The sequence below is a fragment of the Harpia harpyja genome, chromosome 9 (genome assembly GCF_026419915.1).
Source record: "Harpia harpyja isolate bHarHar1 chromosome 9, bHarHar1 primary haplotype, whole genome shotgun sequence".
NCBI lineage: Eukaryota > Metazoa > Chordata > Aves > Accipitriformes > Accipitridae > Harpia > Harpia harpyja.
The window spans coordinates 5,976,920-6,121,098 of NC_068948.1; the positions used below are offsets into that span (position 1 = coordinate 5,976,920).

Here is a 144,179-nt window from a genome sequence, read left to right on the forward strand (position 1 = left end):
ACACTGCACCAAGGCGGTTCTGGGCTGAATCTTGGCCTCCCTGGCAAATACCACTTCAAAATCAAATTCCCTCATGTGGAGCTGAAAAACAGTATGCAGTAGTTGGTTCTGGGCAGATATGCTTTAGGTGACATGCACATACCAAATAGTGGAAGTGATAATGGTGGAGAAGGTGTCCTAGAAGTGTATTTATAAGACAGTTCTCGGCAGTTTTCTTGGATTTGATCATGAAATGATAAATGAAATGGATCATGATGAATGATTTCAGAGAGTTCTTATTGCAGTGTCTTTAGTGTCCTGTTTTTTGCCATTTGGAAAAAAAAAAAAGTTTTAAGTTTAATTTCTCTTCTTAAAAAGCCTGCTGCATGCCTGCTTTCTTTTAAAGGGCAGGAGTCCATGAATAGCTTTATCATATATAATACTCTGTGTCTACTACTTATCATCACTTTCATTCTGCCTATGTAAAACTGAAAATCACTGCATTGAAATGAAGTTTCAATGTTTTTATTCAAAGCAGCTTCTCACAATGTATAAATACTGCATATTAACACACATGAAAAATACAACTTCTAAGGCACCCAGAAATGTGTCCATACACTAGTTACAGGACCATCAACAAATAAATTGTGTACAATTTGATCTAGACAGTCAATATTTGATATATCAGAAGATACAAGTCCCTCAGTACTGTACCAGTTTCAGAAAATATTTACAACACTGTGATATAGGGGTGCCTGTACCCTTATAATATTATAATATGTACTCATCATTACAAATATTAGAAACTGTTTTAGTCTGTTCCATGGCGTTCTGACAAAATAACTTAAGGGCCTAATTTGCAAAGTTCTACAATTAATTATTTGTGCAAGTTCTGAAAATAAATTTACATTGACATAATTTGTGAATTTTTGGTTCTTTGCTTCATCTCAGAGGTTTGGTAATAAGCCTTACCAATAGACATGCCATCCTAGCTGAACGTCACTCCTTTCCCAATAGGTCAGTGGATACATCTTTTCCCCTTACACTTGACATGGATGAGAATGCAGTGTTTGCAGCAGAAAGAGACTATCTGATCTTCAGCACAAATGTCAAACTAGTTCACTGGCGAAGGAACTAATGCTTTGTTAGAATAATGCAATTCTTTGGTCCTTTGTTTTTATGGAAGGCATAATATTTTTATTCACTAAAAATTCAAATCCTGTCTGTGAGTAAGCAAGCTAGTGAATGACTTTCAGTGTAGTATTTAAAGTAGCAGTAAAGAGATTTAATATGGCTTAAAACATACGGTTAATTGGGCAGACACAGATAACACATCTAGGATACTGAGTACCCAAATGTACTATGATTAAGATTGTCTATAAGTCTCTTATGTAAACTTCTTTAGTGTCTCCTAAAGAGCACTGGCTTTAGCCAGATTTGACTTTTATAGACCCAGCCACACAAAGCCTGAGATTAAACTACTGTGGTTGGGAGTACAAATGCACAGTTTATATATAACAAAGCCCATGCTGACAAGTCTACCTATGTTGTTCAGAAGAAACAACCCGTATTATCCTTTTCACAAGAAAAACTTAAGGCCCTGTACTCTGATTTGCTAACTTTCTTACAGCAATTATTTGGGGAAGTCCTTAGTACTACATAAGCAATTATGTAGCTTTAAAGATTTCTTGTACCTAATGGTAAGGCTTATTCACAAATGCAATACATTTATAAATTACATTTAAAACTGTAAAGGCTGGCAAAATAATAATAAAAAAACCAAAATAAAACAAACCCCAACCAAAGTTGTCTGTTTATCCCTAACATTAAAAGAGCATTTTATTCTAATGAAAAACTATTGGCACAAAACCATTATATTATAGATTAAAAGAACAGTTAATAGTAGTGAAAAAGATTGCCTAAAACGCATACCCTAACCTACCACAGAAATATAAAAGTTTATATTCTGAAAATATATACTGTATTAAAGTTTGTAAGCTTATTCATTTAAACAGAAATGTACTGAAATAGTAAACTAAGCAACACTTATCTACAGCAAAAATATACATGCAGGACAACACAAAATAAATTGCTTACCTTTAATATCTACAAATGCAAAACTGTAGGTTTTTAAAGATTGTACAAAACAATTTACACAAGAATAAAATAACATACTTAACAACAAATTGCATTTATAATCTTAAATACTGTGAATATTAGTAAAGGTACCCAGACTAATATGTACAGTACATCTAGATATCTGAATACCTCGTAAGGACAGAAACACAAGAGAAAATTGATTCTGATCTGATCCAAATACTGGAAAAGAAGCTTTTGACGTTGTTATTACTCTTTTTTGAAGGGAAAATAGGTTCCATTGAAAACTAGATTGTAACTGTATAGCTATGAATAATTAAAAATGTTAACTATGGTTAGCGCTTGCTTTAATGGAAAAATAATTATAGAAAATGTATTTCAACCATTCCTTTGTCATAAAAAATGCTAAGATACAGATATCTGAAAATTCAGATGAAATGATGCAGTTTAAAGGTCTAACAACTTATGATTCTTCTCTGTTTGAAAATCTCATATGGAAAGCATACCTTCACATTGCTGAGCAATTTTTCTATATTTATCTACAAAACCCAAGCATAGTATTGAAATAAACTTCCTAATATCTTATTAACACATGACTAGGAGTTATGGCTCTCTGGACGGGAATAAAGGAAATAAAGGAAATAGAGGAATCATGGTACTTTCCATTGCTTTTTTTTTTTTTTCTTTCTTTTTTTTTTTTCTGAAGTCATATGCTGGAGGCCTGATTGTGCAAACACGTATGCGAGTGGTTTTCACTTGAGTAATCCCTCTCATTTTAATGGGACTGCTGTACAGGTGACTCACGTGCGCACACTGGCATAGTAGGGGGTCCTGTGGCCTTGATCCAACCAAGTCTTTGCACATGCACTCTGTGGCATTGCTGGCAGGTTGTGGAAATAAGCAAGTATTAGTATAAAACAAGTGGTGCATCTATCACTTCAAATAGTTATTGAAAGAGTTCTGTTTCAGACATTTAAAAATAAGTTACTTGTTTTGGCAAGTTTTTTTGAAAACATTTAAAAGAGGCTAATTAGAAGCCAGATTTTTCTCTTTCTAATGAAGAATTTCCATGAGAACTTCTGCCTTTAGGGTAATGATTTCCTTAAAATTCAGTGGTACAATTAGGCCATAGTAACAGCACTTCTAATTATTTGTGGGGGAAAAAAAAAGTTATATTAATGTGTTGAAGGCTACTGTTTACTATCATCACCTGTTCGTTAACTTTACAAAGGCTTTGTTGAAACTCTTCATGGAAATACAGGGAGGGAGAAAACCTAGCAGCCTCATTTGCAGAGGTTTAAACCATAAACAAGTCACTGAGCTCAAGGATGGAGAGCAAGTGCACAAATTACAAAGCAAACAAATGTGCAAAGCTTCTGCTTCAAGAGGTTTTCATTTGGGCATACTAAAATGGCAGGTGAAGTCACAGAGCATGCTTGTGTTATTCCCATATTAATTGCCTTACTAGCAAGAAAGAACTGAGAGAGATCCAGTGTTCAGAAGTCAGTCAGTGTCACTGAAAAGTACTAGGATCACATTCTAAAATAGCAGATTGGACTTTTGTTGTTCACTGTGGACTGCTTTTATGGACAGCCATAAGTTCTTGTAACAGATGGTGGGGTGGCCAGATGTGGAGAGCTGGGAGAAGCAAAACAAAACCTCTCCCTCCACTTAATTCAATACCTAGCACCTTGTATAAACTGTTGGCCCACACCCAAAGGCCTCCAGAGCAGAAATTATCTCACACCTGAGGAATCAGGCAACTAGACTAAGGCTCATAAGGATTTGCTTTTAGACTTCAGACCAAAACGGGATGTTTAAACCTGAAAAACAGTGTGATGCCACATAACGGCATCACTCACCCTGTTACTGATATCTGGCTAACAGGAATATAGTAAACTTAAACAAAGCATCTTGTTGGCAAGCCCTTCAGTGCTCCTCAAGAAGGCAGAAAGTGAAGAGACTTAAGGGGGGCTCACTGTTTCAGAATCCACTTTTCTCCCCTTAACCCTGGCAAATGAATCTATTTCATACATTTTTTAAATACAATTTTACACATAGAGGAGCATGCACGTGGCTGTTTCTTTTACTGCCCACAGCATTCTGTGTGTTTTCTATATATTCTTTATTTTTCTACACAATTTGCTGCTAAAAATGTGTTTGCATTCTTATGTGATGCCATTAATTCAGTCAAGGGAAGTATGAAAATAAGATCTGTGATCAATAAACAGCTGAATATGAACACAAAATAAATAAGTTAAATAAATTCAACAAAAAAAATCCTAGTAGTTTTTGTAAAACTAACTTTACATATTATACATATAAATTATCAGATTTTTCCATTACACTGTTAGAAAAAAATAATTAAAATATTTCTAAAGTATGGTGTTTGGGTCTACAAAATATTGTGCTGACCCAGTTTTTAGATTGAGCCCTCTGTGTCAGCCCAGATGTGTTGCAACAGCAAGAATAAGTTAAGAAGGACAGACAAAATAAATCATTACAGATGGTGTGCCTTATTGGGCCTCAGTGGTGCTTCTCAGCACATGGAATGTATACTTTTATCTGGATGAGCAATGTGAAAGATGCAGCCCTCTGTAGAGATTATGTGCACTGAACAAGCCTGCCTACGTCTCGGTTACACAAAATCAAACCAGCTACAAGCAGCTGTGTAGCTCACAAGGAAATCGACACAACCATATGTATTAGGATACACTGTCACAAATTCCTCATTGATGCATTGCCTCTGCTTTTCAAACACAGGTAATGTTTGACTTTGCAAGTGGAGCATTTTCTCTTTAAGGCCTCTTTTTTAGGCCAAGACATCAGACTTCATAAATTTTGTCTTGCAAGTAGCTGAATAATGAATCCAGTCCTTTGGAAGAACTCCACAGCTGTTTTAACATCTGACACTCTTTCTCATTCACATCTTCAAGTCCGGATTTCAGGAAGCTCCGCACGAGACATTTTGACTCTTCCAATACCTAAAGCCAAAATACCACTCAGTATTTCATTTTGAATCTGAAGAAATTATTACGGATAATGGCGTGAACAGCATTTTTACACTACTGACTCTGTTTTACAATCTAAATAACTCCTTTGGGCACAGAAATTAGATTTGATTTACAGCTGTAACTCCACTTGCTGATAGTCAGCATCTTCAAGAATTAAGGACTTCTGAGGTTTATGCATTAGTGCCAGCATTTTTAAAAGGAATGAGGGATTCTGAAGTACCTTAGTTTATTGAAGGTCTGCCATCAAGCACTAGAAGGAGCTGAACTCCCTCCTGTTAAAAAATGTGATCCCTTGAAATGAAAATGTCTGAGGCATGATATATTGGGTACCCGTTTTCTGGAAGGTAGTCTTTAAGTTCATAGAGGTTGGAAACCCAAACGTGGGTGTCCATCATCTTTAACAATTTTCCCTCATGCATCATTTCCTTATCAAAACAGAAATTAATAGGAAAGGGCCTTTACTGCAAATACCTTTTTAAGTTTATTTACTTGCATTTTTATAAAAGTGAAATATTATATAAAAGAAGTGTGTTAAGCAAACCAGGCACCCTCTGACTGTGTTCTGGAGTTGCATTTGCTTAGTATATACAAGTAGTCATAACAAATCACCTAAGGTTTTTGCAACAGAAAGCCCAATCTCAAGCCCTTAGTAATTGCTGGAAGTTCTTAAAGGCATGAACAGCAGGTCCATCATTGCTCCCATAGTTCAGCTCATTTTTCCGGGACCCATTTTTAAACGCATTGAGATTGCATCCTTTTTGAAATATATAACACCAGTATGTATCTCACAAGGAACCCAACTAGTCAAACAAAACCATTAATAATTCATATGTTACTTTTTTTTTGAGAGCAGAAGATTTAATGTAAACTAATACAGTGTCTATGGTAAGGGAGATGCATACTCTCCACTCAGCTTTGTCAACACATACACGTTAAGCCCAGTTCCTATCTGTTTTTGGTTACGATACTGCTATTCCAAAGAAGTATTTCTCTTTAACTCAAGTAAATGGTGTTAACTGCAAATAGCGGGGCCAGTGGTTTATTTTTTGGTCTGTTTGTGAACAAGTACCCACAGTGAACTTGGATGAGCTCATCATATTCATTGGTTTTGTGACTTCAGCCTGATTTGCATTTAGGATCTCAGAGAGTAAATGTAGTCTTTGACAGTTTTAACTCATCTTTGTCCACAAGTCAGCACCAATCTTTCTAACAGGTCTCAAGAGAAAATTTCATTGACAGCCAATAACAGTGAAGGAAGGAAGAATTCACAATAAGGCCGAGAGGTTTTCCCAACTCATATAACACACGTTATATCAGCATGATCAAATAAGCTTATGCTACATTTCCAGACAGTTTCATTCTGAATGTCTTTTGTAAGATCTAATCTACACTTCATTTAATTAAAAATCTCCTGTGTCTCTACCTTCTCTTTTACAACGGATCTTTTAAATGAAACTGAGGGATGCTAAGACAGTTTCAGGCATAGGAAGTATAGCAAGAAACTGCAACAATTTGCACTTCAGTTAGTGCAGTTTTATTGCAGCCAGTATCACTTTCTTCACTGCATTTTTTTTAAACAAGGATGTGCCCAGAATGGGAGTATATCTGCCTGAAGGGAAAAAACCTTAGGAAGTAAAAATAGGAAAGGGTTTTCTTCCAACTTTTATGTACACAAAAGGAAAGTTATAATACACTGTGACCAGACTGTGTTCAAATCCCTCTGTGTCTGGATCTCACTTCTCCTTCACAGCAGAGGTTAGCTGGCACTATCTTACCCTTCTGGTGCACTGTGTAGAACATTTTGCAGAATCAGGAACTGTGCAGGTGCAGAAAAGAAGGCAGACTCAGCTGAAACATAGTAGGCCAGGACAATGTGAAAGGCAAATATATTTTCTTACTGGCCCTACAGAGATTTCCCCTACAGTTGTATAGTTGCAGACTCTTCCACCTTCATGAAGGAAACCTATGCTAAAATCACCTTTCAAAATCTGGGGCAAGGAGGTTCCACTCATATTGAATAAATGTGAAGATGGGGAAAGGAAATAACCCTCCCTGCCCCTGAAAAATGAGAAACTCCATGAGCTCACTGAACCCTCTCCAGATTTTCTGTTGTTAGCCTTCTTTCACAGGTATGGTTGTGGAAACTGGGGACCCACCATGTGATGAGGCTTGGGAGCAGACCTTGCCTCTGTGAAATGTAATTTAATCACAAAGGAGTTTGATTTCTTACCACTGCACTGCAGGATGCCATTTCTTTCACTCGTAGCATCACTTCTTGGCTAAATGTTGTTGGCCAAAATACTTGTGACACTAGTCCTCTGCTGCAGGCTTCCTGTGCTGTCAGCTTTCTCCCACAGAACAACATTTCATTTGCCTGTGAAACCAAAAGATCACTTGTGATCTTGGGTTATAATTACCTTAAAATCTTTTCCATACTTGCCTGTTATTTTCAAGATTAAATTTACAAATGGTCTCCTGTATCTTTCCATACTGCAAAATACTTTAAAAGGAGTTTCGGTAACTATTTAAGGATTATGCAGGTGGCCAGAGCCAGCATGGGTTTCATTTAAGAGAAATGTGCTGGCATGCATGATGAATCTATATTGCTGATTTTACAAGAGTAACTGTCAGTGATACTGTGCAAAGAGTCATGGAACCTAGTATGAAATACTTTGTGGGGCAAATTCTGCTTTGTTATACTGGTAAAAACTAAGCAACCTTACTAGAATTATTATGGATTGCTTTAGAGAGCAGAGAGCAGTATCTTGCTCTGTTACTGCACAATCCTAACACAACACAGACAAGTACTCTGCAACATTATTCTGCTAATGCGTTTCTTTTCTACCATGGTCTTGACAATCTTTGCTTTTTCAACCTGTGTTCAATCTTTCTTGTGTACAGCATGTGTAGTACATTGAATTCTGAGGTCATTTTGTGATAAGAAATTGGTAGGGATTAGATGAACTTTCCACAGATTTAATTTCCATTCATGACAATTAAGAGAAACGGTTGTTTTCTGCCTTACTTTTTAAAGAGAGAAAGAAGAGCATGAATTTAAGAAAGGTTCTTCAGCAATTTGAGGTGGAAAACCTTACCAGTGCAACACCCAGAATTTGCGGGAATGTGTATGATGAGCAGCCAGCTGGAGTGAGTCGGATTGTTGCATATGGTGTCTGAAACCATGCCTTCTCACTTGCCCAAACGATATCACATAGTGGTAAAATAGAAGCTCCTAACCCAAGAGCAGGACCGTTGATAGCAACCACAATTGGCTTCTTAAATTGAATAAAAGCTTTTACAAAATCCCTAAAATAAAAAATAAAAGAAAAATCTTGAATACAGAAGTAACACTTAGATAAATACCCAAGCTTAAAGTACTTAATCTGAAAACAAATTAGAACCACAGATGAACACAATAAATGCCATGGCCCAGTTATATGAGGTCAGAATTGCAAGATACTTTCTAGTTTGCACATGGAAAATTTTGCTCATATTTAGTTATTTAATCTTTCTGAGTACCTGGCATATTAAATAGTTTTGTATATGAATCAATTAATTGGAATGCATTGACTTTTGTACTTTTTGCAGAATGGTTTGGTTAGGTTTAGTTTTACTTCTGGACCAGTAACTCATGAGTTTGTACACATAGCGCTTCTCTGTTTGTTCCACAATGGCTAGTATGGATTCTGACGATCTGATTTGGCTAACTTGATGAACATATTATAGCGTGAAAGACTGGAAACTCATAGGTGGATTGCTGAATATTTATTTTTTTCAAAAAGTTCTCTTAAGATCAAAAGGTTGTCAAAGGTTACTGCAAGTCCCATCAATGGATTGGTAGATAGTAAAAATTTATGGAACACCAGCAGAAAGAGTAAGACCCACAAAGGGGAGTCAGAGAGAGAGAGAAATGTTTGAACAGGGAAAGAATTAGGCGAGTGATGTGTTGGCTCTTCATTGCAAATGTCTTTGGCAAAGACATAACAAGGTAGATGCCCTTGCTTGCCTACAACAGTAAATGTGAAGCGATGGGAATAATGGGGAAGTAAATGTGATCAGATTCATCTGGATGAATGAACTGGAACATGTTAAATTCTGTGCAATGAGGAGATATTTTAAATAAGTTACCTACCAGCAACTGTGGAAAGACATCTGTTGAATGGAACAGTCTATATACCAATTAGGAAAAAGCATGAGTGTGATTGTGGGCAAATTATGAGCTCCAGCAGCTCAGTGCACAGCAGGTATATGGAGGCAAACGAGATGCTCAATTACTTTAGAAAAGAGACATGTATAAATCAAATTCAAAACAAAACAGGAGATTCTGTTCCTGCAGTGGGTATTTATTAGATCCAGAGTGCATCTTTGCTGACAGATTTTAGGAAAGAACATTTTGTCAAATGTGCCCTTTGATGAGCTGCAGCCCTCCCACTGAGGTCAAAAAGACCTAGACTTCTGTATGTGGGAACAGGAGGTGTGCCTTGCAGGTTAGAGTGCCGATTTGGCAAAAAATGGAAAACGTACTGAAGATAAGTATTTTATTGGACTGAAGTGCAAGGGCATTGGCTATATTTTAACTGAAAACAGAGAGTCTGAGGTGACCCAGCATTAAATGTTCAGTGAATGAGTTCTGTTTTTCAGGCTATCTAGTAAGGAGTTGATTTTTGATCATGGGAAAATAGAGACTCGTGGGAATTGATGCAGCTCTGTTCACACAGTGAGTAATAAAACAGGAGATCAGAGGCAAGACAAAGAGAGTGAAATAAGGAACATCATATTTGTCTGTTCAAGACCATTTCTTTCTAGAGGATAGCAGGGTGAAGGAGAGTTGCGGTTCATTTTTGTTTGCAGAAGCAATGCTGTTCCCTTATCTCATTATTTTTTCAGTCGTTTATGGTTCAGTAATGACTGTGGATCACAGCACCTGCACCTGATTAATTCCAAAATTTTGAGAACCTTAGTAGTTAAGCAAGTAAGCCTTCCAAGTAGGACTACAGATGGGAACAGGGATATGACAAATGATAGGTAAAAAGAACAAACTATGGATAAATGGTGGCAGCAGATCAGAGGACTGTGTCGAGGCAGAAGAAAATAGTGTTGTGGAGAAAAGCAGGAAGTATGTGGTGATAAATGGGACTGGAAGTGAATGTGGAAAAGCAATTAGGGATGTGGAGAGGAAATGGTTAGATGATGGGGAGGAAGAACAAAGCAGAACACATTAATGGAGGGGAAAGGTTGAAGGAAATGTGAAATCTTCATATGAGTGAGCAAGGAAGGGAGGACCTGGAGATTGGGAGAGAGTGGAACAGAACATTGAGAAGACACAATGAGCCTCTGTCATGAGGGAAAGACGGGGAGCACAGAGGATGGTACAATGGATGGGTATGGAACATGCCACCTATAGGATGGAGTGGAAGGGTAAAATATTGGGAGCTTGTGAGGGCAGCAAATGCCTGCATTTGGTCTACAGAAGCTGTAGGCCACATATGCACAGTTGCAGTGCAGCCTGTCTGCCTTTTCCCTGCTCCAGGAGTGCAATGCCAGACACATGTCTGGATGATGGCAGCTCAGGCTGATGGATCTATGTTCAGTACCTGGAGAGAAGCTACAGGGCCACACATCTGTGAGTTGCAAGCCCCAAAGGCAGTAGATGAGTACAGGGACCAAATGAATAAATCATTCATGTGAGATGAGACTTGATGGGTGTTTAAACTTCAGTTTTAACTTGTGATCAGTATCTGAGATCCATACTTTAGAAAGTGGAAACACATGGTAATCAAGATGTTAATTTCATTTTGATACAAGTCTAACTTGATGTAAAGCAGCAGAGGATGCAGAGATCTGTTAATGTGTTTTAGGACATCCTAACCACTGAAAAAGCGAAGTGTACATTTTTTTCTACCCTTATTACAGTATATTTTCCATGAGTTGAGTCCTTTGTTCACAGAAAGCACAGAGAGTGCTCAATGGAAAACGTAGTGTATTGTTTCCAGAAGTACAATAAAAATCTATTTCCAGTGGGCCTGAAGCCGACATTCCTGACAAGGAGCAGTACATTGTACCAGTATTTCAAGAGTGGTCTGTGAGTCCAAGGATGGAAAAACCGAGTATCATAGTTTGGCTTACACTCATTTAAATGTTGAATTGGTAAGTATACCTGTATATTAAATGTGTGTAGATAAATGTATACATATATAACAATACCTATCTACACTATATTTACATGAATAATATTAAATTTGTATCTTCTAATGGAGTGTGAGTGTGCCTGTGTTTTCAAACAAGAATAGTGATATTCTTCCCTCATGTTTTTTTGGTTCCACATTATTAAAAATCCCTCACATTAAAAAAAAAAAAAATTAGGATGTGTCCTTCAAAGGGTTTTTCTCTTTTTAAATATCACTACATGATATTGAAGCATAGCTAGGGTCTTAAAAACAGGTCATAATTTATTATACATTTTAAATTCTTTCAAAATAATTACTACTTTGAGAATTTCAAAAGTATTAAACTGAGAATCCAAACTGATCTGCAGTAGTTGTAACCAAGATAATCAGTGGTTAATACATGTCGTATAATAACTAAACCTGATCTTACATTATATTAATATATCCAAAATATAGATCTATTGTAAAACAAATTCTTTAATATTCCTTCAGAAAATTGTTGCATAAAGTTTTAAAGCTCTCAGAAGAATAATACTTATTTGTAGGAAGTGGGGGAAAAAAAAGGGGACCAAACCCTCTCCTGGTACAGACTGGTGAAATACCATTGGCTTTAATGGAGTAATGTTGATTTATACTGGAAGATTGGCCAAATACGTACAAAGTTTACCTTGTGGATAATGGAAATATTTGGTGATGTATTGTGCAGATTGATTTGTAGACTGCATGTCATAAACCCTGGATTTCTATTAAGGTAATGTGATATATACAAGGAAAGTCACATTTTAGTTATGAAAGTAAAACTACATTTACATATATATTAAGTAATTTAAGTTTAAGAAAAAGAGTGGAGACCCTTCTAATAAGGTTCTGAAATACAGTGGCAGACTGCTGTTTCAACAGAATATGAGTAAGCCATGGATTCCCATTTGTACTGAAATTCATTAAAATGATGAACATTAAAACAAGTAAAATATCTGCCTTTCAGGAACCACTTTAGAACATGAAGCAATAGCTAATTTGGAAAAACAACAACAAAGTTGTATTTGAATTTGGAGGAATGATTTGAAATACTAAATACAGAGAAGTGGAATAAAATAAATCCCTATGGGTATTAGCACTGGAATAAATGTGCTTTCTTTTCTAATAAGGAAAGGTCCAAGGTTCTTTTATTAAACAAATTTGTAAGACTATAATTAGAATGCAATCAACACTTAAATATACAACATTTTTGGACCTGATAAATATCTTTATAATCACACACTGCATTTCATAATTTAGAGATCATAGGTAAGCTTGGGTCACCTTATAGCTTCTGCAATCCTAGTGCTTTCCTTTCTTCTGTCATTGGATAACCTGCCAATTAAATATGAGTAATCTAGGCCACTACAGAATACACTTCCCACTGCGCTGAGAAGTAAGAGTTTACTGTCATCAGCTGATGCATTGCACAATGCTCTCCGAACTTCCTTCATGATCTGTGGATAAAGAAAAGTAAACAATTCGACATGCATGCCGTTGCAATATCATTTCCCTAGTTTTACAAACCTTACTGATTTTGAGAGACTTACATTTTGGGCACTATTAATACTTACATCAATTATATATATTAATATAATTTTAATATACTTAGAATGATAACACTGAGTTTTATATTTGGAAGTGCTTTGTAGATGCTTACTAATTCAAAGAGTTTTTAGAACTTGGCTGTTCTTTGCTTATTCTATGGGAAACTCTAGCTAGCTTATGCTATTTGATTGCAATTTAATAATTTCAAATATCATTTTTTTAATTTCATCGTGTATATTCAGTGTACATCACTGTATCCTCAGTAACACGGTTATGACAACAATAGCCTATTAACCTCAACAGGTTGTAAGCAAAATCTATAAACCCCAGTTTTCAGTTTTTCAACTACTTTGGTTTATATGACTTGAACCAGAGCAAGGCAGGACAAGAGGACATCATATACATCAACATGACAAATATATTATTCATTTTTCTGTGGTCAGTGATATTGTTAAAGTCTGCAGAAGTTAGAGCAAAAAAGCCACTTGAAAGAAAGACATTTTTACACTCTGATTTACAACTGGATCAGGCTATTAATTGCACCATAAATCAAATGTAATCAAAATCTGTATAGAATTGAGCTGCTTGTATTGTAAGAAAATGCTTTCATCTGAGCAGAATTGTTTTTCTAATGATTTTTAAAAGGAAATATTATTTCATAAACTTCTGATTGGTAACCTCTTGTTTGGTCACAGTTCAGTGTAGTTTGTAAGCTGTAACTGACTTCAGCCATTTCAGATTTCCCTCTTCTCTCTAGTGATTTGCTCCTCACTTCAAGGGCCATGATTTCATCTAGTGTGACACCTCCTATGCTTAAACATACTCATGTGTCAAAGTATTTCCTGTAGACAGGGTCCTGCTGAGTCAAATTTTTCTCTTTCGAACTGAAAGATTTGCTGTTAGTGTAAATTTAGGTAAAAGATAGCAAAATGTGGTTGGTGGGTTAAATATGGTTTCCACGCGAGAGAAAAACAAGATTTTTAGCTTGTGATTATTTTTGTTCACTACTTTCTGTTTCCAAAAAGTCTTTAGATCTCTGAAGTGTCTTATTTAAGAAATGTCCCTAAACATAGAACAGAAGTTTTGTTTATACCATTCTAGGTAGCTTTTATTAGAAATTCTGTGGCTCCTGAGACCAAGCTTGAACTTGTATATTCAAACCAGGCAGTGCAGTGCTACCTGCCTGCTTTCCACACGTGTTTGCATAAAAATGATTTTTACTGACTGCCGAGAGTGGGACATGAGAAAGCAGGTGGTGAACTTTTAGATGCTTCACTTTTACAAGTGCACTTCAGAACGCCTGTAATACCGAGTATGTGACAGTGGGTGGAAGTGAAGTAATTAAAAGCAGCAGAATTTGGAAGTGTATTTGAAATTCTTGTGCAGGTACAAAAATGTCATCAGCGATTTTACAAGTACTGCTTATTCTCAGTCTCGGAGGCTGTCTCAGCCCTCAGTTGGTAACAACATAGCAAAACTCGCATATTTTGTAAAGGGGAAACAAAGGAAAAAAAACACCTTAAAACCTTTGTTCAAAGTTAAAAAAGAAATTTTAGAAGGTGGTAGATGTTAGAATAAAAAAAGATACATATTTTGATTTTCCTAGTTCCATGTGAATGCAAGATTGTCCTCTTAGTTTATTTTAAATGTTCTCAAAATTTGCTTTTTCTTAGGGAGGATGTATAAATAATATCAGAGAATACCAGTTGAACATTTTTACATACAATGAGGAGTGTTGCTTTAAAAATGATGCCATGATAGGATACTCCATTCAACAAGTTTCTTTACCATTCCCCTTCCTCCAGTGATAACTGCATATGTACCATCTCTTTGATATTACCACTGCTATCCTTCAAACACATCATTACCATTACAAACCTGTCTCTTTTTTATCTTACCCCTCATTGATTTGGATGGCTAAAGCCATCTAAAAGTATACCAAACTTTTGAGCAGACATTATACTACTTGTAGGAAAAACCAATATTCTGCTATCACTGTTTTTTCAATGTTTTGGAGAGGGTGATATTAAAGGTCTGTTATTAGGAACTGATTTCTCAGATACAGTTGAAAATGGGAAGGTTTTGACAGTATTTTGGGTAGTATTTTTGAGCAGGAGTGAAAAATCTAGTTCCACTGCTCCACTAGTTTCTAGCAAAAGAAAACAGTATCAGAAAGCAGGAAATCATAATGTATCGGTGTTTTCAGTCTCCAAAAAGTTTGTGGTTTTTTTTTTTTTAAATCTGTAAGTTTGTCATTAACTTTATCATCAAAAGGTGCTGGGAGGCTCACTGGAATACACCAATGCCAGCAAAGTCAATTCTCACGCCCTTGTTCAATGCCATGATTCCTTTGCTGGTGCAGTGCAAAATTCACCTGGTCACCTTGTCATTCATTGTTATGACTTATGTTATCCTAGTTATAGCCAACCTGCTGTTCACTGTTGCTTCCGAATGCCTTGGCATCATAGCCTTCCTCATTGATTGTCTGGGTATGGGCATTTCTCTACAGATGTTTATATGATTATAGGAAAGCTACTAACAATAAAATAAAGATAAAAGAGACGGTGTGCTTGTAGGGTTGCAGAACTGTATCAAACTGCAGTACTGTAAAGTAAATATAATTTTAGTTCAGAACTGCTGTCTGTTTTTAAGCACAAATTTCCATTAATGTGGTAGTGAATTCAGTTTGCAATTATAGAGATACTATGTGTATTTTGTTACATTTCTTTATCAGATTCCATATTCTTTTTCTCTCTTCCATAGTTCTTAAGCCTTCCCTCATTTTGGTATAACTATGGCATTTGTCCAATTAAATTTTACTTTCTCTAGTGGACCAGATCTAATATTACTATTTGCAGGGCTCCATAGCAGTATTCTCCAGTTCCATATTTTTTTTAATTAGCTTTTTTATGGTCTTTTAGTTAATTTTCAGTTGTGGGGACAGTATTTCTATTCAAATGCATTTGACTAAAATTTCTGAGGAAGTATTTACAAAACGGTATGGGCCAGTTATTTAGCTTATGATAATCTACCAAATTACAAATTTAGACCAGGCCTAATGCTTCACTTCCTGTTTTACTGAAACCAAAATATATAATAAAATTATCACTTTCTCAAAAGTTGCCTATTTTTTTAATCCTGCCGAGAAAATAAGCTGGTTAGTTCTTTAACAGGACACCTTATATTGCAAAATAAACATAAAATGTTTAAAAACTTCATTAAACTTCTAAGACCTTATTTTAATGCCTTTTACTGGATGTCGGAAGTTTTAAAAGGCATTTGGTGCCCTTTGCTTTCTATATTGCTTACATTCTGGGGAAATCAGAGAGCTGGGAATTTAGCACCGTAATTACACAAAGTATCTCAAACAGAAGTCTCTTGTTCATATAAATAGTAATACTAGTTTAAAAGGTTAACTTCTCTGAATCTCTAAGGATTTGCTGTTGATATTCTTAAAGGTAAATATTCTGTAAATATTACAGTAAACCAAAATTTTAAAGCAATTCAGTTGTTCTTAGAACCTCTTCCACAATCGTAGCTTTTTACATAAATACACTTTTTGTTACTTACTGACTCTTTGTGCAAACAGATTCCGAGTCCTTTCTGTTTGATAAATAAAGGACTTAAGAACCTGTAAGGCTGGCTTCAGTCAGAAATACTGGCCAAAAAGCCAATTTGTCTTTGTATGACAGCAAAAATACTGATAACAGTAAACTTGTACCTGCCTTTTAAAATTTTTTTAAGTTGGGAAAAGTAAGGAAAGGAAGACAAACCAGCGCTCCAAAATGCACCTGGTAGAACTTCAAACCCTGTAATTCTCATGGCTAGAAATTTGAAACCCAGTTCTTTTGGATGAGAAGTGTACTTGAGGTTGTTTTATCCGTCTTCAATGGAGATATTAGCTGTTCAGGGTATGTTTTGCTTTTAATTCAGGGAAATATTAATTCCTAGCTCTGTTAATAGTGTAAAGTAAAAGCAGTGGATGGATCCATTTAAGTTTGAAACGAATATGGATCCTTAAAATGTGCTGAGTTACAACAGCAACATCATCATTGGAGAAAGAACTTCAGAAGCAGCAAAAGACCCATGAGAGAAAATGCCCTAATGGAGTTTATAAAGGTGAAATATTTTACATATCTATTTTAAAAATTAATTTTAAAAGTAGCAAGCCTAAGCCACTGAAATAAAAACAAGCTGTGCTGTTTCATGACACTGGCTTGGAAGTTTTATAAGGTCTCGTAAAGCGTAAGAAAGAATTTCTATAGTGCCCTGAACATTTTGTAGAAAAAACTCAATTACTAGAGTGGCACTGAGCCAACTTCAATTAGTGCAAATGCTGCTGGAAGGAGCATTGGCACATTTCATGCTAAAATCACCTGCACAAACCCACAGGTGGTTACCAAAAACATAGCATGAAGATTCAGGTAGACTGCTCTCAGCAGATTTTTTTTTTTTTTTTTTTTATAAATAAGTTCTTTGTTATTTTAATTAAATTGGCATAAATAGCAGAGGCCAATGGTTGAACCAAACTATTAAATTTCATCTGAAGATTAAGATAAAGCACAAAGGGAAGCAGGGCTGTTTAGGGGTGAGAGTCATTTTGTATAAGCTTAATTTTATAATGATTGTGGGCAGTGCACACCTTTTCTTTTTTTCCTAACATAGATGGCCGAGAATAACCAGACCACTATTTTAACCACACCAAGTAGACCTGCTCTGAGTAAATTAATAATTTACTATTTAGCAAACATAATTCACTGAATGTCTAATCAAGCTTGAAGTTAGCGTTTCTTTTGACAAAACGAAACACACTTTCTTGTCAGGCATTGGAACAGGCTGCCCAGGGAAGTGGTGGAGTCACCATCCCTGGAGGTGTGAAAAAATATGTAGATGTGGCACTTCAGGACATGGTTTAGTGGGCATGGTGGTGTTGGGTTGACGGTTGGACTTGATGATCTTAAAAGGTCTTTTTCAACCTAAACAATTCTGTGATTCATTTTGCAGGAAGTTTGTGTTTGTACTTTGTATTCACTGGTGATAAAAGGCATCAAAACTGAAAATGTTGTAAACATCCCTAAAATACTCTTATCAGTTTGTCTCACCTATGGCTGTGGGTGACAAACTGCAGGGACAAGGCATTCAACATACTCCTCCTTTCAGTTCCTTGGATTTTTGCTGTACTTGCCAGCAAGGATGTGGAATTGCCAGTATTGGAGGTGCTGGATTTTGTGGTGTGAATGATCATGGGCTGCAGCCTGGACTGAGGCCAAAGAAGTCGTTTCGTGTTTGCCAGCAAGCAGCCTTCAGAGGGCAAGAGCTTTCAATTGCTCTCAGCCTGGATGAGTTTTAAACAGACAATCTCAATGTGGAGAACTCATTACCTTGATTAATTCCTGACCATCCAGATCCTGGTCAGTAATGTAGTTTTCTAAAATGTATTTCCTGGTTTTTGAGTGAGCTTCAGTAAAGGATCTAGAAATAGTCTATGCCAGTGATGCAAGAAGAGGACTATTATATGCTTATCATTTATTCTTCCACAGAGGTAGAATCCCGGCATATTGAAAATTTTCAAAGAATGAAACGGATTGCTTTGGCAGACCTGAAGAACCTGAATTAATTCACTGGTTAGAGCATTTGAACATTGCTGATGTGGAACAGCACAGCCAGCAACGTAAAGGTATGTCTGTTCAGCCTGAATGTAGTTAGTCAGTCCTTGATTTCATACTTTTTCAGGCCCTTGAGCTCTTTGTTTAAATTACCTGCAGTGTCAATTAGTGGTAATTAATACATGGATGGAATGATGGATTTGATGCAATCTAATGTGTTTTAAGGAATTTGTATTAAAAGTAGGTGTTTGGTGTTCTGTGTTAATTACCAAGATAGTCCTTTTAAATATTATATAGTTTAAAAACTAGGAGTGAGAAATGTATGTACCATCAGTTTTAACTATTTAGTATCATTCTGTGTATTGATGTCCATGTGTAGGTGTGCATTTGGGAAGGGGAGTCAAATTCAGGGCCCATCATACCTGCCAGTGGTTTTATCTGAAGCTCATTATAAGTAATTAATTTCAAAGTTAATCAGTTTCTTATTGAATAAAATAACTCCTCAAAGCTATCATCTACTTTTCCCTCAGATGCTGCTCAAACTGATATTTCATATACTCTTATCTTGAAGTTACTGTGTAAGACAGAGCTGCGCTGGCATGTCTGGAGGGCAGAAAAGGTAGAGATCTGCCACACTGCGAGCAGCTCGTGGAGGAACTGTGCCTGCAGAATGCTCACAGGCAAAACTGGTGCTGGGAGGCAGCTCCTGTTGTTTCCTCTCTCATGTATGGTAAGCCCTTCCCATCAGGCCATTACTGCCCATGTGGAACAGGGCTCAAGCATGTTCTCTGCTCTCTGGGACATGCATCCTGATGCAGGGATTTACTGACACCCCTTTTGTTCTGACATGGGAAAGGTATGCCAGGGCATCACCGCCCACTCTGCTGGGATCACAGGGAATGGAAGGAAAAGCTTCTCAGCCCTTCCAGTGACCCATATATGTACTGGCGTAGTACAAGCTACAAGTCCAGGTCTGACCTTAAGTGTATAATGTTTGGAACAAGGGAATTAATTAATATCATTTATATGTTGTACGAATTAATGCAATTCAGCTGAGAATAGAGCCCCTAATTGGTTGAGATTTCATAAATAAGGACTCATAAAGTGATTCAGAGAAAAAGCAATTAGGGATCAAGATACACTTTTAGAATTACTGTCTCAGGATATAGCCTGAAATTCTCTGTATGAAACAACCGGAGCACTGTTTAAATTAATAAAATGAAAGAGACCAGATTTCTCCTAAGGATAGTAAATACCAGTAACTTCAATGTGTGAAAAACTGCTTCACACAACTCCATGCTGGAAATACTGATTCTGCCATTCCTTTCTTTAATTCTAATTTTTGGTTTCAGACATGTAAATTAAAAATTAATTTCCATTGCATTCTTTTTGATAGGAATCCCAAGCATGAAAAAGTTAGATATATCTGAACTCCATATTTCTTTTCTAAGATAATCAATTAGGACAAAAATACATAAAATCCAGTTCAAGTGCAGTGTTTCCAAGATAACCCACACATTAGGATGGCTTGCTTTGGTTTTTATGGCTACATGCTTACCTCCGGGGTCAGTGCATTGTTATCTGACGTCTGACTGGACAGCAGAATATGTGTAAAACCATCTTCTTTCCGGACTACAATGTCCCTGAACCGACAGTTACTTTCATTTTGACGCACGCTGTATCTTAGTCTCTTATCGAAGACATAATCTTTCTCCCCATCTAGTTTCCTTTTCACAGTGCTGTGTAGATTCAAGCTTCCATTGGCCAGAGAAGAACCTTTCAGATGGAAAGAATCAAAGCATAGTTATGTCTATACCTTCAAAGAAATGGAGTGATACTTTCTATTAGCTTAAACATAGCTCAGTATTTACGATAGCCTCTATGTGATAGATTTGATAAATCAAAAATATGCTTGGCTAGTCAAATATGGCCTCAATCCATTCTTATTATTCTATATTCCAACATGCAGTATGTTTTGTTCTCTGATCAGACAACCTCTAGATCCAATGAACTGTAGCATGTAGGACTGGTACTGTTAATGGGATGCAGTTCTGCTTTGAAGATGAAAGCAATTGTATCATAGTCTTTCATATGAATTTGGGGTGATCCCTGAATTCATAGGAAGATTCTAATTCAGCTTTGGAGAAACTTGACATTACAAGTTTAGTCCAAATCCCATCTTTCAAAGTTACATTTTCTTCCTTTTATGGTGACCAAAAGGTCATTATCAGTTTCAAATAACAATCCCAATACACACTTGTTGCACCTCTCTGTGTGACAGTAAGTTAAGGGAGTTCCTACTAAGCTGACACAACTGGCATTCTGTTCCACGTATCCTTGTGGTTAGCATTAGAAATAGCAGTTAGCCATCCTCTGCTCTGATCCCAAGCTTCTGCTCATTACATTTTGCAGTAACAATAATTACTGACTTTTTATTAAGAGGTATGATATTAATACTGGACTTTGTACATAATAAATACTAATGCTGATGCCATTTTGGAGGGTATCTAGCAGTACGAAAAAAAGGGAACAATGACAAGAAAGATATAGTTCCTCCTTAAAAACAAATGAGAGTAATAGTATGTCAATTTTAAAAGACAGTTTATTCTCACTTACTCTGTGTATGAACTGTAAACTATTACTTTGCTTATGTTTACAGTTCCTCTGTGATAGGCAATATATTATGATTGGTAACAATGCTGAGCTGGAATGTTGAAAATATCTTTACAAGATTTTAATGCAATACTCCTTTTCTAATTACAGATGTTTCACACTATTACCATTAAAAGTAAAGCAGAGACAGGTTGTTGAGGAACAGAGATTAAAGTCACTCTGTTCATTGAAATAGTTTCCAAATCTGTTTTTTGTTTAAATAGACATGAGCCCACAATATGCCGTATTTAAGAAAGGCCAAGAAAAAGCTGAATGAAAACACCTTTGTTTGTTCCGTTCTTTACTGCTGCCAAAGCTGACCTGTTCCAGCTTCTGGTATCAAATAGCCAGGAATTTTGAAAGGGCAGATGAGATGAATATTAGAACACAGATTTAAATTTTATACTTTAAATGACCACTATCCAATTAAAAATGCTCTGTTGGAACGGAATTGAATGGTGAATTCATCACAGATTACTCTCTAAATCAAAATCACTTACCCTCATTTTGGATTAGCTACGTTTCAACTTGATGTTTATATAGGTAACTGAACTGTCTGATACCTCTCAGTTGGCAATGGCCTGAGGAATTGTTCACAGTGTGTGAAATGCCTGTATATACAGTGGAGTTATGATATGTGATGTTAAAATATATAGAGTGCCTAATAGTATTTAACTGGTGCATCATTTGGCCTCATCATGTAACGTGTGCATGTGTGTACACATATATCTACACACAAAAATGCATGTTTGTTAAAAAGTCTGCTATTTTAGTCAATCATAAAACTCTTTTTCATTGTTAAATTAAGAGATACCATCTAAAACATCGCTTATATTATATTGAATAGAAGATTTAACTGGTGCAATGCAAACATTGACAAATTATGTTAGATCATCGATTTGAAAAAAAATCATTTGAAGCCAGCAGAATTTGAAATTTGTTTTCTTGTCAAGAATTATCTCAAGTGTAGAAATCACCATGTGCTTGAATTTTAAAAATTATGAATAATTTTTTATGGCAAGTTTCTTTTTTTTCATGAGGTTTTGCTACTGCATATATTTTGACATGTATTCTTACAAACAAAAATCAGCTTGTGAAATTACTAATGGAAAACTATATCATTGGGAATAATATGCTGAAACAAATTAATTACTTGACTGAGGCAGACTTTTAAATATTGCATTTTTATCTATTCAATACTTACTATGTTGCTTGACCCAGTAATAAGCTACTAAGATGTGAAGAGTTAAATCTCCCCCAAAAGTGTAAAGAACTTATAAAATCAGAGGCACAAATGAACATTGAATGGAAGATGTGTCAGATTAACGGTACTGATTATCTACCTAGTGTTGAAGATTATGCCACATCTATTTTAAATACAGGTGGTATGAGAATAGTAGAAGATAATTCACACAGATAATCCAGCTCAACAAAAAGCCTCAGTAATAATTTTATTCTAATTTTTTGTTGTATTCTTCCTTGAGTAATGCATTCAGATTGTAAATTAAATATATGATGTAAGAAACTACAGATCTTATCACAGTATTTTAACTATCTGCACGCCAGCTGACAGAAATTTAACCAGAGGAGAGAAAGATCTAAATTAAATATGAGAGAAACATAGATGGAAAAGTGTCATTTCCAAGATGGATGATTAACAGAACAACATATATTAAGTAAATTGTTGTTTCAGTGTATACAGTGCAACCCTTTAATCTTGTTTAACCTGATAAACTGGAGAAAATGATCAGCAAAATCTAAAGACAACACTCATGTGAAACCAGGCCAATTTAGCATGTCTGTTGCATGGATGTGATGGAGCTACTGAAGATTTGCTCTGGAGCCACTAAAGCATCCAGATTGTCTCTGCATGAGGGTTAATAGTTAGCACCTGCTTAATGCACACAAGGGTAACAGTACCTTAATATGTCAAGATGAAAAATGACTGTGACATAGGGAAAAAGAGACATTCTCAAAGCAATCTATACTGCATGTGAAACAAATTAAGGATGTCACAAATTAACTAAGGAAGCTTTAGGTACCTGTAAGTGTGGTTTACTGGCTTAGTAGTGAGTATTTGATGCTCAGTCTAAGTACAAAAAGAAAAGAGAACAGGAGAAAATATTCCTTCCTTTAGTAGGAGTTTAATCTAATTATTACATTGTTTTTAATCAGCAGTAGAACTTGTGGAATACCTAAAACCACACTGGTATCTAGAAGAAGTTTCAATATTTTTTAAGGGAATTTAAGATATTCCCAGACCACTGGTGCATCTAGTAATCCTTCTCCAAGAATGGCAGTAAAGAATGCTATTTAAGGAGAAAATGCAAGCTTGGCCACTTTCTGCAGTCCTTTGCCCTAGTATCATCCCTAAGTGTTGTATAGGAATATGGGAGGATTCATCCTTCCTGTTTCCTTCAGTATTTGCTCGTGGACCTTTTCATGGATTTCTCTAATCCACTTTTGAGCCTGTTGATGCTGTCTGTCTCCACAGCTTCCTGTGGTATAACTTTGAGAAGTTGTGTAGCCACTACACAGAGAAGAATTTTCTTTCATCTGTGCTTTTATCTGATGTTCTACCAGTTTCAGTCAGTGGTCCCTAGTTCTGCTATTGAGAGATTTAGTGAACAGTTCTGCATTCCTCAGTCTTCCCAATAGCCTTTCTCTGTCTCCTTTCTGTCTTTCTTGTGGGTAATGGTTAATACTGTACATACTTAAAAGCAGTGTTCTGTTGATAATTTACTAATAATTTCAGACTTCTCCAGCTAAGGGAGCATCTGTAAGATATCTAAAAGCAATGGGTTTTTATCCAAACTGAGAAAGCAAGCATATTTGGTTGTCTTTTACTGCCAGTATTGCTCCAGAATAAATAAAACAGAACAAGCTAAAAAACCAAGAGGAAGCAGTGACTAAGTTCATAGAGAGTATTTAAATTAAGGGCACCATGAGACTACAAAGATTTTCTTAATGGAGAAAAAGAGTGGTTAGTGATACATGACAAGCAAAAATTCTTCAGCAGATGGTACAGAAATAGAGTGATGTAGAAAAAGCAAAGAGAAAATTAAAAGAGGATGTTTTTTGATGCTGTCAAGAAACTTGACAAAACAATCACTCTCAATTACAACATCTGGAGAGAAACAGAAATGCGATAACAGAAGACAACAAATATCATCAGAAAGAACGGTATTATTAGCTCCTGGGAGCATCAGTGGATGTTTTCCTGCAGAGTTTTTCAACATTTTCCCATTTGCAGATCCTTAAATAACTGTCAGCAAAGATGACTCTACTCTCCTTGTGACGGGATGTGTAGAAGGTAGAAGAGAGGTTTTGGTAAGAAAGATCTGTCCCAACTTCAGCAAGGTTCCAGGCCTCCACTGGGCTGCATATATGATTTTGTTCATACATCTGTAGGTATATGGTCACCTTTCTGGGGTAAGTAACTTACTGGTGAGGGTTTTATCTATAGGTTGAGCAGGAAACACTTGTACCCAAGTGGATGTATGGACAAAACAAAACAGACTGGTGGAAGTCCATTCAAGGAGTCATCAAAAACTAGTGTTCAAATAGCTATTATTTGTTTCAACAGAACTGGCATACCACACACAAAATAGATATTTTTTGATTAGTTATAGTTTATAAATTACTAATTATATTGCTTGGATCAATACAGTAGTAGTTAAACGTTATTATAATATGAAAGAATATTGGTTCAAGTTGATGGGTTTTGGAGGCCTTCAAGCATAGGCCAACACTGGTAGCAGAGCTGGGCCTACAGCTGGGTTTTCAAATTGGGGGGAATTTTTGAGTTTTCCAAATCTAGGCTTCATCTCAAGACCAACTTAAAATTTCTATATACCTTTTCTGTGCACTTACACTTAGCTGTGAAATGAGTCTGACATTCATTTGGGCTCCATATAGGCAATCTCAAAGCTGACACAAATGTCTATTTCATCACATTCTGCATGGGGCTGCCTGGGAGCCACAGCTTCTGGGAGCCAAACCCAGGTCCTCCAGGCTCCCTCTTTGTTCTACATATAGTGTCTGGGAGCCCTGTGAGCACTGATGGGGCATGCCGGGCTTTCGACTTGCAGACTCTGTGGCAGACTGCCTGAAACCTCTGGCATAGCTGGCTGCCTCAAAGCTGAATGTGGGAGTCCTGCCAAGCAGACTGCCACATTGCTCCTGGTCTCAAGGGACAAAGCCTTGGGACCTTGGCTCAGATTTGGAGAAAGTTTTGAAACCCAAGATGTTTGGAACAAAACTTCTGTTATTCAACAAATTGGCATTTTTCTCTGAAACTTTCTTCATTTGTAATTTGTAAAATTTCAGACCAATTTTAGTGTGACATCTATCCTGATTAAAATGAGTTTGTGATACTAACAGGACACATAGCAGAATCAAACTGGCATCTTCTGTGCTACTTCCCTGTGAGTGTGAATACCGTGGGGAATTCAGTAAATTGTTGGACTTGTTGAAGAGTAGTGCAAGTTTCTTCGATTTGACATTTCAAATGATGCAAAATCCTGTATCAGGAAATCTGACTTCTCTCAAGCTTGTAGGGCAATATTAGGAAAAAAGCTAGTATTTTTACTTTGACCCTTCTCCACCAGATTCTGTCTGCTCTTGCTTTGGTAGTCTCATCTCCTCTTTGTAATTTTCTCCACTATGCATGTGCTGGGTATCACAAAGCAAGACTGGAGGGATTTCTGACCTTGGGAGTGCTGCTGAGTATGGGTTTCTCATATGAGAACCAGGCAGAGATTCAAAGATCTCTTCCTTTTGCCTACAGGGAGGTCAGAATGCAAGGGAGAAAGGAGAGCAAACTACAGAATGGAAGTGATGGATCTGGAGAATGCAAAAACCATCATAAAGAAATGTTTTAAAGGAGCTGCATACATCAGCTGTGAGGCCAGGAGCCCTCTGTACATGGCAGAACACCTGGCTGCTTAGGGAAAGCAGCTTTCTACTGAAGTAGAGCTCTCTTACAGGGATTATTCAAACAGGGGCTGGTAGATGCCATTCATTAGCTCTTGTGGGGACAAATGAAAGGCTCATTTGACCTTACAGTTTTTTGTGGCCCTTTAGTTCTTCACTAAAAAAAAATAATTCTAAAATATGGGAATTAATGCATTTTAAAGATGCATTTCAAAGATGCATTTTGTATCAGAACTTCCCCAATGAATAACATAAAACAAATGATAAAAAAACCTTCATCAAACAGTAAGAAAGCAAAGAAAAATAACTTTATACACATATGTAATTAGATATGCAAATATTTTTAAAGAAGCAGGTAACTTTTTAAGCAGTCTTATATGAGCTCAAACTCATCAAAATACAAAAGCCTGCACTCTCAATTTTAAGTGTTGTTGACATCATCTGGGCTATTTACGTATTTAAAACTGACCATACATTTTGCTGGTTTGGGAGTCTTTAACAAGATATTTGATGCCTGGATTGAAAGATCCCAGTAGTTACAGGATGTAACCAGTAAGACTAGGCAAGGTCAGTTCTACTTCCCAAATCAAGCAGCATTTGCTAGATTGCCAGTAGGGTGGAAAATGGAAAGTGGGATGATATAATTTATGTTGACTTTTGAAAAGTTTTTGGCAGGGCAATTCACAAGAAGCTGTTAAGGAAATGAGTGCTATTACGGGCTATAGAAAGTGGCTAACAAAAATAAATAATTGGGACAAATGGTTACTTTTCATCATGTCAAATGATTAGTAGTTGGCTGCCCTAAGGACCTGCAGAAGGATTAGTTTATTTAATGTATGTACTAATGAACTGGGAAGAGAAGTATGAGAGGAAAATTTGAAGAGAGTACAAAATAAGTAGAGTAAAAACCACGAAAGATTCTGAAGAGCTTCACTGAGTCATAATAAAAAGGTGAATTGGCAACAGTAAAGCAGATTAAATGCATAATGAAAAAAATCATACCTATAGCTGTGTTCTAAATTAACTGTAACCAGCAAGGAAAAAAAACCTAAGAGCAACTGTGTATCACTGAATGAAAACCTTTATGCCATGTGTAACAGCAGAAAAAATAATTCTCAAAAGGTTGTATTGCCACTGTATCAGTAAGCAGTAGGAAATAATTTGGAAGAGTTCCTGCTGTTTTTAAAAGATATTAAAAAAATCCCACACACCAAAGGCACAAGAGGATACTGAAAACTACCAGGAATCTGGAAAGACTTCCACGTGGTAGGAAGGCTAAAAAGGCTGGGGCTGCCTGCTGATTGACGGGATGTCTTCCGCTTTATCCCCTCATATAAGGACAAGAGCTTATTCAATGACAGTAAAGGTCAAAAAACCCCAAACAAAACCCCAAACCCAAACCCCTGATGAAATAAAATGTGCATCTCATTTTTAATTCCTGGAAATTACTGCCACAAAGCCCCATTGAGGCTTTAAATTTGGTAGGATTAAAAAAAAAAAAAATTGGACACATATAGATAATGAGAAGCTACTTAGTTGCATTAAGCTGAATAGCTGAATATAGAGAACATAAAGCTTTATTCTTTTGAGAACTAAGCCAGTCAGTAACTATGAGGATTAGAAAGAAATTTCTCCTATTTCTTCTCATTCACTTCAAGGCTGTTTGTACCTTCCTGTAGAGTACGTCTTGTGACTTCTGATGTATCCAGTCACTGTCAGAGACAAGGACCTGGCAGTTCTGAGTACTGAATATGATGAGCATTAATACTGAGGAACTTGAATGTTATTCAGCCATACTTACCACGATACTTTAGCAAGAGTGGTATTAATTCCGTTTCTAAAAGAATCCTGATCTTTCTAGACCATTGGGTCTGAGCACACATAACTGAGAAGTGATTTGTTACTTGGTGATACACAAAACCAAAGTTGCAGTATTATACATACCTCAGTTGTCATTCCTACTTTGTGCCTTGTCATCATTTCCCCACAAGGACTTTATACTGCAAAGGCATGTAGCAAAGCCCACACTGCTTCATGTCACTCCGTGGGAAATGGAAGGAGAGAAGCCAACTGATAAAAAAATGGTATCATTTATGGGGAAAGAGTGTGAAACTTGTTTATGTGCTTCTCACCATATCACTTGTGTAGCATGACAATGATTTTTCCACGAGTGGACCCTCTAGTTGCAGTTGCTGCAATTAACACCCCCCCACCCACAAAGACTGTAGTTGTTTAAATCACATACCAATTCCATTCACAACAGGTGAATCATTACCAACTTCCAACACGCTGGGCAAATTTTGTTCTCCTTCATGATCATTTAAATCCATGTTTTGCTGTTGTGAGCCATTCCCAAAATGTCTAGAATCTTTTTCATGACTGCCATCTCCATTCTGCAGACCATTATGTGGCTTTTTCAGTGGCATGATCTGTAAACCGCTGGGAGTAGTTCGGTAAGTCACAGTTTTAGCAGCCCTGTCATTAGTAGATGCTGGCTTTGCTGTGTATCCTCTTTTCTGTTTTTGAAGAGTTGGATTAATTCTCTTCCTTTTGTGTGTTGACCCTTTAGACTTCCCAGATTCAGAAGGTCTATGTGATATTTTCTCAACAGATGACCCTCGGCTTTCGCGTAAAAATTTTGGAGCACTGGCCTGTTTCCCATGTCTTGATCGCTTTTCTCTAGTAACATGTAGTCCATTGAACTCATCAATAAATTCCTCACAATGTAATAGGTGATGTTCAGGTTCCCAGGTGTCTTCATTGCTTCCGTAGCCTTTCCACCTGATGAGATATTCCCATTTGCCCTTCTTGTTCTTCCTTTTGTCTACAATCCTCTCTACCTAAAAGAAAAAACAAAATATCATATTAGAAAGAAAAATAGTTTGGTCATGAAAACGATATACTTCGTTTACAGCTAGGAAGGCCTCCCTGACACTGTAAAGGCGTCTTAGTATTCATGAGATTCTCCTAAAATATAGTGCCTAAAATATGAACTGACTCTGACATGGAAAGCCTACCCAGGCTAGCCAAAATGTAGCAACCTATTTTACAGGTTTAAATTTACCTTTCTTTCATAGGATGCAGTCCAACACTATATTCCCATTGGATCCTATAATGACCATGCTGACTGCTGATGAGAACCTACTTGGTGTGTGTATAAACTGCTTGACATAACATTTAGGAATTGGTGTTCAACAAAGAATTCCCATGAGCAGACCTGGCAATACAGGAGAAGAATGCAGTAGAGCCCCAGCGGTATTTTGACAGCAAGGCCATTTCCCCTTCTGAAAACATTAAGAGACATAACACCTGATCAAATCTGATCTGGGAACCTGCAATAGCCACAATGTGAAGAAACAAGAGAGAACCTGAAGATCATTAACGAAAGCATGACTTCTTTGAAAATCTGGTTGTAAAATGAGACTATTACTGTTACATTCCTCACCTACCTCTTGTTTGAAAGAGCTAAATAAAGCATCTTTTGCTATATTGTCAGTTACTGATCACTCTCCTGAATCTACACATGCATTATGTCCCTATAAACATCCCCATACTTCTTCGTGTCTTGAAACTATCTTGAACAGAGAACTGAGTGTAACAAATTACAATATTTTACACCAAAGATCGTATTTGCAGTAGTGTATATCCACTTTGCTACTTCCAACTTACAAAAATTTGTATTTTTAATGAATGCAATATTTGAGTAAATACACAAAATTTGTGAGTGCACCAATTAAAAAAAAAAAAAGCAAATGAAAGACATAAAGGCAGGATTCTTACGTAGAAGTAATGAATTTCATGAACCTATGCTAGGGAATGTCAGCTTAAGGAACATTTCTGCACCAAGGGATAAAGAACTATATTGGGACTGCAAGCTGCATGTGAATTAACAGTATCATGCTGTTGTGGAAAATGGACTGTACAACTGAAGAAATCTTTGTGCTATCTCAGCACTGGCAAGATCTCAACTAGAGGGAGAGCGCATATGAAAACCAAAGCACAATCAGTGGACAGCAAGTCATGGGTTTAAATTGCATCAAGTGAAATTTAGATCAAGTCATTAGGAAAAATGTTGTAACGGTAGTAAGAATTAAGCATTAGAATAGGTAACGTGGGGAAGGTATGGAGGGTTTTTAGATCAGTTTTTGTTAGACAAACATCTGCCATAGAAAAGCCATTGCTGGAAAATTGGGTTATGATGAGAAAACCTTTTGAAGTTTCTCCCAAGTTTGATCTTCCAATTCTTTAATTTTTAAATTTTTTTAAAATGTGGCTTATGAGGGATAAAGATGCCACTAATGAAAAAATAAAAATCATTATCATTAACCAAAAGCATTATTGTTAATTTAGAAAAATAAATAAGTGGATAGCTAATGTAATAGCTTTCATTGCTCTTCAAAGAAAAATCATCTCATGTGAAGAACAACAGTGGAATCTGTATGGAGATTTTAACCTTGAAGAAGGGCAATCACAGCAGTGTAAGTAATTGTTCTTTTTAGGTCCCCTGTTAGAGCAAACCAATGGATTAATTCTGTCTGTTCACTGGCTGGAACTGTACATTCATAGAAACCTTGGTGGGTTCCCCAAAGGAGTCTAAATGTAATTAGCAACTAAACATTATATTTCGATCGCAATTCATTTACATGGGAACTGTGCTAAGATATCTGTGTCTGAGTCATAGTGGACAGCTTTCCTCCATCTCCAGGGCAGTCAACTGCAGCACCCCAAACAGCTCGTTCCTGTGCTCCGTCTTATCAAATACCTGCATAGAACCACTGCAGAAGCAAAGCAAGGCATCCTCTTTACTCTGAATTTAGCACAGTCTCCTTCAGGATTGCTCAGTGGGGCAAAATAATTAACTGAAGCTCAGTCTAGGCAAGTTTGAGATAATTTAGCTGAAAAGAGGGAAAAGTCCTTACACAAAAAATGAAGTGGCATTTTTTTTCATCCTCATTTGGGATGTGTGGCTTTCAATTGTCAAACTAATAGACTTATTATGATCTTCTTGCCTTTATAGAGAGCTGCTGTCCAAATTATCCCTGGCTTTAAAATACTTATCCTCCTATTTGGGACTAGCCAGAAAGACTGTACATTGAACTGTGGAACTCTGTAGTGGCCTGTGGGTTGTCTGTGGATTTGTTACTTGCAGCTCACTATACCAAGGAGCGAAACATATATATATATATATATATGTATATGTCCTGGGGAAAAAATTAAATTGCTGCTAAACTCAGTAGACCACAGCTATCATTACTGCAGAGAATTTGGTTTATGCTATTCTGTCTGTACGAGCTAAACAATACATGCATTCGTCTCCCTTTTTAATTCAGGAGTTTGGACTTGGAACACAAACTCCGTGTCAGGTTGATGCTACCTCAGAGTAACTTGTCTTTCTTTCGAGAGATTACACCAGTTGCATTCCCCCACTTGCTTACTGAAGGATGAACCTCAGAAAGGATGGACAAATACCTTGCCATTTTCAGAATCACAAACAAAAAACATCTCTTCAACCTCACCTTTTTTCACTCATGCACATATCTTTAAATTTAACTATACCGATTTCTCATTTTCACATTGTTGCTCTACTACAAGGAGGAAAAGTGAAGGGAGGAGGTTTTCTGGAGAGCATTTTTTAATATGGAAAACACTCAAGTATTTTGGTGATGAGGCATTATGCATTTCAATTAAGAGGATAAAAGGAGAAAACATGAGTGGTCTTTGTTCCTGGGAAACAAAATACTGGCAACGGAGAATGTGATTAACCAGTTCAACATATCATGAAGGGACAATAAAAGTATTTATGAAATTGGGTCAAATTTAATAAATGGTTTCAGAAAAAACATTCAGAAAGCAAATATATTTGGGAAAGACTAAGCATTTCATTACAGCATTTTCAGAACAAAATTATCAATGTTTCACTTCAAATTTAACTAACAAAAATAAAATAAAGAGGGACTAAATAAACTGAAGACAAAATACTTTGTTTCTGGTCAACCCTCTTTTGAGTTTGTTTTGCTAGGGAGAAAATGAAAAAAATGTGGGTTGATCCAAAAGTAGTTGTTTTCCTCGAGTTTTTTGGTTCAGCCATCATACTCACTGGCTTGACTAATGCATAAAAAGTCTGAGTAGATATTTGCCTCATCCTCATTACCGCCTTATTGTTCATTACTGAAAGCATTTGAGGGTAGCATCGAACATACTTGACCTCTCAACATGGTCCCTTTTCTTTCTCAGGACTTCAAGTTCTTCACTGATATTTATCCCCTTTAGAGTGCCAGTGTGTTCCTTCACTGCATACAGTGAAGTGCTTTAGTGTAGGCATAAATATCAGGTTTTTACCCACACCTGGTACTGTCTGTCCCATTTTCCTTCTATTCACAGTCCACAGTAATAACAAACATCACTACTTTGTTTCTTTAATGATGTATATTTGTTTTAACAGGTAGTATATAAAGTAATAATCTTTCTGCATTTACTTAAGGTTCCACAAATTCATATGAGTTTTCTTAATGAGAAATAATTCTGTGACAGCTAGTGATTAATAGAAATAATACTTCCATTCCTTCCCTAGAATAAGCAATACACAGTTCTGAGAGTATGCAGAAAATTTCTATGGCTTCAATGTCTGATTTTCCATTTTCCCCCCTCAGTTCTGTCTTTAATGAGAACTGAATAACATCTTCCCAAAAGTGACCTTGGTAGTTACAGTTTGCCAAATCCTTGAATTCACTGTATTTGTTTTGGAAAACTAAGTAGTTAAGTTTAATAAAAGTGAAATGAGTGCAAACGAAGTTTGCAGTATCACAGTTAAGAGAGTGCTAGAATTGACATATAACATTACTTGCCTAGATTCTCTCTTTCCCTGCCCCTCCTCGCTAATTCTGGATGAACTGAGATGCTGATATGTTACCATATAAATATGTTTAAAGAGAACAAATAGAATGAGACCATGGCACCTGTGCAAATGCATTTACAACACACTTTTTAGCTTCCAACTAGCCTTAAACCTAGCTCTATACACAGCTGCACAAACTAGGATGAAAGTCATAAATAACAGGCTTTTAAAAAAAAGTTGTATTCTAAACTTAATGTGAAATAAAAAAATACTAATCAATTACAGTACAAATTTGTAGAGCTTCATAAACTTAGTGTTGTGATCTGGCGATCAAGTGCTTATATATGCAGAGTACAACACACACACATCTTCCTTCACAGAAAATTCAGGGTCAAAATCACTCATTTAACAGTGCAGTGTTATTGTCCACTTATTAAAAAAAAAATCTAGGCTAAGTTAAAGAAGGGTAATTCCTACTGAATTATTTCTACAGATAAAACTGTAAAGTTGGAGCAGAGTATACTCATCTCACAGTTCACAGGAACTCTAAAGAGCATAAATAAAAATCCTTATGCTCCCAGAAAACACATTCCAGGAGATCAGTAAACTTCCAGAAAGGTTTGGAAGATTGCATATCTACTTAGTGATTTCCAAAATAAGTACGTCAGCTCCTCTTCTTGCCATGTATATCTATGTAACAATTTAAACTGTAATCTGTGATGCTCAGATGGTCTCTGTTAGTGTACTGTACAGAGCAGCAGACTGATTTCATGACATACACTAGAAAAACTGCTTTTCATTACTATAAATTACAGGACTTGTACTGTTTTATGTGTTTTTTTCATTGGAGGTCTTTGTCCCATGTTGTGCCTCAGGGTGTTGGAAGGGTATTTGAAGAAAGTGCCAAGGAAAGAAAGGCAGTAAGATTTCTGAGAGAGATAAAGGCCATCTGATTCAACATGTTTGTCTTCTAAAAATTCATTATTTCCCTAACTTCCTCCTTTTTCTTACCTTTGCTTTAAGAAATAATGTATTTCTTTAGTTGTAAATCTCTTGCTTGTTTGCATTTGTAACTTATTTGTGTTTCTCTTGTATTTGTATTTAATTTCTCAAAATCTGGTAATTGGAGCATTTGCTCCAGATGTATGCAAAACATGGCACCGTATCTGCTGAAGCAGCCAGTATTCACGTTAGAAAAATAATAGTGGAATGGATGCTGGGTCTCTCTTCAGAATCTGACCCACAGTTTAAAAACAGAGTGATCCAATCAATGTGCCAGCTATGAAACCCCCCCAGTAGTAAATTTGTGTAGTTACCTGGAAGGTCAACATGAAAGCGAAAGGGCTAGATAGTCATAAAAATGAAAGGGAAGACATTCCTCATCTGAATTATTCACAGGCAAAACATCAAATGACATCTTCCCAGGAAGTTCAGTGAACACCCTGTTAATGTCAAGAAGACACTGCTTTTTATTCAGTTCCTTTTTTCTCTTTTTAAGCCTATGGATTTTTAATTTTCTACAATCTTCTCAGAATCAGAAGAGGTGTTAAACTTGCTAGGGAAAGCCTGAAAGTTCTGCATTTTCACTGGAAAAAGCCCATCAGCCTCATATTACACATGGCTGCAAACCACTGCATTAGGTATATGTGTCCTCCAACACATAGACATGAAGACTTACGACAGAACAAATAAATGCTGTAAAAACTCCTGCTGCTCCCTGTATGTAAGCCTGCACCTTTGATCTTCCTCTCCTGATAGACAGTAACACTGTAGAGGCTTCCTGCTATGTGATTCAATGGTCCAGGTTTATATAGAAAACCAGAAGCGCCCTGCAAGTCAGTTGTATTTTACAGTAGTGATGCAGCAATTAGAAACTACCGCTAAAAGTGGTGTTCTTACATTCCTAAGACTTTTCTGGACCCAGCATTTTGCCTGCATAAGTATACACTGTTAGTTACCTTCCCGGGCATCCAGGTATTTTAAAGAAACTGAAAGATAAGCCTCGCTCCGTGCTTACGCAAGCAACATGATTTCCTCTTTGTGTAAGGGGTCTTCTGCCAGAAGGAGCTTGCTTTTATTACCAGTTTAGATCAAATGAAGCCCTGGCTGATAGCCTGCAGAAAACCAGCCAGCCACAGCTTCCATGTAGACTCATATCTCTAGTGACCTTACACCATTTTTCTTGGAAGTCCCACCTTTCTCTGAAATTCAGTCTCATTGAAACTGCAGTTCTGGTCTGATCTCTCAGTTGTTCTTTTCTGGCTCTTTTGAAAACTTCCCTGGTGCCACATCTCCAGTTCCACACAAGGGCTGTGTTTCCCCCCTTGATGCCATCTGTCCCTGTTGCTGACTCTACTAACAGAACACATTTTCGTGCCCTTGTCTTCTTCTCGTTTTGTTTACGGCAGCTTCTCCTGGTCAGAACTTAGAGTGCTCAAATTTCCCAGTCTGTTAAAGCCATCTCCCTCTCCCACTATAAATTTAAGGATGTAATCTAAATACTTTCTTTTATTAGGATATTTAAGTGTAAACAATACCTGTGGTGGAACTGCCACAATCATTGTGGTTTTTGGAACAAACAGGAATAATAACATACACAAGAATCTTGCACTGGAAGAAGGGCAATTTTTTATAGACTGATACTGTCCCTTGGGAAAGGACTGGAAAAAGAAAAATTGACAGATGACACAGGGATCAGGAAGGGACTTCTTGGTCAACATGTGTAGTCCCTGTCATTGTAGGCAATTACATCATATAAACCCTTTCATATTGGATATGTTCGTGATACAGGACGTATTTCTGCCTGGGGTTATTGGTGATAGTTTGCACAGCAAACAGCTGTTCATTCTTAAATGTAATCATTTTGTAAAAAATATTTTAGGTTTTCATTTGGAAAGCAAGACAGTTTTCAAAGGTACAAGAAAAGTGCACTAAAAAATAAAGATATTCTTTAGCAGTAGGTTAAGGTAATCTTGACAATGTTCTTTATATGGAGGAAGAGCAGGATTTTTTCCTTTGCAGTCCAAGTGTGCACCCGTGTCATCAAAAGAACTGTTATGCAATGTGGGGGAATGCTCTTTAGGTCTGTTCCTCCGTAAATGGTTTAAATCCCTTTCACTTACTTACAAACATTAATCAACACATACAACATATGTGGAAATCCAAAGAACACGGGGGTTTCTATTTATTTTAAAGCATAATAATGCATTTCATTTATCAAATCCCCGTTTTCTTTTGTACAATAAATCAGTTCATTATTGTATTTCAGTGTTCATATTTCTTAAGGAAAGCAAGAAGCAGGGCATATCAAATTCCCGATGTTCTTTATGTTAAAAAGGGGTCAGTTCTGAACACACCCTCTACAAGTTCGCTAGCGCAATTTATTTCAGAATGAATCTGTTAGAATGCTATCTAGAACATTTGAATTTGATGATAAATGCTTACTTTTATTTCAGTACTGACGTACAGCTGGTAATTTTTACTATACTGCTAAATATGTTTTGTATGTTATAGTGCACACTTCAAATTTAGAAACAACAGATATTTTCCTGGTTTGTAGACCAATAAAGTAAAAAATAAGTGTTGTTCCTATTTAGTCTAAGAGGGATTTAAAAACACAGTTAGTGTACACTTCTAATCTAAGAGAATTGAGACATGGATGAAGTTTGCTTTAAGCAGAACTGTTCTTGTACGGTCTATTTCTGTGACAAGCACAGATGACTAAAAGATGAATGAGAAATCTAAATTCAAGGAGACAAAATATTTAGCTAAGCTTTACAAAGAGCTGGCTGTTTTGGACACATGTATGGCGCTCAGCTTTCTAATACTGTGGGCTACTTCCTCAAATGTTTCTCTGCTGAATTCAATGGGATTCTCCGTTTTTTTACCATCTGAGAGTATGTGTATGGGAAATGTGTGTGTTTATCAGAAGAGTTCAGCACAACCTAGTAAGGACCTGATTCTGCCTATGCTTCCTTTACAGTACTGCAAGTCAGCAGAGTTATTCCCAATTTACTAAGATGCAAGTAAAATCAAAATAGCAATTCCTGGGGTTTAAACCATGAGGTTTTTTACTTTTATTTTAAAAGCAGTTTATAGGAACAGGAGCAGGACTTGAAGAGACTTCTAACAAACTAACGTTTATGTGAAGATATCACAGTTCTTTCAGTAAAACTGCCTGGAATTTGTTAAAAATACTCCTGTTTCCAAACAGATGTGGAAATGTGTAAGCAGTAGTTAAAAATTAAAAATATAGAATCATAGAATGGTTTGGGTTGGAAGGGACCTTAAAGATCATCCAGTTCTAACCCCCCTGCCATGGGCAGGGACACCTTCCACTAGACCAGGTTGCTCAAAGTGATGTGACTATCACTAAAGGTGCTTTTCACCAACATAAAGCAAGTCCAGAAATGCAGGAAGGAATTAATTTACATAAAAGCTGCACGTGAAATCGTTAGAAAAAAATTAATGCTGTTTTCTTTTATGTTCATTTGCAGTTTGTCCTCCTTTACCTTGTTTAGTTTTAGCTTATTTTAGTGTTGTGTTGTACAGTTCACTCAGTCTTTTTCTCTAACATATGGGCTTCATCCAGATTCAAATCAAGGCCTGGACTTCAGCTGAACACTTTTACATCCATCCCAAAGCTTAGCCAGAAGTGAAGATTCCACATTAAAAAAAATACAAAGGTTCAGCTATAATACAGTATAAATAAATATTTGAACTACTCTGCTGTACTACCACTTGGTGACTCACTGCTTTACAAATGCTACTGGTACGACTGTCATAAAATAAACCACATGTTCTTGTGTGGTACGTAGAAAAATATTTTCTTAGCCCTTTTACAGCAAAGTGGTAAACTTGAGCACAAAGAAGTGAAAGCCTAGGTTTTGGGGAGCTGTTCGTCACTCGTTGGTCTCCATAGGTGCTGCGTACTTAGGATTTCAATGTAAGCATGAGCTTTAGCTGTTCAGAGAGGCTTTACCAACTTAAGTGTGACAACTCAGGAGAATTGTCCGAGGGCAGCTTGCTGGCTTTGCAAAGCTTACACGCCAGGGAGCAGATGAGAGACAACAGGAGGGTACAGCACACTGAAGGGGCTACAAGGTGATACTACTGCTCAGTCTAAGTGGCCATTGTACAACACACTCTCCTTACCAAAGTTTTGGAAGTGAATTTTACAGTGATCTTTGAAAGAGGACAATGTAGTAGCTCTGCAGATATTTTCAAGGAACATGCTCCGAATTGAAATGATAGCTTGGTAAAAATTAAGGCTCTGTGTTGGAAAACAGGACAAATGCACAATTAGAGCATGTATTAGGTAGCTACTCCAAGATATGGGAAGTGGAATAGCAATTTTTGGGTACGGTGTGTAAAGAATTTCCAGTGACAGTATGTGTTTTCTAGCTACTGTACATAGGGAGACGCAAATATTTTTGAAATGATCAATACATATTTGACAGAGCAGCAAGTCAAAAAGAATTCCCAGCTTACAGGCCTGAACGTGAAGGATGGTAATCTCTCCCCCATCACTGAGACAGGAGGGAGAAGAAAATGAAGAACTCTGTCCATGTTATATGAATGGCTGGACAGGGGTAAGGAGATGTCAGAAGGATAAATCTTATATCCATTTCATGCTTTCTATCCAAACTAGAATAGGAGGCAACTGGTTTGGAGCATCCATATAGCAAAGGTAGTAACAGTCAAATTTGTGAATAATACTATGCAGGGATAGGTTTTAGAATGAAAGGGCTAAAAATAGACAACTTTGTACAATATAGAAGGTTGAGAGGCGATCCTTTGAGTGAAAAGCTGAAGTAGCAGTTTGTAAAGTAATGAGATAATAAGAGAAGTAATGGAACACAAAGGTTTCTTTCAGAATTCAGTAGAATTCTTCATTTTCTTGGTTACACAAATGAAGCTAATGTGATGGCAGAATATAGGAATGAGCCAAAAAGAAAGGCAGAGCAGAAAAAAGGAATAAAGAAACATGCTTTAGGCAACTATAATGGCATGATAGGAGCACAGAATTATACAAGTAAGTAACCAGGATACCAGTGCAACATCACAGAAAAATGGGACATAAAATTTCAAAAATTATCTGTGAAGGAGTAATTGTCAAAAAGGAAGAATAATACACCATTATCCCCTCAGAAATAGCATTCAGATGAGCAGGGTCAGTAGGCCAAGTTCTGGCCTCAATTATTGCATTGGTTTTCACTGCAGATTTAATTTGTGTTCGAGATCTGAATTCTGTCCAATGTAAAACCAACTTACTACTGGTGCCTGGAAGGAACAAACTATCTTATGGATAGTGGTAAAGGCAGTTATGAAAGCTGTCAGCGTTCATCAGATGGATGCATTTTAAATCATATGAGAGTGCAGCTAGTTAGAAATCTGCATTTAAAAAGTGGGGACGGTGCTCTAAACGTGGAGATGCAAAGGCATAAAAGCATATTCATTGATATAACGTAAGAGTGTGTTTTGGAGCAATTACATGGACTCTGTGTGAGGAGGGTGTTTGCTTACAGTGTGGATGAAAGGCATTAACACATCTGTGCTTGTACAAATGTCTGCAGTGAGTCAGACTGACTACACAACACTGCGTGGCAGGCTCTGGCCGCATGCTACTGTGAAACTCCTCTGGCAGTGGCAGAGTCCTCCAGGAGCTGCTATCAGAGCAGCGTGCTGCCGAGGAGACAATCATCACAGGTTACCCTTCTGCTGTCCCGAGGCCCTAGATCCTCTGGAAAGCTGACTTCGGCAACAGATGGTCACCATTCCTTGACCTCAGTGAATCCTGTTTCAGCCTTGGCAATTCACACAAGCTAAGGAAGTGTTAACTGATGAGTCCCGAGTCCTTTTAGATTGTCATTATTCCCGATGATAGGGTTTCAGCCAAGCGTTGGCAGCACTTCCAGCCATAGGGGTTGCTATAGACTGGAATCCATTACTCCTTTCAGGGTGGTCCCAAGGAACACCACTGGGGTTTCTCTGGTGGAGAGGTACAGATCTTGCCATCTTGCTCAAAATCACTGCAAGGGTTACTGTGGAGGCATGTGCCACGTCTCAATGCTGATGGCTATCTTCTCTTTCTGTTGATAGATGATGCAGATGTTTCAGGCGTCAGGGTGAGACTGGAACTCTGATGAAGCTGAGGAACCATTTAGAAATGTCTGTGCTCGAAGCAGTATTGAATATGTGAGTAGTGAATATATTACTGAGGAAATTTTCCATGTATTTGTTAGTCAGATTCCTAACTTGGCGGTTGTATTAATACCTCAGCTGCTCCTGGATGCATTTACAGCAATGATGTGGCAAAGGGCTTTGTTCCATGTGCCTCTGTAGAATGGGGCACTATATTTTTATAAAAGTAGGGTTTCTGAGATTTATTCCCTACATTTGTCTCACTGGGATTAGGCTAGTGTATGTTCTCTCCGTGGCACGATGCCAGTCACAAACTGAAGCTGTGGAAGGCTGCAGCTGTCTGCTTGTTATTAATTGACGGTTAGTGCAGAGACCAACATACATAGGTGCTCCAGCACCCATACTGTTTTCCAGATACTTTATGAATGGAAGCTTAAGTTCATACTTTAGTATAAGAAACCTGTGGGTCACATTTAATACTAAGATCCCACTTGCAAATGGTTCATGAAATTACAAAAAGGAGTTTTAACAAATGGCTAATAAGTTGTTAGAGACTCTTATGAATCTCTCACCTAATTAGTCTTCTAATTCTAATGAGTCCATGATAATCTTCTGATGTCCTCGCCATCATCCCTAGCACAAACTATACAGGTAGTCAAATGCTGGAACAGATGTCCAGAGAGGCTGTGGAATATCCATCCTTGGAGATAACTCAGAACTTGACTGAACAAGACTCTGAGTAACCTAATTAAGTTGGTGCTGCTTTAAGCAAGGGGTTGGATCAGATGATCTCCAAAAGTCCCTTCCAAACTACATTATTCTCTGATTCATACGATACATAAATTTTGCCTAAAATATTTACTGATTTTTTATTAATTCTTTTCCACTTGGAAAAGCAGCTCCATTTGGAAAACTGAGTTCTATGCAATCTGTGGAAGTGGGTGTATGAACTGACTCAGTTAAGCTGAGTTTAGATTTACCAGGTAGCTGGGAGTTTCCCACAAGCAACTCCGAACTTTCTTCTTTCCTTGACCTGATACCATCAGGGTTTGTTGACTTTCAGGTCATATGGCAAGAGCAATCTACTCTCTAAAACGTACAAGGGAGAGATGAGTTTTAGGACCAAGGTCAGCTGATGACAAGGTTAAAAAGGTTTTCTTAGTCATTAAATGAACATTTTTTAATACTGAGATACACTGTGAAGTAATTATGCAGTGTGTTTTCAGTGTTTGTATGAACATTCAGTATTTATGGTATAAGCAGAACAAGGAATGTGCTAAGTTGTGGTGTGAACATACAACATGCTCCATGATAGCAACTATACATTTGCTCTTCATCCAATACGAAGGAATTAAAGACAGGGATAAGAGGGATAGGTTACCATACATTTACCACAAAGATAAGATGAAACATGCTAATAAAAATACACTTGTATTTCTTGTACCTATCCTGGAGGTTTGTGCTAAGATAGTAACAGAATGCTCTGTAGGACAGGATGCTTAGATGGGGCTTGAAAGTCTGAGTTTCCGTTTCTAGCCCTCCTCACTGCCTCAGCTGTTCTCTTCATTTTTATGTGCCTTATCTGAAAAGAACACCCTCTCTGTAAAGTGATTTCAGACCAGGTGTTGAAAATGGGAAAGGTGCATTGAAATAATTTTTATGTACAGCAGTCTACAACATGAAAATCTTGATCAAGCAAATTTGTTTTGAAACCTAGTGAGCAATATAAAAATAGGAAAAAACCCCAGGATTAACTTGTGCTGAATATCTGCATTTAGTATTTGTGCTAGCTGCTGCTTGTATTTAGCAGTTTTGTAGTAGATTATGCAGTGTAATGTCCTGATGAGACCAAGAGGTTCCTAGCATACTCGGGAGTGGTAAGAGACTCATAAAATGAATATACATTTCCTTTTGCTGGGAAAAAGAATAACCTGGATTAGATGGCTTTGGAATTACATAAGGAATTCCTGATCACACATCAACCTTTCTTTTTCTCCAAAGAGCAGTTGTGTACAAAGGCATACATGCAAAAAATAACGTAGAAATAAACAGTAACACACATGATGGAGGAGTGTTATATTCTTACTACTTCAACAGAAATATTGATAAATATTGGGGAAAGTATTGCTTTTATTCTGCTTGCCAACTGTAGCCTAATGAAGGAACATAAACCTCATTCTTTTAGAATATTTTTAGGGATATTAACTAAACTTGATAAGGTATCTAGAACATAACTAAACTTGTCTTCTAGAGAAGAAGAAGAAAGTATTTTGTTTTGAAGATTTCAAGATGATATGCACATAGTTAAACTTTTTAGTTTAATTCCAAGGAAACAAGAAACTTCAGGTGGCCATGGAAGAAGGATTTAAACAAACTGACAGTTTAACTGATCAGAGAATTTCCCTAGAGATTATGTATTTCCCCAATTACTACTCTGAAATGTTATTTTCATAGTTACAAAGCACCATGCAAATCTAGGCTACTAAATGGATACTAATGATCATTACTATTATTTAACAGCATAACAGGTGGAGCTTGGAGCAGTGAGCACTTTCCTTTAATATGTAGTGTGCCATAATGTTTTACTTGTTCTTAAAATCAAATGGTCAGAATATGTTAATCACAAAATCTAGTATAGAGTGTCTGTCAGATCAGTGCTAATGATTGCTTAGTGTGCCCCAAAGACAAAGATGTTAGTTTTGCAGTATAAAAATTCAGTGTTATTCTGGAAAAGACCTTGCCCTTGGCTGTTGAATGTCACATGCAGTATTCAGAATATGCACTGTGCAATACAGGGCAAATACAACACATGCAGTACCGTATGCTACATTATCTTTACAATTTCTGCCTTCTTGATTATGTTAATGTACACAATTACAAATACTGCAGATTTTAAAAGGCAAGTTCCCACCTGTGAATTACTTTTAAAGGGAATGTGAGATATTTTACAACACATGTAAGGATATATGCTAGTTAGATGACAGCCACTGGGGAAAAATGAATGGAACGTTCTTCAGTTTCTCTCTAAATGGCTAGAAAGAGTCTTCTGAAGGTGACAGTAAGGGAGAACAAAGTGTATAAATCACCTGTACATCTCCTACATTTTGCTGGAAATTTTTCTTACTCAGATGAACACTCTGAGGTGTTCAGTAACCTCCTCTGATGGCCATATAATATGAAATCATTTTTAGTCAAGATAACCAAAATGTCTGAAATCTTTCCACTTTCAATTGTTTGGTGATGTACTTTCTTATTTTTTTAAACCCTTCATAACACTATATGTATTAACAGTGGAGAGTCCTGTCCAAGTTAATCAATAAGTGACTTCAGTTTTGTGTAAGGAACATAACTGCATTTTTTCTTCAACATAAAAATCTATTTGGCTTCAGTTCTTTTATGGTAGATATTTAGAGAGCAAAGAGATTTTTCAAGCTCTCTTCTACCCCAGAGTTTGTATTTTAGGATCTAGGTTCTTTCCCCTGTCTGATGCCCATCTAGTTACAGGACTCGTAAGTCAGCAATATGAAATCTAATTATGTAAGTAATTGTAGGCATTGTTCAATGCATGGCATTCTGTGATAATCTAGATATGCTGCATGTACAGTGAGAAAATTTATAATTCTAAGGACTTAGGGTCTGAAATAGTTTATTATTTGTTACAGTATATGGTACCGAAAATTCCTGCTACATGAGAGTGATACGCACGTTATAGTTTATTTACACACTATAACTCATTCTTGAACAGTTGGTCACCATGCCTTTCTTAAAACTGGTAAGTTTTTAACCACTATTTAAAATAAAAGGCTAATAATATCCCGTTCATCAGATTTTCTAATAATAATGGTGAAAGAGACTCTGCAAGTTTGAGCTTTCTAGCATTTTAGGTGTTTATTGTGTAGTATAGTCTAAAAATGAAAAATAGGAAACTATTAAAATAATAGTGAACTTCCAGAATGAATGACATATGATATCACAGCATTTTTTCAATGTCATCAAAGTTTTCTTTTTTTGACAAATGATTAGTCTATGGTTATAGAACTTTCCAGCATGTAGTGTTTTGATAACATTCTGAAAAAAACCCTACAATACAGATCTAGAATAACTTTTCTATACCTTGGCACCAAAGAAGTACCAATGCCACTTCCATTTAAGAGCAACCTATGTTCCTTTTCAGTATGATGGCCCAGACTTGATTAGTTAATTGTCATGACATTACTTACAGGCCCACAGATTCACAGATTTGAAAGCCAGACGGGACGATTATATCCATCTAGCCTGTCTTGGGTTACACAGGAATGTTTTTCATTCAGCAGTTCCACACAAGGTCCCAAATTCTGATTTAGTTAAACAACATCTATTAGAAAATCATTGCATCTTGATTTGAAGTGATTCACAGAAAGTACACCACTGCTGTTTGTTAGTGAATCTTTCTAAGTGCTATAAATAAAATGCTATAACCTTAATGTTAAAAAGTGCATCTCATTTCTAATTTATGAATGGTAAACTTCCAGCCACTGGTGCCTTTTATATCTCTGTTAGCTAACTTCATTTTCTAGACCTTAAATCCTGCAAAGTGGTTTGCAGCTAACCGAACAGATGGTCTCCATATTTCTTTAAGTTTTGTAAGATTTGGGTGCTCTGTGATGGCTCTGTCTAAAATTTTGTAGCTGCTTCAGAAGCCATATTCTAAAATTTCATCATAAGTGTTAGGGTTCACCACTTGTGTTTGAAGTTCAAATTCATGTTATTTCATGTAATTTTGAGGGAGACCATTTTTATGAAGTGCAGGACTATAATAAGTGCATTCACCAGATCAATATACATCACTTATTTTCTTTGTTTTATTGCTTAGAAAATAATGCATCTCTTAAAGATGGCACAATTTTGACTAAAGAAAAAGGAAAAATTAAATGTAAGGAAGATGTGCAGTGTTCAGTTCTGTGCCCCAGTTTTATTCCTGCTACGCAAAAAGTTTACTGCTTATTGTCTTAAATCTGTACCCATGTGTTCAGTCATATGGGCAAAGAGAACAGTTTTCCCCTGTGCTATACTAGATCATCGCACACAACTATATAATTACCCACATCTGTCTACAAACTGCTTTACATCCACATAAATCTGTACCCTTTCTGAAACAAGACAACAATATCCTCATTCGTGTGTGAAAAATGCAAGTGCTAATTATTTATTTGAATTTATTTAGAATCATAATACTATGTAAGTGCAAAACCTTAAAAAGAAGTAATATATGAAAGTTACACATGCTGTAAAAATGTAATAATCTACCTTTAAAAAATTACATTTTCAGTGTTTGGGTTTTTTAAAACCACATGCTATGAATTCAAAAATACTAATTAAACAAATTAAACCAGAACACTTTAGGAATGTTCTGAAAGCAGGCATATGAAGCACTAATCAAATGTAAGGAAAGAGTTTAAATGCTTTGAGTTTACTGGTTTGTATATTTCTTTACCATAGTAAAGTACATTCAAGTCTTTTTATCCAAAGGATTAGTATCCTTTGGATACATGTGCCCGAAAATATGGAAGGACTTGGTTTTGCTGACGTGAGAAACCATTCACTAGGCACAAGTGATTCACCATCAACTGTGTTGTGGGAAATGCAGAAGTAACAGCATTTTCTTCTCAACCTCAAACTTATTAAATAGTTTGTCGAGACTGTTGGGGTATGTAAAAGAACTGCTGTCACTTTAGAGCAGAGAGCAAACCAAAAATTACATGATTTTCTCAAATGAAATTCATGACTAGTGAATCAATTTCTACTAAAATAACCCAGTTCTGCATTTTAGAGATCAGGGCACTCCATGGGGTGAATTCAGTCAGTAGTTTGCATTAGTGGTACATGAGCTCACTGGTCCAGGGCAGCTGAGTATGAATGAGATTTTCATTCAGTGATAAGTACTTAAGCTACACTTCCCTGTCCTTATAATACTTTTGTAGCCTACAGGAAAGCTGTACATATTGAGCTTAATTCTGAAGCCAGGTTTTCTGTGGACTCAGCTGTGGACAACCTGTCTTACTTTCCAGGCTTTCCTATGCGTGGAGGCAGCAGAGAGAGGCAGTGGGGTGCCAGAGAGCCGGAGATGGGCAGCAGGGGTTGCAGGGCTGCCGGATGACTTCCCAAAGACAAGGCCAGCAACATCCAGGGAAATTCCACTAGCAGCACAAAGGGAAGGGATGGGATGGGAAGAGCATGGAGCAGGGCTGAGCACAGAGGAAGTGCCTTAAGAGCCTTCAGAGTAGAACAAGCGGTTTGGGATTAGGAATGATCTTGAGATCACTGTACATACTGCCTAAATTATATGTCCCTGCTGGTGAAGTGACTGCCTTATCCATATGTCACATGAGAGATTTATTACTTTCTTGAGCTACACACGCACAAAAATGAGCAGCACAGATACATCATAAGGAAAGGTACAGCAATCCTGTTGTGTTCCAGGATGCCTTCATTTCCCTGAAAGAGAGCCCCAACCTTTTGTACCATGAGCATTCTGGAAAGTTGTGAATATTTTCACTTAAGGGCCAGACCCTCAGGTATCTTTTGGTTTTAGATACCTGAAAAGCTTTTCAAAAGGCTTCATAAAAAAGGAAGGGAAAGATAGCTTTACCAAATAGTAGGATAGCATTAATTTTTTTAATGTACATAAATTATGTTCCTGTGACAGCAGAACCTAGTATATCAGACATTTCCCTAATCATCTGAGTCAAAAGCTATAGATTTTGTCTTAGTAGAAATCACAAAGCATTACACCACTGGTAGATTCTGTTATGTTATTTAAACAGTGCTATACTCATAGCTATGCACAACCAAATCTCTCCAGCACTGTAATGAGCAAGGTCAAGTTGGTTAGTTGAAGTTCTGTTTTTTAAATGACTTTTATAAAAATATTTAGCCCTAGGGCTTTTAATTTTCTTGGTATACCTACTGTATTTCTCAGCTTTTGGTATTAAAGCACACTGGAATAATTTCATAAAAGTAATTTTTTAGTTTGAGTGTTCCAAAGCAGACTGTCCAAGAATATATGATTCACAATACACGTCCATTAATAAAACTGTACTGTAGCCAGAAAATAGGTGTGATAGTACTTTTTGTTTAAAATTATACCAGTTCATCACCCTGACTCATTTCTAGGTTTCTGTGGTGAATGTTTTTTCTGCAGAGAAGGCCTGAGAGTTTGCTGGCTGGCTGAGTCTTTCCTCCAGTGCATTTTCAGTCCTAACCACTATGATACATGTTAGAAATCCTTTCCAGAAGCAACCTTTAACTTTAGGAGGAAAGGGTGAGAACCCTGCTCACTGTAAGACAGAGTCTGATCCAGATATCCATTTCTTTTGATGACAGTGATTATATGACATGGCTGACTGTAATGAGAAGTTGATAGCCATGACTGTAGAATTAATAACTTAGGAGATCTTCCATCCTGCTTTGCTAAAAGTAAGATAAATGGTGCTGCAATGAATTTTGCCCTTTGAAGGTCAGTGTCCACCCTTGCCATTCATGTTTTACAAGAACAATATTAACATTCATGAATGTTTCATGTGATGAAACGAACTCATATGATGAGTTTGGTTAAAAAAAATGCCAACTCCTTATCTTCTGCGAGTACTTATTTCACAAAGCAAATCAGTTTGCTTCTACCTGAGTATGGAGCTCCTGGACTTCTGTGAACATCTGTGAACATGGTGACCTGGGGCAGTGAAAGCCATTTGCAGTACAATGTCATTTACGCTCCGGTCAGAGAAGTCTGATCAACTTGATGCTGAAAACAGCTGCTAAAGCGGGTGAGCTACTTACAGTAGGGTTGCTGATGTTGCTGAAATTGGTGCAGCATAGAACTGGTGCAGTTTTTCAGAGCTCTACAGCGTACAAGGCTCAAAGGTCAGCCTAGGAGCGCTTCTTTGCAGGACTGAGAAATCCAAAGAAACTCTCAGTCCTATATAGGATTTATTAAGCTCATTAAAATAACACCCAGTCCTAAATGAGCCACAGCTTTACTTACTCTCTGTTGTGGCTCTTGAAACTCAGAGAGTGTGATTCCCTCACACAATAGCAGCAAGAAGCCACAGATCGAAAGCAGCTGCCACCATGTTTGCAAAGGGGAACGCGCTCCTAACAGTCTGCAGATTCTGTCCCAGAAGTGCTGCAGCTACCGGTTTACCCCATTCAGAGATGTCTCTGTTTGAGTCAGAGGTTCAAGTAACCTTCTCAGAAATGGAGCTAAAGGCTAGTCACTTCAAAAGAAAAAAAAAACCAAACCCAAAAGTGACTGTAAAACAGCCATGGTTCCTCCTCTGTCTCCCTCAGTTACACTGTATCTGTCACTGCAAAGCCCTATTACACTACTGTGTCATCAGAGGGGGAATGAAAAGGTAGGTCTTGCTATCAGTTCTGTGAGATCTAAAGCTTATCACGCAGTTCCTCTGCTAACCCTGAGGCTTACTACTCAAGTACTTTCCAAATCTTGAATAAGTGATGTATCAAATACTAAATATCTGTAGGCAATCCCCAGATATCCCCTCGATGCCTGTAAAAGCGTATGCATTTAAATACACATCCAAAACATACCTTTGTGATTCTCAGTACTAAACAACATCCTCAGTGCGTAGCCCTGCACTTTGAAACATCAACTGCCATTAGACTGCAACTTTTGATTACTAGAATGGCTGTCTTTTGGTGGTAATAGGAGCAAAGGCAGCTGGACATGAAGTAAGAAAGATGTTTAGGGAAAGTTCTGTTACAGCTGTTCTGAGCTAGGAATTTTACAGAAGTGTTATGTTAAGGCAGAAATTATTTCAGTTACCTAAGGAATTCTTTCTGCCTTGTGGCTTGGGGATAAAACAGCATTAAAGAATGTTGTCCTTGGTTTGTAAACTGTACTTTGGACACATATCTTGAAACAGACTGTAGAAAATCAAGGGGTGTATACTCTAAGATATAACAGCAATGCAGATTGCATATCCAAAATAAAAGAGTAGTTTACACATCTTAATTGATAGTAAGCAAGACTTTTGTCCCTGTATACTAAATAGGCTACAAGAGCAGCAATTAATAGGATGGGAGGAAAACTACTTCATCATTCATGGTACAAATAGAAGGTCTAGTTCACATTAAAAGGAGACTTGCCTTTGTCTTCTAAATAGAGCAGGTTGTCAGTGGTACTTGATATGAGTGGATGAAGCACAAAAAAATAACAGCAGCACAGTTGCAGGACAATTCAAATCACAGCCCGCGGTAGCTTGTCAATAAGTAGTAACCATGCACACCTGCAATACTTGATACAACTTCTGAGAGTGAGAAATGTGGTATCACTGACACTCACTAGAAATACTATAAGTAATATCACGTCAGAAAGCCAACGCGTAGGATGGTCAAACAATGCAGGAAAAAGATCCGGCATCCTTTGTGGTGCTCATGACAAAGCTAGGGGACATGTTATTCAATTGGGAGAAACAGCAGTCTTCCATCAATTCTTCTAGCAATTCCTTGAAGCTTTCTAAGGCAGCAAGAACAACAGTTCATGCAAGATTATGAACTACAACAGGCAGTCCATGCGTTAAGCCATGCTGTTCTTCAGTGAAAGTTCATTCTATCAGTGTAACAAAAGATTGATGAGTATAATAATTCAAAGCTTGTGAAGTATACAATGAAAAAAAAAAAAAAGGGTGTCTTCCTTGGAGCTTCCTTGGAATTTTTGTTATCTTGATCCACTTGATAAATGCCATACAGCATACTGTTTGCATAAGCCTTAGTCAGCAGGGAGAGATGACAAGGCCACCTTGGCATTCCTGCTTTAATCTGCCATCTGATGCAAATGCATGCCAGTGCATGGGAAAGGCACTGGAAGTTATTTGCAGCTGGTGAGAAGGCAGCGGGGAAGACAGCAGGAGGGCGGTGGATGAATCTTCTTCCAATGGCTCCGAATGGGAACAGGAACAGCCTTTGCTGAGTGAGGACATGGGAGGAGCAGAGCACTCCGATACTCCTTAACTGCTGTCAGGTCACACAGGCAGCCCGCCTGCCGCGTAGTCTGACGGTGTATTTATACTTCAGCTTCCCTAAAAGTACTAACATACCAGTATTATGTACAAAATGCTACAGCAGGTTCTAAACCAAAGGAAAGTCAGAGGAAGGAGCTGATCCAAATCACCTGGGCTCTGAAGGCATTGCTCAGCTCTGTGATGCCAAACAATTTTGCTCTGAGACCCACGATTCCCACAGTTAACTGACAATTACCATTCTTGACACCAAGAAGCAAATAAAATGCAGCAGTGAGAAGGCCATAAAAGCTGGCCAAGGGCCTCACCCTTTTTATTTTATTAAGAAACATAAGTGTTTCTGTGGGTGTAAAGTAAAAGAGCTGCTATTTCCCTGGTATATGTAAAAATACATTATCAAACACAGTTTTCTTGGGTGTTTCTGTTGCATCTTTTATGTATCATCAGGGCACAGATGATTAGGCTCTTGTACATAAGACATTATCAGGCCATAAAGGTAAGTAATGGGACATTCAGTGTGAATAAATTTTGCAACCTGAATTGTGTATTTTTTATTTAATTGCCTGTCTCACACTTTGTTTTTTATATATAAAGACAGAAAAGCAGTCATTTTGCATTTCCACTGTAAAAACTAAAAAAAAAGAACAAAACCAAAAAAACCCCAAACTAAAAAAAAAAAAAAAAAAAAAAATTCACCTCTTCTGCTGCCAAAGAGCCGAAGCTGTTATCTATTGCTTCTTTCAGTTTCCTGTTACTTTTATCACTGTTCCCATACTACGGTGTATTTTGCTGACTATACAAATACTGTATACTATTATGTACTAATCTGTAGCATTTAGTAGTATTAGGTATATAATTGTGACTACTTGGATAAAACATTGTCACGTTCCTCATCATCTCTACCATCTCCTCTTCTGACTGTTATAGTACATTGGTTCTGACATTTCAGCACAGAAGAATATTATGAACCAGTGGTAATGTTTAATTACACAAGGGTGGAAGCTGCTTTTCAACTTTTCACATTTTTGGATTGTGAAAAGCTTGAGTTTGTGTACCCAGACTCTAATACAGTCTTGCTTCCAGTTTCTACAGTTGAATCGCAAAGTTTTAATTGCCCCTTATCAGCCAGTATTTATTCCTTCAAGAACTTGCAGGGTATTTCCCCTAGGAGTCATGTGAAGGCATTTTAGTACATAAATGTAGTTTTCCCAGTAATTCCTAGTACTTAATTTGGGAGCCAGAAAGTCTCCATCCTCGTCCCTGCATGGATTTTGATACTCGAGTCATACTCCTATTTAATTTGAAGCTATACTGTTACGTTGTACCACTGCTGAACCTAAAAGGTTGCTACTTCCTCTGCTTAGGTAGAGATTAAGTTCAGTCACTTCTCATCAAAGAAGGTCTTCTCATGCTGTGTCGTCCTAAATTCATGCATTTACGTTTGCACTGGAGTCCATTATTCCTCCCTTACATTAATCACCAAAAAACTTTGTGATCAACATCTTCGCAGTCTAAGAGTCTCAGAATCCATCTGTGAGCCCAGTGAGCATTACTGTGCATTTTCTTTCCATGTGAACCGTATTTAGCAGGAATTCCCCAGCACCTTTGCTGTCAGATTTCCTGTGCTAAAACACCTGAACCCTATCGCGAGAAGATTTCTGAAAGACAAATTCATCAGGTGTATTAATGGGATAATGTGATTTTATGTTTTGCAAAACAGTCCCTTCTCCAAAAAGGGAAATGATTTAACAGTTTCAAAAATATTATTAGAGCAAATTTCAACTGCATAACATTTAAAGGGAAGTCCATCAGCATAGTCAAACAAATTTTACAAAGTAGTCTTTTAAAAAACTGTAATGTCACACTTTATTTTGTAATATCTCTCTTATTACTAAGACTAATAAGATGTATAAACAAAGCTCTCTCCTTCGTAGTTAGCCTGACATCCGAGAACAGTTTTCAATACCACTGCTCATTGCAGTGACTGTGAAGTGATGTCAGAAAAAAAAGTTAATTTTGTGTGTGTGAAAGAATTTGACAAGTTGAGCTGGTCAGTTAGAAATTAGACCGTTTATATTTCAGTATATTAGTAATCACCATTTCTGGAAAAAAACCCAATGCAATAGCAACTTGAAGGGTTTGTTAAAAGTTAGTAGCTTTTAAATGTATATTCAGGTAAGGCCTTTAAAGATTGATAAATGTGTATTAACAACCCTGTACAGCATTAAGGAAGCCTATGAAGACCATCCAAAAATGTAAATACAGCAAAAAGTTGTGGATAAACCCTTTTAGATGCTGAAATGCTTTTCTCATAGGAGAAAGCTGGTTTTGTCCATCAGAAACATTTTATTACATTAATGTAACTTTCTAATAATACTGACTTGATCATTTGCCTCATTCCATGCATTTACTCAAATGTTTTCTAGCTTATCTTTTTCCCTTTTACCCCAGTTATTAGCCAGAGCTACGGCTATGTGCCAAAACTTCATTTTTATTATGCATGCTTGATTCAATGTTACTTCATCACCTCCTCCCTTCTTCTACTCTTTTGTTTGCTTCTACCACCTGTTGCATCTTGTTAGAAGTCTAGACTGTGAGTTCTCTAAAAGAGAAACTGACTTTTTCTTTGTTGGAAACTGAATCCACTATTCTGATTTGTCCTTTAGTTTGCAAGGATACTAACTGACAACGATTAGCAATTAGAATACCAGAATACAACTTGTAAGGCAAGTATGTTTGCAATCTTTGCAGACTGTATCAATGTCTTAGTCAACACCTACGTTTGTTTAATGACTGTAGTAAGTACAAAACTAAGAACTGCCATATGAGGTCAGACTAAAGGTCCACTTAGCTCAACATGTTGCATATTCTAATAGAAATTAGTGCTGGATGCTTAGGAAATAGCATCTGTAGAGTAAGTGCTGCCCTTGCTCTACCCTCCTAGCTTCTGGTGATTAGCAGTTTAAAGATTTTTTTTGTGCTGAAAGGTATAAAGGGATCTATCCTCCAAGAAGCTGTTTTACCATTCTTTGAAACCATTTACAGTTCTGACTTCCACAACATCCCATGGCAATGAGTTCCAAGATTTAAATAACTGTGAAGAAGTACCTCCTTTGTCTCAGTTATTTGCCTAATCGTTTCATTTGCTGCATGCCTTTTCTTGTGCAATGAGAAATAGCATTCATCACTGAATTAACTAATCACCCCCCATTTGTTTTTTTCCATACCATTCATATCTTCCTCGATCACTTCTTCTGCCAGCCAGAAAGTTGTCATAAGGTGTCTTTTCACTGACAGCCATTCCATACTGTGCAACACCCTGTTAGCCCTTCTCTGCATTATTTCTAGTTCTGTGTTCCTCTTGAAGTGGGTGCAGTATGGCAGACGTGGAAGCACAACGGTATTCCCCACTGATGTGACGGTGATCATCTTCCATTTCATTCGCAATTGCTTTTTTTAATAACACCCAAAATTCTCTTTGCCTGAGGTTTACCTCTGATAAACAGTAGTCTGGTCCCATGGACTGGATGCTCATTAGGAGCTGCAATGCATTTTCTGGTTTAGTTTCACCAGAAGGGAGTGTGGTCACTGCTCTCCAAGACAGTTCTGTGATGCAAACGGAGGTGTGGTAGATGGGGATCACAGGGAGATTCACTTCAAAAGCACGCATCTGATCCAAATTAAAATACTAATGTAGACACACCCAAAAACTTTCCACAATGATTCCAAGATCTCTCCTGAATAGTAATGGCTTCTTCAGGGCTCATTATTATGCATGTATAGTCAGGATTATCTTTCCTTTGATCATTAGCTTGCATTTATAAACACTGTATTTCAGCTGCTCTCATCCAGCTCTTCACTGTCAACCTTTCTCTTGACAATGCTAATAATAATCTATACATTATCAGCAGTAAATGCGACTCTTTTCAAATAATTGATGGTTCTGCTGTACAACACAGGTCCCAGTACTGACGTTTGGACACTCTACCATAACTACCCTTCATTGCTTCCTCTCTGTGAACCAGGTAGTCTAAGAGATGACCAACCCTTCTGGACCACAGCTTTGTTTCATTAGCAGCTGCTCCTGTGGGAACTTACCAGAAGGTTTTTTGAAAATCCATTTACACCAGCCAGAGCCATTCTTGTCCACATATTGACGAAGAGTTCTCTGAGATGTGACTTTCCTCTAAAAATTCTTGTTAACTCTTCTCCAAACCAAGACATGCTCACATGTATCTGCTGATTCTATTTCTTTTTATAGGTGCTACCAATTTGCGTGCAATGGAGCTCAGACTTAGTCGTGTGTAGTCCCTTGTATCCCTTCTTAATCCATTGGGTGCTAAGCACATGTAAGTGATTACATTATTATAAGATGATTTCAAATAAACCCCACAAAATCTAAATAAATGCAGCGAAGTGCCTTATGGAACAAAATATCCTCATTGTTCCTGTTTTGCCCCTCTGAAGGAAAGGGTTGCGAGTTTTGTGGGTGGTCTGTGAGAAATCTAGCAAAGCCCAAGTGGGGCAACTGCTATTTTCAAAGAGAAGTGTCTTTCTGACAGATGTTTTCAATACTGTTTTTGCTTTAGTGTTTTATTGTAGTCTCCCAATCATGCTGCTACCGTTTATAATTCTGCAAGAGTCAACCTATTTCCCCTTCTTTGGCAAGCCCCAACAAGAATAATTTTTTTCCTACACAGGTCAATCATATCAACTTATTGTGAAAGTTTTTAGAGACCTAACAGATTTGCAACAATATTTTATATTATGACTGATGAGACAGTATCGAAATAGTATCGGAATCTACATTTTCTCTGTGTAATAGAAGTAAACAGATTGAAGTGTATTTCCCTTCAGTTTTGCAATATTACCAGTCTAAAGCTTTGATAATAAACAAAGAGTGTGACATTGTTATTCAACAGGCCCAAAGGACGATTTTCCTTTTGTCAAAACCAGAATATTCTTATTTGCATGAATGTAAAGCAAGCCAGCATTAACATACCCCACTACTAGTTGCCCTACATTGAAAATATTTCACTTCAAATTGTTTGATATATTTTTCTAATAGTTTAAACACAAGGAATAGTTAAATATTTAATTAATCTTTTTTGCCAGTGTCAGGATGCCAGTGTCATAAAACATGCTGCAGAAATTGTCTGAAAAATATATGGGTAAGGAGGAACAACAAAAAGGGATTGCACTGATGAAAATGTACAGAGCCAAGAAACCGTAATACTGCTAAAAGTCAAATGAATGGACAAAGAAATGCTATTTACAGCATAGCTGACCGTCACAATTACTCCATTGATTTAAAAAAAATAATTAGGCAATTTCTTTCAATATTAGACCACATTTAAATTTTGCCATTATTTGAACTGTCTCTCTGTAAATATTATAACTTTCAGAAACAGTTAGTAAACAATGAGTTTATTGCTGGATTTTAATTTTGAATCAAAGACCAACCCAAAGTAAAGCACTGTATTTGTCATTCAGAAAGTGTTACAAAAATTTATGCCATTTAAGTCTTCAGATGGGTATGAACACTGAACCTAGACAATGAAGGGAAGCATGTTAAGTTCCGTGTCTTTGGTGGTGGGAAAATCTTCACTGCATGTGTTTAGGCTTTAGAGAGTGATACAGAGTATATTTTCAGTAGCCTTTCCAAGCAGGAGTATGCTTATGATGTGTACCTTGAGATAAACTACACTTGATCCAGATAAAACACTTCACCAAGATAGTAACAAAACAGTAACATGCATAAGAAAATAATTGGTTTGCAGTGTCCCAAAATCTGCCAAGCAGTTTACAATGTAATGAGGAAGTTGGAACCGTGGTAACAGAGTGACGTTGTAGGTAAACAAGACAGTCATTATGTACATTGTAATGTTCCATATGTGGCTGGACACTGGAATTTCTTAGTACGATAATGAATATTGCCAGAGTTATCCAGTTACGCTTTTGAAACTCACTCAGTACCTTTAACTTGGAGAACTACAAGACCCGGGCAGAAGGGACCTCAGGTTAACTCTTTGTTATTGGCTTTATACCTCAGTTTAATCTATTGTCCAGATGATTGCCCACTTAGGATTGAAGAATACTGTCGGCACTGCAAATCACACCTAATTTGGAATACAGTCCTGAAAACTTTCATTGGGCAGCAAGATTTCTAGATTTCTACTGACTGAGGGTAATATTGCTCACAGGTTACCTTATTTTGAGGACAGTTGTCTTCTAAAAACTGATTTTGATAATAGATCAATGACAATGTACAGAGAAATAGCCGATTCTTCAAAATAGGTGTTAGTAAAGCTTTTCCACTAAAAAAAAAAAATAATAAGGTGTTACTTACAGATGACCAGATGCTTAGCTGGTAGGAACAAGCCTGGTATTACTGAAGTCAGCACTGCACCCATAGCTTGCCATTCTACAGAAGGAGTAGGTGCTTAACTCTGTTCTATATTCCCCAGATCCTACTTCAAGTCACTGTTTTCTGCATGTGAAATCAGTCTTGTTCCTTCAACATGGAACTCTTATATCAATAAAGAGGTTGATTTAGGTTGAGAAATAAGAACATTTACTTAAATAAACCATCTTCTTGCAAGTCACCCCTGTCTTAGAAGATACGTGTGAAATAATACTTTAAAAACAGATCTCTGCTTTCCAGTTCAATAAGCAGGCTTAAGTATGTGTCTCTCCTAAAAAGTGACTCCATTGAAAGAGATGCAAGATGGAAAGCCACAATGCTCAAAAACTTGCATTTCCTCACTTTGTAAAACAAAGATTATTTTCTAAACTCTGCACCTGCAAATCAGACCAAGCGTCCAAAGTTCAGCCATGTTCTCTCCGATTTGCATGTCTCCACAGGTAATAAAGATTCAGCAGGCCAAACAGGGCCATTATTATCTTCAAGTTTTGACTTTGCTGGTGCCTGGGTGCAGGTATAAATGGGAGATGTTGTAACTCATCTGGAAATACATTATCTTTCTGGTGGATCACGTGAGCTAAAATAAACTGCAGCTCATTCTTACACAGCTGCATAAACAGACTAAGATTTAATTGAAACCTGTCACTATGGTGGACAAGCCTCCTATCCATGGGCCTTGTATTACTTCAGTGAGAAGATGCCTTTTTAAAAATGTCACTCTTCCACAAAGAGCAACACTTTAATGCAAAAACTGCTGAGTTTTAAAGACTGATTTTATTATTGTGATCCAGAAATATATGCATGTGACAGTCCCCTTCAGAGATTTAGCTATAATCTTTAGATCACTTACCTAAGGTGTTGTAATATAATCTGACACAACGTTAAAATAAGACTTTAGATTTCAACATCATCGTCCCTGAATGTCTAATTGTGTTCATTGTATATAAACCCCCAAAACATTAAATTAAAAAAGCATCAGTCAGCTTCATGAGCATCTCTATGATACTGATAACTGATTCATATATTCACCAATAAACTGGAATTTTATTGCAGTAAACGGGATGCTCTGTGCTAGGAAAAATAAAGTTAGATGCACTGTTCATACTGAATTTTTTCCCCTCTAAAGCCATCTCATATACTTTTAATACCAGAGCCTTTGTGAGCGAACTATTTGGGTTCAGATAACTTGAGAACTAAATTGTGCACGGAAAATACAAAATATTATTTCCAATTACTGACGACAACTTAAATGTGAATCAACAAACTTGGTATTTAAGCGTAAATACATTACCCTTTCTGTCTGTTATCAAAATTAACGAGGATTTCCTATCAACACATCCAACAGCGTATATGAATCATACAGCAAAATAGGGCTGCCTTACTGAAGGCCACTGTGAATACCCTTTTGTCAAGTCCTTTATTTTCAGTTTGTTATTTCTAAGGAATATGCACACAGAGTTCTTTAATATTTAACTGGTTACCTCTTATGAGAAAGAGGGGGGGGGGGGGCAGAAAAAAAAGAATATTCCATGACACTCTCACCCACTCAGAAAAGCTTGAAGTCATAAGAACATGGAAGTCAAGCAAAGCCAAACTAGTATTTTATATAGCCTGAGAATTACACAAAAAATATATACAGCATTCCTGTTAAAGGAAAAAAAAAATTTACTTTAAAGTAACACTTAAAAACTAATACCTACCTTCTATCATATAATGGAAGTAACTCTCTTTTGATATAAACTGTCTTGGTTCTAATACACAAATCCAGAACTGACTACCAGTACACACAGAATTCCCAATGGGTGTTCTTTTGCTTCTAGAATAAATTGGTACCTGTTTCACAGTTGTAAAAGAAATATAATAGGAGGTATTTCAGGTGATTAGAAGCCGTATCTAACTAGAAAAAGGCACCTAGTTAACAAAACACTGAAGTTATTTTGTCTGTGATCTTATTTTGCTTCAATATAAACATTAATTGAATTTATCTTTAAGTTTAAAAGGTTGAAAAGCCTTTTAAAATAACACAAGAGTAGAAAATTAATGAACTGACAGGATAAATATGCACATCTATTTCCAAAACTTAAAATTTTATATTTAAGTTTCTTGAGTGCCACCAAAATATGAGAAGTTAGTATAGGTAATACAGACCGTATTTTTCAATGTGCTTTATCATGGCTCCTAGATCATGATTGGCTTTAACAAAAATCATTTTGCAGCCAGTATTAAATACTCACAGTTGCAGAGGTAATTATTGTCTTATTTGCTGAAGTTCAGTAAGAATCCTTGAAGGACTCAGATATTCCTAATGGAGTCAAAGGGGAATCAGGAGTGTAGTATACCTTTGGAATGTCACCATAAGCCCCAAATTATTTATTTACACCAACAGCCCCAACGAATTTCAAGCTAAAATCTTGAAACTGTTTAATGGTCATCCTGCCATCCACATAATGTTTTACTTGTTCAGGAGGACAGAAAAGATGATGTATCCAAGCAAGAACGGAGGTGTCAGCTCTGAAGGCACAAAGCACTTCATCTCACGCGCTAGCTGGTGTGGGAAACCACTGCTGCTTTCTAGTGTGTCCCTTTGATGCAGTTGGTTTTCTGGAGCGGGAAGGAGCAGGGAGGCAAAGCTGAGTCTTTTTTTAAATGAAGCTACTACCATCTACACACTTGCTACCTACTAGATGTACAAACTCTTCAGCTTTCTAGACATTTCTTGTGAACTCCATCACGGAGAACTTCACAGTGGAGATGCAAAATGTAGATGGATTGATAATCGAAGACCCGCACGTACTTTGTCCCACATGTCCGACAAGTAGATGAAGATTTTACAGCACGACCAGCCGAGAAGGTCATATTCCAAACACCTCATGCAACAAGGAATGAATAGCCATACTTCCACTTACCTGTTCTGGTGGATACAATTCTTCCGTATTATACAATGATAAGCAAAAGTAGTTCAAATGGTGTAACAAAGAAAGGAAGTGATTCAGAGGCTTTGAACCACAGTACTAACAATCCACATTCATCCATGCAAATGCCTGCAAGGTGACTGGGCCTAAAATTGACTGCAAACTGGGTTAGAAGTCTGCTCTCTCACAGAACACCTCCATGCCAGGTTACTACTTGAACGGCATCACTCATATGCTACGCAGCAGTACTCAATGCACAGCCCACATCCAACTGCCAAATGCCACTGTCTTACAACACCACAAAGATCATAAAAAAGCAGAATTTTTTAATGATGAGTAGGAGCTAAACCAGCATGGCTACTGTTAGCCTAAGAGGTACTAGTTTTACTTCCTTCCAGAACTAATCCAAACATCTGAAGAAAACTTAGACAAGACCAGGCAAAGATCCTCTACGCATCCCAGAAGTTACTAATACAAAATTTTATCACTAACTTTTCCAGGTTCAAAGTAGTTCTTCACAGAACTCCCACTGGCTATGCCGGCGCCACAACAGCAATACAGTTGACACGCAATATCCTTAAAATTGCAAGGTAATATGACAGATATTGCAAAATGGTGGGGAAAAGGTCAACGATACTATTCGAATCATCATGTACTTCCGATAATTTTACACCACGTAGCAGAACATAAGTGCGGTTCACTTGAAAGGCGGTCTGTGTCCCACTCAGCAAAATCAAGTCCTAATAGAGCAATGTCATCCCTTAACCATGACCTTTGTTAAAGACTTTGAAAGACCGTGACAAAGTAAGAACCATCTATGTGAAACCAGCCAGATCCTCTGCTTCTTGCACTTAAGACCCGACAGCCGATCATCAAGATCATCAAACGGAGAGTAAGTCCAACCACGTTCAACGAACCACCGCAGCAATTCCACACCCAAGCACACCCTGATGTTTGAGCAGCGCCTAATCATCGGTGCACAGTTCCAACTGGAAGGTGATCGTTCCTGTCCTAGCCCTTAAACTGTGCGCTCCAGACAACCACAACGCAACCGGCCATTTCACCGGGAAATGCGGAGCCTGAGGAGGTGCTCCGGTCCAGGAGCTGCTTGCCATAGGACGTCCAGCCTTGTCTGGTCGGTTTTAGATGGTAGACTGCCACCCTGGCCGCACTGACTGGAGCTGGCTATGCAAAACACCTGGGTCCAGTCTGTCTTATTTTCAATTTCTGCTTTCTCCCTCCTTCTTCTCTGGCACGGGGAGAGTGGCTAGACTTGTTCTCAGTTTGGGCATCCGAACCGGGTGCCTGAGGTCAAAATTTGGCTGGGTCTCGCCGACCGCCTGCCAGCTCCCTCTCCTCTCCCTGCCCCCGACCTGGAAACGGGGCGGCCGTCGCCCGATGCATCGCCGCTCGGCCCGGGGGGGGGGGGGGGGGGGACAACGACACCCCACGCCGGGCTGCGGTGGGGCGGGAGGGGCGGGGGAGGACGGCGGACGAAGACGGGGACGCCGGGACCGGGGGCCGGCGCCGCGCCGCCGCCCGGCCGCCCCACCTCGCACCCCGGGCCGCCCGGCCCCGCCGGAGCGGGGCCCCCGCCAAACTTTGCAGCCCGGCGCGGTGCCGGGGGCGCGGCGCGGCCCCCCGCGCCCGCCCGGCCGCCGCCCCCGCCGCCCCCGCAGCACCCCGGGCGCGAGGTGAAGCAACCTGGCGCCGGCTCCTGCACTTTGCACAGCGGGCGCAGAGCCGCCTCCATCCCTGCGCCTGCCGGCAGCGCTAAGGCGCATTTTTTCGCACTAATCTGCACATTCAGCACGTCCAGAGCGCCGATGACTTTACCTGGACTTTCTCCACTCTCCGGGCTCATCACACTGCGATCGCCTCCCCATCCTACCGCTAACTCTCGCTCTCCTTCACTCCTTCCTCCTTCTCTCTTGCAAGGCCTGCTAAGATCAAGCCCGATGGAAAGTAGAGAGAGAAAGAGAAAGAGAGAGGCAGAGGGAAGGGAGGGGAGCCGCTCCATCCCTGCCCCCCCCCCCCCCTCCCCGGCACACACGCCAGCCCTTTTTGCCCCTCCACCCCAGCCCTTCCCTCGGCGATTTCCTCCGCTCTTCGGCAACTACGAGGGCTCCGCGGAGCGGCTCCCGAACGCGCCACCGCTGCCCTCCGCGGCGCCCCGGCCGGCGCCCCCCCCCACCCCCCCCCCGCCGCCCTCCCGCCCCGCGGCGCCCCGCGGCACCCCCGCTACCTCGTAAAGGTCCCCTGAAGCCATGCTGGGTTGCGGGACTGGGCTCCTCCGCGCCGTCTCCCTCTCTCCACCTCTCCCGCTCCCCCACTCGCTCTCTCTGTTGAGTAAACTGTGTTTTGCAGAATGACAGGCTTTGGGGCTGGCTGTGCGCAGAATCAGAGGCGAGGAGAGGCAGAGAGGCAGGCGGCGGGGCTGGCGTAACCAGCAGCAGCTCGGGCGCACAGCGCCGGGAGCCGCGTCTCCCCCGCGGCGGCGGCGGCGGCGGCGGGGCCGGCGCCCCCCCCTTCTCCCCTCCGCCCCGCACCCCGCCCGCCGCCACCTTCCCGCCCCGAGGGAGGGGGGGGACGACGACACGGGGATGGGGACCGGGACGGGTCCGTCTTCTCCCCCCCCCCACCCCCCGCGCCCTCCGGCAGGGAAAGTCCCGGGGCCGCTCGGCGGAGCGGCCTTCCTCTTCTTCCCCCCCGCTCCGAGCTGGGAGCGCTTCAAACTCTTCCCGCGGCCTAAATAAATAAATAAATAAAAAATAAAAAAAATAAAGGGGTGGGTGGGGGGGGGGAGGGAAGGAGCGGCCGCGCGGCGGGGAGGGCCGCGGCGCCCGCCCAAGGTCACCGCGGGGAGAGGCGGGCGCGGGGCCGGCTCCCCGCCGCCGGCCTCGGGCGGCCCTGCCGGCCACCTTCCCGCCCCCTCGGCGCCTCATGGCCGCCCCACCCACCCCATGGCCATCGCCGAGGAAATGGAGGTTGGCGGGAACCCTTCCGGCAGCCCCCCGAGGAGGGGGCAGCCCGCGGAGGGCGGCGGGTTTCGGGGACCACCTCTCGCCTCCGCCGGCGCCCACCCTCCGCCAGGCGAGGAGAGGCCTCTCCCGCTCCCTTGCAGCCATTTTGCAAATTAGCCAGCCCTCTCCAGGAAATGGAAGCCGCGGACCTCCCGCCACCTGGTCTTCACGTGGAGGCACTGGGCGGCCGGCATTTCGAAGCGTTTGCCGGACGCGGGGAGGCACGAAGCTGTCGGCGGTTGCCGTCTCGGAGCCTCCTGGGCCTTTCCTCTGAGGAAAAGGGCCGCCCCATGGCCGCTGGCGTCCTCGCGGACCAGCGCGGCGGCTCGCCCGAGTGAGGGATCCCCGTGAAGATGGCGCCAAGCAAGCCGGGCGGCATCTCCACCTCCTGCCTGCCTTTATCTGCCGTTACCGCCGAAACACCTCCTGCTCGGGGATTCCCAGGTTGAGGAGGTTTTCTCACACCAGCTTGGCCGTGAGTGAAGACGAACTAGCTCGTCGCGAGAGGAAGCCCCCGCTTTCCACCGGGCACGATGGAGTCTTGAGGAGACAGGAGCCGGTGTGCGGCGAAAGGCCCTTAGCGCGATGCCGTGGCCACCGCGAAGCAAAGGGCTGTGCTCTGTGGAGGCCGCTTGAGTATCGAGTCGTGTTCCTGCAGCTTCGTGCTGTGAAGGTTTTGTTTCTCCAGGTAAAGCGTTGAGCGTCCTCTCGATACTATCTTTCTCGGTACAAAAGAGCGCCGTTAGGGTTTGCTCTGACCAGTTCTTCACACCTCGGCTTCGTAGCCAGCTGGCTGTAGTTGTTACCGGCCCTTAGACCCCATGTTCTCACCTCACAACTGGCCTCTGGTAGTCATTCCCCCGGCGTCTGGGAGTGACGCCAAGTACTGCGCCGTCTGGCTTTGCCGTGGTCGTGGCTTTCATTCGTCTTCCGTGTGTTGGCGTTTCTCATCTTTTGATTTCAGTCCTTTGTGTAACACTGCACTCCGCATTAATGTGGCACTTGGCACTGCCCAGACTATTATCTGAGCGGCAGTATAATACAGTAAGTATTATACAGTAAGTCTCGGCATGGTTAATAAATGTCGCTGGTGTTGAGCACTGAATTATATCTGAAATTTCATTTATGACCGAAAATCCCGGCATGGTCCAAGTGGGGTGAAGCTTAAGACTCTTCCAACTGAGACGATTCCTGTTTGAAATATCGATATTGGGTATTTTGAACATTGTCACCTTTTGTCGTGAAAGTAGGAAAGAACACATGCACATCCAGCTCTTGATTGACCCCATCTCCTGAACTGTGAATATTACCTCTGGTGATTATGAACTTGCCAGCTAACCAGTTTAGTATTGACTTACAGTTCAATAAAAACTATTTTATGGTAGTTTGGAGCTCAAAGATGTTTATGGTTTGTGTGGTCTGCTGGGTGGTGTGATAATGTTGAATTCTTAAGGACAAGACACTCTGCTTACATAAAACGTAACTGTTTATCTGAACTGAAGTAACTGGAGGGTTGTTCTCTGATTTCCAATTTGCCAGAGATATTTGCATTGTTGGGATTTGATATTTGAAGAGCAAAATGTTGAAAGGATTAAGGAATACTGTAAACTACCCATGCCTTTAGCAATTGTAGTAACTAGTGCAGCAAACATTTCTTAATTCCCAAGAAATGCATTACTTAATAATCACACCCCATGGTTTCTTCTTGATAAATCAATTATTTTGTCTTATTGTAAAGTGACTTTTATTGTTTACAGTAGCGAATCAGCTCTTTGGAGTGCTCATTGAGCAGAATATTCCATCGATAAGTAGACATTTTAATACATTTATCTTCAAAGTCTGCTTTATTACACCTACTACTTTGCTGCTTTCCACAGCAGTAAACAAAATGGCAGTCAAATCCGGTGAGTCATTTTTCAAATGCATTCTAAAATATTCCTTCTCTGGAACTGTTGGCTTTCTTCATAGCATCAACTCTCTCCAAAGGTGTCTTGAATGAATTAAAAAATGTCCCTTCCCAAGCTGTAGAAGAATGTATGTCTTTTCTTTTGAGACAGGTCTAATAATCAGACTGTTCTTTCTCATCTTTGCTGTTACTCTGCTCTCAGACAGCTTAAATTAGAACAGCCCACCCTGCACCATATTGGAAGAGATCTCCATGACCTGGTCTATATTTCAGAAAATTTTATTTACATTGTACAGTGTTTAGATCACACTAACACTGTCAATATTGTTGCCATAAGATTTACAACCCAAGCAAATATTAGTTTAGAAGTTTTGAAAGGATGAATGCTTTAGTGAATACTTTGAAGAGGGGAAACATCTTTTTCCTGATTACTCGTTCCTTGTTTGAGAGTACGCAGTCCCTTGGGATGCAGTGGTGTGTGAGTCAGTAGTGAGGAGCAGAAAGAGGACTTTTGCGATTGTCAAACCCAGGAAAAGTTGATTGTGGTTTCAGTGTATTTCCCTGTCATTTAGCGGAAAACGAGGTTTTAAGTTTTAAAAAATCCAAGTGACCTTCATTTGCCCAGCAGGTCTGTATTGTAACTAGTCAAGTCATGCAGTATACCTCTGAGTCTTTTGGAAGGAATAGAAATATTTAAACTTATTACCATGTCTTTTAAAGTTTCTGATAACAGATTTTCTGGAAATACATATTTTCCAATTTTAATTGCCTTTAAATGGAAGTATCTTTACTCTGAAAGGAAATTGCTGCAAAATCCAGATTTTTGTACAAATTACGAACTCTAAACTGAATGTTTTTGCTAAATATGTGATTATTCATTACTCTTATTGTTTCGCCGCCTTCTCCTATTTCCCATCCCAAGAGAGCAATGCAAGCGAGGGAGGCATTCCAAGTGCGATACGTCACGTTTGAACACTTCTTTTGGTTTGGTGGATGCTCTGGTTTCCACTACTTTAATTATAGGAATTATCTCTCAGACTGAATAAACTTAAAAACAAAACTATTATATTTCAGAAAGCTAAAATACTGTTGTCATAGCTGTGCCATTGATTTGTTATTAATTGTTTAGTCAGCCTGTCCAGTGCTATACAAATACTGTAGATACTGTACAGTCAATAATACAGTTCCCACAAGGAGCGTACAGTCGAATAATGCATTTTGGCAGCAAGCTCTATGAGAAGTCACTATAAAGGACTGCATTGTCTCTTGAAGAGGGAACTGAATGATGGGCGAGAATTTGGTAAATGGAGAAATTGAGAGAATTCCTGTACTAAGGTATGAAAATTAAGTGACAAAAGGGTGAAAACAAGGCATGAGTGAGAGGAAGGAGAGAAGGACAAGGAACCAAAGGTGAATGCAAGGAGAAAGCTGTGCAAAGCCTTGGCTGTGTGAAAAAATGGGAGGCAAAAGGGAGTAAGTTAGCAGCAGCAACTGGAAGTGAAAGCAGGGAACAAGGTAACAAGATGTTTATCTCTAACCAAAGGAGGGAGGATGACCAGAACATGGAAAAAGTCAGTGAGGGTGAAAATGAAAGAAAGTGTTTAAGTGAGTTCATAAAGGAAAGAGTTGACAGGAAATGGTGAGTAGCTACAGCAGGAAGAGGAGAGTCATTTATGACACCACTGTTCTGGCTGGGTGATAGGCAGGATAATGGATTTCCTAGGGCTTGGTACCGTGATGGCTGTATACTCACCTGTTAGGTCTGAGAGAGAGCAAAATACCTCCAGGAAGCTTATCAGAAAAATTACCCAAGATAAGAAGTCAAATAGGAGTTGCAAAACAAGATGAGGATGTCCTTAGTGTACATATAGCATCTAAAAATTAGAGAATAGATGAATGTGAAAGGAAAATATAAAGGTGCTTTTTTTTTTTTTTTTTTGAATAATTGATTTACATTATTTTGTGACAAGAAGAAGTAGACTTGGGAAAAGCCCAATATACTTTGCCCTGTGCCATGCTGTCTTTGTAAGCAGACAAGTAGTTGTGATCGTTTGATTCTGATGCTAAATTACTGTCTTCTTCCAAACCCTTCTTTGGATCTTATAACATGCAATTACTTATCATCAAGAGGAAACATTTGAAATAGAATCTGAAATACCGCAGTATAATGAAACAAACAGTAACATATAGAAAACTAAGTAATGTTTATTTGCTGGTGTACAGCATATGCCATGGAACAGAACTTTTCTAGGGTTGAAAGTATATTTTAATGGCAGCTGTTCTGAAAACTGTCTTTACTTCTTACAACTTTATGATTCTGTTCTGTTAAGTATGGCCAATATAGTTTTGCCTTATTTTGGGAAGGGGAAAAATGAAACTTTGACCAAGGATGCATGAAAAAATGGATGCCAACTAAGATATACGGAAGAAGACCTTAATATGTTAATACTTCATATGGGAGTCCATGTGATGTAGTTGTATATACTTGTCACTATTCATCTAGACTTAGAAAATAAGGAAGTCCCATTGCTTAGCACATATTTGCTTGTCAGTTGCTTTCTATGGGAAATATTTCATATTAAGTATAATGCGTGCCATGATTCTGTGAGATGATTCATGTGATCTATTGATTTTTACAGATCTCCTTGCAAGCATGAGGATCAACTCATTGCAGTCATTTTAACACACTGACATCATGTGAGAGAGAGAGGTGGAGAAAAAACTGCCTTAAAAATTAAAGCACGGAACGGTGTGTCACAGGAGAAGGAAGCAGAGGTTGTGTACACCATTGCAAGAAGAAAGAGGTGAGTACAGAAATTACCCTGCTAGAGTAGACTTCATTGTTAAAACAGTGTTTCCATAAACCAGTACAAGCAGTGTTCCCTAACAGCAGTCACTAAAGAAAACATGGTAGTGAGTAAGGCTTTGCATCAGATAGAAGTGGCTCAGAATTGGTTTCTGGTGTGAGTCAGCAAAGGTATGTTTTCCATGGATTATTATCACAGCCACAAAACAGCCATTGTAGAAGATGCTTTACCAGGACACATGCTTGTTCTGTAACATAAATGATTATGTAGGGCCTCATTCAAAAAACGTGGAAATGAGTGGAAGTATTCTTTTAACCTCTGTGAATTTAGGTGCCTTCCACACCTGTTCATCTCTCCTTTTTCAGGTTCCTCTTGCTATACAGTTGTATCATTCACCATCTTATTTTACGAAGCTAGAACCATGTCTGGCAGCAAGGATTGAAGCTAATCACTGTTGCATCTTTTCTTATGTGGAAAATTTAGATAGCTTTATCTTTGTCTGAACACATTGATTCTTTTGCCAGTACCTCCCAATGACACCAAAAATAACATCTTTCCATATTCTGCTCCCTCTTGTTTGCAAATGCAGTTTTTCCACCTGACATGTTGTCATAGATAATAGGAAGGTGCCAAAACATTCCTGTTGAAAGATTTGCTAACTTTCCAACTAAGGTGAAAAAAAATGGGAAAGCGTAGATCATGTAGAAGTCAATTTCATATGGGAACCCCTGTGTATATGGAGCTTTCAAAATTGATGGCTCAACAGTTGAATTTTCAACAGATTTAGGAAATCATGATATACATCAAGCAGGAGCAAATGGCACACATTATTTTCTTATATTCCTTTATATCCTGAACATCGGGTAAGAGTCCAGTATTAGAGACTGTCGTGGTTTAACCCCAGCCAGCAGCTAAGCACCATGCAGCCACTCACTCAATTCCCTCCCACCCAGTGGGATGGGGGAGAGAATAGGGGGAAAAAAAAGGCAAAACTCGTGGGTTGAGATAAGAACAGTTTAATAGAACAGGAGAAGAAAAGGAAGAAAATAATAATGATGATAATAATAGTAAAAAAAGAATTGTAATATACAAAACAAGTGATGCACAATGCAATTGCTCACCACTCTCCAAATGATGCCCAATTGGTTCCTGAGCAGCAATCTGCCCCCAGTCCCCCCCTGCCCCCAGCCAACTCCCCCCAGTTTATATACTGGGCATGGTGTCACATGGTATGGAATACCGCTTTGGCCAGTTTGGGTCAGCTGTCCTGGCTGTGCCCCCTCCCAACTTCTTGTGCCCCTCCAGCCTTCTTGCTGGCTGGGCATGAGAAGCTGAAAAATCATTGACTTAGTATACACGCTGACACAACAACTGAAAACATCAGCGTGTTATCAGTATTATTCTGCTACTAAATCCAAAACATAACACTATACCAGCTACTAGAAAGAAAATGAACTCTATCCCAGCCGAAACCAGGACAGAGACTTTGGTTTATGGCCTGGTTTTTATGTGGGTAGAAAAAGAAGTGCGAAGTGGATAGCTCAAGTGGTTTCTTCTGTTAAGCAACAAATGATAGTGTGTAAACACCTAAGAATGGTATAAGTTGTAATGCAACATGGGATTTGAAACTTGCCAACTTGAAAGTGCCAATTAAAGGGAGTCAGGATGCTTTATTTGTACTATCTGGACAAGATGTATTAGAATCGTTATAAAGAATCCGTAAATAGCAAGACGATAGAAAACACTGTTAGATTTAGCTGACTGAAAGATTCTCTTAAGGGAAGACATCGACAAATTCAGTACAGTTTACATATAGAGTATATGTAATATTCAGAGTGATCACAGTGTATTGCAGCACATTAGTAAGCTAATGGATTTTTTTCCCCAAAACGTTGCTCTATAAAAATTGCACTGAACTGGTGATATTTACTAATACACAAATATGCAGAGTTTCAACATCTAGGTGTATAATTTTATATGTTAAGCAATACTGTGTTTTGTGATTTTTAATCATGGACTCAGCTTGTATCTCTGTATTTGCCACTCACAAAACACCCTATGTATGGCTAGGCTACTCATGAGGGTCGCACAATGAAAAGGAATATCACTGTATGATTATAACAATAACTCTGAAACTATGCAAGGACACATAACATTTCAGAAAACTAGAAGAATCATTCCTTACTAATGAGAGACAATATGGAGCCTGATCCATCTATGAAAAGGATTACATCATGTCAATACCTGTGAGGATGGAGAGCCTGAAGCCAGAAGGTGCCTCCAAGTCTGTTTTTCTGGGCTTGAAAGCAAAAAGCCCATAATTTACCAAAAGTGTTTAAAAAATACATACAATTATTAGAAAAGCAAAGAATGGTGGTGGTTGGAGAAGACCTCTGTAGATCATCCAACCCTGCAGCTCAAAGCAGAGTCATCTAGAGCACATTTGCTCCTGACCATGTCCGGTTGGGTTTTGAGTATCTGCAAGATGGAGATTCCACAACCTCTCTGGGCAACCTGTTCCAGTGTTCAACCACCCTCACAGTAAAAAAAAGTTTTGCTTATGTTTAAATGAATATTTAAATTAAGTTTCATAAAGCTAAATTTAATCAGTTTATTTTCTATGAGATTTTCAAAATACTTATGAGAAAACTATTAGTATGTTGAACATGATGATCTGAAAACTGAAATGTGTCATGGCTTGATGATTCTCAAGATCATGGCAAGTTGTGTAGTCAGGGATGAAATCCATATCCCAACTCTCAGGCCCTTGCTCCAGCAATTAATTGGATTATCTGTGGCATTGTTTCTGGTTACATTCTTTAAGGAAAGACTTCTTTTTGCAGTTATAGGATTCTCAGGCCCTGGGAAATTATGTTAGATTTCACTCAAGAAAATGCATATATATTGTATTTGAGTATTGTAACACAGCTCAAAATATTATTATGAGCTCGTAAAGGATTAGCTACTCTTTGCCTGGAAATTTGAAACAAAGAGCTTTTAGACCTTGACAAAATGGGAAAAGCCTATTGTAGTCCAGGGAGAAGTAGCATTAATTTTGTCTGGTGGGCATTCAGAAATTCTTTCTATGCCTAGTTAGCTAGAGTTACTAATGGCACACTTTTAAAAAGATGTATGTGTTTACAGGGGGTTATTTTAGGAGCATGGAAGCTAAATTTTAAAGGAATATTTTTCTTTTTTTATTTTGCTAAGATGTTTTGTGTTTTGAAATAATATATAGTGCCTTATCATACAGTCTGCACTTTACACAATATGTAAATATATCATGCATGTTAATTTTTTGTTATTATAGATGCCTTTAAATACAAGCTAGTGGAACTCTCCATTTACAATACAAGAACTGTTGCTGGGTTTGGTAGTGTCTCTAAGAAGAGAATTATACCCACTGTGAATGAATATACAACAGGCTCTACATTACAGTACATACTTAACTATGCTAATCCTTAGGACTACTTTTTAGGGTAAGGGCTATAAACTAGGCCTTATGGGACCTAGTATTTGCATTGCATTTATTTGTGGGAAAAGTACGCTTCAAAAGCATTCTTGCGCAGTTTTTGACAAGGAACTTGCAAAACGGTAATATCTTGTTCTTTGACATTATTTTAATTTTTTTTTACTTTTATTTTTAGACATTAAACACTCTCAACTTTAGAATTGTCAGGAATTTAACTCTAGTTTTTGCACCAGAGCGACTTTTAAAAGTTTTAAATCCTTTTGCAATACTGATTTACAAATAATGAACCATTTAACTTTTATTTAGTGTCTCTAACAGAGTGTATCACTAGAGATGAGATAGCAGCCAGCCCACTTGTGGTTGGCATGGACTGGTCCACAGTCTCCATAACAGCGCTTCCTTAAACCAAAATGGACTGACTTAGAATAAGAGTTAAAAGAACTAAATTTGAAAGACTAATTCATTTATCAGTGTGAATAGAGAGTAATTCTTGAAAAATCAGGGAATGTAAAATCTGAGTAGAGATGAGAATCAGGTCCGTACCTTTACACTCAAACCCAAATTTCCTACACGGTCTGGAGGGAACTAAGCAAGTTGGAGCATATTAAAAGCCACAACCTGAAAGCTGGACTTACAGTGAATTTAAAGTAATGACTTCAGTATAGCAACAGCAATTCACCTTCCCTGAAATTCTGGCCTGGAGTCTTTAACTGGAGGTAAATCACATATTGGTAGGAACCAAAGGACTTGCTGCCAGCTCACCTCTCACCACTTAGTCTTTCTCTGTGTTATTTTAGCTCTATAATAGTGCATTAATTTTACTTCTTCATCTGCTCTCTTGGCAACATGTTACTTCTGGTTCAGAGTTTCCTGAAAGCAGAACTTGTGTTTTTGTTTCAGCTTGGCATTCTGGTCAGTTGTAGTTGTAATTCTCATTGACTTGTATTACTGTGTGTTCCCTCTGTTGTTGAACAGTTAGACCAAACCAAATAAGCCTATCTAACTTACTGTATGGAAATAAGAGCTGGGTTTTGTTTATTTGTGAGCTCATGCAACATATTGTTTGTAAGTATATGATACAGATAATTTTTCATACAGGACAGTGCAGAATATTGGTACTGATATCATTGGATAACAATCTTGGTTTGTTTTTTGTTATCTTGGACAGCCTCTCAGTTAGACTTTTTTTGTGCACAAACCAGTCTATTCTCATTCTAATTCTGGGTAATGAAACATATAATTTTCTGTTCTAGTTTTAATAATGCAGTTTCAGAGCATGTGTCAACTAAGTATCCCTGTGAATATGGCTACCCAATTCCTTATCACTGTTTTTGTTCATTTTTCCTCTCTAATGCACAAATCTTTGACACGTGTTCTCCACCCTGTTAGTCCCCTGAACTGAATTTTAGTTCTGTTCCAGCAGTAAGGGCAGATGTCTTGGGTGAGCACCTGGCCTCACTGAGTTTAGGGCAAATTTTAAATTAGAGACTGGGACCTCGCACCTGATGTCACTATGCTGTGTAGGGATAACTTTCAACCCTTTCAACCTTGTTGATGCAAAGCAGTACAGTGTGTCTATGTGCTAAGGGATATGCTGTGGTAGCAGTTGGGCCATTAAGGTGGTTGGGGAACCGAGAACCTCATGGAAGAAGGGGATGAGGGACAAAGGTTTGTTTAGTCTAGAGAAGAGAAGCCTAAGGTGGATCTAATAGTGGTCCTGAGAGGTGGTAATAGGGAGGATGTGCCAGACTTTTCTAAGAGGTGCACAGCAAAAGAGTGAGAGGCAATGGTCACAAGTTGCAAGAAGGGAAACTTTGATTGGACAGAAGGAAAAAAAAATCATCATGTGAGAGGTTAAGCGCTGGAACAGGTGCCCAGAGAGGCTGTGGAATCTCCATCTTTGGAGATTTTCAAGACTCAGCAGGACAAGGCCCTGGGCTGCCTTATCTAACTTTGAAATTAGCCCTTCTTTGAGAAAGAGGTTGGACTGGATGACCTCCAGAGGTCCTTTTCGCATTCAGCTATTCTGTGATTCTATGAAACCAGAGGGAAAGATCTGAGATTTTTCTGCTTGATCTGTAACTGCAGTTCTAAAGATTTTACTCCTTGAAATTGCAACTGTTAACATCATGTCAGTACATAGTTATACGAAATAGAAGTGTTCAAATTACCTTGTGTGGGTGGAGGTAATCTGTGCAGCCTTGAACTGCAAATAGTAATTAAAAAGGGTGGTAGCAGACTGTATCTTGTGCTAGAGCTCCTGCTATCTGCATTGCTGTATGTTCTTTCTTCACTGTGTTGTGTACGAGTACCAGTGCAGCTTCAGCTGAAGGAAGGCAGGAAGCAAGTAAACTTATGAGACAACCATGGACTGCCTGTGGTTGTTATGATACTGATACACCACTACTCAAATGTGATTTTCAGCTAGTAAAACACACCTGCAGTTGGGCATTTGTCTTTTGTAAGAGGACAGAGTCTATTTTCTACACCTTTGTGTTCATTCGTATGCCTTTATATTTAGCTTTCAGGCTATTTCAAAGTCTGACTCTTGAACTTTTCCAGTATGTTAGCAATACAAGTCCGTTACAGGGCAATGTAACCCAAGGACATGATTGTTTGATGGCTACTTGATGGTTCTTGTGTGTACCTGCCAACATTTGACATTCAGAAAGTGGTAGAGTTGGCTATTGTGCCTGGTCACTCTTTCTGCCTTAGCAGTCTTGGTGCTGTTTGGTTAGCAGCAGCTGCAATCTGAACAAGAGTCTCTTGGAGGGTTCAATACTTGGTAGTCTTGTTACAAAGGGTAGTTTCCTTGGTTCCTTAAAGCAGCAGAGACAGTGCTTGAACTGAGAGCTGTACTTGCTGTCCCACACAACCTGTTCCATACTGTGTGCTACCTTCCCATGCATCTGCACAAGGGTTGAGTTGCAGTCAGATGCCAAGGGCCAGGACTGATTCAGCCATATCTATGGCAAAGATGCTGCTTTGCTTCCGCGTCAGGGCCACAGCTGTGCACAGTGTCCAGCAGCAGTGGCCAAAACATGCTTGTCTCTTCATGCACATAGCACCTGCCCAAAACCACCTCCTTTCCTGTCCACAGGAATCATCCCCTTGCCGCCCTGTCTGTAAATCCTGTGCTGACCTGCCGATTATATCTCACCATGGCCAGCAGTGCGTGTGGGTGTGGTGCTGGCTGCTGTGATGCACTTCTTGGGGGTCACGGACAAGCTGGGCCATGGACTCTGCTTAACCCACGCGATTGCTTCAGTGGTTCTGCTGTCACATGGTGGTGACAGCAGCAGAGAGAACTGCCCTTGCCTCCTCCTGATGCAGCCAGTCGTGCTCAGTAGCTGCCTCCTTGCTGACTCCATCCATGCAATCAATTGAAAGACTGAAAAAGCAGTTAACATGGAGGAAAGCTCATAAAAAAAGTAGTCTGCTCCCAACTAGTAAAGGAAAATATGCCTGTGAAATACGTTTGGAGTCTTGAATTTCAGGTCTAGATGAACTGTTACCCATGTCACAAAACCAGCCACTTTTTCTGGCAGTCTCAAAAGACTAATACTCATGGATATGAAAACAGAACTTCTCTGTCATCTTAAGTGGTGGTCTGCTTAGCCCAAAGGTTATGTGTATCAGCTGTCTAGTCTTGAGAAATCCAAGAATATGCCTCAATCCTTATGGTTGTTAACTGTCACCTTTCTTGGGTAGTAAAATTCCTAACAGGGCAAATCTTGCCCCTACTTTCACAAGATTAATAAGATAGAAGTAACTCAGTTCATGAGTTGGCTTTAACAGAACACTGAGAACATGCTACTGATTTTAACTGCATTGGAAGGTGGCACCCTTAAAATCAGTATTTCCACTTGACAGTTAGAAAACTTATTTCTACAAAAATGTAGCGAAGAAGATTAATTTCAAAGGTAGTAGATATATTGAGCTATCTCCCTTCAGATCAAAGAATATTCTTTCCTCTCAATAGTATCTCATGAGTGAAGGCAGACATGGAGGAAATTTCATATATGGACTGGGAACATGTAAAGTTACAAAAAGAAACTGTATTTCTTGTCAGAGGACAGAGACTACGGATATCAGGAGCCACTCAGTAGTCACTGTTGGGGCCTACAGCAAAATTGAGCAGTAACAGATAAAACTTCTAATTCAGGAGGACTTCTAAATCAAATGACTAATCAGCTACATTAGCAAGTGCTCCTTTGACCTGTGATTGGTCTTGAAAGCTATGCAAGACCTGGTGGCCTTAAAGGCTCTCATTATATACTCTCAGCTCTCTTTTCAGTAGAAATTATTCTTTTCCTATTTTTTTATTAAGAGGTAGTTCATTGCTGCAGATTTCAGAACTACCCAAGGTGGGAAGAAAAGTGGGTATACGTTCAAGAGATGTACCAACCTTATCCTTCACCTAGGTTAGTCTTTGGAACATAATATTTAAGCAATGAGTCTCTTGCTAGTAAAATGTATTGCTGTTGTCCTACTGTGGTGTCTTCAGAATGTATTTTGTAAAGTTAGGCTGAACCACAGCAGTGACACATTGTACTTGATAAAGCTAGATATAAAGGATTAATTTTCTAGTTTATGTGTCTGTCTTTGTGCATGTCCATGATAGATGACACGACAAGAGAGTCCCAAGTGCGCTCTGAATACTAAATCATTCATAAATGCTGTTGATGAGTATTCACCTTTCAGGTTGGCAAATGCACTGATTCCCTTGATCTCACTGTTTTTCTCCAATGCTTCTCAGAAAGGGACTTAGATGAGAAATGGTGGAACAGCATTGAGGCTCCTCTCCCTGCTGCAGGGCATCAGATGTGTTCACTATATGAGAAAGAGATGTGGTGCCTTTCTGATCTATTATCCTGAAATTCCTTTACAGAGAGAAATTCAGGGTAGAATTTGTAAGGAAATTTATTGGGTAGAATACAAAAAACCCCATCCCCAAACCCTGAGAAATAAAAGATAGAAAAGATACAGAATTAAAATTCTTTCTCTCAGATCAACACTAGTTTGTTCATCCAGTCATTTGTGTTGCTAACTTTCAGACGTTCACTGTTTTGCAGTTTCCAGGTTCTATCAAATAAGGAGCTTTTTCTAATACTCAGCTAATTTTCATTGCGTGTTTTTTTTGCATCAGAATCAACATTGACTCACCAAATGTGATTATATACTCTCTGTTTTTTTCTTTCCCATCATTGATGCTGTATTTTTCTCACTTCTTTTCCCAGAAGTATGTTTATTATATCCATCATGAAGTCTATGGGTGATGTAATTACACGACTCTTTGTGTAATATGTTGTTGTGTGGACATATGTCCCATTACTTCTGTTGTACAGGCTGTCACTAAACTTTTAAAACCTACCCCCTCATGGGACTTGGTTAAAAGCCTTTTGAGAGCTTCTGGAAAATTCAGACTGATTTCAGTGGCTTTTTATTGGACACTTAAGAATCCTTCTTGATGTTTTCTGGTTTTGTTCTTAGATCAAATACTTCAGGAGTTATCAATTCCAAAAGTACCTGAGAAATAAAAAATCTTAAGCTTGCACCAGTGCTGTCCTCCTTCTGTTTCCTGGTGGTGGTGAGTTCCAAAACCAGGTGCATCTGCAGGATTTTGCTTTGTCCTTTTCTTACCTGAAATTATCGATGCATGCTCAATGATTAGGGTTAGGGAAGAGTGGTGTGGCAGTTAGTCGTGGGTCCCCAGTAAGTTTCAGGAGTTCCCACTGTGTCATGTGCCTTTACTTTTGCAGCAATGCAGACCTGGCCCTTTAGGATGCCCATGGACAGTTAATTTTTGCTGTGCTCCTGAAGCTCATTAGGGGACTGGAGGACCTATTTTAGGATGAGGAACTAAAAAAGACTTGGCTTGTTCAGCATAGGAGGAAAAAAACTGAGAGACAATATGAATACATGAGGGAATAAATACAAGACATGGAAAAGAGCTATTTAAGCTAAAGGGCAGTATTTGCTTATGAAAAAAATGGGTCTAAACTGGCCGTGAATGTATTCTGGCTGGAAATCAGAAGAAGGTTTTTTAATTATATGAGGTTCTGGAACAGCCTACAAATGAGGTAGTGGGTTCAGAAAAAGAACAGCTGCTTTTAAGGTGGAGCTTAATACTTTTATGAAAAAAATTATATAACATGGTGCCTACGGACTGCATCTGATGACTCAGGAGATCCCTTCCAGTCCTGTGTTCCTAAATTTTCCTGAGCAATTCGAGTAAAAGAAGAAAATGTCAATTTTAAACAATTTGTAGCTCGGCTCAGCCTGAGTACAATTCAATGGGATAAAGAAAAGGCACTTTTTTAGCTTAAGGGCATTCTGCCTCCTGCATTTCAAAGGCCTGTGGCAACCATGGTACCTTGTCAAAATAGGCAGAAAAATCTTTTAAAATACAAGGCTTTAGACATTATAAATCTGGGACCTGCCAATAGCAATAATGTTTAATGTCTTTTTAAAACTTTCTGAATCCTCCCCCCTAACCTGGAAGAGGAGGAAGAACAAGCTCCATTTTCATCACGTGTAGAGGGAAGGACATGGTGTAATCCATTTAAGGGAAAATTACTGTGCTAATGTGAATTATCTGTGGCCCAAGACTGGTCTGTAGCAATTACATGTGCAGTACACAAGCGTTGTGGAGACACATAACTGGAGAAGAAGTTGTAAGAAATGTTCTTCTTCATTAATTTGTTGGTAAAATGCTTCATATATTTTACAGAGAAATTTTGTTATGTTCACTAGGTCCGGACCATTGGTTCAGTAACTAAATTCTCCACGCCCATTACGCAAACCTCCTTTATTGACACATACAGCTTGTTACTGATTGGAAATGCTGCAGAACTCTATAGTAAGGCTGCAAAATCTGGGAGACGATAAGATATGTATTAAACCATGTTTTTGTTTGCAAGCTTTTCTTTCGGTATTTGGGATTTTCTTGTGCACTAGGCTCACTAGAAACTCTTGCTTTGGCCTAGATTAATCTCTACAAGCAGAATACAAATTACTTTATACTTGTGGATTAAGAGTCAGTTAATGAGGACAGTTGGTACTGTCTCTTCAGTTTGGCTGAGTTTCTTACGAGCCAAAAGCCTCTCCAAAATTGCATTTCTCACCTGCAATCTTAGCAGCGAAACCTATCTGAGAAATAACTAATCAGTGCATTTTCTTCCTGGCCTAATTGCATTTCTCATGAATCAGCTAAACCCACTCCGGGACTTCAGCAGCTATTTCTGGGTCCCTGAAGGGAGGTGGGGATTGCAGGAAGCTTGCAGCATTGCTCTGCTACTGCTAGCAAATTTATCAGTGTCAATGGTTTCCAGACTCTTAGTCTGAACATTAAAACTAGTAGTTGCAAGTAGGACATTTTTCATGAAAACTTTTCCTTTTTTGCTGGAAAGAAAATGGCTTTTCAATTAAAGAGCACTTCTGGGATGGAAGAATAAGAACTTCCATTAGTACATTTATTACTTTACTTAAAATCTGAAAACATACAAATATTCTCAATTCTGATAATCAAAAACATGTTTTATACAGACCCCCTTCCCAAATTTAATAAAATACCCTTGTCTCTGATTGAAACTTTCCATGAAAGAAAAAAATACGGCTTCCCAGCTGCCTCTGCTCTATACTGTTTGGGTTTTCACAGGTGGAGTTTGTCTGGGAGAATTTGGAATCCCTTACAGCTGCAATAAATAGGGTAAAAAGTACTTGTAATATTTGCTGAGTGTCTATCCTTGCTCAGTGTTAGCCAACACTTACAAAGTCACATTTAAAAAAAAAGCAATAGAAATTTAATGTTTCTGTTGTTCTGTAGTGTAGTACTGGCATTTTCTGTAGTGAAAAGGTTACCTTTTTTGTATGTTACGTTTCTATGTGAAGAATATTCCAATTTTCAGCTAAAATGTGCTGAAAGAACTCTGCCTTGTCTTTTAACATTCATTACTAAATATTCGAATTCTCCAAAGTGCAAGAGGATCCTTTATGCTGCTAATGACTGACTGACCTTTATATTAACACCACTTCGAAGACAGTTTAGTAGCTTACCTCTTTAGCAAAATTAATAAATTCAGGGGTTCCATTAATAAGTATTTTGATTCATAGTTCTGCTTTGAAACATAATAATATGTTACTCATAATATTGCTTATACTCCACTGTATTCTGTCTCTTCATTCAAAAGCTGGCCTGTGATGTAGTTGCATTTCCATTCTTCCTTTTATCCCTAAAGCCACATCTTGAAATCAGTGGGGCCACATCATTGCAACAGAAAAGTATTTGGCACTGTATCGTCTGAGAGTCTCGTCTCTCCACACATTGTTCTTATTGTAACTGGAAAACATATGTCCTATTACTTCTGTTGTGGAAATATCAAGTAAGATGTAGAATGTCAACTATAGTTGTTGGGGGAGAGCGTAATGTCCGGGGAGGCCTCTGGAATAAATGCTGGAACCTGAAGAACGGTTCTCTATATCGCTTGCTCCAGCTTTCCAAATGGTGGTAAAATTCTGAGACCAAATACATGGTAGACATTGGTTGTTTCCTGATACAAAACTTAACACTTTCCTTTCTAAAATTGTGAGATTTATCTCACCTTTTCTGTTTTGTAGGACTGTTGTTTGACAATATGCTGAATACCTTTTGGGTTTTTTTTCCTGTTAGCAAGTAAATCTCTCACTGAGCTTTCTGGCAGGCAAGAAGGTAGTTATGCACTTAAATATCATTATTTTTATGTGCGTAGTACTGGGATGGATAGAAAATTTTAATTCAGCTGCAGCTACTTAACCAAAACAATTTCTGTCAGGCCTTTCTTTCATACAACTAAACTGAAACAGTCATGAGTCAGCAGTGCATCCTGAATGACTCAGCAGTTTATGTGATTAGGGGTATTCTAGCATAACTAGTGCAATTAAAAAGAAAAGGTAGCAGAAATGAAAGTATATGACTTCATTATTAGCACTCATTTCCTCAGTGCAGGCAAAACGTCATCCATAAGTTGTTACATCCTCTGCATTCACAAAATACCGAGAGGAATCAGTTATTTGGATGTTTCCAGCTCCGATTTCACCACACTGAATCTTTGATTGCAATCTGCCACGTAGTATCTCTAGTGACGCTTCCTGCAGCACTGATTTCTGCCAAACAGCTCAACCCGGTTCACACACACAATTTCTCACAAATAGCAGTCATGTATTTGTGAGTATTATCATTCATTTGTCTGCACAAGACAGGAAGGCTCGTGCACCCAAATGGATTTCATGCCTGTCAGTTTAATCACTTGTGTGTGGAGGTTCCAGCACTCCTAGCTTGAAGTGATTTGGCTATGAGATGTGTGTGTACTGGAATATATTTGTATGCGGTGTATACAATCTGGGTATGGCCTAGTTGGAAGTTGAAAACTAATTTCATGACTAATTTCATGTATTGTAATCATTGGTTCCAACAAAGACATAATTTATTTTAGTTGTATCCTAGTATTTTCTATTTAGTGTTACTTCTCATTACACAGGCTAAACCAATGATTCTGATCCATGGTACCTCTCTTTCCTTTTGTGCTTGCTGCGATTATAATACTTGGCATCCACCATCACAAACACTTGCTCTGGAAGCTATAACAATGTCACAAGAAAGGCCAACTGAATTAATCTGTTATGGAACAGAGTTTTTGTTTAAGTCCACGCCTTTTCATTTTAAAGGTCACATGGTGACATCAAAGATCAATAAATGGTTAATGTGTTATATTTCCATGGTGAGGAAAGAGCTGATTAAGAACTGCTATAAAAAGCAATTGTCCTTTTTGAATGGTTACAGCTTTGCATTTTGACTTGGGGTGTTATTTATGCAATTGCCATATTCCCATGACTCCATCATAAATGAGTTGTGAAATTCAATAGTGTATCCTGGCCAGGTAAATAAATGGGGACGAAATATTGTAATGGCTTTCACATTTTGTATCCTATGAGTTTTATCTCAGATAAATAGACTCAATAAATGTTACAGTATATGCACTAGTGCCACAAATATTACATTTGATTCCTAATGGGTCATAAAGTGCCTTTTGCAAACCTTCAAAGAAATGTCAGTCTGTTCTATGGAAAATGTATTTCTGTACTAAATTTACTTTATACTATTTTGCCCTACTGAACTTATTCCTGTCTTAGGTTTCTAAGCTATGTAGATGATAGTAAAATTTATGTTTTGGGTTTGATCTGCCTCTTGGTTACAATGATCTTAATTCCACTGAAGTGAAGTGGTACAAGCTGGATTCTTTGTATCCTGTTGCATTTTAATGTGTTCAATATTATATTAACATAAGAATAATAATATCAAGCCCCATAACAAGCTACATGAATTTTATTATTTGAATATATAAAATGAAAGTAATTTACAATATTGCATCAGAGTATGTCTAAATTATGTTACAGAGGTCTGTGTTATATAGAATGGATCCTCCGTCGTGTTCAACACAGTTTGACCTTAAGTGATGTGACTGATGGTATAAACTGAAATGATGATGCTAAAACACAGGATAGATGCAGCATCAGCTATAGTCTTGTGACTTTTGATCACCTGAATGAAAACTCAATTAAAATTTTGTGTTAATATGAGAGTAATCTTTAGCTACCTTAGGTTTAGATCAATTATCTGCCCATAGTCACAATTTAATGCATTAATGCGTAAGTCAACTTGGGAAGTTACAGAAAAGCTGAAAATCTAACTTTGTAAAGTAATATTCCATGACTTGTAACTTTGAAATAAGCTTGGTTCATCTAAGGCCAGAATTTTATAGACGTGGCTCATGAAAAGAAAAGAGCTATTTATTCTAAGTAGAATGTGGCACATGTTGATATAGCCAAATGTAGAGTTACATCTAGATGATAGTGGTAGTTCCACATTTATTTTAGTATTTAGGATGATGCAGTCCCAGATGATTCCATTTATGTATAATGGGAAGTTCTTGTGCGTTGCAGAGACAAGGCTAATATATAATTTCTCTTAGTTGTTCCATACAGGCTAGTACAAGAATAACTAGTTAATGGTTGCAAGATGTCCGTAAATCTTGGCCGCAGAGTATTAAAATTGTAGAATCTAAGTGAATTAAGATTAATCATATTTATATTATTAGATATATGTTACTGAGGATTACGTGTGCATTATAGCTATGGTCTTTGAATCATTTCTGATCATCGTAAATCTTTGAGCTAAAGAAAATGGATGGCTAAAATGGCAGCGTAGTGAAGCTGGAGCTGAAGTACTCGTCTGCACTCCATCCAGAATGCTAGGAAACCCCAAGGAAGTTTTCTTTAACTTGTATTAGTTTGTAGAAAGTTATTTAATGTTCAGGGTTTGTTGACACTGAGGAGGAATATAAAACATGCAGTGGTACTTGGCTAAATATTTGTGGAAAAAAGTGAAATGACAGCCAGTCAGCATTACCATGGCTGCCCCTTAGACCTGGTGTTAGTTCAAGGAACCATTAGGAACCCACCCACTTCCAGCAAAGTCTTTAAAAGACTTCCCATCAAATGAGATGGGATTGAGCCAGATCCTTTGGCTGAAATATTTTAGTGTATTCTTCAAGCATTAAATTTCAATAAGTGACAGGAGAATTACATAGAAAAAAGGCATGGGAATATACTTGGGCAGATAAATGTATTCACCTTCAAATTAAAATTTTTGATCAGAAAACTGAAGTCTAAATGAGTTAATTATCCTGTTAAATCAGCTCAGGTATCCAAAAGACTCTCAAACAAAATCTGTTGAGCAATAAAATTAAAACAGTAAAAAAGTTCCATAAGCAAACACCGACAACTGAGCCTAGCATGAACGTGTTCACCCATTTTCTGTTCCACAGGAGCTCTCAAAAGAAGGTTTACAAGGTAGCCACCATCACTATTGCTCCTTAGGCAGAATGGTGATTTACTGGACTGGCTGTTGCCAGATGTGATCTGTTCCACCACATGAGTAATTTGTTTAAAGCCTGTCAGAAGTTCAATATTTTACTAAGAGGGTGATTCCTGTAATCCGCAATAATAGTAATTAAAGATTTAAGTGTTACACACTTTTATATGTCTTACATACATATCCTAGAAATAATTCATGTACAAAAAAGTGTCTCAAACTGACTCCTCCGAGGCCAGTGACGTATGTCCCATTCCCTTAGTGAGGTTAAGACTTGGTAAGAGAGAGTGATTAAAATCAGAATTAAAATGTGAATTGTAGGGAGACTTGTGTCCTCTCCAGAGATAATGTAGTAACCGTTGTTCTGTGAAAGGATGAGTAAAATGATCCTCAGAGACACTGATATTTTTCTAAAAAATGGAAGTAACAATTTTTTTTTTCCTGTTGTTTAAAATTAAAGAACTTTTTTCAGTTGTGAAGTGTTGGAGAGACTCTGTGTCTTTTTCTTCAGAAAACAAACAAGTCTCTTGGTCTACATGCCTCTGCATGTGATGCTCCACAAAACATGTACACACGTGTGCAAATGGACACTGTGCCTGGGAAGAAGAGGAGGTCTTACACAAAGGTGTTTATGAGTAGGCATAAGCCATCTGAATGGAGTAGCAGACCTTTCACCGCAGCAGCAATTTACTGGACTTGCTTTTATGTTCTTAAGAAGTCCTGAAAAAGTCAGCGACTCAAAATCTTTTGCATAGAATACTCTGACTAAAAGAGTTTATGAGGTGTATAATGGCCCATGCTCTGTACTTGCTAACTACCAGATTGACTTTTGCAGCTCAAATAAAATCTGACATGCTGGGTCTTCTGACACATCAGCAGCTAAATATCTCTTAAGGGCTGAGACTAATAGGTTTCCAAACTCTGCCCCACCTTTGTATAGCTTAAATGCATAATAAACAGGGAGGTCAGCGAACACGAAGTTTTAAAAAGCAAGTTTAGAAGCCTGTTCCGTTTGGTTAATTTGATCGTACTTTCTTCTTCTGTTTTAATAGACAAAATACAAGCTGTTGTCTTGAATTTTCTGACCAAGACAGGCAATTTGTTGGTATTTCCAGTCATTAATAAGGGACTTTATGTGAGGTAATAGAACAATCGCTGTTTTAGTGCTGTAAACATTTGTCACATCTTCTTAGAAAGATTTCCAAGTCGTTAATCGCTTTTTCCAAGAGCTGTATTTCTCTGGGCTTGCCTTTCTTTTTCAGTGTACAGTTATGACAGTTTTGAAGTTTTTCCTCATTAAATTGTTAAGTTTTATCCAGAATTGGTGGAAAGCCTATCTCTTATTTGTTGCTGTAGCTAATAGTTTCAAACTGCATATATTGCATTTGAGATAGATAGACGTGGATGGAGAAATTTCAAAAATGTCATATTCCATTACAGTGTGAAATTCCATGAAAGCTAAAGCACATTGAAAAATTGCATTGTCTTCCTCATCATCTACTTTCAAGAAAGAAAAAGCTCACAAAAATGTCAAAACTCAGTAAACTCCATATTAAATATAATGAGCTTTTGGCTTTGGTACTGCCAGAATCACTGGCAGATGGAAATGTTGTTTAAAACCTTCACAGAATCTTCCTCCTATTTTCTAGCTTGAATTTTTTCAAGAATGGTTAATACACCTGGACAGTTTGTTGTTAATTCAATGCTGTCATACAGCTTAAATAGACATTCACTGTATTTAGCTCTCTAATGTACTTCAAGCATCAATCATAAACCTTTTCAGGCTTCAGTCTGCTAGGCTGAACCTAAGTTCATTTAGTTTTCTTGTGGAAGATAAGCTCTGCCTTTCCCATTCATCTTAGTAATGATTTTCTGTGCTTGATCCAGTTTGCATTCATTTTTCTTGAATGGGGGTTGCTGAGGCTGTGCATAATACTGGGACAGGAGTGATTCCAGTGTCTTGTACAGTGGCAAAATAGAAATATTTCACCTGCTGTCCCCTAAGCTTGAATCACAGACTCACTGAATTGTTGAAATTGGAAGAGACGTCTGGAGAAATTACACTCCAACCCCCCTGCCAAAGCAGGGTCATGCTATCAGTCAGTTGAATATCAGTCAGCTCAGTATGTCAGCTTAATGCTCAGTAGAGGTCCAAAAAAAAAAGAAAATTGGATATTGAGAAAAATCAGGAAAAAAATAAACAAAACAGCATTATAATGTCACTGCATGTTGTGCTCTTTAATCCATAACACTGTATGTAAAGTTTTGGTTCTATGCCTCAAAGGAAATGCAGCAGAACTCCAGAAGGTGGATAATCATGGAAACAACATGCCAGATCAAAGGAATGAAACTGCTTCCTCTTGGAGAATGAATGAAGAGTAGGACTTTTTAGCCTGTAAATGAAGGATACGATAGAAATCCATAAAATCAGAGTGGCATGGAAAAAGTGAGGAGGTGATTGCTCACTGTCTCTTCCAAGATCTGGGGCATGAAATGAAAGTAGCAGCAGGCAGGTTCAGAAAAGCAAACGAAGATGCTCCTTTAAACCTGTGGGTTTCAGCTGTGGAACTCTCTGCCACGGTTTTCATAAGTTCAAAAGTAACTGGACAAATTTGTGAAAGAAAAATCAATTAAGAGCTATTTAATAAGAGACCCATCTCTGGCTTAGGAGTCTGAAAGTATTCTGGGGAAATACCATTGCCTACTAGCCTTGTTCTTTGCACTCTTTACATGATACTGTGCACAGGTTTTAAAAGCTTGTGTTTTTAATTTAGAATGAAGTTAAATTTCAAAATCTTGAAATCCTGTGTAAATATTATTTCTCCTTGGAGCTCTAATTTTTAGAGAACAGTCACAGTGAAAAGTTCTATTGAAGAAAACCATTTTTATGTAATGCAAGATTATAATGGGCCTGCTACTTGTTCTCTTTCACTATTATTATTTTATTGAGTTAATAAGGGTACTTCTAATTTACATCAGGGGAAAAGAAAGAGACCAGTATTATCTCTTAAGAGGGTGAAATTATAAAGAAATCAGTAGGCACAAGAAATACGTATTTCCACCAAAAGATACATGTTTTCTGAGATGCTTCAATTTGCTCAGATCTGTGTCATCCGTAAGAAATGGGAAAACTGTACATACTGGTAGTGTTCTGAGTTGGCCTGAAAAAACAGAATAAAAGCTAATTAAGTTAATGGCTGAGGGCTAAATTCTCCTTCACTTGAGTGTGTCTTCATGGGTGTTACAAAGGCTGAGTATTGTAATATTTAATGACCACCCAGAAGTCAGACTTGCCCAGAGTGAGGATTGAATATTTTTGTTAATTGCACAAGTGATCAGATATACCTCTGGTCACCCAGTCTTTTCAAAGAGAGTTCACTCGGAGCACACTCTGAGACGGGACAGGAGTGCTGGCTTGCTCATTCACATTGCAATAGCTCCTGATCGTAGCCATTTTCCTACTAGTAACTTGGTATCTAACCTCACAGAAATGGTATTTTCAGCAAATGTTTATGCCTTACACTTTTGTAAATATAGTGGAGTAATGTCTTCAGCTTTAACCTCTTGATAATCTTGTGGGAGAGAATAGCATTTTTTTGACTAAAACCAGTATAATACAATCTGATCCTTCTGCTCTTTCTCCAAGAAATGTCCTCCTCAACTGTACTTGTAATTATGAAGCTAAGTAAATACCTACTTCTGTTTAAAGACAGCTATTCTAAAAGTTTGCCTTTAAAGCTAATGGGAATACTTTTTGATTTTATTTTGTAAAAAAATAAAAAGCAAACAGTGAAAACCCAAAAATGTTCAGTAAAAAGTTTTTGTTTTAAAACCTCAAGTTTTGAATTTGGAAATGTTTCCAGGGTACCTTATTTCTGCTATTGCCATCTTGGAGTTATGTTTCAGTTTTCCTCTCATGGAAGTACAAGACTCTCAAACTACAGCTCTGATTCAGAACCATAATAAAACTTAAAGCCCTCTGTGTATTTCTCAGTGATAAGTTTTTTTTTAAAATGAATCAGCATTTTTCCAAAGAAAGCCAACACTTTATGGAAAACTTTTTTCTTTTTAGTAGAAAAAAAAGTACTCCTTTTAAAACCAGATACAGCCATCCACTTTATGGAAGGATGGAAGAAAGAAATCTTTTGCTTCCATTCTAGATATTTTAATGTCAGCCTTTGACTTAGGCAGATTCATTCTTACCAAGTTAATTTGTGTTTCTTTGGGCGCAGTGTTTCCTGTAGCTTATTGGATCAGACCATTGTAGTATTACATCTCACAATGAGCAGGGGTCTGTTCCTCAACTCCTGTTTTCACTGTTTTCCGTTAACCTGCATCGTCAATGGAAATCGTCCGGAGCCAGTCCAGCAGCTTCTCCCAAGTCATCTTGCTTGTTTCCTGCCGAGGGTCTTATAATAATGGCTTTTCACTGTTTGCCTGTTCCAGCAATTATTTCCTGGTTTCTAGCCAAACAGTGATTCACACAGCATATAAAGGTTTCATTCCACTTCTGTTTTCAGTTTCCAACTTTCTGGTGTTTTCCTGCAATTTCACTTCCAGAAGACATACTACCTTTTTTCTTCCCTTATAACCTCCTACTTCATTCAATTTACCATCATTTGTCTACTCCACCTCTTCCTTTCATGCTGTTAGAACAGAGCTTTGCTGGAGCGTTTAGAGGCTGCAGCAGCTTACATTTAATTCTTCTTTGCTCCTGAAGATTTTTCACTTTTATCATGGAGTTTTAAGTTTCCCATATTCTCTTCTCTATGGAAAAGAATTTTTTCCTCCAGCAGAAGTCATTCTGACATGGGACTGTCTTTTGATGCATGGTCTTAACTGTGCAGAAGAACACAAAGAATAGCTCAGCTTTGCAGGATCTCTTTTATGAGGCCTTGTACCTAGTAATGCAGGTTGGAACTGGTGTTCACAAGTAACAGTGCTACTTACTTTTTTCCTTCTTTCCTTTGTTTAAGAAGCAGGACTCCACTCATATGCAAATAGCAGCCCGGTGTTTGCAAGTAAAAAGCAATGAATAATGATGCTGTTCTGTTCAGGAAACAAAATTGTTTTCTAGAATTGATAATGAATCACAGAAGATATCTTAATAAACATATCTACTTTAGTGTAAGGCCAGAGCTTTTAAATATGTGACCTTGCACTCAGAAGTAACATTTGATTGTTAAATAGAATTTTTACCATGAGCTAATTTTGTCACACTTCCTTGATGACTCAAAAATGCAATATCAATCTCCCTTCCACAATCTGTGAGAAATACAGTACAGGTAAACTGATGGAAGTGTTTATATCAAACCATCTGACATTAAATTGCACAGTCTGTGGCAGAATAGACTCATTCTGAGTCTGTAAAATACTGAAAGAGATAGGTAGAGAAACAGCATGAAAACTTTAATCTACAGTTTATATCCAGCTCTGGGGAGAAAAGACATTTAAACAAATTAGTAAATGAAGGAGAAACAGTAATTTACATTGCTGTATTAATGGAAAAAAGGTGTTATTATTCAAGGTATTTGTTGCAATTTTGTGTTTCACCAAACACAGTATTTTTGTATTTTGCATTTTTTTTACTGTTGAAGGTTTAAATTCTACATACAAATGAAAGTGAAAGAGGAAGGAGAGAGGGAAAACTAGAATTTATTTATGAAAAGGTTTTTATATTTGTGTATCTGCTGTCCAAGTGTGCACTGATCTGTAGACCAAGCACTAGGACGCAGTTCTAACTGATGTTCTAGACTTCTAGTTGGATTTCCACTCTTCCATAAGCATAAGATTTTTTTAAGAAGCCAGATATATTCCTGGAGACATATATAAAGGAGAATTTATTTACTTTCTAAAAGTTTTTGCATTATGTTTTTTAAAATCCTCTTCAAAGGATTTTTTATGTAGACTCCCATATCAGTGTGCATGAATGACTGCGCGTAGTTGTTGCATGCATATTAAACTGGAGTCTCTTTGAGTAGTGGTACCCTTAAAGGCTGCATTCCTTTAGCATTTTTTACCTCCAGTGTGGTCATACTATGTGATAATTTTTCACCTCCTTGTCTAATAAATATATAATATGCATGTACAAATATATATCCAGTTGTATATGTTATAGTTCATGACTCTTCTCTCCAGTCTTAGAGAGGCAGAATCCATAGCAAAATCCAGATCCCCAGGACCCAGCAGTTACCCATTGTGTGACTGGGCTTTTCTGCTGGTTTGTGTCATTGGGAGAAAGTAAGTAACAGAATGTTGCTCTGCCCATCACCATTTCTTGAAACTAGGAATTCTTAAAACCAGAATCTTGTTCTGGAGAAGTACCACATCTCTGTGATTTCACAGACATCTGGAGTGATTTCTTGCCCCCGCGCTTCAGAAATTTTGGTAGTGGCACTGGCTTTCAGTGGACCCCACTTCATTGCTGCCCAAGTAACTTTTGAGGGGACGAAGAAGCATCACTGAGAAGTGGGTCCAGATGAGCGCTGCCCCTTCTGAATGAGAGGGACACAACTTTGAGTCTTGTTTACTAAAGCACACAGTATTGAGGCCTGTTCCAGTACTCCAGCATTAATTAAAAAAAAGACAATCCCCTGCTGTTGCATCAGTCCCCCTGCATGTCCCATCTCACTGTAATGACCCACCTCAATTCTCATCGTTCTAGTCAGATTGCATCACTGGATGTGCTAGAGTCAGTATTGGAACACACGGGCTGATTGATAACAGAAGTTAGCCCTATTTTACCTACAGTAGCTGGATAGTCAATAACAAAATTTGTTAGTACCTTTGGTGCTTTTGCAATTACTTATTTCTTTGCAGTAAATATTTTTGTTTTCAGCTGAGTTAGAAACTAATGAAACAACTGATGTTGCTGGAAGACATTTTTTAGGGCCTTGGTAAGCAGCAGCAGTTCATCAGCCAGAGCAAGTGACAGTGTGAATTCAGTCCCTCACAGAATGACAGCAAACCAACCACAGGCAAGGGGATCCCTTTGATGCGGGAGCTCTCCTTCCCTTACGGTGAATCCCCTTCCTTTTGTGTATAGGAGTCTGGACTGAAAATACAGTATTTAATGATTTTTTTTAAACAATGCTTTTCTTTTTGGATTAAAAAGAGTCGTACCAAAACTGACTTGCATATGATGAAAACCATTGGAATTATTTCCTTTCAAGGGGGATAAAAGCAATGCACGAATACAGCCTGTGAGTTTACTGGCATTAATTATATGGTAGTGATATTTTGTGTGTGACAGAAGAATAAAGTCATGCTTTTATCAGTGGCATTTATATTAGTATTCTTTTTCATGGGAGATACATGGGTGACAAAATGTTGATGTTCCTTAAGCTATTATTGTTTTATTATGCCATTGATGTTATTAATAAACTGTTGTTATGCTAATGAGTTACTAGGGTTTGTGTCACAGAGGTTTGTCCACAAAATATATACTGAATGGAGAAAATGTATGAAGTACAATATTGTTGTGTTCACTTCTGTATCATATATGTGAGAAGTTGCTTTCATTATATATTGATACATATAGATATGTAAAAAAATTAAGAAAAGTATTGTGAAGTGCCTACTCAAGCAGTGAACTTTTCTTGTGAAATGGAAAGCTGAATCCATGTGGGATTGTTCAGTAACAGAACTTCCTCCAGTTTGCCATTGCTTATTATTTTGCAGTAAATATGTTTATTTTCAGCTGAGTTAGAAGTTACTGACAGAAACTGAGGGTCACTGAAAGACTTTCTGTTGATTTCAGTGAGCAGTTTCTTGAAGTCTTTCCTAATTTTGTATTGTAAAGGGCCAGACTTTGCAGGAAAGTTTCTACTGCAACATCTTCTACAAAATACTGCTGTTCCATGTTCTGGTAGACTTCTGCAGATGGTCTTATTTGTAGATGGAGATATGGGATATGGCCTGCCTTGAGTGTAGTAACTTCAGTAAAAATATTTACATTGCAGACAACTTCTTTTTCTGATTTCTTACCACCTTTGGAAACTGTGATTCTGATACCTGAAGAAGAGTACTGTAAATCAGCAATCACTTTCATCATATTTTTGTTTAAATGATTATTGGAAATGTTGAATATATAAATTCAGCATCAAAAACCTGTCATTTATACTACACATGGTGGCATTCCTGGGTTATTTTTCTGAAGGTGGCTGCCTTCTGTGATCACTGCAAAACAGATTACATGTAGTGCCTATAAGCTGGGCTTTATCTAGTTACTTTACTCTTAATAATAATGAATGTATATTAATTTTTCCTTCACTTCTTGAAGGAATGAGTTAGTTCAAAATGTGAATCCTGAGTTCACTTTCATAACCTCTTCCTGCTTGTCACAGTATTTTCATAGTATTTTCCCACCTGCCATTTGAGGCTCTTTGGGTCAGTCCCCTTATGACGGTCATATGCTAGGGAAGAGAATCCTATAAATGCTTTTGAAGCAGGGATGGATCTGATTAAACAATGATTAACAACCTGATCAAAGAGCTTGGAAAATATTTTAAATATTCTCATCAAATATACAGCCGTCTACGTAAAGGAGAGCAAGCACAGAGGAAATACCACTTTTCTCATCTGCTACATATTTTTCAAAAGGCTCACAGTCCTACATAAGCCTGGTGAATTGCAATCAGCAGGTATACTTTTCTCACTCTTTGAGAAGATGTTCGTTGCGAAGTTGCCTGAAATGCAAAGCAATGGTGATAGAGTAATGCTGTAACAGAAGATCAAACTCATTCTTTCTGCTACATTAGTCTAATTTTTGTAATGCCCTCCCATGAGCATATAAGATCCTTGATGCATGGAGCAATGCTGGCATAAGTTATTAGCTCTCTGCCCCAATTTGTTTGTTCATCCTGGATAGTCATAAAATGTGCTTGTTTCAGACTAAAGTCTTTGCTTTCCAATTAGATAACAGTAAAATATTTTCTGTTTGCTTGTTTTTTTCTATGAGACTGTTTGATGGAAAAAGCTAAATTATTTGGACTTCTAAAATTATCTTTTCAAGAATAAGGGTATAGGTTCCATTGCAAATACCTAGCTGTCTACATCAGCACGAAATTGTTGAGATTGCTTGTTTGTGATAGCAATCCAGTTAGTAAAAGACTTGGAGTATAAGCTTTGTGATAGATATTTCTAAAACTATGGTGATCAGTATTTACTGTTAAGTCTGGCAATGTGTTATAAATTAATGATGACTCAATTTTTCCCTTTAAATTTATTCATCAGAATGTCCAAATTAGATTATACTGACTCCAGGCTTTTGCTTTAACAGACTGTGCAAACCCCTGTGGAAAAATGCTATGAAATTTAATAGGAACAAGAATAGTAGGATTCTACAAGAATTTAATAAAGTCCCATGGAAACTTTTAAAATTACCCCTAGAACTAAACATACCTTAGATAGGCTTTTGAAATAGCTCTTAAAATTGTATAGCAGTGATATAACTTTCTAGAAAATTATGTAGGATTTGGGGGGAAAAAAACTCTCAAAGCATCAGAAGACTATCATTTTTTAATTTCCAAAATAATGTTTCCATACAGGAATATTTGAGTCTAACCTATCATTAAGAAGTCAGATCTATAATGGAAAAAACCCAGGTAGAATACAGCGTCTTTTAGCCTGCATCAGTTATTTTTACATTCCAAGCATTGCCATCTAGTTTAAAATGGGTGCCACACCTTGTGGCCAGCTTGAAATGTTGAGCTAACTTCTGGCTTCACCTGAGCCCTCAGAAAAAAAATTTTGATGCTTATCACTTCTGTTTGAGGTATTTCCCTGTATGGAGGAAGATTCCATTACCCAGCCCATCCTTTACATACGACTGGGACGATTAATTCAGAAATTGTTCAAGGAGTAAGAAGGTTTCAACAGGAAGAGAAAGGTGTTGCACTGTGACAAAGTTACTTGCTTAGAAAGGGTCAGCTCCAAAGAAAGATGGAAAAACATTTGTACCTTCCTTTGTGGAGCAGCTTACAGTGCAGGCTACACCAGTACAACGATGTGTAGTCCTGATGACAGAGCATTCCACTCCTCAGCTGAAATCTAGTACAATCATGAATTGCTTCTCTCTAGCTGAGCGTATATGGCACATAGTGATATGAGAAGCAATGAAGACATGAATAAGAAAGCAAACCAAAAAACCTTCTATTGCCTGGTGGAGCTGGGATGAATCACACAGCTGGGTGTGGAAAACTGCCTCTGACCTTATACGCAAGCACAACTTCTGATGAACTGAGAAGCTCTGTGAAGTTGTTTCTATAAGTGAATTACAGAGTTTGATTATCCAAACCACTTCCAAAACATCAAGAGTCATTTTGAACCTGACTACTAAAATCTTGCTTTCAGTGTTTGATAGGAATGATTGTTAATATGTTTTGGGGTTTGATTTAAGGTGTCTTTTTGGCATTACAAGAATCATAAATGCACTGATTTTTTTTAGCCTCATCTCCTGAGTTTTGCATACAAACATTGTTCATATGAGATTAATTTTGCCATCATATTTTTAGCTTGCAAGATTACGCTGTGTGCTAGAACATGAATTTTATTTCCCATTTTGTTCCATATCCCTACTTTGAAAGGTGTTTGAACAACTGTTCCTGAACTCCTTTTTGTATAACCCTAATCACCTTTTCCTTTCCCTTGGTATGATTTTTTGATTTTTCCACTCTTTTCTCTGAATGGTTTGAATTCTAAGGAGGTGTTAGTGCATTTTCATTTGCTTGTGTTATTTTTATATTGGAGTACTTCAATAGGGCTGTGTTTTTTTGTTTTTTAAATAACAGCTGCTTCTATTGTTAATATTCAGAGAAGATGGTTTGACCTATAAGCTTGATTTTCGTGATTGTTTCTGGAAACTTGTGAGCCATCTGCTAGGTATTTTAAAGAAAAATAGATGTCCATAAAACTTAGGGAGGCATCACTGATGTGTGCAAATCTGTTCCTTAACTTTTCTACATTAAAGAACAAATGATTCAATATTCTGTATTTCCTAAAAGAGAAGCTATACCTGCACTTAAAATTTAACTTAAAGCAAATTCAGCAGAAATTCATGAGGTTCATTATGAAAACAGAAGGTGTTTTGATAAAATCACTGTGTTGCCAACTGGAATGTGATTGAGTTACTTTAAGAAAGGTCAGCCTTTGGTACAGTTGGTTTTAAAGGGTAGCTCTTACTTTGCAGACTCTGGTAGCAATAAAAGCTATTCTTCTCATCTGTTTTGCCTAATGCTTTTATACTTGGGAGAACGTTACACCGTAACCACGGTTTATGCAGTAATTGCCTTCCTTGGGATACTCCCAGTACATGAAGCACATTGCTCACAAATAAGGGTTTTCACATGCTGTGAGGAAATTGGCAAATAGTTTGAATACATAATAGGAACTATACTAAGGTTTCCATTAACTACTCCAGTAGAAAAATGTTGCAGTGGTCAAATATTTTGCTATTAAAGAGCTGGCTAACAACAAGGAATGTGATTCTGCTAGATATGACATCTATTTATAACCGATAAAAAAATGAGATGCCTGCTCAAAACCAAGCATAGGGGATGGCGTTTGCCAAAAATATTGTTTTTGGTTTAATTTTCCCCATCTAAGTCAGTGATAGAATACACAGTGTCTTCAGTGTTAGCAGAATGAATCCAAACATGGAATTCCTTTAAAAAAGTTACTAAGAGAAAATGTTAACTCCCCCAAAATATGCAGCCAGTCTAAAATTACTTTTAATTTACTCCTAACTTTGTGAGGAAAATTATTCAGCTTAAGAAAAATAACATCTTATGTAGATAGTCTATTAATTATAAAAGGTGAAAATAAGTTTGAATTACTGAAAATATCACTAACAGGTTAGTGTAAGTAAAACACTGGAGACAAGTGGTGAAATAGTCAAGTTCTCACACATACTGAGAATAATATTATTGGCATTTCTAAAAACTTGGTAGAAATTCACATTTAATTATGCATGACCTACTCTTTTATCTTGACTCTGCTGCAGTCCTGCTGCTTGGAACGAGAAAAGCAACCTCGGTGGAGGAAGTAAAGTAGGCTCTTTCATACTTATTCTCTAGCAAAGCCCAAAGCCTTCATATAAATGCCATCAGCATTTATAAAACATGTAAAAATGAGTCTCCTTGTTAACCGATATCTGGCACAATTCTTGGAATGGATTCTGACATTCTGGTCTGTATGTTCCATTATACAAAGGGCATGGGGTTTGGCCACAGCCGCCTAGAAGAGAAATCCTTTACTGTAGGAGGACTCCCTGCTGGGGCTTCAAAGCTGGACCTCAGCCCAGGAGCTCTGTCCTTACTCATATCTGCTCTGTCTTCTGCACCAAGCAGAACTCTAATGAAGGAGAAGATCTGTTTCTGTCCAATAGTTTCCTTGCTGTGTTTCTACGTCTCCAATACGATTGCAGATCTATAAAAAGGGAAGAGCAGGGTTCGGAACAGTATGTCTCCTATGACCTTATTTCTTTGTCCAGTTATGAGTATTAAATATCTTATCCAGAATTCTGATGCCAAGGTTAAAATAATTTCTTCCTGAACTAGTTCACTATGATGAAGTAGAATTGTTCAGGAGACAGATTGCTCTGAGAGTGGAAGATTATTAAGTGCAATTCACTTTGTTAAACTGAGCAATATGCATTGCTAAATTGAGCTTTTCTCAGTGCTGGGTGGTCATTCTTCTAGTTGCATGGTGAAGTGAGGGGATTGGAACCAAATTCCCTGCTTAGATCTGATCATCATACCATTTCCCGACATCTGAGTTCCTAATTATGATTTATTAAGAACTTGGCATGAAGCCCAGATGTGTTAAGGAACCAGAATTTAGTGTCCCCACTGGAATCATGACAATTCACATGTCAGACCATGTGGTGGTTGTGGATCCCAGGGTGTCAGCCCACCGGGTTATGTGACAGCAACGCTTGATCACATCATGACCAACCCTGGCTATGCCAGGTGGCATGGCAGGGAAGGCCTATACCAACAGCCTATTGCTAGGATGTATGGTACCCTGCTTGGGTGCACTGCCATGGCCACCCTCCTGCTCCAAAATCCCACTAAAAAGGGATCCAGCCGTTTGTTGCTGAATTGTGGGATCCTGGAGCAGGAAAGGGGCAGTGACATTGACCCGAAAGTGCACATAGTAGTGAGGTTGCAACGAGGAGGCATGAGACAAAGCCCCAAAGGTGAACTTCATATTCAGAGTATGAAAATCAATGTCTAAAGATATTGTAACAAGACTAGTTTCTGCTGTTTGTACTAGTGATGGAAATGTTTGTCTAAATATTTCATTTTAGCAGCTTTCTGGAAAAATGAGAGAGAATGCTAAATTATATTGCGTTATCTGGTAATAATATTGATGTCCAGTCAACTGTCATTCTTCTTCCCAGCAAGCTGAAGCAACATGGTATTTTTTTGAGAATTTTTTGGATTGTAGTTAATTGTAAACAGCAAGGTAGGATGGTTTTCAAAATATTCCTTAGTTAGATACCTAGCAGCTCATAGAAGTAACAAGTCATTGTCTCCATTAGTTATTAAATACTCAGTTACTATATTTTAAAAAGCAGATAAAAATTCTTTCCTTCACTGGTATAATGCTGTTCACCTAAGTTCTCTGGAACTTATTTTGTGGACAGCACCATTAATGTGAATCTTCCAACCTGCATTAAGCTATCAGTTTCTCCAGTTAAACATGCTTTAAAATTTCTTACTGCGCTATTAACAGGTATTTGGAGAGGGAAGGACACAAAGCTTACCTTAATATCCTTTATTATCTCTTTATTAGAAAGAAATATCAGAATTCATTTCAGCCTAGTGTCGACAGAATGAGATGACTCCATTTGAAAGGGTGACTTGTTTGGAGTCAGTCTCATCATTTATACCAGTAGAAGAGAAGAGAATGGAGAATCATCATGTATTTGAGATATCTCTCTCATGGCTTTTGCCATCATTTAATTTCATCAACCTTTAAAATAACGAAATAATGAAATAATTTTACTTGCCAGAAAATGTCTGTATGGACAAAGATTGCTAACATTTCTAAATGCCTGCCTTCTTTTATGGTTATATATTAGTTCTTCTGGAAGACTGTCTATTCAAAGACTGGGCCCTGCAGATTTATAAACTTATGGAATAACTTCAGTATAGTCATGTACTAAGTATCTAGAAGCTGAGGAAAAATCAGATTAAATGTTAGAGGTATTTTCTTTTCCTACCACAGGGCCAGTTCTGCCCTTTATGTGAAATGCAGGTGACCTCTATGCAGCTGCAGAGGAATTTGACCTTCAAACAGTATTTTCTCAGCAATGCCTAGGCACCTTCTTTTGTTTTTAATACAGTCCTATAAAATTATCACCTTAATTAAGAGGAAAACTGTAAGCACTTGGCCTTCTGCTTAGATTTCAGGACCCTCTTGTTCCTTGGTTTGTTAAATGAAGATACTGCGTTTTCTTTCATACTGCAATATGCTCTGATTAGTAACCCTTCCCGTTCCTTCAGGCTGGAATTATTCATCACAGTCAGAATTAGGGCCCACTTATCAGTAAACATGGATTTTATAAATTTATTACACTTCCTTTCTCTAGATATGATTGCATAGTTCTTTCTTAACGAAGAATTGACTTCAAATTCCATCTGTAGAAACTTTCAATTGTAATCTGTAACTGACAGCTATACAAAAAGCAACATTTAACATGATTGTAAAAGTCCCAGGATGCTGTAAGTCAGGAACAAATAGTCTAGGGAAAGGTTAGTGGTGATGCCTACAAAAAAGATACTGAAACTGCACGGTACTTTTGCTATCAATAATTACCAGCCTTTTTGTAGAAAATTCATTGCACCAGACCTTTCTCTCTGTTGCCTTTGTGAGATTAAAATGTGGTTAGATGGACTGAAGTTAACAGATTAGCTAGCAGGAGTAGACTAAATTTTTGAAGCTTAGAAAAGAAAAAATAGAAGGTGAATTGTATTGACCCTACTAACAATGAATGTTGGGCATTGGCTGCTAAAAAAGCTATAATTTAATATTTCAATTTCTGCAGAAGAAACTTAAGGAGTTTCCTGCATTCTTAAATCCAGGTTTCTATATTAAATTTCAGAGCCACCCTCCTCTTTTACAAAATGCTGTCCTCCTCCTGCACAATTTAGTTGTTCCACAATTGTATTGCACAGCAGACAAATTTCCTGTAAATTGACAAATAAAGCAGGTCTTTGGTGTACTTTAGAAAGCAGTCTTGAAGTCCGAACTTTTAGCCCCTGTGAAGATTTGACTTTTTGTGGATGAAAATTGTTTGTGGACTTTTCCTTTATTTGGCAATGAGGTGATCAAGTAGACAGTGTTAAAAAACTAGTAACCCTAGAAATAGTTTATTTCACACATTTAATTGCATTTCTTTAAACATATTTGTGGGCAAAGTCTGCATTTGGGGCTTTGAATAGGTAAAGATTAAAATAATGCAGAATGATCGTTACACTTACCATACTACTTTTCCATTTTTTTTTTGGAGCAGGGGTGTCTTAGAAATGTCAACACTCGAAATCAGACATGAATGTACCTGCTTTTCTGACCAGGAGTGGAGTCATGGCCTCTGCCAGGTGGAGAGCCTGTATCAGTGGTAGACTTTCCTCCCTCTTCACTGCACTGACTCAGCCGCGCAGGCTGGTGTGCTGGAGGAAGCAGGCAGAGCCAGCGGCGTGACCCAGCCTTCTATAATTAGATCCTGATGTAAACGACGGAGTTAAGCCATAACTACTCAACTTTCATAAAACTGCTTTTGTCATTGCTTGATGCGTGCTGGTCTATTGAGCAAGCAGGTATCAGAACTAATCCTAAAAATGCATCGTCATTTTTACAGTGACCTTTCTAAATAACCTGAAAGTCGTGTCATTTGGATCAAATCAGAGCTGTTGGTAGTTCATTAGGCTCATGTCGCTGTGCGTTTGCCTCCAAAACATTTAATCAAATATCCCCAGTACTCGTTTAATGCACTTAATCTAACATGAGACTATCTTCTTTCCCATTTAAAATAAAATCATAATATGTTTTGGCTTTGGCATGAAAAAAAAAGAAAGGAAATGTTTAGCTATTTTGATTTTTTAAGGGTTGAAATGACAAGGTCTGTCTTCATCAGAATGGAAAGGTGACAACTGTTTAGTTGTCACTTAAACTTTATCCGTTAAACTTGAAATATCCCAGTGTTAGTTTTTCTGATGCTGTAGTTATTTTCAAATTACTTTTGTGGGAGTTGAAAAGTATGTAGTAAAAACATCTATTAGTTACAGAAATAAATTAAAACTAATAGTATTCTGAAAAAAACCCAAGCTACCCTGTACTTGAAAGAGGTTTGATAATTAAACTGAACAATTTAAAAAGTAAAAAAAGCAAAGCAATTTGGAAAGGAAGTAATTTGTATAACTAGCAAATATTTAAATAGAACAGGACTATTTCCTGCAGTGTAGGATTCTTTGCAGAGTGTTTCTAACAGTTGAACTCACAACAGGAAGTAATTTGCTGTTGAAAATAAGATCACATGAAACTCACTGCCTATAGTGATAAAAGGGAAGTACTTCACTTGGTAAAACTGCTAGTTAATGTGAAGGCATCAGAGCAGTTTAATGTCACTGTGTGTTTTAAATTAGTTTGGAGTGTTAGAAATGGGAGTAGAGAAGACATGACAATCACATGTAACGAGCATTAAATGAACATAGATCCCACCGGACATCAGATTACACGAAATGGCCGTTTGAAAACATCAAAATCTTTATCATCGGTGCCTGGAAGTGTGAAACCAATTAAAAAAGGATCTTCTAGATCTCTGCACTGTCACACACAGAGAAATAATTGATGACAGTGAATAAAATTCTTTCTAAATTCCTATGCAGGCCATACTTCCTATGTAAGTATGGACCTGTAAGTAAAAAATTAAGCACCTTGAAAACCAATTTGTATAATTCCTCTAAAGTGACCACGGGAAGGATGATGTTTGACGATACCTGATTATGCACTTGGAGACAGTAAACTATGATACTTTTCATTTTGAAGTATTGCCCTTTCAAGTGGCAATGGGGCAATCTTTTTCAGCTGTTGAGGAAAAAAGTCAATTCTTAGTATTAAACAATGCAGAAGGATTAAAAATTTTCTGGAGCTGATGCACAAAGTCAATCCTGTCAGCTGTGTCAGCTACTACCTGTGTCCAATTTATGAATGACTTTGATAAACAGAGTATTTTTATAGACCTCTTAATATTTGATTTTGTGGCTGTTTTGTGTTTTTTTTACCATGTTACCACCCTTGAAGCAGCTCTGAGACTTTCAAGACTGAATCTGCTGCTTGACCCACCATCCTTATATCCTGAAATACTTAAGGCAGGACTACCACTTTTCCAAAGCAACCTCTTTTCTTAGGGCCTAATGCCAAAATTAATAGGGATCATTCAGTAGACTTTGGTAGCCCTTGCATCTAGTTTTAGAAACATTAGATCTATTGAGTACGTCTTTGTAAGGAATCATTCTTAGAAAGTATTTACCCTTACTTATTAATTCTCTGGTACTGCCAGGCAGCATTCACTGTATTTGGATGGTAGCTTGGCCATTCGATAGTAATATGGTCATCTGCTCGAATCTGCACTTAATTCACAAATATGATAGTGTGGCATATTCCTGCCACATGTATCTGTGTTAACATACCCTTTTTAATATATAACAAAAGAAATTTAGTTCCATGCTTCAGTGTTAAATTATTATTATAATCTGAATTTTAATTAAATCTTTGCTATATAAACATGACATTTTAATGCTCTCAGTAATAAAATAGCATTTTATTTTAAGTAAGTCGCTAGAAAGATGTTATAATAGTTGAGATCAAATGTATTCGCACTCATTCTAGGGGGGAGAAATTATCTTGTTTTCAGGTATAACACAGTGGCATGATTTGTCAGTTTTTCTGTACTATGTCCAAGTATTCCGATATGTATGTAAAAATAATTTGCATTTCTAAATTAGTCACAAGTGCTTTCTCAGTGGAAGTGTTGTTGCTTATTGTCATGTGTTTTGTTTTGCCAGGAGTCACACAGTGTCTTCCTTCGTCTCACTGAGATCAGTTGGACTTTGGTAATGAAGTCAGTTGGAATTACTTGACCCTTGATTAGTTGGTCCCTGTATTTGTACAGGGTGTTATGACTGGAGGGAGATTCATCTGCTTTCTTGGGATATTGCAGTGTAAATGTCCTGTATACCTGGTGCAGTGCAGGATTGCACTGCTAGGAACTGTGGCTGCTCTAAAAGATGAGCAGTCTGCAGTGTAAGTGGACTGCAGGCCAGATGTGAATAGTTTGTGCAGTTTAAGAAGTTTGGCTCTTTCTGTTGCTTTACCCCAGAATCACAAAGCAACAGGCTTGGATTGCGCTACTGAAATCAGCTCAAAATACGCATGATGTAATTATTTCATTCCCAAGTTTCCGTACAGTTGGGACTCTCATTAAGGTGAAGATTACCAGTAGAGAGAAACTAGTTGAAGTTTTATTTCCCACAACACTTGTTAATTTTGCGGTTTCTACTCAAAATCATAGTTTTCCAAATACTCCCTTTTAATCACATGTTGACACAAGTTATTTACTTAGGAAGCATGTTATACCTCAACATTTATGCATATTCATGGAAACACAGAAAATATTATGGTGTAAAAGTTGCTTCAGACCCAATGCAATCACATACCCACTGATAATTTACATGTATATTACACAACTATTTATTCAGCCTTTAAAAGGGGAAAAATCAGTTACCAAAGCAACTGCTATGTTGTGTGTTGCTAATGCTATTTTTAAGATAAAAGAACATTGGTAAGGCACACATATCAGTATCTCTTAGGAACAAGTACACACTTTGCAAAGGGGAAAAACACCAGAACTATTATAATCACTGAATTTGTAAAAAAAGTTCAGATTTGTTTGCTAAGTGTTTCCTTATAATTGAGTTTTATCACCATTTTTACAGCATTGTAAAGTATTCTTACAAGACTTTTAAGTAATATTCAGGAAAAAACCAAAGGGAAATAATAATATGCGACAGCAAGGGCTAAGTGAAATACGTTTGTGTTCAGGATAAGTCTAGTAGATCAAGCAGCATTTGCAATTCAAAGTGTGCAGCCAACGTGCAACATTTATATAATTACAGAAGAAGACTATATAAATACAAGCTACTGATGATGATAGTTTTTTTCCTTTCTTTTCTGCTCAGCCAGCAGAATACTCCCCTATCGTTGCTCTGAGAGTCGAGAACATAATGTGCTCTGTATTCCCTGCCACAGAGCAAGTGCCTGGGACAGAAGATGTTTGCATATCACTGTTATAGGCTGAACAACTATGATTCTGTGTCACAGTGGAAAATAATAGCACATGATGTAATCTTCAGTAAATCATTTTTGTCCTAAGTGCACTCATAACCAAGTTACAGACTTTTTAAATGCCTGTTTCTACTTTTTGTTCTGACAGTCCAAAGGGCATAGAAGACTATGGTCAGTTTAGGAAGAGTTAGGTTTTATTAATCATATTTCAACTTTTTCTGTTAACAGCCTGTTCATGAATAGACTGACATTTCCTTGATTCTAGTTGCACTTCAGAATTGTTTACAAGATAATAGTTTCCAAAAAAATCCTGGTCCATGGCTCACTGTAGCCAATGCATTATGAGTGCCTAATGTTGATCAAAGTCCTTCAGATGGGGTAAGTCAAGTGATGCTATCCTGAATGTTATGGTGTGTTTCAAATGCTTTTTGTAAACCTGTAGGGTTATGAATGTGAGTATAGCTTTCTGTCAGTATTAGACAAACATCTGTTTTCAGAAGCCCTGGAAAACTTAATCTGAAGAATGCCTACAACATCACTTGTTCCCTGCAAAAACTTATGTCTTTGACCAGCCAAGATAAAGCAATAGTCAAACTGGAACCAGTGGAGCTACTCTAATGGTCTAAATGAAAATTAAGATGTTCTGGAACAAGTATTTTGCTTACGGGGAAAAAACGGAGTTATGTACAATCTGCCCAAAGTCAGTCCTGCTTCCTACTTGCAGAAAGTGCTGATGCACCTCTTTGGAAGACCAGACCATTCAGACTCTGGATTACTCACTTAAATAAAGTTACCTGTGTGATTTTGTAGCTGAAGAGCAGGGCCCGAAATGAGCACCCAAGAAATGTTGAAGTGTTGCAAGGTAAGGAACCGCCTCCCCCAAAGGAAGTTTTCTGGATTTTATTGTGAAAGAGCATTTGCCCAGCTCTTGGTCAGATTTTCAGAGTTGTGTAAATAAGACAACTTACAATGAAAGAAGTATGGCTGGGTTTTCCTACAACTCATGGTGATCTAGTCTGTTCGCTTAGAAAAAGAGTTGATTTATGTGATGTTATTAATCCATCCAGTAACTTCTTCAGTCATTTATGTTGCTGGCTGAATAAGGCTTCAAATTGCCTTCTGTCCTGTTTGATGAATAACAGCAGTGTCTGAGTCCATGGCTAATCCAGTATTAGTCATTTCTCTGCTCAGGTGCAGTATCAGTGTCTCAGTTACTTGATTCAGGGGTAATCATCTATGGATAGGTATTTTGGGAGAAGCATGAGCCATGGATCAGTGCATGCATCCTCTTTGTGGCTCAGCTCTGCAGAATACTGCAGGAGAACTTTTGTCTCTGATCTCAGGATTGAAGGGCACAGCAGGCAAGTCATCCAAGTCCATGCAGAGCTCTCCATTTTCTCTATAAATTGTATGAATCCTGTTCTCTGATGGAAAGTAAGTCTGAAGCATTTAAAGATACTTCATTGCGTTTAGTATGCCTCTGCAGTAGTGGAAATGGGTAATGTGTATCGGGAATCCAAGAGTGTCACTTTCAACAAAGAGATGAAGGTGGGAGAAAAGATGTGAAAAAAGATGCATCTGTTTTAATTTGTCTTTATTCTCCAACTCTGGATACTAAGGGCTTTTCCTGGCTCCCTCTGCTGGCTATGAAGCTGGCTTAGCATTTTTTTTTCCACTACGGTATTATTTTTGCTGATTAAAATAGCTATGGCAGCTTTGTGTCTATCTCAGCTTCCCACCCCCCACTATCCTGCTCTATGCATTCTTCTGTGCTTAAATACACAATTGTTTTTATGACTAATTCCTCTCCTTCCTTGTAAGATTACTGTGTGATTCATATTTAAAAATGAATCCGTCCTTTTAAAAAGCAATTGGTTACTCCAAGTACATAAACAAAGGAGCAAAAACAAAGAAAAAAGCTTGAAGTTCCTAAAATATTAAGCAGTAATTTCCAGTATGAACTGACTTTTTATCAACACTGCATTTAAATAATGAAAGAAAATAGTAACAACAGCGTATCAGCAGAAGCCCCAACCATGAAATGTTTGTATTATGCTTTATACAGTGCCTCTTTTCTAGTCACCTGAGATTTGAAATGCTGCACCTGCTTTATAGTACTTAAGCAATAGTAGTACTTTGGCCTGACACAGAATTTCTCTCTCTAGAACATTTAAGTATAAACTGATTAAATCTGACAGTTCTCCTGTAGAGCAGGTAATAACTACCATCACAGATATATCCCAGAACATCCCCAATTCACAGAAGGGGATGCTAATCTGTTAAGATTATGCAAAATATCAAGTCAAAGCAAAAAACAACCCTTGTTCAGATACTCACTTTTAACTGAGAATTCCACAATCTAGATCTAGTTTTCTACTACATCTGCGATTGATCGCAGTTACTAGTATCTAGCTGGCCATTAGCACACCTACAGTCATGATATGTAAGCATGATTTTGGTATTTGCATGAACAACATAATGGACCCATTTTAAAGAGCTGTTGAAAGAGCAGCTACATCGGCTGATCTTGCTTCCAGGCATTGAAACACAATGAACACTGTGGCCACTGCAGCAAGAGCTGCATTAGCCGAGCAGGACAATGCAGCTGAATACACCAGCTGCCTCTCTGCTCTGTTCTGGAGTTGGGCAACGGTATCTTTCTGTTAATCTAAGCCCTTCTCTTCTGAGAGTTACCACTTCCCTCCCAAAAGACGTACTCCTGTCTGTCTCTTGTCTTTTCTGGGCTGGAACCCAGCTGAAGTCCTTTGTGTGGGAAACAAGCTCCTGGGCTCAATTTTTTTGTATGCCATTGTTAATGCGCCTTAGTGACTCAGCCCAAATCCTGTGGGAATTCCTAAACCACTTTGAGGGTTTTGAAAATGTTGCCCTGTACCTGTGGGGCTCACTGCATTCCCAGAGTTAATGGGTAAGTATGTTGATGGTAGGCAGAAAATTCTATTAAGATTCTTGTATTACTCTTGCTGCTATAATATATGGATGCTGCAGGATCTTGAATGTTTCTATCCTCCCAGCTTCCTGCTGAGAAGATATTATTGCTTGGGTTAAAAGCTAAGTGGCTTTGTGTATGTACACACTCCAGTCAAATATATGATTGCTAATAATCTGTGTAGCATGAATGGAAAGCATGTCAGATGTGGTAATGCAGAACTTCACTTGAGCTGGTAACTCACATTTGGTTTGAGGCGAGCTGCTGCAATCTGGGTTGAAGATTGCACTTTCTTTTTAAATTTAGGCTGTCGTTCTCCTAGGACTTTTTTGGTTGGTTTTATCCTCATTAACAAGTGAATATAAACTTAACCTTGAAAGTGCTTCTTGAAGATTTTATATCAAAAACTTTTCTAGATATAAAATTGAATTTTTTACTAAGTGAAAATTTAAAGTTTTTAATACAGTAAAATAATTGCAATCAAAATTATCAAAATATGTAAAATTAAGTAAATAACTTGAGAGTTCTCATTTTTTTACAAAAGTCTACATTTTTAGTGATCAAGGTAGAGAGAGAGAGGATAGCAATTCTGACACATTCTAACTAACTTCTCTTTGAAGAATACTTAATATTCTGAGCCATAAGTTCTCATGGTATTATCAGCCATGTAAACTGATACGTGCAGTTTTGGACCAGTCATAAAATCTGAGCCCCTGACCTGATCCCGCAGCCCTTCTTTAGAGAGCTGGGGTGGAGTCAGCTGTGGACTGCAGACCAAATTCACCCAGAAGAGTTTTGAAAAAATGTGTGGTGATGTTGAGGCTTTTACAGGTTTTGCTTTCTAAAAAAGAACTTGATTTATAGATTTTCAGCTGAGAAGACAGTGCTATCAGACCTTAATAATCACTATCCTTCCTAATTGACTGTAAACTTCCCTTATCTGACCCTTCACAACAACAGATCACGTAGTAGAGGAGGTGACTTTATACAGTAAAGTCTCCTAGGTGTAGAATAAATGTCCCAAATTCACTGCTGCTTGCACACAAGGAACGATTTTAACACCTCACTTGGAATTTGATAATCCATATATATCACACCACAATTTTAAAATATCAAAACAAAACCAAAGTTAAATCAGTGAAGTTACGTAGCTGAGTTGTTACTGCTGTACAAATACTCGTTTCATAAGATGTCCACCACAGTACCTGTTTGCCTTTACCTGTTTATTTCAGGCATTTGCTGCAATGACTTTTACTGGAAGAGCTCCTGTGTTTCCAGAGGTTAGGGTAATAGGATCCTGTCTACTTAGGTAATGAAAAGCTGCAACTTGAGGGCAATTTACATATAGGCCATTCACATCAGTCTGTTTGGATAAAACATCATAAATGCTATGACCTCCATACAGTTTCTTTCCTGCAAAGGTGAATAAAGAGAGACTTAACATGAAGGCTGTTCATATTTTGGAGAGTGTTTCATCTTTCCCCTGACTATGCTTACAGACTTTCAAACCCTTATCATTCCATTTTCTGTTAAAACCGATGTAAGGAGCACAGCCTGTCATTTGGTTGAAGATTTGTGTCTAACTCCTTGCATTTTTTGAACTTTTTATCATATTAAGAGCATTTCTGGTGGAAACAAGATGGCTGGTAGAGATCAAGGGTAAGAATAGGCCATCTCTTAGTAAAGTGACTTTGTCTATCTGCATGTGTGTGATTTTGCCTTGTAATTAATTTTCATTCAGAAGGGGAATCTTTTAAATATTAAAATACAGTTCCTCCAGCCGCTAGGCTTTTTCTGCTCTTCATGGTTTTTATGTGTGATAGAGCTGTCTTTTCACCAAGGCTTCTTGTGTGACAGATGATATCTATGTATTGCCCTGCTGTTTAATGTGAAGCAAATGGGATAGCTTATCTAATGTGACAGGTACAGTCGTCTGTTGTCAAAGCTGTGACAGTACTGACCAGGATTATCTGGATGAGCGGTCATCTTGATGTTGCAGCATGGAAGGTGTGGGCCTCATGGATAAACTGCAACAGTACAATGAGATATACGGCCACTGAAGTGGAAAAGATGAGGCAGACTAGATGCTAATGTGATATATAAAGACATGAGAAGCTGATGAGTGAAATTAGGATAAAGGTTTTGGGGGTTTAGGTAAGTGTAGTGGAGGATGTATGAAATACATACCTCTTGGAAAATCTGGTAGACATTATTTGCAATAAAATGGGATGTAAGTTCATTTTTATGCTGTTATGCAGATGTCTGTACAGGCTGCTATTCAGCATTATTTGTGAATCAGTAGAGGATTCTCCCAGTGCTCAGACTAATAAGGTGTAGAGGCAAGCGACTGAGCAGCCAACAGTATGAGATATTTGCCTAAATATAATTGTGAGCAAATGAACCAAGCATGTAAATAGTTTAAAAGTTTGTTTATTATGTGGCTATAGTGAGTGCAGCACTGTCCAACTTGAAATGAGAGTGGCATTACAGCTGCTTTGATAGAACATAAAATTTTGCTGTTATAGCTGTGATTTTCAGAGAGGCCTACAAGTGCCACATTTGTGGACATTCACTGGGGAATTAGCTATCTTAGGAAAGGCAGGGCCTACTGCAAAGAATGAGCAACTAGTATGAGAACTTCTAAAATGTCCATATAATGAACCTCAATGTGTAATTTGTAAAAAATATCTATGTGGGTGCAAGCTGATGGAATTTTTAATACATACGGTGAATGAGATTTTAATCACAGAAAAGGCAACTGATGGTTGCTTAAAAAGTCAAGAATGACTTACTTCCAGGAAGAGGGTCAGCAAGGAACAGAAAATTGTCTGTGGTTTATGTTTCAACAATAGAAATCATTAGAAAGAAGCAGCTGAACATGCTGATAGATCTACTGCTGCACAGCAGAATATGCTCAAGAGCATGCGAGTATGACAACCCAGCAGGCTGCAAAGTTTTATCAAGTGTTTCACAGTGTTTTCTTAAATCCTCATCTTCCAAAGTCATGCAGATATACAAAACCCAAAGCTTTCATCTACAGGAAAGTTAGCTAAGTTCTTCTGTAGAAAAACTTCCAGTGTTCAACCCATCAGATACCTGTCATGAGACTTAAGCCAGTCCAATGATCCTGGCAAACCTGTCTCATACTTTTTTCAGGGGGTGGGATTGGCAGCACTGCTGTAACAGTGTGGTTGGAGGAGTACTTTTTAGCTTCTTTCCAAAGAGTATCACTATATAACAACGTAGAGACTTTCATGGTTTGTAAAAATGAAAAGTGCATGTGGGGTATTCAGAGAAATGGTATTTCTGCCTACCCTTACTGGCCTGATAAGAATTTACCTACATCATATGCCATTCAGCTTTTCTTGGGAAATGAAGCCCTAAAAATTAGCCCCAGTGGTTCCATCTTGGTGCTCCTCTCCCAGTCTGAATCATCAAGCCTTGTCTTTAGCAGCAGCTATTTCAGTGTAGGCAAGGTCCTGCGCAGTAGGAAACTGCGGGTTGCAGTCAATGCCAGCTTGCTGTTCTGCTAGTTAGCTAACTTTCCAATAAAAACAATGTGATCATTAAATACAACTTCCTTATACCTTAGTGACTAGAACAATGTCAGTGCACTGTGATTATATACAGGAGCATCTGTGGGGTCTGAGAAAGACAGATGAGATGTCTCTCTACTATTTTTGGCACTGATTCTTGGTATTTCTTCCATTTGCAGACCCTCTGTGCCATTTTCTGATGACAAAACTGATCCCTGAGGGCACAATTGATATTAATGAGATGTAAATGACAGATGAGGTGACAGATGACAGTGTCATCAACCAAAGAAATAAAGAACAGTATCATGAATAAGCACAAAACATTCACAGGACAGAAATGAACTGTATATAGTGTTGTTGAACAGGGTGTTTTTTTTTTTTTTAAAGGTAATGCATTGGAAAAAAAGATAATCAGAGCATGAAATATTAGCATGAAATGGCTTTGACTATTGTAGCTCTTAGCAAACATTTTTTCAGGGTATATATTGTAGGGGATTGAGGAAGAGAAAGATGATTCATTTATTTATTTAAGAGTGACAGTGAAAGACGACATGCATGGCAATGGAAAGCAGGTATCATGCACTTGCTGTTTATGAAAGAAAGGTTTGATGTTTTCATGGGTCACCACATGAATAAAGGAAGAGAACGAAAGATGATATTTAGCAAAGGTCATGAAAGCTTTAATCTGGAAGCCTATGACATATGTCTTGGTATGTTAAATAATCTTGAAGCCTGGTAGAATATGAGATTTTCACCAGGATTTTTTTCTTGATGTTTACAGACTGATTCATACCTGTCCAGCCACTGACAATCCATCTAATTTTTTAATCACTAAAACGTGTAAAAGCTGCTGTCCAACTTCCCAGCGCCTGTAGGAGCCCAGGGTTGAAGACTGGGCTGAGCTTATGAGGATTGGCACATGGATAATTCATTTCCCCCCTCATTCTGGCCTAGATTTTCCACACATTTTGTCACAGTGGTTTTCGGTCTTTTTTGTGGCTGATACTACTTTGGGTTTCTACAGTTTACTGGCTTCATCTCTGTCTGGCCAGAGTTGCTGTTAACTCTCTCTCCTCCTCTTACCATAGTACTGTTGCCTGCAGAGAGCATTATTTTGGAAGCACAGCTGCAAAAAAGCTAACAGAAATTTAACTCGGCCCCATGCTTTATTTAAAATGCGCTGTTCTGGATCACTAGGGCATGAGATTCACTTCTCTGGAGTGACGTGAGGTAAGACTTACCAGCTCAGCATAACCTCTGCAAGAATAGCTCCATGGCTTTGTCTTGAAAGCGGGCTTATGTCTGAGCTGTTTAATGCATAGGTGGTGGTTGCTCATACCTGTCTGTTTGCATCCTCGTAAGCTGCCCTTAACTGCAGCTGCCACCAATGATATCAATATATGATGGGACTGCGATTCACCTGAGATCATTGATAAGTTCCCAGTGGCCGTAATGGCATTCCTGCTTCCCTCCCACTAGATGGAAATCTACTCAGTAGTTAAAACTAGAGAGCAAAAATAAATTAATGAAAGCCACCAAAAAAGGAATTCCTTTTCCCCTTCTCTGTCGTCTTCTCCTCTTGTTCTTTTTCCTCTCATCTAGACTTTAGAGGAGAGCACTTTCCATGAGCTATACAGTAACTTAATGGTCTTGGCCCTACATGATAAAATAGTAACCATTATTATTAACAGGAGTGATATCAAGCTTATGATATGTTCTTGTATCAATTGTACAATGTATGGAAGTAGCATTATGTTCTGCACACATGTTCTCTTAATTATTTTCTTAATTAGCAATGACTGTCTTCAGTGCCTTATTGATGCTTTTGTAATAGCTCCCTGGTTTTAGATGCTTAGTATTCTTTATTAAATTCCTCTTCAGCTGAAACTTCTGCGTGGTATAACCTAAAATGTGAGTTGTTTGGGAAGTACTAAGCAACATCTGGTTAATATATATTTTTTGTAGTGTATGATACACAATAATTTTCTGTTGCAAAAATAACTTGCAAAGTTCAAAATGGGGAAAAACTGATACACTTGCTATCATGTAAGTTTATGACTCAGTAGGATTTATTAAGGCCTAGTGATGTTTGGACACCATTTGTGGCTCAGTAGAACGAAAAAAATCCCTGTTACTGGATTTAGCTGAGGAGCTGCAGTTCTGTTATTTCTGCAAGAATGCTATCAGCTGGATCCCCCTCCTCTTCAGTCAGCTGGCTTGAATCAGCTGGATCAACTTCTTTTGGTGTAAGTAGGAGTTAGAGTGGGTTGGAGTTGCATAAATTGTTACATGTAGATGACAGTGGAGGATAGAATTTTAATTCTCTTTGTATTTTTTTAATCTGAAAACTAAATAAAAAGATTAAAAATACTATGCCATTAAAATTCAAATATTTTAGTGTCAGGAAAAATGCAAGCCATGCCTCAATTCTTGGTCTGATGCTTGTCAGGATTCATTGTTCTCATCTGGCATTTGAAATTAGAACTGTATTACTTGCACTCACAGGTCATACCAAATGTCTTACCTGATTGCAAGACTGAAACTTTTAGAGACTTGTTTCTGAGTGAATACTTAAATTAAAAATTCATAGTTCACTTTCCTCAGATACTGTGCAACATTCCTTTAAAATTCAGTGTTCCAGTGAGCAATCTTCATTTGATACAATATTCATGGAAAGTAATCACAGAAGGTTGCAATGCAGTCAGAGCAGATTTGTTTGAAAGTTCAGTGGCATTTGTTTGGGAGTCTTTGCTGAGTGCTTGTTCCTCACTCAGCAACGCACTGTGGTAAATTCCCCCGTTCTGCTATTCTTTGGCATGTTGAGTTTCTCTTAGGCTGCTTATTCTGGTGTTAACATGTGTTACTCAGCATCCTGAAAATCAGTCCTTTGAAACTTGTTAGCTGAAGTAGTTTGGCTTTTCTTATAGTATATGTAATAAAACCTGGTTGCTTTGATATGATAGCACGATGTCGCACTGGATAATTCAGTTCCTGATTCAGTCCGTGCATCTGTCATTCTGTGTGGATAGCAAAATTACTTGATTTAGTTGTCATGGGTTGGATTAATTCAATGGGCTTTAGCATTAGTAATCAATTCAGGTGCAACTATTTATCTAACTTGTATTCTCTGGAAATCTCTTTTGGCACAAGTGGAAAGAGAAGAATACGGCAAAATACTCCGCTTTTTCAAAACATCCCTTGATCTTATGATTTGACAAAATTAGTTTTGAGAGAGTTTTGTTGCGAGCCTACAGAATGAAATTGGCAACTCATCCTCAGTTCCCTTAGGGTGATATCTTCAGTGATTTATGTAAAAGTCTGTGTAGCTGAATATGTGGGGAGATTATTTTTGACATTCCTGGCTTGGAGAAACGACACATTTTGAATGGCTGGATATACTAGTTCTCAGGTGGCACTGATTTTTCCCATGTAAAAAATAACGATAGTTAATACATATTTTCACATTTAATTATTTTAATTGTATTTCAATTTAGTTTTCTAATCAGAAGTATCATTTTCTTGCTACTTGAATTTAAGTGATTGTGAGGAGTTTCAATCACAGGTGTTTAAAGAACTGAGTAAGGTTGAAATAAATGAATAAAATTCAAAGATTTATTCTGTTTTCCCTCCTGTTCTGTAGGAACACACCTGCCTTAAGTGCTGGAGTTGCAGAGAGATTCGGTTGGGAGACCCTGGCAGGACATTCAGGTACAGACCTGATAAGTATCTAGAAATCACAGTGTGGTTGCCTAAAACTTCCTAAACCAAGGCTGAACTTGCAGGCCTTTTTATCTCTAGATATGCTTTCCTCTCTAAAACTATGAATAGACTTATTTATTTGAAGCCAATATTTACCCATAGTGTAGTTCTAATTTTTTAAATTAGTTGTTTCTTTTCCATTTCCTCTTGAAATAAGTAGCATGGGACCCCCAGTTTGACCATCACAGGTAAGTCAGCATTTCAAAGCACTCAGTGTTTTCATTAGATACCACTATATGTGGTACATACAGGCATCTAGAAACTCTTACCACCCTGTCTGTTCTCTTCTAAATTTGACTTGGAGCCTTTTTTTGCTGGCTTGCCAGCTAAAGCAGCCCTTATTCCTTAGAGACTCCTGTGCCCTCATTGGGTTGATTTCTTGATCCCATTCACTTAGTGGAATTTCCAATAATGTCATTTAATTTTGGGTCCCAGTACCATGTTCCTTTCCGTCTGACAGTCTCATTTAATTTTCTTCTCACCACTGTGTCATGAACAGGGTCTTGTAGCTGGGGAACAGCCAACTCCATTTCCTGTCCTCAGTGTGCGTTCAAGATAGCTCTTCGGTTTTCTTTGACACCCACCTACTACTCCCACTCCTTCACTGTGGTTCCCTCATCATGAAAATGTCTGCTCGGATTGAATACGAAAATGTACTCCAGGAGCTCTGCTCTCACGGAGGAAAATAGCTGTAGCAGGGCCGTGAATAAAACAGGCTCTGAGTTGAATGGAGTGGCTGCTTTTAGGGAAAAAGAAGCATTGCAGTGCATTGCAGAGCAGCACAATTTGGATGAGGTATAAACGAGTCATTTAAAGCTATTCCTTGTGTTCTTTCTGTGAACCAAATGTGTTTCTGAGCTGAGAGAATAAATGTGACATAAACCTGGAAAGGAGACTCCAGATCATTGTGGCATTGCATGGTTTCGTTAGTGTGGCAGACTGCTTATGATATGGTTGCTTGACAGTTAGGAATAGGTTTTTGGTTTGCCTACACACTTGAAACTGAACCAAGTGACTTTCCTGTTTTCTTAACACATGATCAGCAAACATAACTCTTGTTACACTACATACGTAATTCCCATAATATTGTCAGTTGTGCCCTGACATAATGTGTAAAGACACAGAGGATCATTTCTTCAGTAGTTGTAAGCTGGTGAGGATGAGAGGTATTCTGACAGCCAGGCACTGGCATACCAGATCTCTTTTCCCCACCCTTGAAACAGAAGAAGCTGTGCTTGTACAAGTGTTCTGGATGGGTAGTTTGTGGGTAGGGTAGAATACCAGAGAAGATGCTGTTCTCCTTCTTGGAACAGAGAAAGCATGTATGGAGGCAACAGAGAGAATTTCAAGGAAATGCTTCAGATGGAGTTGCATAATACCTATGATTGGGGGAAAAAAAGTTATAATGTTTTTTGCTCTTTCTTTTCAGTTGGGATAGTTTTAGCTTTCTAGTATCAACTGCACTGACCAGATAGTAATGGATCAGCATTAGTGTACCTGTCAGAGGAATGCAGGATACAAGCAGCATTTGCTAGATGGACTATAACAGTTTGTACAGATAATAAGATAAGTTACCAGAGTCTCCAGCCATACTTGTGCTAGGCACTGCACAAATGACCAAGTTGAAGTAAAACGTGCTATTTCACACAACATGCGGGGGAGAGATCTGAAAAGAGAAAGCAGGCTTTTCAGCTCATGTCTCCCTTGAACCACGCTATCTTTGCATGTAAACAGTGGCTGGAGAAATGAACATCTGAAAAATACGTGGTTCCCATGATTATGTCTTTAGAACTGTTTGCAAAATAAGTATTTTTGAGACGCTGGTAGACATACACACTCTTAATCTTAAAAAAGAAACATTTAAGGCTCATTTTGTTGGTAGATTATCTGAGGGGATTATTTCACTGTGAGTATCCTGGTGAGTGCTGCAGCAATGAGTGCTGCAGCAATGCCTTTGAGCTGCATCGGGATGTGTGTATGTGCTGGCTGGACAGCTTGGTCAGGATTTGTTGGCTTTTTGTGAGTGTGTATAAAGTCCTAAACCACTTACCATGATTGGTTTGTTTATCTAGCATCTAAAATAAATAAACCTATTACACCACAGCGATTATTTACTGATTTTTTTTAATATGGGGGTCCTGGTATTCCAGGAAAGTTCAAGAATGCATAATGTGCTCTTCTGACATTGTTTTCTGATTTTTAGAAAAGAGACTAATGAAAATGAGTGGTATCTGGTGATAACAGAAATATTAGTGTATTCAAGACAAGTTAAAACAGGGAAAGGCAAATGATAGCAGTGAGTCAGCCTTTCAGAGTGAATAACTAGTACAGACCTTTACTCTGGGTGACACTATCACAACGCACTCGACTAGAAAAGTACTCTACCAGAGGCCTTTTCTGAAGATGTCAGAGAGATAAAAATACTAAATGTAGTAGCCATATATACTGAGAAGGATCAAGGGAAGATTTAGGAAAAACTAAAGAGCTGAAAATCTAATTTCAGATGTGAGGAAAATGTTGGACCCATAAATAAATTATAGCTATGGAACATTTAGAACTGCAGAATTAATTATAGCCTTAATAGAAGGCTGAGAGCAAGAGCCTGCTGTGAAGGCATTATAGGGCTGATTAAGGCCAGTCCTGGAAACAGAACACTTAACAAAAAAAATTTTTTTTTTGAATGACACATGAAAATGCCAGTGCAGAAACCTTGCATGGAGTTATGCAACCACATGTACAAAGGAAAGGTGTGTGCCAGAGGCCAGGTAGATTTCTGACTTGCAATTGATACTTGAATTTTACTTTCTGTGTTAAGATCAGTTAATTACACTGGTTTTATACACAACTCTCTTAAAAATTAGGCCTATTTGTCTGGAAATGTTAAGTTCAGTTTTGTTTTTCTGACATGTTTTCATGTTTTTACTGTCCTCTTTAGTCAAAATTGTTCTTCAGATTGGTCATTATAAAACTAGTGTGGATTTACGGTATGTATGAACAAACTGCATTTGGAATATACCACCAAATAGTTGGGGGATAAATTTGAAAGCTGATCTGTTTTAACCTGTCTGAAGGAAGGAGTCATAATTTTTTGAGTTAATTATTTTCTATGAGCAGGAGAAGAACTATTAAAATAGAAATTACACTAGCTTTTGTGAACTGGATAACAGGGAGTGTTTTTCCAAAGTGTGAATTCAATTATGGGCTCTAGTAAAAAGTGTGATGTTACAAAACTAATTGATAGGCAATTTGTCAAGGATATAGTATTCATAGATTTGCTGAGTGCTTCTTTCATCCTGCAAGTACAATATGTTCTTCTGTAATATTACTCAAGTGATCAATTTAAATTATAAGATTAGGAACAAATAGACATCTGTGGACAGTTGTTGGTGTGCCATACTCCCAAACCTGACATCAAGGATGGGATGGTGGTAGTGATGGTTAGTATAATTATGATTCAGTTCTGCTTGTTTATTTGTGAGGAGGTTAAATGATCACAGACTGGCTGTAGTCCAGTGAAATTGGTGGGACAGACTCATCAATAAATTTAAAAATAAATTTAGGATTTAATTGAGCTTACTGAAGATGGCATTAAGGCCGATGTGACTGAGTTGCCCTCTTCCAATCTTCATAAACATCCTGTGTTCATCTGAAACCATTGTCGTGGTGCTATGACAAACTGACATGCAGAAAATGCTGTAGATTTTGTCTCTGCAGATAATTGGAACTGTGCCATATTGCTTTTTCCTTTCTTTTTGTTTGAGAGTTTAGAATCTTCATGTCAGGAATATTAGAATATTTGGACAGCAGTTGCTGAGATTATGTGCTGTTGCTCACAGCAAAAGCTGAAAATTAGTAGGAAACATTTCTGGTTCTAATTACAGGAGAACACTTACTCTGAGATACAGAATTGCGTACGCTACCCTGCTTTGCGGGTTTCCCATTTTCTCGGCTAACATCTGTAAATAACTTTCAGCTTGTCCCTATTGATTCCCCAGCTGCTCTATCTCCCTTGTTGCTAATGTCAGAGACAGATGAGTCTCGAGGGGAGTGTGAGAAGGCTGGAACAGAACTACTGCGAACGCCCACAGAGCAGTCGGGATGTTCCAGTTGGTCAGCAGCATCCTTCTGGCGCCCAGAGAGTCTGGAAGCTCATTGAGGTTATACAGGTTTTCTGAATATCCATCCTGAACATTTACACATGAACAGAGTTAAAGCTAAGGGTTTACTGTGTGTTCAATGGTAAATAATCTTCCTCTTCCTTCTCTTATTGTGTTCCCTCTCTGGGTTTTATCTTCCACTCATTGAATTCAATAGCAAAACTCAAATTGGCTTACGTGGGACAAGATCAGGAGCAATTATTATAATAGGGTAATGACAATCTGACATTTGGTGTTTTATGTAACGATAGCATGGTATTTTCAGGATTGTATTTACCTATGAGTTCTGTCTGAGGTTATGAAGCTTCTGTCTGATAATATTTTCCCCTGTGGATGTGTAATCATCCACAGGCTACGCATTTTACAGGCTGGTGATATTGGAGGGTCAGTAAACATTAGAATCTATTCCAGTCTGAGCAATGGACAGTGCAATAGCTGATCATTAAATAAACATGACTGTCAGGTTTGTCCTCAGCTATTCAGAAGGTGGTAATTTCCCTGGAAACTGGATTACAAGACTGTGTGTTAAGACTAGGTCTTCAGTACCACAGATGCCTTCTAGGTAGGAATGCAAATAATCTCTGAGAAAGGGAGCAGACACTGAGGGCTTTACCTTGTTGATAGCAGGGGTATTTTTAGCTGTAGGACCAGCTGAAAAAGAGGGAAAATGCTTGCCTAGAAAGGACAGCAAAAGAAAGGGAAGGTTTGTGAATCAGAGGTGAAAATATATAGAGGAGAGGAGAGGAGAGTGCTACAGAAAGGCCAAGGTAAAAGCAATGCCGGAGCCCCCTTAGGCCAAGCAAAGCTTATATGTACCTACCAACACTGCAGGTCCAAAAGCATTAGGTTCAGTGATGGTTGCTGCACAGCTGACGTATCTATGCAGAGTAAATCTGACACATCCCAGCTGGGTCAGACATACTGCACATTTGCGCATAGACTCTATAACGTATGGGCAATGAAGTTGATGCAGCGGTCTCTCTGCATATGTGATTCAGCATTCTTGTGAAATGGCCATTTGTTCAGGATATCCAGACATCCAGCGTTTGGACAAATCTATTCAGTCACTGCTCAAAGCAGCAGAGAGAGAGATTTCCTGCTGTAAGCAACAGACTAGTATCCACGCTGGGAGAGCTGGCAGGTCTGCTGAACAGGCCTGGATGCAATGCAGTTGGGACCCAAACACAGCTGTGTGTGAGCTCTACCAGGAAGATACAACAATTTAACTACTCCCAAAGTTTTCAACCTGCATAGAATAACAAGATTGGGTTCACAAAGCCTAGTCCTGTTAGCGGGGCGGGGTGGAGAAAAAAGATGTTTGGGTGAAGGTCAAATGGAGTAAAACCCCATTTATTCTTACAGGTACCTTTTTCTCATTCACATTCAGTCCCTACCTTCTCTCTCAAATTTGTCTATTCATCACTTCCAGCCCGCCTACTCCAGCTTCGCTCTTTTTTATTCCTTCCTTTCTGGTTTCCTTTTCCTCTGTGCGTATATAGACTCCAGATTCTCCTTTATACTCCTATCCCATGAGGCAGTATTTCTGCAAGCTGCATTCCTTACTTAACAGGATTTTTTTTTCTTACCACCATACTAGGAAGGTGAGTCCCAGTGCAATTAGGGATACACATGTCAACAACTGGCTCTCGTGAAAACTGCAGAGCTGAAAGTTTGCTGCATCTGTATTTTATTTTATTTTAAGCAGTTTAGTATCTTGTACAAGGTCCTGTGAAAAGTCAGGGTGTCAGTTCTTGTCTTTGAGTTTCACGGACACCTGGAGTTGTTTGTGAGACTGAATTCTGTAGCTAAAGTTCCTGGGTGAATGAATAATATGCAGTTTAATAAAAGGTGAAGCAACATGGATAGTAACCAAAAATAACAGCATAAAGCAGTTTTCCTGGCCTTCATCCAGTATAGAGTCAATGGGAATTTCTTCATTGGCTTCAGTGGGATTTTCATCAAGCCTATTGAGAATACTGTACAAAACCCCCACTTCAGACAGCAAGCTTTCTAATATGCAGCACATAATATGAAGTAATAATCATCAGAAAAAAAATACTGGGCTGAAGCCAAAGGCCAATGGAAATCAGCTGTCATGGAAGGCTCGAAGGTTATTCAGGTACTGTGTAACTGTTCCGTGTGCCTGATAAAGGTACCTGGTGGTACAGTTTACACATAAGACTCTAGCTGGGATGGGTGCATTTCACAGAGTACTCACGGGATTGCAGTATTTCCTCAAGAATGTCAAGGTGTGATGAGGTCTCCAAACGTGAACTCAGATGGAAGGTGCTTTAGGTGACATAGCATTGCCAGAGACATTGAAAAGATGCCCTTGTTTTCTAGCTTCAATGTTCATGTTCATTAATGGAGACAAACTAAAAAATTCTGTCTGAGTCATTAGTAACAAATTATTTTCCAAAGCATTTGCAAGATGCTAAATGTCTTGAGATGTTTGTAGAAGCAGAAGCCAATACTGAAAGCAAAATAATGAAAATTAAACATTTCCTTGCTCATTCAAGATTAATGATGTCGGGGTTAATCACTGCCATATAAATACCCCAATAAATAAAACAGATTAGGCAAGTACTATCTGAGTATTTGCCTGGCTATCTGGCTTTCTCAGGATCATTAATTATTGTCTTTTCAAAACTTGTTTCTAATTGGCTTTAAATTCATAGTATCATAGAATAATTTAAGTTGCAAGGAATGTCTAGAATTTTTTGAATCACTTATCAAGTTTCTTTCCACCAGATGCATATGCAATACAGAATAATTGCCCTCAGATCTGACATGCAAGAAATATGAAGTAAAACTTGAGAAGTTGTGATTAGATCAATTAGTTTAGAAACACTGCCTCTAAATTATTCCCATATCTTTTCTTGAGAATAGGTAAGAATTTAATGCAGCATCTGTTCTCTAACCTCTTCTACAAGTTGGAAAACAACATTGCCAATGAATAAAATATTTAGCCTGAAAAAAAGGATTAATTACTTTTTAAAAAAAAAAAAGAAATAGCCAGTGGTAACCATAATTCTCCTACTGAACATCTTGCATAAAATTTCTATTTATACGAAGCTGAAAGACTAAATGTGGTACTCTGTCTTCAGAGTGTCTGGAGATGCATACATAACATGATGTTATATTTAATAAAAATGTTACATGTATGATTAGTTAGATCTGAATATAACACATATCCTAGTCACTTTTGTATTTAAACTAAGGTTTAAATAACCTTTCTTTTAGTTTAGGATCTGATGATGCTTTTGAAAGGTCAGACCACTGCTATTGGACAACTTTTCAGTATATGGAAAAGTGTGCCAAGAAGTTTAAAATATTGCATTCATTGTAAAATGCTGACGCTAGGATCTCAGCATGCAAGACATGCTAAAAAAAACCTCTTTAAGTGGTAAAAGCGTGTGCATGTGTTTGTGTATACACACATATATAAAGGATTTTATTGCTATTTTGCAATGGAGAAAACTGAAGTACAGACAAAACTAAATTAATTTCCCAGAGTCAGACAATGAGTCAGTGACAGAACTGATAAAAGAAACCACCAGTCCTGATGAGATAGACTGAGCAAAGCTGTGGCTCAGGACTTTTACAGACAACACCAAACACAGCACAGATGCAGATTACTTGAAGTGCGCTAGTCTGGTCACCCCTTCTCCAGCTAGCTTCAGCTGGGACTCATTAATGGAGCAGAAGCTGCTGCTAGCCACATCTGATTGCTGCTTCTAGCCATCAGCCTGTGTGGTGGTTTAGAATTAGCATCCACAAGTCATTGAGTCACCTCGCTGTATATAACCTGTCCTGTACTGCCCTGTCTGTATGTGTGCATAATTGGATGATGGGAGAAGGGAAGAGATGGAGGAGGGAATCTGTCGAGGACAAACCTGTTGCTGTCTGAAGGAGGTTAGTGCCATGTGCAACATACTTAAAAAAAGCTAAGCTACTATGTAATTTCTTTACTTCTTTTAATTATACAAAACTGCAGTGTTTACTGGTCGTTACTCATATTTACATTAAAACAGAAAATCTTATTTCAAACTACAGTACAGATTTACTTGGCTTTTAGATGACACAATGAAGCATCAAGTACAATTTTGTAAACAGAGCAGTTCAGATTTTTGTAATGATGAGAAGTAATTCACACAGCACATCTTTTTGTCTTGCAGAGGTTTTGCTATAATTCATTTCACAAGGTCTGTAAAAAGTCAGTAATAAAGCACTGGGATGGTGAATTAAAATTGGAATTTTGAAGAATGAACTCAGTAACAATTACTACTACCACTGAATTAATTCATATTAATATTTTATTAAAAGAAATTCTCTGCCTTTCTTCTAGCTCCAGGTAACTTCTGTCAGGAGGTGCTAAGTGGAAATGGCAGATCTTAATCAGCAGATGCAAGTGTTTCTTGTGGCATAAAATTAAACAGTTCAGATAATATGGTTAGTGGTAACGTACTACATTTTATTGTTCTGACAAGTGGACTGTATTTAATAAGAAGCTAAAAAAATTGAACAAGTATCTCTCTCTCTTTCTTTTTTTTTTTTTTTTTTCCCCCCATGAAAAAACAATTTCATTTGCCACTGGGTAGGACCAGGCTATAACTTCACAGTCTGTCCCAGTATAAGTGCTGCTTCAGGCACAGGATTGAATCCTGATTCCTTCCCTTCTCCCAGGGAAGAAGTAAAATACTTCATCCCTTCTTCATGAAGCAATGCATTTTCTTCTAAGCAGCTAGCTTAGATAATGAGTGGAAATTTTGTTTTCCGCATTGCAGAATAAGCTGCAGCAGGACACTTTTGGGTGCGTACCCTGTACTCTTCCTCCCCAGCTGTGGTTACGAGCCGAGTACAGCTGGTCAAAACTGGTGACCAGTTTTGTCCTTCTTCCTTAGCATTGTGTTGCAGCCCTGTGAAAACCAATGTGGATGCTCCTGCAGTAAGGTGTTGACTCAGGCTGAGTCAGAATGGCTGAGTGTTACTGAAAGATCTATCAAATTACTTCTCCATGGACTTTGTCATTTGATTGATACAATGCAAAATTAATTGTTAAAAACCTACTTTCTTTCTTTCCCAAACCAAACAAACATACTGAAAATTAGTACATAGGAATATAGTGGTAGGCTTGCTGCCTCCTTTCATATGTTATCAACCCTTGCAGCAAATTATGCTGTCACACTCTCATGTCTTGTCATGCCTTTTACCTATATCTTTTGCTTTATCTGCTCGATAACATCTCACCTGTCTTAAGCACTTAGGCTGCGGCCTTTGCTGCCAATTGTGCCTCCTGCTTTTTGTAATTTCCCCCTGCACGTAACTTCAGTTTGAATCTCTTCTGTCCTCCAGTAGAGCTGATGTTTTATACATACTGTAACTCTTTAAAAAAAAAAATCTATCCCTGATTGTCTTTCACACTTCTTCACCCACTTCCGTTGCCCCTTTAATGTTTTATTCTTGCCATATTTATTACAAGATGGCATACAGATGCTCTGGTCCTGTGCATATTATTCTGCCCATTCTATTGCTTCTTCTAGTGGATTTAATCAAGTATTGCTCCATTAATTCATATTTTTCTCTCGTAAAATATAACTTCCTTTGTAAAATAAATTATCTCATTTTTTTAGATGTCTTGTATTATCCTGCTGAAAATTCACCTCTTATTTGATGGAGAATTTTCTTGTTTTGTGAACTTTCTGCAGTTTCTTTAAAGTTTCATGAAAAAAAATCCAGTACATTTCAGTAAAAAGAAACTTCCTTTGTGGAGAACAATGTGCCCAATTCAGTAACATTATTTTATGGCATTTTGTATAGAAAGGTTTCATGTCAATTCAGTAAATAGATGTTGATTAATTGCACATTGTGAAACCATCCCTTTTCCCACAAAGTTTAAATTAAGAATGGGTGCTTGGATCAGCAAGTTTAATCTCCTGCATAACACAGGTCATACAATTCCCTTCTATTTTGCTTCGTATCCACTAACTTTGCTTGTTGTTAGAACGAGACCATATGCTTTAGAATAACAGTGCATGCTGGTTTTTAAATTATCCAATGATGGGAAATCCACCACAACATGGGTAAGTTTCTCCCATGATTAATTAACCTCACTGTTAATAGCATGTGCCTTATTTCTAATCTGAATTTGTATAGCTTCAGCTTTAACAATTGGTTCTTTCTTTTCCTCCTCTTCTTAACATAAAGCCCTTGACAAAAGTCTTCCTTGGACAGCTGGAAATCTCTTTGTGACTGTCTGGTGTTTTGCAAGTGAGCCTGAACAGCCATCCCCAAGAACATTTTAGCATTTTCCATTTTGTTACAATAGCTGGATCTTCCGAGCTGTTACCTCTCATTGTGCTGAGAGCTGATGTTTCTGGCAGGGTGGAACTGCAGCTCCTCCTCTCTGAGCACTCGAACCTGTGCACTCTTGGTGCCTTCAGTCACCCAAGTGCCACCAGGTCCCTTGGCTTGGGTGCCTGCCGCCTGCCCACCCTGCTCCCCTCTTCCCCTCTCTGTGGCTCTGAGATTGCACATTTCTTTCTGTGTTGAATCTGGACTGGCAAAGCTGAAAGAATGACATTCCCCAAATGCTTTTCAGCGCTTCAAATACAGGTCAGCTCAGAATGGTGGAGAACGGTTAACGGATCAATGAATCTCTCATCATTTGGTTTGGGGCCAGCATCCCACCAAAAGCAGTCCCCAAAGAGAGCAAACAGTGGATGCAAGCCTGCACGTAGCTCAGTCTTTGAGCATCTTTGTAGCTGCTGTAGTGTGTATGTATAAGTATCCATGTAGGATGTATGACTCATATGTGTGTTTTATATATATATATATATGTATTATATACTCATACAAATATATATGCATGTTAGATATGCACACATTTGCATGCACATATATGGCAAAATAGCCATTTATGGTAAAAGCAGACTAAAACCCAATTTGATTTATTGGAACAGATCATACTTAAAATCTTTGAGGATTCATTATTCAGGTAAAGCAAGTATGCTGTGTACTGTAGGATCATCATGGGGGAAGGTATAAAGGCCTCGTTCTTGTAAACTCTGGAGAGTGGAGAGGTGGCTGTTTGGGAAAGCTGTGGATGGTTCTTTAACTTGCCCTTGATATCGTGAACATATAGTAATCACACTTAAAAAATGGAGAAACAAACCCACAACAAACCTTGTCAAAAGGAAACATACACAAATACACATTCCTTATATTACTGAATGTAATTTTTTCCATTTAGTTTTATACTTAACTACATGGCATGATTGGGAGGGTGTGTGTAAAACAGTAGTTTTAGTAGGAGTAATATGTAAACATACTACTACAAATACAATCTTTCTAAATATAAGACAATGAACTCCTGAAAGCCACTTTTCCATTAAAAAATACCTCGAGAAATAGAGCTCTAAATTAATAAAAACCCTCATGAAAAGTCTCTTAGTTAGGCAAAAAAGGATAAAATAATTTAAAGGCAAGCACAGTGAAAATGGCAGGTTTAAAATGAATACCTGTGTAGAACTGCTGGAGAATTTTAAGCAATGTTTCCTGTTAAAAACCTCTCCAAACTCTCAACTTCATACCTAAGATAATTGAAGGAAAATTAAATTTACCCTTAGGACTGTTTGTAGGAAATTCTTCTAATAAGGTTTATATTTAGCAGATAATAGTGCATTTATGGTGGTCACAGCCTACCCAATAGAGCTGTAATAGATACATTTTGTATTTAATCAATATCAATGAATAATTGCTTCTCTTTATTAACTGTAATGCCATTATGGTTAATTTTAGCTTGTATTGTAGGGATATCTGTATCATGTTTGACAAAGACTGTGATATTTTTTTGAAATAACCTGATATAAATATTTTTATCAAGGCTCTTTAAAGGTTTAGTGATGGCCTATTATATACCAAATGTTTACTCTGATTTTGCTTTCAGTGTAAAGCATATTTTCACATGTTGATAGGTATTAAAAGATGCTCAACTAAGTAAAAGTCCATGGGCAGATAAAATTTGGCAAATACCTCTGTTCTAGGGGCATTATAAATTATAGATGTTCCTAAATCTTTGCAATATTTTCTCAGGTAGTGATACTGAGTTTGTTTTCTACTGAAAATTATGAGAAGTGTATTACTGTGAAATATTTTAGATAATCAAATCACTGAGTACACTCCTTGGTTCTTTTTGCTGACTTCAGCTGCTTCTGCTTTCTTGAGGACAAGCTTGAATCATCACCAGATCTCGTTACTTTTTGTGTGTCGGATTCTGTCTTTCTGGTTCTGGCTTCTCAGATGCTGGCTGCTGCTGTCAGTGAGAAGCATTCACCTGCTTTGGAGATGCTGGAGTGGCTGACGAGGAGTAAGTATCCTGGTAACCCCAGAAGTCAGCTTGCCATGCCGCTGCGTGGCTGAGCACGTAGATGGGCAGGAGGCTGGACAGGCTTCTGACAGAATTCAAAACCTCCTTGGCTGTCATCAGAGCTGTGTTGAATTTACGGCTGTGAAACACTGCAAGGTGGATGACTTGGCAGAGTCCAACCAGGCAATTTTAGAGCAGCTCTGAGCAGAACTTTTTGAAAACTGCAGAAAAACTCAGAAAAATTTTAAATAGCGAGAGCCTTACTCTAAAAAATCAGAACAAGACTTTGCGCATGCACACAAGCACACTCTAAAATGCTGGCATATTTTTAATACTTTTAAATATAATTATTTTAGCCTGCCAGTGAGATTTTTATCCAAAAGAGATTTTTTTTCAGAGTCCTTATTTACACTGACAGTACTGTCTCCAAGAAGAAATACTTTCTTGCATAAGCACTCGTCTGTGGGTATGAGGCATTCACAGACTGGCCAGGAGTAGCTGCCTTAGCCTATTGTTGGTTTTTATTCCCACGATTAAATGGGAGGCAAACTTTTCTATTTGTTGATTTACCATTCCCTCTTTCTAGAGTAGCGACGTATCACTGTACGATCCCTGTCCTGAGAGTGCTCGCACTAGAGATGGGGTCAGCTGGCAGATCCAGAGATATTAGAGCATATGAGGCTGTTGGAAAGCTGCCAGTGTTAGTGTCAGACCCATCCCTCTGTCTGAGTCTCAGCTGATTCTTCACTGATGGTGCAAGAATCAGGACAGCCAAATTTATATTCACAGTTGTGAATTACTGCAGTTCCTACGATCTATCCCTTTGTTTCTAACTTAGCTATAATAATTCATGTACATTCCTCTTACAAGAAATTATGCTTAATTTAGTGGAGGATAGAAGAGGCCTTTAAAACAAACTGAGAAAGTCTTAGAGATTTTCGTTTCACAGTCAATTTAAGTGATGCTGTTGCTGGCCTTCTAGTCTGGCCTCACCCAGCTTATGGAAGTCAAGCCTGTGATGTTCTGCTTTTGTGCTTCCTAGATTCATGTTCAAGGCAGTCCTTTGTACAACTGAAATGGCAGTTATCTGACTCACCTCTTGAGCTGATATTATGTACCTTTCCTTACCATCACTGTTAGAAGCTACCACATCAATGGAAGGAGCAGCATTATCTGGATGAAAAGTGAATGTCACAAGAATGGCCTGTATCAGACCATCTTCTAGTTCTGCATTTTTAGTATTCAGACAACATCGTCGGCAACAGAAGGCAGGCGTTGTCCATAACAGAGCTGTTGCAGTCGAAGCAGAAACGCTGACATGTGTTAGTGATGTTCCAAGGATGTTTAAACTCACATCTCTGTTACATTTGAACTTGGTTTTCCTCTTTGGTTCAAAGGCAAATCAAAGTTAAGTTTTTGATTATGATATTGCTGAAACTCCACATCATTTTCAGTGCTCAGTTTACTCTGTAAATGACATAAAACTCATGGCATCAGTAACTAATAAGATTCCTCTTACTAGATTATTAGAGAACCAGGTAAGTCTGCTGTAATTTTATTTGGAACCCATAGGAAATAACTTTGCTGAAATACTTTTCATTGAAGACCGGAGATAGTGTTAAGTCAATGTGCTATTAACCCATTTGTGCTTAGCTCTGTACTGTACAAGAATGCAGTCTGAGATGAAGTAAGATTGAAGAGCTTTGGGTTTAACTCCTTGTTTCTCACAGATTTCCCATGTGACTTTGAGCAAATCACTTACTCTCTTGATTCTGCCTGGAAAGTGGAGAGAGCAGGATTTTCCTGCCTCACAGGCATACTGTAAGCATGTCATATACTCAGATACTGTGGTGTGGGGGGCTACAGAAGTATGTAAAGTAGACAGATGTGTTACTGCTCCTCAGTAGCAGCTTCAGCAGAGAACAGCATGCTCAGGCTTTCCACAGGACTGTGTGAGGTGAACGTATTTTCTGCCTCCCCCTTACTTTCATTAAAAAAAAAACCTTAATTTTTTTAAATGAACAATAGCTGTACTGAATCTGTATCTTTATTCGTACACATTTGGAAAGTGGTTGCAGCTTGAAGGATAAAGCTATGTGAGGATGTAAGAGAGCAAGATTTTCTTTAATTTGAATTCTAACAAAAGTGGACACGCCTCGCATTCTCCTCCACCTCACTCCCAATTGTCTCCTGTGGTGGCCTCCTAGCATTGAAATCTATTGATGAGAAATGCTGATATAGAGACATATTAAGAGATAAATCAGCAGTCACAGGGCATCCAAACTGAGCACAGCAGGGAACATAATAAACAAAAATTAAGCCTATTGCTAAGGAAAATAATTCAATGATAGCTAACTCTTAACAGTCAATTTTAACAATCAAGAAAGGGGATAATTTTACACAAAAAATGGGTGGCTTCCACTTTGTGCTGTAGGATATATAACTAGTTCTTTTACCCAAGCAACTTATACGATGATCTCCCAATCAGGAGATTTCTCACACCATTGCACTCTTAATTTTACAGAGCAGCGGCTCACTGCCTCTGTCTCCTTGGGCTACCTTGCATCACTGCTTTTCCGTGGTGTGCAAAGTGTCATAGTAGAAATTTTAGTTTTGTAGCATAAGTCACTTGACAGTAAGACCATTCTTGGTGAGAGTAAAGCCGTAATAAAGAAGAGGAACTGTGCATTTATTTGGTATTTAGGTGGACATTGTCACAGCAAGAAATACATGGGAAAGAAAAAAATAAGAAAGCATTCGAAGTCTTGCTAATACCAGGTTAAACTGTTGTTAATACAAATGACCTAAAAAACGTGTGTAGTTTTCCACTTTTTATTCAGTGGCTTGTGAAAAGCATGGCCTTATGTTCAGCCAAGGTTGTCGTGGAAGGTGTCCTTCTATAGGTCTGATTCCTACATAATCTTAACGTGTATGGTGGGAATTTCTTGTATACGCATTTCATGGAGGGAGAACTGAAGCTTGGAGAGATTTAGTTACTGGTTCAAAACCTCCTTGAAGTCCATGGAAGGATGGCTTTCGATTTGGATCGTGCCCCTAGTGACTTGTCTGCTGCTGTACAGGAAGTTTGAACATGGAATTGACCTTATCTCACCCAGCAGCCTGCTCTTTGAACAGGAACATCCATCCCCTTTCTTTGAATGCAAATTTGGCTATCGCATTAGTTAGAAGGGGTATTTCAGGTTCTTGGGAGGAGTTTTTTGAGCATCTGAAAAAGCTAGTATGGTTTAAATGAAATTTGGGCAGGTGGTGCTTGACATGACTTCTGATAGCCTGCTTGTATGCATTGCATTAGTGTATATAGCTGACCTTAGTTTTGCTATTTATAGTATTAGTAGAAAATAATAATATCTGTTTTCCATGGTTTGGATCATATTTTATATAGAAGGAGGTCTTATTGGGAGTGTTACGATTATCTGTTAAACCAACTGATATAGCTGTAAAAGTGGACAAGCTCTCAAAATAAGAGTCCTAGCAATTAGAAAATAAAAAGTACCATGAAAATCTGAGTTACTTTTTGCTTCTGAAAATTCCTGAAGCCAAGAAAATGTCTCTTATATAATGTAAATCATACTTTTCTCATGTAGCCATAGATAATTCCATCTACTCTGTTAACATGTTCATACTTGTTCCATCTCAAGGCTCTTTTTATTAATCACTATACACATGTGGGATTGCATGGGTTGAGGTATGATCAAAATGATATGTTAAACTGTGGCATCAAAACAAAGATGAGTCAGGGAAACAAACCTATACAGCAGGTAACAAATATATATAACAGCAATTTTACTTCAAAAAAATCTTTTAGCTGTGGAATTAATTTTAAATTTTTGTTGCTTGCTTTAATAGAAACGAGCATATCATCCAGTATGTTCTGCTAAGCGTTACAGATCAGGTGATAACTTCTAGATAGCTGAGAAAGTCTTCTTGAGAATGTAACAGCTTCTTGGTTTGAAGTGCGTGTGTGCAATACTGGTATTTCCAATGAAGTAGCCAGTACTTTAGTCATGTGTAGGACTCCCATGATTGATACAGAAAAAGGGAAGTGAGAAAATGTTATTCTTTCCTTATTATCAAGTTTGAGGGACCTTAATATGTTTATTTCTTTATCAACGAAATTGGATGCTAGATCATCCAACCCATGGCTTTTCAGTTTTTTTTACGTTGCAGACTATCTCTTAACAAAATGTCCCATGAGCTAACTCTCTTTTGTGCTTGCTGTTTAGACCCCCGCCTCTGACATTCCCAGCTGCAGAGATGTCCCATTTGCTTTCTGACTGCAGGGGAAAATTATGGTGCCTTCATCCTCCAGGAATCTTGGCCTTGCTGATGTGGGGAAGATACAGCTGTATGCTACAGTAAGCTCCTGTAATGGCAGCTGGTTTGAGTTGGCTGGTGGTTAAGGGTACTGAAAAGTTGAACAGAAGGGGCTCAAGAATATGGAGGCAATCGCTTAGAAGAGCAATCTCAGCATCTGCTGAAAAGCTTGCTGCCATCTCTTTAAACTTCATCTTATTGCTGTTAAAACCCAACACTCACCTTTGTTACTCTCTGTGATACTCCCATGTGTGTTGCACTGCCTATCTAAATGAATGACAAATATCTCACTGACACTTTCTCACAGGTACTAGACCTTTCTTCCAGAAGGTTGCCTTGTCTTTTCATACTTATCATTGGTGTTTAGTAATCAGGCTATAGCCTAATGACTAAGCATTCTCACTCTGGTGTTCTTTTTTCGTCTGATGTTATTACTAAATATATGTAGTCATATTAACGTTTGTACCTATATAAATTCTGTTTTAGCAAACCAGAGGCATGCTGGTGAGTGCTAGACCTCACAGACCCAAAGTATGCTGTCTGCATGCGACAGCAGTGACTGCAGTGTCAAGAGTCACAGATTACATTTTGGTGAAGTGATGCTAACTTACATTATTTTGTGTGAGATTACAAAGAAAGATTGGGATATTTTATTACACTGTCAAATCAACCGGTAGCCTAGCTCTCATCTGAGTACTGAGCCCTCTCCCCTCTTCCTCTGCAAACAAAGCAGACAGAAAGCCACACAGTTTTTGAAGGTGTTTATCATGAAATGTATGGAGCATGGTGGCACCTTCGAATAGAACAGAAAACACATGTCAAATCAGTTCTATTGTGAAGTAAAGAGAGCAGGTGGGTTTCATGAATATATATGTGTATTTACTGGGCATGGCAGATTTTTCTAAAAAGGAAGATGAGAGTAAATCAGTACAAAATAGGTGGCAAATGAATGAATTTCTTTAGAACAGAAGTTTTTATTAGAGAAACATAATAATTAGTTTCTGCAACCCATAGCTGCAGACACTGACTGTTGTGCTAATGAAAGATGCTCCAGACATTGGCTGCAAAAGAATACAGAAAAATTACAGACACTGACAAAAGGGTGTATTTTTCATTTGCTAACTTTTCTTTCCTGAATATCCCCTTGAGTTACCTTGTTTTGTTTACAAGAGATTCTGGGGGCGGGGGAGGGTGGCGCATGGCATGCATGGGCAATTACTTTACATACTCATTTCAATCATAATCCATTCAGAATGATAAAAATGAAATCAAATGTAATTTATAATCTAGAACATTGCAGCTAGAGCTTTTTAAATATTACAGCTGCAATGTGATTTGACATAATCCCTTACAATGATTCAGGCTCTTTTAAAACCCAAACACATTTATCCATAAGTGACAATTACATCTCCATTTTTTCTTCTGAAAATTTGGTATGTTACTGTGGTTTGGGGGGATGATCTTATGTAAGTAATGATTGCTGGTTGCACATAAAGCTGTTTATTTTCAGACCCACACCTATCCTGAACCTGTTCCATGGACTGTCATTCACTTAATGCTGCTAATTAATATAAAATAACATGCCACTGTTAGATAGTTAAAAACTTCAAATGGAGCTTAGCCAGTTGTAATGGCTGTCGTGTTAATACCATCGTCATGTGCTCTAAAATGACACTAACCAGTCACTCCACTATGTAAGTATTATGATATGAGTGGCATTTCATTCTGTGTTTAGAAATCCCAAACCAGCATGAGATGATTGTATATCCTTCGTCCACACAGGGAGAGGAGTTCCCCTACACCTGATGTGGAGTGTAATTTCTTAGTTATTGATTTGTTTTATTTCCAAATAGACAGTTGTGAGAGAATCCCAGTAGCCCGATGCTGAAGTACATCTGTAGCACATTTCTGAGCAAGCTACTGCCAATACAGCTTCTGTTTTGCCCACAGAAGCTGATCTCTTCTGTGTGGTTAATTGCCATTATCTTTTCTTTATCTCCTACAATCAGCAATGTCTAGTTGTTTTTTCATGATTTTGTAAAACACTGCAGCATTATTCACTTTGGCAAAGAACGCCTGGGTGTGCTGAGTCCAAAGTTGACAGTTGTTGGAAAGACTGATTTCAGCAGGCTCTGGATCATGTGTGAGTGTCTCTCTTTTCGTGCTTTACACCAGCAGCTGAAAGGCCTGTTTCTTCTGGTTGCAGCTTCCTGTCTCTCCTTCTTAAAGCAGCCTCATTTCAGGTCTGGCGTGCTTCTTAGAGTTGTGTGATAATGGGAAATTCCCTCTTTGAGGTTTTAAATTTGACTTAGTTGCATATTGAGGCAAATTCTCTCTCCCTCCTCTCCCTTTGACTGTGACTTCTTCAGGAAGAAAAATGTTTTGCATTTTCTTTGGGGAAAAAAAAAAGGCTTGACCTTCTTCATGGAGTGAGTGATCGCTTTCAGGGACGTAGCAGAGGATCAGAGCTCCCCAGCTGGGCTTGAAAATGCCAATATTGATGCAATGAGGAAAGTCCAGTAGAGAAGAAGTAAAGCAGAAACTACAAAGCTGGGAAAATACCAGGCAGTAGGTACTTGATACTAGGTAAAAAGGGTATATTCTTGGTATTGCCAGCCTCAAGAGATGAAGAATCTTGTGTCAGATGTTCCAAAACAATCTTCTGTTTTTCTGAAAAGACACTGAGTTCTTGTTCTTTGAAGTTTCAGATTTCTGCTGCTCCTTCTGGTGTATCAGAGACATACCCTTATATTTTTTCAGATACTCTGAGAGGTGGTCCTGGGGTGTGCTGCAGCTGGTGTCATCTCTTATATCTGCTGATCTGAATGATGCTGCTTTCCAGAGTCCAAATCAGACCTGTTCCTGTGGGCATTATATTACACGTGCACAGCTACAAGACTCTGGGACAGTTTTGCTCTATTAAGTCTGACCCAGCCCCTTCCTCAGCTCTGTCCTTCAGCCTGTTCTAGTGTCACTTTTCTAACCCCCACCTACTCAAACCACACTCCGCTTTCTCTCTGCAGGTCAGGAAGGCTTTTCCCCATAACCCTTCCTCCCCAGAGCCTACAACCATCCGCCAGTTCTGTCCTTCATACTCATCTCTGCCTGTCTTCGGGCTTTGTCTCCAGACTTAGCAAGGTCAGCTACAGAAGGGGTCCTTTTTTCCCTGCTTTTTTCTGGCCTGTTCTTGAAAGAGAGCGTAGGAATAAAGAGCTTTACCTACTGCTTTTGATTGTTGACAAAGAGTGGCGTAGAGCTGATGCACTGCTTGTCCCAGGAGGTACGGTGAAGTGGGGCAGGCAGACAAAAGGAAGGCTTAAGAAGACATGAATAGAGCTGCAGAGTAGCTAACCGTACAAAGAAGGAATGGGAAAAATCTGATCTGTCTTGTGGATTCAAGTTCACACTGGCCAGCAGAACTGTGTTTACAGGGGTGAAAAATAAGAGAGCCTGACAGGAGATAGTCAAGACAAGAGCCAGGATGTCTATACTTACAAGCCTAAGATGGGCCCTGAGTTAGCATTGCTGTGTTGAGCAAGGAAGAAATAAAAAGGGGAAAAGATCCTGAAAAGTGTACAGAATTGTGGTACTGTATTCTGTAAAACAAGACCATTCAAAATGTTGTTTCAAAACAAAAACTTCAAATATCATCATAATAAAATCAGTCTAACTTTGCAAGCTGCTTAAATTTGATGGAACTATATGTTCTGATTAGATCCCTCTGTCCAACTCTATACTTAATTAATTTGATAATATTGACACTAATCTTCTTTCTTTCTTTTATTCACTTGGCCTTATTGCTGCTTCCTGCTTCATGTTTGTTGGTTAGTTAAGTGTATCTCTTGCAGAATGTAGCACAGCAGAAGACAGTAGGAATGATTGAGTAGGAAAGGAGACAGAAATAAACTTCACCTGGTAATGTAACCCATGTTTTCTGGGTTCCCACATGGTGTGCTTAACTTTCTAATTTGATCATATTTTTGTGTTTTGAATATTGTATGAAGTGGTTTACCTAAAAATAGAATGAGAGCTAAATTAAGTGGTAGTATCATATCTATCTGAACTAGTTCAGTCTGAAGACTCTGTTTTAGCTGATGGCATAGCTGGCTTTTGTTATTTTTAAATTCTTTCTGTATGAGAGAAAGGCAAGAGAGTTGGGCTTAAACGATTTGGTAAAAATCCTAAGTAAGTTAAAAGCAGCAGGACTCTGTGACTGGATGTAGCTGGTAGAGCCATGTCCACGTAAGTTGTCACTATAAATTGAAGATGCTTGTTCAAATGACCGGGGTGTTTTGTGCGAACAGTCTGTAGAACTGTAATTGTTTGTTCAAGCGTGTAATTTGACTGTTTGTGTCCAGAAAACATTGAAAATGGACTATATGTGCAAATGTAATAATTTAATGCATTTCTTCATGTGTATACATACATACAGTGTCACCTTGAGGATTGTATGCTATATGCCAAGCGTAAGAGGTTAGGTGCTGAAACACGTAGCCATTGTGAAACACTTCTGAAGGGGATATTGGGAAGACTAAATGAATCTATACAAATGAACTTTTGCTCTCTTCTGTTGGAAGGTGTAGATACCTGTGTCTTCGCTTTCTTGCTAGGGTAGTATATCACACTTTCTCTTGTTTCTTCCTATGTTTCAAAATCAATATTCTCTCCACAGTTTTCTTAACTGCTGTATCTTATCTGCTGTCTTTGTGGAGCTGGACAACAAATTCAGTCCTGACCAGTATTTACAATGTAGAATTTTTTAACAATACAGTTTTGGATGAGTATTCAAAAATAACTGCATGTCATTTTAATGAGTAAGTTTCATGGTTGTCAATTTAGTTTAAGAAAATGTAAAGCATTGACTTGCTCTGTATTTTTTGCTAATACCATAATGACAAATACCTACAAAAGGCTATTTGGAAGGATTTTATTTGTGTTTTGTGTTGCTGTTATCCACTAGAGAAGCCCTAACCACCACACCTGAGACCTGTTACAATAGGTGCTGTATAATCGCTCCAAAAAGGAGAGGACAAAGGAATGTTATTTTCATTATTTTATGGATGGAAAGGCAGGCACAGAGAGATTGTGGATTCTTCTGGGTCATGCAAGAAATATGTTGCAGAATTTGGAAATAGTCTGAGATGTTCTGAATGATAGCTCCGTGGCTCAAACCAACAGTCTTTGGTTACTTGTAACAAAAATAGCAATGTTAATATCAAGTTGAATTCATGTCATTGTTTTCCCAAAAATATTTAAGAGAAAACTCAGACAGAGAATGTATATTAAAGCAGGAACAGAAGCGGAAAGCAGCAGGGAATTATATCCTCGGTTTTAAAATATGGAGGCCTAGTTTTAGAAATCTCATTCATCACAGGTACAAAATTCTGCTCTTTGTATACACAGTGTTTGTTTAGTAAACAGTGAATGTAAAGGCCTTTTTTATGTGTCTTCAAAAGCAGCATTCCATTGTTTTTCTACCAGTTCCTGTGTTGTATCATCTGGGACATGAGATATGTGTGAAGTGGGATGTACTGGAAGAGGTGCCCACAACAGTGGAGTTCATGCAGATGCCACATATGGAAGTATTTTAGCTGAGTCAGCACAGGACTGAAACTAGGCTAATAAGCTCTACTCACAGGCTCATTTATTAGCTTGGGCACAGCATCAAACTGATACAGCTTTTGGACTTGAGCCTCCACAACAGTGTTCAGCAGGGGCAGTGTTCAGCCAGTGAGCACGTCTCTGCACTGTGCTTCATTGCGCAGAGCAAACACAGTTATGGTTTCTTCTCAGCCCATGCTTTGGGTGGGTGACAGAGAGACCAGTATATTCTGAAAGGCTAGGTCTAGTTTGGCAGTAAGCTTCTGAGTCTCGAATTATTGTATGTCTCCTAGTTTTGAAGAGGAGCTGAGTACTTACATCTTCAACTGAAGACAATAACGATGCAGGTGCTCAGTGCACCTCAAAACAGTTTATTCATTTAATCAGTTCTTGCCAATTTTTAGCACTCAGCTTCCCAGGACTGCCTTCCTAGCATGTCTAGACTTACTCACAATCCACGCCTTTGAAGATCATTAACACTACTGACTAGACGTGTGGGATTAGAGGTGGGTATTTAATGAGAGTGCTGTTGTTTCTCCATGCCTTTTGGGGGCTGGGATGAAACATGATTTAGAAACTTGTATTTTGGAAGATGCTATATGTAAAACCGGTCTCTCTGCATACATCAGGGGGTTATTTGAAGAACAAATGACTTCCGTCTCTATGCCCAAGTATATGACAAATTAAACAGAAAGTGCCACCTTGCTTTAATGTGTTTTGGCTGACTAACAGCTGACTAAATGTATATGAGCAAATGCCTTGGGACCTCACTATTTATGGTTTCTTAGAACCAGTTTAAGTAAATAATGCATTTAAATGCCTTTGTCTAACAGTTTTCTCTCTGGTTTTGGGATTAAGCCAGCTAAATCTGCCTTACGATTTATTAAAATCGGGTGGACTAACTCAAGAATGCTAATTTTGAAATGATGTGGAGCTGATACTTCAGATGCGGCTGAATCACGATTAGGGTAATTTCTTTAAGGACAATGGGGTCTCGTGTCCCTTATGCTTATGTAAAAGCACAAAGAGCAAGAACCAAGCAGTAGGGACAAGAGATGCTGAAAGATGGCTGTATCAGAAGACTTCATTTAACCTGTGGCATTCAGGAGAGAAGGCTGAAAACTTTCAGTCCTTCCAGACGGATTCTGTTGTACCTTGCTTTTCAAAAATAGAGATGTTTTTTGAAAAGAGAGCTGTTAGTGAAAAATTCTTTTGAATGTTTTCTAGATCGATTTCTTTGAAACTTATTTTCAGAATGTATCTCCTGTCTTACTTGTCATTGGGAGAGTCCATATTGGTGAAATACTACCTATGCTACTTCAATACAGGAAGACATAGCTGGCAGCAGTCAGATAGATTTAAAGACTTTTTTCTTTTTTCATAAATGGGACAAATTTTATGGCCTATCCCTCCACTGTTTTCAAACACCTATTCTGGAGGTTCCAGACTGACTGTGTTTGGGTCTTATTTGAGCTTCCACACAGTGAATAAGATACGGAGCAACCTATGATAAAATTTTAATGAGCAGTAGTCATACTATCCACAGGCATAGATCACACGGCCCACGTTAGTGGTTAGAACTACACACATCTAAAACAGATGCCTTTTTCATCATTGTCTCTGCATTACTCTTCTCCGGGGATATAAAATAGCATTTAAGAATCCTCCCAAGGGTGCATTCGTGGAGCAGATAAGACAATTTCTTCAGCTAGATTGCAGCTGTAATTCTTTTCAATTGTAATTGCTGGCTGGAGAGGTGCCTGCAGGCCAGAGGGATGCTGTTCTTTACATTAGTTTCTTTGAAAAGAAAAGGAAATATAAACCTGGTGATTGTTTCTAAGATATTTTTTTTCCAGGTGGCACCACGTGAACTCAAAAAGACCAAAGCATCTTAGTAAAATAGAAAATAAATAATAATACAAACGCCATGGCTTACTCCTGTCGCAGTCTCTTTAGGGTTACATATTTGCGTTGGGAAAGCTGTCCCACATTTGGAAGCCTGTGTTGCAGCCAACTGCTCCTCATCACAGCGTGGTGTAGGTGAGAAGATAGCAGTCTTTCTCCCTTAACTGCTCCTTTATTTCTGTGTTGCTTTGTTTTTATGGTGAAGAATGAAATGTTCTCTCTCCAAACGTTCTGACATTTGGCAGGGACTGGGGAAGGAAGTGCCGTGCCAAAGCAAATCCCTGTGCAAAAGCTGCAGAGGTCGTATTATTTTTACTTTTTTGTCCTGAGAAAATCTGTGAGATGATGGAGTCATGCTGCAAGAGCTGTTCCAAAAGGTGGCCATTTGCGTAATGACAAATGGAATAAAATAAATTAACGTTGTGTAATTTAACAATACTTGACTTAGGAAAACTGCGTTGTGCCAGATCTGCACTGCTGTAAGTTGACTTGATGCAGGTGCAAAGATCTGTGCCAGTCCTAAGGCAGAACTGAGACCAGTGAGAGTTTAGTAAAAATCTTGCCAAGTATAATATTTATTAATTTTGCACTTGCTAAGGGATAGCTCTGTAGCTTATTGCTGTGTCACACTGTTTTCAGGCAATCTATACTGGAAGATAATCAGTTGCAAGCCGTAGGACTTGGATTGAAGAGGACTTTGTAAGGTAGAATATTGAAAGGGGAAGGGCACGGTTGGTCTGTAGCCACACAATAGCTTGTGAGGACCATGTCCTGAAGTGAGGGATTGAAAATCTCCATGGCTTTCCATGTTGTAAATCACTGTCTTGTTTCTGGGCTGTAGTTGAGCAGTTCCCGAGATCACTGACACGTTTTTAGGCTAGATGTAGGACTCACTGGGTAAATTTATGTTGACTGTGTTAGGAGCTGATCAAAACTTTCCCCTCTGGTCTTGGAGTGTGAAAGGATGTAAGACACTTTCAGAAGTCCAAAGAGAAGCCCAGAATTAGGCGACTTAATAAATGGCACGTTTTCAAGAAAACCAAGCATTTGTCTTTCCCATTGCAGTCAGTGAATACCTTTGGCAATCTGCCCAATTTAAATTTGGTTTTAGAAATATTTACACAGGTTTCTATTTTTAATAATCGTCATCTTTGTTCTTGTAACAACTTTTATATTAACTGCAAAAAACCCAAAGCTTTTGAGATCAGTTAAAAACTGCTGATTTGACAAAAACTGTTTTCCCCATAAAGCTGCATGATGTGAGTGTGGTAAAATACAGTGGCCTTGTTCTGGAATGAGAAACAGTAGATTGAACATGGCATATCCATTTCACTCAAAGCCCGATGCAGCCAGCCTTGGGCTCATTAATCCACAAATACATTTTCCCTGAAAAATGAGTCTATGTAAATTTTAGAACTCAAAAGTACAATTAAGCTCTGAAAACAGCCTGAGCAGTTTGAGAAATTCACATGAGTAGTTTGAGGAATGAGGTGAGTCATCATTCCTCAGAGAAGAGGGGTTTTCTATACTAATAAATTGCAGTGATGTTTTGATTTTTCATGAAAATTAGCAGTCACATTGTTTCATATACAAGAAACTTTATCAGCAAAATCGGTGCTGTGAAATGAGTGTGAATTTAGCTTGCGTAATGGTTCTTGATATTCCAGAATGAGGATTTTTTACATCTGACAATATGGAATTGGTTCAGCTGCCTGTTGACTGTAAGAGATGTTTATCCGCAAGACCCAAAAGCAGTGGGCTGGTTTTCTGAGTTTGGTCTGGATTCTGAAAGACTTATGGGTTAAAAAGACGGATTAGAGGAAGGCCTAGAGAATTAAGAAATGTACAATGACCAGTGAAACACACCGCTTTTTCATTGAGTTTTCTCTCAAGTAATTTTACATAATTCATAACTGATTGCCTTTAGCTGTCAACGTCTTTAGCCAAGGCCCCCCCGAGAAATGATGCTGTTATACACACCGTTAACTAGTGTTCAGTTGGCTCAACAGTTGTAAGGGTGATATTTTAAAAGGTGCAGAAAATGTTGGTGATACACTGAGAGGAGTAGATCCAGTCTTACAACATAGTGGGTGGGACATGGGTTCCTAGAACCATCTTTAAATATGACATGAAATTGAGATCCTGGTCTCAATTATATTAATCTGCTATTGTAAGAAAAGTCAAAGTTCGAGATGAGGTAGTTTCTTTCTTTAGTTTACTCTCCGTGTGTATTGCAAAACTGATGAGGAGAGACGGAAATAAAAAAGGATAAAGAATAAAAATGTGAAACCACATAAAAACAACTTAACATGAAATTTGTACACTCTGAGTTTTCAAGGAAAAGCGTAGCTATAGTCACCAATCCCTATTGCTTTCGTTGTGGGCTAAAGCAAATGGAATGGATAAATTCCATACTGCTCTTCAGAGAATGTTAAGATTTTTATGTCAGTTGGATGTGAGGGGAAAGCAAAAAAGTCTCTACCCGTTTATACCAGCAGACAATGAAAAATGATTCTCCTTCAAATAGATAACAACCTTACCTCATCCCAGCAATACCTAAAATGGTCTGGAATGGCTTTTCATTATCTAGCTTACACATCTGAAAAATGAAAGGCAAGAAGAATAGAAACAGGAAACCAGTTCCTTTTGATGGATGCAGTTTCACTTCTAACGGCACTCTTGAAATTCACATTCTCAGACACGTTTGCCCAATAATTTTCAGAGCTAAGTCCTTGGGGGGATTTCCCAAATGACTGCTACATGCATTAAGAGGAACTAGTGCTTTTCTCCCTCTTCTCTTTCCTGAGGTATATATTTGTGTGCAGAATGCTTTGCCCAGATCTTTAGATGCTAGATAGGCAAATACATACCATAGCTGAAATTTGCCCTGCAGTGATGCTCATCTCTGTGCAAACTGCCAGCACAGCACCTTATGTTGTGTAAGGCCAATTTTAGGTCCTTAATGTGGTTCTTCTGTTGTACATAAGAATTTATGTAGATCGTTCCACTGGGGTAAATTTTCTTTATTTGCAAACAGAAAAGATTCTAATTCCATTCCCAAGACAATTGCAAGCCATGCTTAAGAAATGCTACATCACATACTCCTTTTATAGTTCATAAAATACTTAATGTCATCTTATCTTCACTTTCATTATTTCTGCCTTGAATTGAACGCATGGTTGTGGCTTGGCACTGCCAGTCTCCCAGGTTTTGATGACAGGCAGTCTGATGGAATGGAGATACGAGGTTCTTGGGAGAGGCTTCTTTCTACAATATAGACTCCAAACTAATGGATTATTACTCAGAAAATGTCTGAACAGACCTGTGGCTTCTCTGACACTGGTCAAAGTCCAGTGGAAGTATGTCTGCTCTGTGGGGGTAGAAGGGGCAGTCAGGGGTATTCTTCAGCTCTGGGTACATCCCAGCAACGTGCTCTCTCTATTGGATCAAAGAGAACGATGGGAAAATAACAAAAGACTTGCTAATAAATTAGGTAAATCTTTTGGTCTACAAGAATAGCAAATGCGTAAGATTTTAGTTTGTTTTCCCCCATGCTTCTCTTCTGCCTGTTGGAGAACTGGAAAGCGCAAAGGGTAGAGACCCTGCTTGACTGTGCCTGCAGATCATTTAGCATAAGTGGACCTTGATCCTGTTTAGGAGCTGGGAGTTCCTTTGAGCGCCAAAACTTGGAATTATTGTTAGTTTTATTGACTTAAGACACAAGCCTTTAACATATTCTCTGTTCCTCCATTCAAACTTAATTATTTAAATGCCTAACTTGTTTATAGCTTACAAAACCATTGTTTTGGGAACATTTTATTGAATAATAGGGCAAACCAGAGAAGAAGTTTATTTAAAACTGGAAAGATTTGGACTGCATCCAACTTCTGAGCTTAGCTTGCTTGCTTAGAGAGAGGATCAGCAATAATATGCTTCAGGGTAAAATACTGTGACTTAACTGCATCTGTTGTGTGACTGATGATGCTATAAGGTTTGACAAACATTGGCTCCTAGTCCTTTATTTCTTTTAATGCCTCCTGTATTTTTAAAATAATATTAACAAATGATAATAACTGGAAGTTCATGGACCCCTTCTGTGAAGTCTCTTAAGACATAGGTGACATATGTGCATATGCTTAAGGAATGGCATGGAAATCTTGAAATGATCTGAAATGGTGAGGAAAATGCTCTTATCAGGAGCTTGGATTTGATCTGTGAAATATATAAATACTGACTCAGTGTCCCCATTGTAATTGCAGTAACAGAGTTTGCTAGATGTTGTTAAATACTTCCAAATGATGCATACATAAAAACAAAACCCAAAGTGGAATACATTTGAACTAACCATTCATGACCAAATTATTGTTCAAACACATAAAACTGTTGCAATTAATATCACCTTTAGTAGGTTTATTTAATCTTAATGTTGTATACGTGGATCTGAGGCAACTTTTAGCTTTTGAATCAGCAGTACCATTAGGCGTTTTATAGACTTCTAAGGTCTTCTGCATTCTTTTACCAAGCTGTTTCGTGTGCCTGTGCTTCCTGCTTTGCTGTGTGTGTTTGATGTGAATGATGCTATGAGAGAAAAGCATGAACTGCATACACTGAATACTGGCTTAATGTTATAGTGGGTGTTTATATAATAGAGAACAGGCTATTAAGAGAGTCTGGACTAGGTATGCTGAAAAAGCAGAACAATGAGAAAATGCACAAGACACAAATGGTGATGTTTCCATGGAATCATCTAGACTGAAAATTACAGATTTGATCTGCAGAGGAAAAAGGATTCAAATACTTACAAATGTTACATGTCTCCAATCCTACAGATACATATGCCTCCCAAGCCTTCCAGATCATGATGCTGTTGAGGATGGCAAGAAAATTTCTTCACTTCTACCGGTACATTGCAAAGTGCTTTATTTTGCTGTCTTTCGGTGCTGGCAGAGAGAGATCATTAGGGAAAAATGACATATTTCGTTTATCTCAGATAAGCTATTGACAAGCTCGTCCAGGGTTTCCTATGAATCTTACCCTTCCCCACAAATAAATAATGCTGGAATTCTGCCACTGTTTTCAATTTGAGGAGAATTGGGATCCAACAGAGGGTGCAATCTATGGGACAGTAGCTAATATAGCAATTTCTATAGCAACATTCAACTGCTATTAGTCTCCATGGGTGCACAAAGTCTCTAATGGTAGAAGCCTAGGGAGACCTGGCTTTGAAGTGTATCTGGAAAGTGACCATAAAAAAGATATATTCCTCAATTTCACCACTTGCAAAACTTCCATTCTTAGGCTCCAAAAGCATAGTTATTGCCAACATGACAAACATTAGGAGACAAAACCACAGGCATACTGATCTATAGGAGAGTAATGTAAAAGGCCCACAAAGAATGCTGACCTTGTTTGCAAGTAATGGAAAAGGTCAGTGCCAAAAGCAGCTCGAGTTAGAGTTACAGCTGGAAAAAACTGGCAGAGAATATGCTGACTGTTGTTTTACACTGCTTAGCTAAGAAGCTGGGAATGATTGAGGATCACTTCCTAAGACAATTCCTAGAATAAATGCAGTGGCCACAGGTGATAATATAAATTCCACATCAGTGACAGTAAATGAAGTCTTCTGCCCTGACTGTATACCTGAAAATCATGAGGATCAAGGAGTCAAGGCTCTACAATTCAAAAATAAATAAGCACTACCATGTTTCCACCTAACGCAGGTTGAAAGCCCATCCATTACTGAAAGTCGCTGTCAGAAGATTGTTCTGTGTTTGCTGCAACAACAGACCTTTCTTTCAGATGGCTGTCCAGCAGTCAACTGACTTAAATCTGGTCGCGGTGTTTCTACAGCACAGTGTTTTTACATCACCTTGTTAAATACAGGTGTGATGTGCATGTTCAGTATTTTTTAAATCTGTAAAAAGCTACGGATGGACCATCACTCCAGTACAGAAGTTTCTTCTAATAATAGTGACAGAATGTCACATCTCCCATACCATGTCATCTTCATTGGCAGCATATAGTGAGTAGAAAAGTGTCACAACTGAGTTTCCTCTTGGCAGGATTTATGTCACCTAATTTTAAATATCTACAGCATAGATGTCAATGTAAGAGCTCATTATCCAAACTCCCCCTGCAATCAGTGGAAAGAAATGGGCACTTTTAGGGCTGAGATAATCAATAATTCACCAAAGAAGGTGAGAAAAGGTACCTTTTCTCATTTGCAGAGTCTCAGGGGATCAATATGCTGGATGTGAGAGAGTTTCCATTCTTTGTGATATATGATTCGGGTCTCTAATTCTCTTGTTAGGTAGTTGCAAGTGTTTCAATGTCAACATTAAAACCCCTCCCCAAAATTAATAACAATGGTATTTTTCTAGTTTAAGCAATAGAATGCCTTGTTTATGCTTTCATTGCATTTAAAAACAGTGTTTCAAAGTAATGTGTATGTAACTGTATTATAGAATGAGTTAGTAGTACTGCTTGTAAATATTTCTTAAGGCCGTTATGCTATTTTAGAGGCTTTTGAGTAAATACATACCACTATCAAAAAGGAGCAGCATGGTTAAACAGTAGAGCAAAAGGAGGCTTTTATAAATAAAAAAGCATCTGGCTCGAAATGGGAGGTGGAAAAAGAGCATAACTTTGGCTAGTTAAATATAAAACCAGACCATATATAAATATAAAACCATGAGGCAGACCTAAGAAGATTTTGAGGAACAACTTGCTGAAGGCATAAAACCATTGAAGAAAAAAACCTTTTTCTCCAGAGAAGAGATTCTGCCAGAGAAGCTGCATAGCCAATAGATGTGTAAAATACACATGCAAGGAAAATGACATGGCAGAAAAGCTGGATGAATTATTTGCATTGGTGTTCACTCTGGAGGAAAGTTTGATTTTTTTCCTTTACAGTGCCAAGGCTGAAGACCTGTCTTGTGTTCAGGTGCTGGTAGGAGAGATATTAGAATAAATAGAAAAGAGAAGCAGATACAACAGAGCTGAAATAAATTTTCTTAGTTTTCATTAGAAAGAGAACTAGTGGTCATCCAGACATCTGGTTTGGGAATCTCTGCTGTTTAATATATTCATAGCTGAACTAAAGAAGTGACCAGGAGTAGTGAGTTGATCAGGTTTTCTGGTGATAAATTATTTTTGAAGATGTTAGTCAAAATTAAAGCTGAGAAAAGTGTTTTGAGAATCGCTTATGAATAGTTCCCTGAAAATGTCACCTCGACACTTTGACCCAGTGAAAAAGGATAATAAAATATTGGGAGTTATTAGGAAGAAAATGGAAAATTAAGTAAAAAATGGCTGTAGGCCAGTGTACTCAATGGCACATCTATATTTTGAATATGATGTGCAGTTCTATCAGCCTGCTCCTGAAAAGGCAGTATGGAATTAGGAAGGGCAGAGAGGATATCCGGAATAGTCAAGTTTGAGTCACGGAAGAGACATTAACAGTCTAAGACTCTTCAGCGGGGAAAGAGGGTGCCTAGAAATCATGGGACAGAGGTTTGGAATGGCAAGGCAAAGGTGGAAATAACATTCATTTTTCTGAACAGCACCTACGAGGCGTCAGATAATGTGGTTGTGCTGCAGATGGAGAGCAAACAAAAGGAAGTACTCATTTTGCACAACACACAATTAAGTCATGGGATCTCTTGCTACAGGATGTTTCGTATGCCAAAATATATATAGGTTTAAAAAATGATTAGACAATTCATGAAAGAAAGGTCCATTGAGGGCTACTAAACAG

The 144,179-nt window shown here is 38.2% G+C and overlaps 1 protein-coding gene across 4 annotated transcripts; it reads right to left on the reverse strand.

Annotated features, from left to right (window-relative positions):
* Positions 1-488: 488 nt before the first annotated feature.
* On the reverse strand, positions 489-61,877 carry CDYL2 (chromodomain Y like 2). Of its 4 annotated transcripts, none has more exons than XM_052795638.1 (8): positions 61,592-61,877; positions 61,183-61,286; positions 28,262-28,856; positions 19,988-20,205; positions 12,560-12,732; positions 8,186-8,396; positions 7,321-7,464; positions 489-5,060 (listed from the first exon to the last, which is right to left on the reverse strand). In XM_052795638.1, the coding sequence occupies exons 3-8, from the start codon at positions 28,440-28,442 to the stop codon at positions 4,902-4,904; spliced, it is 1,086 nt and encodes a 361-aa protein (XP_052651598.1). In that variant the 5' UTR covers positions 28,443-28,856; positions 61,183-61,286; positions 61,592-61,877; the 3' UTR covers positions 489-4,901. The 4 variants fall into 4 exon arrangements, with proteins under 4 accessions (XP_052651598.1, XP_052651597.1, XP_052651595.1 ...); XM_052795637.1 differs by having other exon boundaries at positions 61,183-61,289; XM_052795635.1 differs by lacking the exon at positions 61,183-61,286.
* Positions 61,878-144,179: the final 82,302 nt, after the last annotated feature.

Bases quoted from the DNA above. Each gene is read 5' to 3' on its own strand.
- CDYL2 (XM_052795635.1), bottom strand. From the start codon at position 61,615: ATGGCTTCAGGGGACCTTTACGAG. The intron at 28,857-61,591 runs GTAGCGGGGGTG...TTTTTCTTTTAG, and splicing joins CTTCAGGGGACCTTTACGAG to GTAGAGAGGATTGTAGACAA. The intron at 7,465-8,185 runs GTAAGGTTTTCC...TTGGTTTCACAG, and splicing joins AAATTCTGGGTGTTGCACTG to GCAAATGAAATGTTGTTCTG.